This window comes from Oncorhynchus mykiss, chromosome 31 (assembly GCF_013265735.2).
Source record: "Oncorhynchus mykiss isolate Arlee chromosome 31, USDA_OmykA_1.1, whole genome shotgun sequence".
In the NCBI taxonomy this organism is placed as follows: domain Eukaryota; kingdom Metazoa; phylum Chordata; class Actinopteri; order Salmoniformes; family Salmonidae; genus Oncorhynchus; species Oncorhynchus mykiss.
In genome coordinates this window covers 33,022,806-33,165,455 of record NC_050571.1, presented here as the reverse complement: position 1 = coordinate 33,165,455, position 142,650 = coordinate 33,022,806, and the positions used below count along the sequence as shown (strand labels likewise).

At 43.9% G+C, this 142,650-nt stretch overlaps 9 protein-coding genes across 15 annotated transcripts in view; 6 read left to right on the top strand and 3 right to left on the bottom strand.

The window, feature by feature from the left end:
* The window catches only part of LOC110505044 (solute carrier family 43 member 3), a 10,495-nt gene extending 1,980 nt beyond the window's left edge, over window positions 1-8,515 (top strand). Inside the window, exons 4-13 of one of the 2 annotated variants that reach the window (XM_036969958.1) lie at window positions 1,490-1,536; window positions 1,719-1,795; window positions 2,055-2,147; window positions 2,253-2,392; window positions 4,395-4,513; window positions 4,677-4,820; window positions 5,408-5,515; window positions 5,962-6,148; window positions 6,379-6,502; window positions 8,246-8,515. In XM_036969958.1, coding sequence (XP_036825853.1) covers window positions 1,490-1,536; window positions 1,719-1,795; window positions 2,055-2,147; window positions 2,253-2,392; window positions 4,395-4,513; window positions 4,677-4,820; window positions 5,408-5,515; window positions 5,962-6,148; window positions 6,379-6,502; window positions 8,246-8,365 — 1,159 coding nt within the window. In that variant the 3' untranslated portion in view covers window positions 8,366-8,515. The remainder of the gene's footprint in view (window positions 1-1,489; window positions 1,537-1,718; window positions 1,796-2,054; window positions 2,148-2,252; window positions 2,393-4,394; window positions 4,514-4,676; window positions 4,821-5,407; window positions 5,516-5,961; window positions 6,149-6,378; window positions 6,503-8,245) is intronic. The other variant, XM_036969957.1, reaches the window with a different exon arrangement.
* Window positions 8,516-12,180: 3,665 nt separating this feature from the next.
* LOC110505043 (zinc finger protein 37 homolog) lies at window positions 12,181-22,376 on the bottom strand. The gene is made up of 2 exons (XM_021583987.2): window positions 22,217-22,376; window positions 12,181-16,042 (listed from the first exon to the last, which is right to left on the bottom strand). The coding sequence occupies exons 1-2, from the start codon at window positions 22,311-22,313 to the stop codon at window positions 14,103-14,105; spliced, it is 2,037 nt and encodes a 678-aa protein (XP_021439662.2). The 5' UTR covers window positions 22,314-22,376; the 3' UTR covers window positions 12,181-14,102.
* A 19,544-nt stretch (window positions 22,377-41,920) lies between these two features.
* LOC110511522 (reticulon-4 receptor-like 2) lies at window positions 41,921-45,510 on the top strand. The gene is made up of 4 exons (XM_036970059.1): window positions 41,921-42,294; window positions 43,686-43,912; window positions 44,174-44,407; window positions 44,638-45,510. Exons 1-4 carry the CDS (start codon window positions 42,237-42,239, stop codon window positions 45,508-45,510), a joined length of 1,392 nt encoding a protein of 463 aa, XP_036825954.1. The 5' UTR covers window positions 41,921-42,236.
* A 9,563-nt stretch (window positions 45,511-55,073) lies between these two features.
* Window positions 55,074-57,064, top strand: selenoh (selenoprotein H). Its single transcript, XM_021583986.2, has 5 exons — window positions 55,074-55,224; window positions 55,600-55,720; window positions 56,169-56,311; window positions 56,396-56,517; window positions 56,797-57,064. The coding sequence occupies exons 1-4, from the start codon at window positions 55,089-55,091 to the stop codon at window positions 56,500-56,502; spliced, it is 507 nt and encodes a 168-aa protein (XP_021439661.2). The 5' UTR covers window positions 55,074-55,088; the 3' UTR covers window positions 56,503-56,517; window positions 56,797-57,064.
* Window positions 57,065-60,605: 3,541 nt separating this feature from the next.
* Window positions 60,606-65,106, top strand: LOC110505041 (polyribonucleotide 5'-hydroxyl-kinase Clp1). The gene is made up of 6 exons (XM_021583984.2): window positions 60,606-60,818; window positions 62,624-62,901; window positions 63,029-63,136; window positions 63,240-63,359; window positions 63,554-63,691; window positions 63,840-65,106. Exons 2-6 carry the CDS (start codon window positions 62,626-62,628, stop codon window positions 64,533-64,535), a joined length of 1,338 nt encoding a protein of 445 aa, XP_021439659.1. The 5' UTR covers window positions 60,606-60,818; window positions 62,624-62,625; the 3' UTR covers window positions 64,536-65,106.
* A 483-nt stretch (window positions 65,107-65,589) lies between these two features.
* Window positions 65,590-75,968, top strand: LOC110505036 (palmitoyltransferase ZDHHC5). Of its 4 annotated transcripts, none has more exons than XR_005041137.1 (12): window positions 65,590-65,723; window positions 67,614-68,954; window positions 69,037-69,158; window positions 69,241-69,398; window positions 69,607-69,779; window positions 70,520-70,622; window positions 70,719-70,810; window positions 71,029-71,161; window positions 71,275-71,383; window positions 71,494-71,600; window positions 72,148-73,189; window positions 73,618-73,752. XR_005041137.1 is itself a non-coding variant. In XM_021583978.2 (12 exons), the coding sequence occupies exons 2-12, from the start codon at window positions 68,806-68,808 to the stop codon at window positions 73,721-73,723; spliced, it is 2,205 nt and encodes a 734-aa protein (XP_021439653.2). In that variant the 5' UTR covers window positions 65,590-65,723; window positions 67,614-68,805; the 3' UTR covers window positions 73,724-75,968. The 4 variants fall into 4 exon arrangements, 3 of the variants coding, with proteins under 3 accessions (XP_021439653.2, XP_021439654.2, XP_021439652.2); XM_021583978.2 differs by having other exon boundaries at window positions 72,148-73,100; window positions 73,618-75,968; XM_021583979.2 differs by lacking the exon at window positions 65,590-65,723 and adding an exon at window positions 65,773-66,222 and having other exon boundaries at window positions 72,148-73,100; window positions 73,618-75,968.
* Window positions 75,969-76,019: 51 nt separating this feature from the next.
* LOC110505039 (thioredoxin-related transmembrane protein 2-B) lies at window positions 76,020-79,541 on the bottom strand. Its single transcript, XM_021583982.2, has 8 exons — window positions 79,253-79,541; window positions 79,087-79,147; window positions 78,482-78,595; window positions 78,133-78,209; window positions 77,477-77,583; window positions 77,275-77,340; window positions 76,974-77,103; window positions 76,020-76,861 (listed from the first exon to the last, which is right to left on the bottom strand). Exons 1-8 carry the CDS (start codon window positions 79,439-79,441, stop codon window positions 76,709-76,711), a joined length of 897 nt encoding a protein of 298 aa, XP_021439657.2. The 5' UTR covers window positions 79,442-79,541; the 3' UTR covers window positions 76,020-76,708.
* Window positions 79,542-80,777: 1,236 nt separating this feature from the next.
* On the top strand, window positions 80,778-89,535 carry LOC110505040 (mediator of RNA polymerase II transcription subunit 19-A). Of its 2 annotated transcripts, none has more exons than XM_036969624.1 (6): window positions 80,778-81,237; window positions 81,578-81,700; window positions 81,851-81,984; window positions 82,195-82,291; window positions 82,383-82,477; window positions 88,858-89,535. In XM_036969624.1, exons 1-6 carry the CDS (start codon window positions 81,018-81,020, stop codon window positions 88,897-88,899), a joined length of 711 nt encoding a protein of 236 aa, XP_036825519.1. In that variant the 5' UTR covers window positions 80,778-81,017; the 3' UTR covers window positions 88,900-89,535. The 2 variants fall into 2 exon arrangements, with proteins under 2 accessions (XP_036825519.1, XP_021439658.1); XM_021583983.2 differs by lacking the exon at window positions 88,858-89,535 and adding an exon at window positions 85,116-85,475.
* LOC110505037 (large neutral amino acids transporter small subunit 3) lies at window positions 85,708-129,798 on the bottom strand. 2 transcript variants are annotated; one of them, XM_021583980.2, is made up of 15 exons: window positions 129,427-129,798; window positions 119,458-119,622; window positions 119,127-119,325; window positions 115,138-115,193; window positions 114,944-115,020; window positions 94,959-95,051; window positions 94,655-94,788; window positions 94,323-94,438; window positions 94,076-94,222; window positions 93,916-93,951; window positions 93,725-93,842; window positions 88,165-88,294; window positions 87,994-88,067; window positions 87,777-87,900; window positions 85,708-87,700 (listed from the first exon to the last, which is right to left on the bottom strand). In XM_021583980.2, the coding sequence occupies exons 2-15, from the start codon at window positions 119,609-119,611 to the stop codon at window positions 87,515-87,517; spliced, it is 1,644 nt and encodes a 547-aa protein (XP_021439655.1). In that variant the 5' UTR covers window positions 119,612-119,622; window positions 129,427-129,798; the 3' UTR covers window positions 85,708-87,514. The 2 variants fall into 2 exon arrangements, with proteins under 2 accessions (XP_021439655.1, XP_021439656.1); XM_021583981.2 differs by having other exon boundaries at window positions 119,458-119,619.
* Between the last annotated feature and the right edge of the window lie 12,852 nt (window positions 129,799-142,650).

The following is a 142,650-nucleotide window of genomic DNA, read 5'->3' as shown; positions in this document are numbered from 1 at the left end:
ATGTGCCAAGCAGAGACAGAAAGAGGGAATGTGAAATAAATGGTTGTGTAGTAACTAAGAATGAAGTTGGGCAGGATGGAAGAGTTATAGGGTGGAAGAGATTTAGAGCAATAGTTGAAAGGAGCGAGGGCTGGGAGTTATGTTGACTGTGATTGTTCAGAGTGTGGTTGAGCTCGGGGCTGATGGGGTTGGAATGGGCCAACTAGGGTTAATGTGGCACAGACCCAGTTACTTAACAACATTTCATAGCCACAGATTACAAATCCGCAACAACATTGGCTGAGCCAATCAGAAGCCAATCCAGATGTTTTTGCTATGGGTAGAGGGGAAATGAAAAGAGAAGCAATGCAAATAGAGTGGAGACTAGAGAGAGAGGTAGAGATGAGAACTACACCTCCTAGTGAGGGCCAGGAAGACACAGTAGAATAGAGAGAGTGGAGACTAGAGAGAGAGGTGGAGATGGGAACTGCACCTCCTAGTGAGGACCAGGAAAACACAGTGAATAGAGAGAGGTGGAGATGAGAACTGCACCTCCTAGTGAGGGCCAGGAAAACACAGTGAATAGAGAGAGTTGAGACTAAAGAGAGAGGTGGAGATGAGAACTGCACCTCCTAGTGAGGACCAGGAAAACACAGTGAATAGAGAGAGGTGGAGATGAGAACTGCACCTCCTAGTGAGGGCCAGGAAAACACAGTAAAATAGAGAGAGTGGAGACTAGAGAGAGAGGTGGAGATGAGAACTGCACCTCCTAGTGAGGACCAGGAAAACACAGTAGAATAGAGAGAGTGGAGACTAAAGAGAGAGGTGGAGATAAGAACTACACCTCCTAGTGAGGGCCAGGAAAACACAGTAGAATAGAGAGAGTGGAGACTAAAGAGAGAGGTGGAGATAAGAACTACACCTCCTAGTGAGGGTCAGGAAAACACAGTAGAATAGAGAGAGTGGAGACTAGAGGGAGAGGTGGAGATGAGAACTACACCACCTTGTGAGGGCCAGGAAAACACAGTAGAATAGAGAGAGGTGGAGATGAAAACTGCACCTCCTAGTGAGGACCAGGAAAACACAGTGAATAGAGAGAGCTGGAGATGAGAACTACACCTCCTAGTGAGGACCAGGCAAACACAGTGAATAGAGAGAGTGGAGACTAGAGAGAGAGATGGAGATGAGAACTGCACCTCCTAGTGAGGGCCAGGAAAACACAGTGAATAGGCTAAAGGCTCTCAGAACAGGACTAGGACAGTAGGAGGGAGAACCAGGGGAAAGAATTAGAGTTAAACCTGAGTCTCTTTTATCATTAACCCCTGCCTCTCTGTGTGTGTGTGTGTGTGTGTGTGTGTGTGTGTGTGTGTGTGTGTGTGTGTGTGTGTGTGTGTGTGTGTGTGTGTGTGTGTGTGTGTGTGTGTGTGTGTGTGTGTGTGTGCGTGTGGGTTCACGCGCACGCCTGGTTGAATTCACATGATGGTTGTGATCACTTATTTTTATTCTCCAGATCACTGTACACCACTGGTGCCTTGCTTGTGGCCTTTTCAAGTTCAGGTAAAATCCTTTACTTTTCTATAGTGTAATACTAATTGAGAAAAACAGGTTTGATGGAACAGCTTACACGAACACCATGGAGTTTGATACATTTTTTATCAACAGTTGACAAGATCGTTACACTTTCATCAGCAATTCGCAAGATCTCAAGAGGGATAAGTCTGTTGTTTTTTCTTTCTCAGCTCTCTCCTCTCTCCTCTTCCCGGCCCTGTCCTTCATCGCTGTGGGAGGCATCTTGTTTCTGGTCACCAACATGCAGGTCCGTCCTCTCATATTTATGACCTCCTGAATAAACATCAGTCATGTACACAGCAGTCCTCAGGGTTCTCTCAGTAAACAGGACCGTGACTGAGAACATACCCTTGATGTAACCGTGGACAACCTTGCCTTGGGCCATACATTTGCTTCCTTTTGACCTGTGGTTTTGTCAGTCTGTGGAGTGTACTGATGAGAAGCATGAGACACTCAGACACACAGGCCTGGCGAGTTATGTTTCCCCTCTCTGTGGCCCCCTGTAGATAGGCAACCTGTTTGGTTCCGCTCGCTCCACCGTCATCACCCTTTACAATGGTGCCTTCGACTCCTCCTCCGCCCTCTTCCTCATCATCAAGGTAACATTGTTAAACACACCCGCCCACAGACTATCAGTCGGTCGCTGTCCATGAGTTAATTAAGATGATGATGATGATGATTTCTTCCCTCGTGTCTCCCTCTAGCTGCTATTTGAGGTTGGGATCTCTCTACGTGCCTCTTTCCTCTTCCTGGCTGCGTGTGGCATCATCCACCTGGCCAGGACCTTCCTCCTTCTACCCAGAACACACATCCCCTACCCCCTCCCTGAGGGCTACACCTACGGGTAAGAACACATCCCCTATCCCCTACCCCCTCCCTGAGGGATACACCTACGGGTAAGAACACATCCCCTACCCTCTCCCTGAGGGCTACACCTATGGGTAAGAACACATCCCCTACCCTCTCCCTGAGGGCGACACCTACGGGTAAGAACACATCCCCTACCCCCTCCCTGAGGGCTACACCTACGGGTAAGAACACATCCCCTACCCCCTCCCTGAGGGATACACCTACGGGTAAGAACACATCCCCTACTCCCTCCCTGAGGGTAAGAACACAACCCTTACCCCCTCCCTGAGGGATACACCTACGGGTAAGAACATATCCCCTACCCCCTCCCTGAGGGCTACACCTACGGGTAAGAACACATCCCCTACCCCCTCCCTGAGGGCTACACCTACGGGTAAGAACACATCCCCTACCCTCTCCCCGAGGGATACACCTACGGGTAAGAACACATCTCCTACCCCCTCCCTGAGGGATACACCTACGGGTAAGAACACATCCCCTACCCCCTCCCTGAGGGATACTCCTACGGGTAAGAACACATCCCCTACCCCCTCCCCGAGGGATACACCTACGGGTAAGAACACATCCCCTACCCCCTCCCTGAGGGATACACCTACAGGTAAGAACACATCCCCTACCCCCTCCCCGAGGGATACACCTACGGGTAAGAACACATCTCCTACCCCCTCCCTGAGGGATACACCTACAGGTAAGAACACATCCCCTACCCCCTCCCTGAGGGATACACCTACGGGTAAGAACACATCTCCTACCCCCTCCCTGAGGGATACACCTACAGGTAAGAACACATCCCCTACCCCCTCCCTGAGGGTAAGAACACAACCCCTACCCCCTCCCTGAGGGATACACCTACAGGTAAGAACACATCCCCTACCCCCTCCCTGAGGGATACACCTACGGTTAAGAACACATCCCCTACCCCCTCCCTGAGGGATACACCTACGGATAAGAACACAACCCCTACCCCCTCCCTGAGGGCTACACCTACGGGTAAGAACACATCTCCTACCCCCTCCCTGAGGGATACACCTACGGGTAAGAACACATCCCCTACCCCCTCCCAGAGGGATACACCTACGGGTAAGAACACATCTCCTACCCCCTCCCTGAGGGATACACCTACGGGTAAGAACACATCCCCTACCCCCTCCCTGAGGGATACACCTACGGATAAGAACACAACCCCTACCCCCTCCCTGAGGGATACACCTACGGGTAAGAACACATCCCCTACCCCCTCCCTGAGGGCTACACCTACGGGTAAGAACACATCCCCTACCCCCTCCCTGAGGGCTACACCTATGGGTAAGAACACATCCCCTACCCCCTCCCTGAGGGCTACACCTATGGGTAAGAACACATCCCCTACCCCCTCCCTGAGGGCTACACCTACGGGTAAGAACACATCCCCTACCCCCTCCCTGAGGGATACACCTATGGGTAAGAACACATCCCCTACCCCCTCCCTGAGGGCTACACCTATGGGTAAGAACACATCCCCTACCCCCTCCCTGAGGGCTACACCTATGGGTAAGAACACATCCCCTACCCCCTCCCTGAGGGCTACACCTATGGGTAAGAACACATCCCCTTCCCCCTCCCTGAGGGCTACACCTATGGGTAAGAACACATCCCCTTCCCCCTCCCTGAGGGCTACACCTACAGGTAAGAATACATCCCCTACCCCCTCCCTGAGGGCTACACCTATGGGTAAGAACACATCCCCTACCCCCTCCCTGAGGGCTACACCTATGGGTAAGAACACATCCCCTTCCCCCTCCCTGAGGGCTACACCTACAGGTAAGAATACATCCCCTACCCCCTCCACAGCGCAGCGACTGGACAGAAAATAGACCCAGGGAAAGAAGGGAATAAATATCTGCTGAAGGTCCAACCAATTCTAGAGACCCCCAGCACTGGACTGTCTGGACTCCCTGTGTGACTTTAACCAGTGTTGCCGTTACTTCCTGTGACAGAATGAAGAGCCGTGGCCAGGCCAAGACCTTCAGCTCAGAACAGGCAGCAGCCAACGGCAACATGCAGAGGGATGATGTCACGGAGGAAATGCCTTTTAACAAGGAGAGCGCAGAGAAAGGTGTGTAGATTTAGTTTACCTTGACGTCAGCTCTGCTCGTTCCCGTGTCCCAAATATTCAGGATTAGTTGCCCGTACAGACCTTGTTTCCTACAATTACATAATCTTATGTGAATTTGTAACTGATTTGACCTCTCTAACCCCCTACCCCCTCCTCTTCTCAGTGGCTACTTTCTGGGAGTGTTTCCTGTCCAAGTTCTTCCTCTGGCACCTGGTGTGGCTTTCTGTCATGCAGCTGAGGCACTACCTGTTCATCGGCACCCTCAACCCCATGCTGCAGAGACTGACCCAGGGAGAACCCTCTCTGGGTACGCACACAATTGTCTATTAACAGGCGTTATAGTTCAGTCTTAAACGTTTCTAAATATCTTATGGACATTTAATAAAGTTGACTTGAAAGTGTTACCCTTTATTTTAAAGTTACTGTCCATTGTTTCCAGATTTCTATGAAATATGACGTATAATTAATTACAATAATTTGAATAGTTTTCCTTCCAATTCTTTTTTTTAATTAAGTATGTTAAAAAGCAGCTTTTCTGTGTTGGAATGGTGTGGACGTATAGCGGTCATTAAAAATATTCATGTGAGTAGACTGTTGAATGGCCAGCTCATCCTTCTCAGGTGGATGACATCATCCTCTATTAGGAAGTAGCAAAGCATTTTTGAAACGGTCTGTTTGAGAAAATAGTTTGAGGTGGGGTTTTTGTAAAGTGTTTTTTCTCCAATTGATGTTTTGGCCACAAATACGAGTATAGGATGAGTCAACAACATTATTTGGAAATGAGTTAACATAATATTAACTTTTAAAAGGTAGATGTTCCCAGACATTTACTTTAAAGTGCTACCCTTCTCTCTTTTTAAGCACGTTCTTATTCCGCTCTGTTTATCCCTGCAGTGAGCACGTACACCAATGCGTTTGCTGTGACCCAGCTGTGTGGGGTGCTGTCTGCCCCCTGGAACGGCCTCATCATGGACCGACACAAGGGCAAGCCCAGGACCCCCGGTACCAACCTCACCTATACACACTACTACAACCCCCCCTACAACACACATGTGAAACCTCACACACACACACTCCAAACCAAACACACTAAGACCGGTTTTAGACTCGTACCAGCGTCACATTTGAATTTCTCCAGATTTTGTATATGTTTTTATTACATTTTACTGTAGGAACATTTGGCTTGAAGAGCCTCTGACTTTACATTACTGCTCGGAGAGGGGTAAGGGAGAGGGGTAAGGGAGAGGGGTAAGGGAAGTGGTAGTGTCGGAGGTGGCATAGAAATGTCATGGAGAAGACGGAATTGAATAGAGATTTGCGTCTTTGTGTGTGTGGGTACGTATGTTTGGTGTGGGTACATGTGTTTCTTGTGTGTGTACACACTGTATATGTTTGGTGCATGTGTATTTGGTGTGTGTGTGTGTGTGTGTGTGTGTGTGTGTGTGTAGGAGTGAGTGAGAAGGAGGCAGACCTGCGTGCGTCGGTGCTCTCCCTGACCCTGACGGCGCTGCAGTGTGTCCTGTTCTCCATCTGTGCCTCCACCCCCTTCCTCCCCCTCCAGTACCTCACCTTCATCCTGCAGGTCCTCAACCGATCCTTCCTCTACGGAGGCCATGCAGCCTTCATCAGCATTGTGTGAGTCACACACACACACACACACACACACACACACACACACACACACACACACACACACACACACACACACACACACACACACACACACCAGTTGTTTGCAATAACAAACCTAATGGAACAGGATAAGGGGAGCACGGATAGACGCCAACACCTTCTTAGCGTCATACTTTTGTACCGTACTAACAAATCAATTAAATGATCTCTCTTGCCCCTCTCTCTCTCTGTAGTTTTCCTCCCTGTCACTTTGGGAAGCTGTATGGTATGGCCATGGCTCTGTCTTCAGTGGTTTCTCTGCTGCAGTACCCCTGCTTTATCCTGGTCAAAGGAGTGCTGGGAGGAGACCCACTATACGTGAGTGGAGCTACTGTCATTAGAATTACCAGATATACTACCTTTACCATTGGCAGTGTCGGGGAAGCTACTTTGACGATACGGTTTAACAAGTTACAGAATACTTCACACTGGAAGAGGTCAAGCTACACTAAAGCTACCCTTAAGAAAAATCTACTTTACTTTACTGAAGTTACTTTGTGATAAATGATCATATCTAAATGTCATAGACTAGAAATAGCAAGAATAAATCACTCTGGAGTCGGATGTTAAAAGAAAGTGTAATTTTAAGTGAGAAGGTTTGATGCCAAAAAAGAAAGGAAATTCCTACAGTGTTGAGGAGTAGTGAACTACATGTAGTTCAACTAGTCATTTAACTACATTTTGCAGTAGCTTGGTGGTAGTTGAACTAAATTCTAATCTAGGTAGTTTTCAGTAGTTCATTACTTGTTTGCCATGTGGTGATGTAGTTAACTACTTGAACTACACACTACTTTCTTGGCAAAAATAAAATATGGGTGAAGTAGGCAAGAATTTCCTTTATTTTTCAGCATCACACCTGCCTACTTCTCACTTAATACATTGTTTTTGTGTTTAAGAGACTAAATTACACATTCTGTTAACATCTGACTCCAGGGTGATTACACATGCTGTTAACATCTGACTCCAGGGTGATTACATGTTCTGTTAACATCTGACTCCAGGGTAATTACACGTTTTGTTAACATCTGACTCCAGGGTGATTACACGTTTTGTTAACATCTGACTCCAGGGTGATTACACGTTCTGTTAACATCTGACTCCAGGGTGATTACACATTCTGTTAACATCTGACTCCAGGGTGATTACACGTTCTGTTAACATCGGACTCCAGGGTGATTACACGTTCTGTTAACATCGGACTCCAGGGTGATTACACGTTCTGTTAACATCGGACTCCAGGGTGATTACACGTTCTGTTAACATCGGACTCCAGGGTGATTACACGTTCTGTTAACATCGGACTCCAGGGTGATTACACGTTCTGTTAACATCGGACTCCAGGGTGATTACACGTTCTGTTAACATCTGACTCCAGGGTGATTACACATTCTGTTAACATCGGACTCCAGGGTGATTACACGTTCTGTTAACATCTGACTCCAGGGTGATTACACATTGTTTTGTTCTTGCGATTTGTAGTCTATGACATTTTAGATTTAGATATCATAATTAGTAGCTTCATAAACTATATTTTCAGAGTAGCTTCCCCGACACTGGTTAGCAACACCACCACATGGGGCCTAGTAGCCTAGTAGCCTAGTAGTTAGAGCGTTGGACTTATAACCGAAAGGTTGCAAGATCAAATCCCTGAGCTGACAGGCTAAAAATCTGTTGTTCTGCCCCTGAATAAGGCAGTTAACCCACTGTTCCTAGGCTGTCATTGAAAAAAAAATGTTATTTTTGCCAAGTTGTTCTGACTTGCCTAGTTAAATAAAGGTAAAATAAAATATATATATATATATATATAAAAAAAAAACATGGCAAACAAGTAATTAACTACTGAAAACACTACCAAGATTTGAATTTATTTCAACGACCACCCAAGCTACTGTCATGAAATGACTAGTTAAACTATATGTAGTTCACTACTCCCCAACACTGGCCATTGGTAGAGCTTTTCAGCTTACCATGATGTTCTAAAGTGGAGTTATTGCAGAGTGGTGACCCCATCTCCCTTCCCCCACCTCCTCACTCTCTGTCTTCTCTCTCTTCCCTCTACAGGTGAACATAGCTCTGACGTTACTCAGCATGCTGGCCTTCATCCATCCTCTCTGTGTCTATCTGCATTGTCGTGGCCTGGCTGCCCGGAGGGGTAAACCCAAGGACTCACCTTCCTCTTAGACCAGCTCTAAAAATACTTTCAAATGGTCATTTCAGCCCTCACTACTATAGGACACCAATAAGAAGAAGAGACTTGCTTGGGCCAAGAAACATGAGCAATGGACATTAGACCGGTAGAAATGTGTCCTTTGGTCTGGAGTCCAAATTGTAGATGTTTGGTTCCAACCGCTGTGACTTTGTGAGACGCAGAGTAGGTGAACGGATGACCCCTGCATGTGTATTTCCCATCGTAAAGCACGGAAAAGGATGTGTTATGGTGTGGGGGTGCTTTTCTGGTGACACTGTCTGGGATTTATTTAGAATTCAAGGCACACTTAACCAGCATGTCTACCACAGCATTCTGCAGCGATACCCCATCCCATCTGGTTTGAGCTTAGTGGGACTATTTTTTTATTTTTAACAGGACAATAACCCAACACACCTCCAGACTGTGTAAGAGCTATTTGACAAAGGAGAGTGATGGAGTGCTGCATCAGATGACCTGGCCTCCACAACCCCCCGACCTCAACCAAATTGAGATGGTTAGGGATGAGTCGGACCGCAGAGTGAAGGAAAAGTAGCCAACAAGTGCTCAGCATATGTGGGAACTCCATCACCACTGGAAAAGCATTCCAGGTGAAGCTGGTTGAGAGAATGCCAAGAGTGTGCAAAGCTGTCATCAAGGCAAAGGGTGGCTATTTGAAGAATCTCAAATAGAACATATATTTTGATTTGTTTAACCCTTTTTTGGTTACCACATGATTCCATGTGTTATTTAATAGTTTGTTTTCACTATTATTCTGCAATGTAGAAAACAGTAAAAAATAAAAACCCTTTAATGAGTAGGTGTTCTAAAACATTGGACCGGTAGTGTATTTTTATTCCATCTATTGCATCTTGCCTATGCCACTCAGTCATTGCTCATCCATATATTTATACAGTGGCAAGAAAAAGTATGTGAACCCTTTGGAATTACCTGGATTTCTGCATAAATTGGTCATAAAATGTGATCTTCATCTAAGTCACGACAATGGACAAACACAGTCTGCTTAAACTAATAACACAAACAATTATATGTTTTTATTGAGCACACCGTGCAGGGTGGGAAAAGTGTGTGAACCCTTGGATTTAATAACTGGTTGACCCTCCTTTGGCAGCAATAACCTCAACCAAACGTTTTCTGTAGTTGCAGATCAGACTTGCACAACGGTCAGGAGGAATTTTGGACCATTCCTCTTCACAAAACTGTTTCAGTTCAGTAATATTCTTGGAATGTCTGGTGTGAACCGGACACAACCGCTCGGGTTGAGGTCAGGACTTGGACTGGGCCATTCCAGAAGTCTTATTTTCTTCTGTTGAAGCCATTCTGTTGTTGATTTATTTCTGTGTTTTGGGTCATTGTCCTGTTGCATCACCCAACTTCTGTTGAGCTTCAATTGGCCGACAGATAGCCTTACATTCTCCTGCAAAATGTCTTGATAAACTTGGGAATTAATTTTTCCGTCGATGATGTCGAGCTGTCCAGGCCCTGAGGCAGCCCCAAACCATGATGCTCCCTCCACCATACTTTGGGATGAGGTTTTGATGTTGGTGTGCTGTGCTGTGCCTTTTTTTCTCCACACATAGTGTTGTGTGTTCCTTCCAAACAACTCAACTGTAGTTGCATCTGTCCACAGAATATTTTGCTAGTAGCGCTGTGGAACATCCAGGTGATCTTTTGCGAACTTCAAACGTGCAGCAATGTTTTTTTTGGACAGCAGTGGCTTCTTCTGTGGTGTCCTCCCATGAACACTATTCTTATTTAGTGGTTTACCTATTGTAGATGTTAGCATGTTCCAGAGATTTCTGTAAGTCTTTAGCTGACACTCTTGGATTCATCTTAACCTCATTGAGCATTCTGCTCTGTGCTCTTGCAGTCATCTTTGCAGGACGGCCACTCCAAGGGAGAGTAGCAACAGTGCTCTACTTTCTCCATTTATAGACAATTTGTCTTTTAGACATACTTTTGTAACCCTTTCCAGCTTTATGCAAGTCAACCATTTTTAATCTTAGGTCTTGAGAGCTCTTTTGTTCAAGGCATGGTTCACGTCAGGCAATGCTTCTTGTGAATATGAAACTCACATTTTGTGAGTGTTTTTTATAGGGCAGGCCAGCTCTAACCAACATCTCCAATCTCGTTTCATTGATTGGACTCCAGGTTAGCTGACTCCTGATTCCAATTAACTTTCAAGAAGTCATTAGCCTAGGAGTTCACATATTTTTTTCCAACCTACACTCTGAATGTTTAAATTTTACATTCAATATAGACAAGAAAAATACAATAATTTGTGTGCTATTAGTTTAAGCACACTATGTTTGTCTATTGGTGTGACTTAGATGAAGATCAGATCAAATTGTATGACCAATTTATGCAGAAATCCAGGTAATTCCAAAGGGTCCATACTTTTTCTTCCCACTGTATGTATATATTCTTATACCACTCCTTTACTTAGACTTGTGTGTACTAGGTAGTTGTTGTGGAATTGTTAGATTACTTGTTAGATATTGCTGCAGTCGGAACTAGAAGCACAAGCATTTCGCTCCTCTCGCAAAAACATCTGCTAACCATGCGTATGTGACCAATAACATTTGATAAAGCATTATTAACTACCCGAGCACTGTGACACTGCTGCCCAAACCCCTACACTCATGTTTTACATTGTAGGATCCAGGCAGTCAAGGAAAACATATCTAGTGTTTATTACGCCGTTTAGAATAATGAATGTGATAATCAGTTTGATGTATTTTAGGAATTCTAAGTCATTTACAGATCGGAGAAACTGCTCAGTTGGACGGGAGCAAGAAGATGAGATTATGTCTGGCTTTCAACATAACCACACATACGGAACTGACCTCATGTTCCACCCTGGGTCCCCAATGTCTCATACTGAACTGACCACATGTTCCACCCTGGGTCCCCAATGTCTCATACTGAACTGACCACATGTTCCACCCTGGGTCCCCAATGTCTCATACTGAACTGACCACATGTTCCACCCTGGGTCCCCAATGTCTCATACTGAACTGACCACATGTTCCACCCTGGGTCCCCAATGTCTCATACTGAACTGACCACATGTTCCACCCTGGGTCCCAAATGTCTCATACTGAACTGACCACATGTTCCACCCTGGGTCCCCAATGTCTCATACTGAACTGACCACATGTTCCACCCTGGGTCCCCAATGTCTCATACTGAACTGACCACATGTTCCACCCTGGGTCCCCAATGTCTCATACTGAACTGACCACATGTTCCACCCTGGGTCCCCAATGTCTCATACTGAACTGACCACATGTTCCACCCTGGGTCCCCAATGTCTCATACTGAACTGACCACATGTTCCACCCTGGGTCCCCAATGTCTCATACTGAACTGACCACATGTTCCACCCTGGGTCCCCAATGTTTCAAATTCAAAAATAATTCAAAACGGCTCTCTTCGAGAGTCTGAGAGATAATTTGTCAGGAAAGGCTGTACAGGTCTACCACCTACTGGTTTAACTGGGGGAAACAGCCTGTTTCCAGAAGGCCTTTACTTCACCTGTGAACAAACCATGTCATGATGAGGGTGTTTTAAAGCATTAAATCAACTAATCACATAACAGCAATAACCTTCATTGGGTTCACTGGCGATTTTGTATGAGAAAGCATGTGTTGCACAGCACCATCAGCACCACACTGAATATACCGGAGTGTCTGGTATATATATATATATATATAAATAAAAGAGTTAGAGCACCTATGCCTTAAGCATGGAAGTCAACAACATTGAAGAGACCATTACATTTGTATTGGGAATGTACTGTATTTATTGCAAAAGGGATTACTTCACATTGTATTGCGCATATAATGCAGTATACCTGATGACTCACCAATAATGTATTTCCTTTGCTCTATCAATCGCTACATACCTTAAGTCTGAAACTAACATCCTAGAAGTCATTTGAGGGACTTCAAAATGAGGGGCGTTGTGCAAAACAAATGAGTCAGCGATCGGGTGGTCTCTAACAAATGTAGCCAGAGTATCAAAGTTGATCACGTCTTCATGTAGGCTGGCTCTGGCCTAACCTAATGTAGCACCTGAAACAAGATCCCCTACATACTGGTCTTGAGAAGAAAATAAAAAACTGTCGGGGGAGGTTCCCTTCTGAACTGTTCAACCAATCCAGTAAATGTGGAGGGAGGAGTTCAAATGAAGTGTCGCCTTGTTAACGTCCAAAAGTGGCTCGGCAGAGGCTAGATCTGACCCAACCCATCGGTTTCTGGGACCAATCAGAACGGTTAGAATGTGTTCGCATTGTGGGGGAGGGGAGGGGGGGGGGGGGCAAATCCAGACTCATCGTGGAGAAGAAACATAATTTGGTCGGAAGGATGTGGATGGGTAGCCAGGCAACAGTATGCAAGGACTACTGTATGCAAGGACTAGATTCCACTTTTTTTACCTTCACATTATGCATGACATAACTATATAGTATGCTAAAAAAAAATTGAAATGTATATTATTTTATACTAACACATTTGCTCAGAGAAAGAGATTGTTTAACATATAAAACATCTCAAAAAGATTGGGATCAAAATGATTGGATCCCCTGTTTTAAATACCCCAGCTAGGACAACAACACTGAGCCTTCTTCTAAAATGTTTTATGAGATTGGAGAACACATTGGGAAGGGATCTTAGACCATTCCTCCATACAGAATCTTTCCAGATCCTTGATATCCATCATCTGTGTTTATGGACTGCACTGTGGTGGTTCTTTGATGTTATGGGACTATATTGCTTCCACTGGTCCTTGGGCCCTTGTAAAAGTCAACGGCATCATGAACTTTACCCTGTACCGGGACATTTTAGCCCAAAAACCTGGTTGCCTCTGCCAGGAGGCTGACACTTGGCCGCAAGTGGATCTTCCAGCAAGACAATAACCACAGGCACATCAAAATACGCTCAGAAATGGGTTATTGACCACAAAATCAACATCAAGTCTCCAGACTTGAACCCCATTGAAAACCTGTGGTTTGAATTGAAGAGGGCAGTTCATGAGTGCAGGCAAAGGATTTTTACTAGGCCTAATCAACAACAAACAAAAAAATAAAACATTCGGAAGAACCATGACTCCCCCCTTGAACTGCTACCATAGGCCTAAACAACACAGCCATAAGAGCAGAGCAGGCCGGGGCTCAGGGTTGGAATATCCACTGCAGTGTGTAATGCAGTCTAGTTGTATTTACACCATCCCAGCAGCTATCTTAGAAATAGAACTTTGCTCTGTGCTTCTGCCAGCATGCACTTCGCAGCCTATAGTCTATGGATCATTTGATTGAGACCACACTAAATAGCCTACAGGAACACTTGATATTGCTCACTCAGCAGAGAATCAGAGATGTGGGACAGCATCGGACACACCGATACATAGACTTACAAGCAACTCATTCTAAAACACTGAGAAATACAGACATTTCATCAATTACAAATAACAGAAAAATCTCCCCAGCACTAAAAATACTAAACATTCCTCTGGACTGAAATTTTAAAAGCATGACTCTGCCCCATTTCCCTCCAGGTACCCATTATGTAAATTGGGATCCATCCCTAAAATAAATACAAAAATGTTGCATAAATTTATTTCATACAGTCTTTTTCTGCTCATCTTTATCAAGGCATCCAAAAATTCCAGACCCCACCGTAACATTACATTACCACACAACACCCAGTGTTGTCATTGCTCATCCTCCTGTTCCTTCATTTGCTGTAAAGACCCATGCTTTCTGCCTATGTGATCATCCAGGTACTTGCGACGGGTGAAGCAGCTGCCGCACGACTTACACTTGTGTGGCTTTTCTCCCGTGTGCGTACGTCGGTGCGCGTTGAGAATACTGGTCTGGGTGAAGCTCTTAGCACAGTGCTCACACTTGTATGGCCTCTCCCCAGTGTGCATTCTCATGTGGATGTTGAGGTACTTAGGGTTGACAAAACTCTTGTTGCACTCCGTGCACTTTGTCTTCTCTTGCTCTGCCAGATTTGGCCCCTCACTACCCAACACGTGCAGCTTCAGATGCATCCGCAGGTACTCCGGCCGATTGAAGGCCATGGCGCAGTGTTCGCAGCTGAATGGTTTCTCTCCGGTGTGAATCATCTTGTGGCGGTCCAGGTGGGACTTCTGGATAAAATGCTTCCCACACACATTGCACAGGTGTGGCCTCTTTTCCTTGTCCGTGTGGGAGTACATGTGGCGTTTGAGGTATGTGAGGTGGGTAAACTGTTGGTCACACTCATTGCATATGAAGTCCTTGGTCCCCTTGTGGTGAACCTGCATGTTGTGAATCTTCAGGGTGGTTTTGCTGCCGTAATCTTTGCCACACTCTTCACAGTGGTAAGGCTTCTCCCCTGTGTGACGCTGAAGGTGCCTACTCAGCGCAGCCCTGTTTGGCAGGACCTTTTCACAGAAACTGCAAATATGAAGTGTTTTCACCCTTATCCTTTTCTCTATGGGTGGTGTGAATCTTATTCTTGGTGCCTTCAAACCCATGGCACCTTGCTTTTTGCCTTTCTTTTTAATGGTGACGTTTTCAGAATCTGACTTTATTGTCTTCTTGCTCTTGGGTCCTCTCTTTCTCTTTGCAGGTAACACCTCGTGTTCAGTCTCCTTCTCTGAATGGTCAGAACAGTGCCACTCCTCTTCACTTAAGTCTTTAGACTCAGTCTGGGAGCCTTGGTCACTCTGCTCACTTAGGTCCTTAGACAGAGTCTTGGCATCTTGGTCACGCTCTTCTTTGTGGAAGTCCTTGGGCCAGGTCTTGGAAATATGTTTGCCTGATTCACCATCACTCTCTGTGTCGCTGGCCTCCTTGGGAGGACTCTTGGAGCTCTTCTTTTTAGATTTCTTAGACCTCCTCTGTCTTTTTCTGAGGGTCGTGTCGTCAGCGTGTTCTTCCGTCTTGAAGTGGGCACTTTCAACTTCCACCACGTCTTCAGAGGGAGTCCTGGTTCTTACCTTTTTAGACTGGCTACGTTTTTTTCTAGGGGGAGTTTCTTCAGCCTGTTCTCCCAATTCATAATGATCACTTTCAGCTTTGTCCTCTCCACGAGGCGTAGTTTTTTTGGGGGGGCTGCGCTGCTTCCTCCTCTTAGAAGCAGAGGCCACTTCAGTCTCCTCCTCCACAACATCCTCCACCTCAGGCTCAGACTCCGTATTATATTTTTCAGTCTCCGCTTCAAATACATCGAAGTCACTACATTGCCTCCTCCTTTCTCTGGGGGAAGCCACCACGGTTTGTTCATCTGACAAATTGTCATCATCCTTCTCTTTGCAGCGAATATTGGTCCTTTTCTTTTTTGAGTTGCTATATTTACATTTTCTTTTTGTGCTCTCCTCTAGCTGTTCACCAGGCTCGGCCCCGGAACAGTCACCACAATCCTTTGATGGAGACTTTGTTCTTGTGTTTTTGGAGCTGCTCCTTTTCGGTGGGGAGGCCTCCTTGTCGCTCTCCTCCCCAGAACCAGACACGGGAGAAAAGCCCCTCTCTTGTTCTTTTAGAACACTAGAACGCGTCCTGGGACTTTGCCTCCGGGAGTTTCTCTGAGGAGTTCTCAGCTGCCTCTCGGAGCTTTGAGGAGTGGCCACCTCCGGCTGTTGTTCTTCATGATAGGCAACCGGTTCTGTGGGAAACAGAGGGGTGGTTTTAGATTGTTTTTTTTAACTTTATTTTTATAATTCCAAAGTTATAAAAAAACAACATGAATGAAGGAATTACATTTTATTTTCATGTGTAATATCTCCAAATGTCAACCCATCCCTTATGGGATTGCATAAAGAGTAAAAAATAAAACATTTATATAAAGAAAATGTAAGGTAAAAATCTATACAAAATAGTAAATTACATCCCTAAGAGCAGTAAAAAAAAAAAAAAAAAAAAATATATATATATATATATATATATATATACATACAGTGGGAGAACAAGTATTTGATACACTGCTGATTTTGCAGGTTTTCCTACTTACAAAGCATGTAGAGGTCTGTAATTTTTTTATCATAGGTACACTTCAACTGTGTAGAGACGGAATCTAAAACAAAAATCCAGAAAATCACATTGCATGATTTTTAAGTAATTAATTTGCATTTTATTGCATGACATAAGTATTTGATCACCTACCAACCAGTAAGAATTCCGGCACTGACAGACTTGTTCGTTTTTCTTTAAGAAGCCCTCCTGTTCTCCACTCATTCATTACCTGTATTAACTGCACCTGTTTGAACTCATTACCTGTATAAAAGACACCTGTCCACACACTCAATAAAACAGACTCCAACCTCTCCACAATGGCCAAGACCAGAGAACTGTGTAAAGGCATCAGGGATAAAATTGTAGACCTGCACAAGGCTGGGATGGGCTACAGGACAATAGGCAAGCAGCTTGGTGAGAAGGCAACAACTGTTGGCGCAATTATTAGAAAATGGAAGAAGTTCAAGATGACGGTCAATCACCCTCGGTCTGGGGCTCCATGAAAGATCTCACCTCGTGGGGCATCAATGATCATGAGGCCGTCATGGATTAAAATCCTGCAGCGCACGCAAGGTCCCCCTGCTCAAGCCAGCGCATGTCCAGGCCCGTCTGAAGTTTGCCAATGACCATCTAGATGATCCAAAGGAGGAATGGGAGAAGGTCATGTGGTCTGATGAGACAAAAATAGAGCTTTTGGTCTAAACTCCACTCGCTGTGTTTGGAGGAAGAATAAGGATGAATACAACCCCAAGAACATCCCAACCGTGAACCGATGGAGGTGGAAACATCATTCTTTGGGGATGCTTTTCTGCAAAGGGGACAGGACGACTGCACCGTACTGAGGGGAGGATGGATGGGGCCGTGTATCGCGAGATCTTGGCCAACAACCTCCTTCCCTCAGTAAGAGCATTGAAGATGGGTAGTGGCTGGGTCTTCCAGCATGACAACGACCCCATATACACAGCCAGGGTAACTAAGGAGTGGCTCCGTAAGAAGCATCTCAAGGTCCTGGAGTGGCCTAGCCAGTCTCCAGACCTGAACCCAATAGAAAATCTTTGAAGGGAGCTGAAAGTCCGTATTGCCCAGCGACAGCCCCGAAACCTGAAGGATCTGGAGAAGGCCTGTATGGAGGAGTGGGCCAAAATCCCTGCTACAGTGTGTGCAAACCTGGTCAAGAACTACAGGAAATGTATGATCTCTGTAATTGCAAACAAAGGTTTCTGTACCAAATATTAAGTTCTGCTTTTCTGATGTATCAAATACTTGTCATGCAATAAAATGCAAATTACTTAAAAATCATACTATGTGAATTTATGGATTTTTGTTTTAGATTCTGTCTCTCACAGTTGAAGTGGACCTATAATAAAAATTAGACCTCTACATGCTTTGTAAGTAGGAAAACCTGCAAAATCGGCAGTGTATATTCTCCCCACTGTACATATACTGTTGAAGTCAGAAGTTTACATACACTTAGGTTGGAGTCATTAAAACTTGTTTTTCAACCACTCCACGCATTTCTTGTTAACAAACTATAGTTTTGGCAAGTCGGTTAGGACATCTACTTTGTGCATGACACAAGTCATTTTCCAACAATTGTTTACAGACAGATTATTTCACTTATAATTCACAATTCCAGTGGGTCAGAAGTTTACGTACACTAAGTTGACTGTGCCTTTAAACAGCTTGGAAAATTCCAGAAAATTATGTCATGGCTTTAGTAGTTTCTGATAGGATAATTGACATAATTTGCGTCAATTGGAGGTGTACCTGTGGATGTTTTTCAAGGTCTACCTTCAAACTCATCGTGAGACATCGTGAGAAAATCAGCCAAGTCCTCAGAAAAAAAATTGTAGACCTACACAAGTCTGGACCACGTAGCCATCATACCGCTCAGGAAGGAGACGCGTTCCGCTCCTAGAGATGAACGTACTTTGGTGTGACAAGTGCAAATCAATCCCAGAAAAACAGCAAAGGACCTTGTGAAGATGCTGGAGGAAACAGGTACAAAAGTATCTATATCCACAGTAAAATGAGTCCTATATCGACATAACCTGAAAGGCCGCTCAGCAAGGAAGAAACCACTGCTCCAAAACCTTAATAAAAAAAGCCAGACTACAGTTTGCAACTGCACATGGGGACAAAGATCGTACTTTTTGGAGAAATGTCCTCTGGTCTGATGAAACAAAAATAGAACTGACCATCGTTATGTTTGGAGGAAAAAGGGGAAAGCTTGCAAGCCAAAGAACACCATCCCAACCGTGAAGCTTGGGGGTAGCAGCATCATGTTGTGGGGGTGCTTTGCAGCAGGAGGGACTGGTGTACTTCACAAAAGTGATGGCATCATGAGGGAGGGAAATTATGTGGATGTATTGAAGCAACATCTCAAGACATCAGTCAGGAAGTTAAAGCTTGGTTGCAAATGGGTCTTCCAAATGGACAATGACCCCAAGCATACTTCCAAAGTTGTGGCAAAATGGCTTAAGGACAACAAACAACAAAGTCAATGTATTGGAGTGGCCATCACAAAGCCCTGACCTCAATCCTATAGAAGATTTGTGGGCAGAACTGAAAAAACATGTGCGAGCAAGGAGGCCTACACACCTGACTCAGTTACACCAGCTCTGTCAAGAGGAATGGGACAAAATTCACCCAACATATTGTGGGAAGCTTGTGGAAGGCTACCCAAAACATTTGACCCAAGTTAAACCATTTAAAGGCAATGCTACCAAATACTAATTGAGTGTATGTAAACTTCTGACCCACTGGGAATGTCATGAAAGAAATAAAAGCTGAAATAAATCGTTCTCTCAACTATTATTCTGACATTTCACATTCTTAACTGACCTAAAACAGGGAATTGTTATGAGGATTAAATGTCAGAAATTGTGAAAAACTGTGTTAATATATCAGGTCAACTGACTTCAACTGTACATAACACTGTATATATACACACATACATACAAACACACACACACACACACACACATAACATATACAGATACATAAATACAGAAAACAAAAGAAACAGAAGTCACTTGAACCCAGTCTGGCACAAAGAGAATATTCATATGGGAGACCAACCTACATCCACCCGTGCCATTAACCACATTGAAGATACATATTTGTATCATTTAATTACAGGTGGCCCTTTTTCTTTTATTCCAGGCTTCATCTAAATATTCTCTACAAACAAAAATACACAACGGACAACAACAACAACATTTCCATTTTTCCTCGTCGCTCAGCCACATAATGCCAGGATATATCTGGTGTGCTTCCTGGAATAAGAGCAAGTGTATATGGTGGTAGAAATGACAATAGAGGACACAATGAGTTTCATTCTCTATTTCTTCCATGTCAAAATAGTTACACAGTGTTTCCTCTTCCATTTCACCACGATACCGACCGGTTTCAATACGCAGAGGCAATAACCCTGATCTGACCGGTTTCAATACGCAGAGGCAATATCCCTGATCTGACCGGTTTCAATACGCAGAGGCAATATCCCTGATCTGACCGGTTTCAATACGCAGAGGCAATATCCCTGATCTGACCGGTTTCAATACGCAGAGGCAATATCCCTGATCTGACCGGTTTAAATACGCAGAGGCAATAACCCTGATCTGACCGGTTTCAATACGCAGAGGCAATATCCCTGATCTGACCTGTTTCAATACGCAGAGGCAATATCCCTGATCTGACCTGTTTCAATACACAGAGGCAATATCCCTGATCTGACCTGTTTCAATACGCAGAGGCAATAACCCTGATCTGACCGGTTTCAATACGCAGAGGCAATAACCCTGATCTGACCGGTTTCAATACGCAGAGGCAATATCCCTGATCTGACCGGTTTCAATACGCAGAGGCAATATCCCTGATCTGACCGGTTTCAATACGCAGAGGCAATATCCCTGATCTGACCGGTTTCAATACGCAGAGGCAATATCCCTGATCTGACCTGTTTCAATACGCAGAGGCAATATCCCTGATCTGACCTGTTTCAATACGCAGAGGCAATATCCCTGATCTGACCTGTTTCAATACGCAGAGGCAATATCCCTGATCTGACCTGTTTCAATACGCAGAGGCAATATTCCTGATCTGACCTGTTTCAATACGCAGAGGCAATATCCCTGATCTGACCTGTTTCAATACGCAGAGGCAATATCCCTGATCTGACCTGTTTCAATACACAGAGGCAATAACCCTGATCTGACCTGTTTCAATACGCAGAGGCAATAACCCTGATCTGACCTGTTTCAATACGCAGAGGCAATATCCCTGATCTGACCGGTTTCAATACGCAGAGGCAATATCCCTGATCTGACCTGTTTCAATACGCAGAGGCAATATCCCTGATCTTCCCTGTGCACATAGCGATCTCTTGCTTTTAGGTAGGTTATACATAATATATCTCTCACTCACGAATACACCCATAATCAAACAAAAGGTTCTCAATTTGGGTTTTTGATTAATCTCCTCCACCCATTCTTTTTTCCAATATTGCATCAACAGTTCTTTTTTAATCATATCTATGTCTCCCTTAATTTGGTTTTCGTACAGATTTTCAAGTCTGACTGTGAACAAGGTCGGACATTTCAGTTTCCCAGGCTCGCCCTATGGATAGATCCCACTAAAAAAACTTGACTAACTATTCTGGCAGTTGGCATATCCAACAGTCTATTCCAAAGTATCACAATACACACCTTCCATCTCACCTCACTGGGTTCCCAGCCCATGTCCCCAGTTATTGCAAGTATAGGTGCAAACTTGTGGACACCTAAAAAGTAACGTACTGCTCTGTTGTGGACATGTTCGTTTTTAAAACACCTCTTAGAACCCCACACTCCAAATGAATAGTCCAGCACAGGACACAAAATCCTTGAGTGGTTTTGTTTTTTCCTATAACTCCCCCAAGAGCTCTACTTGCTGAGTCGGCTAGGGCTGATGTTCCGTATAGAGAGGTAATATGTTAATCAATAAAAAGACCCAAATATTTAGAATTGCTAGTAAACTCACGCATGTCTTCACCAAAACAAAACTGAAAAACACTTCTCTTAGTACCTGGTTTTCTAAAATCCAGATTATTTCTGGAACATCTCTATCAATACGGGATTTACAGAGTTGAATAAAAACCTGTCGATAGAAACATCTTGAATAATAGTTCTTGAAGATATGATTTAATATGAGTGTAAACTGCATGGTGGAGAGAGCATTACGCTGTCCTTTTGCAGCGTAGAGTAGAATAAAATACAACATGTAGTTTCTATGGACTAAACGTGTTGTATTTCTCATTAGGTTTTCCAAGGATAATTAAACACAAACTGTTCCTAACAAGAATCCCCAATGAAGTTATGATGACTTAATTTAGGCCTTAGGACTCCCTAAGGTTGACCAGGTGTGTGTGCAGGGAATAGCCATATAGCCTATGCCTCTGTACTGTTCTATCAGGTATTATAAACTGGGTGGTTCGAGCCCTGAATGCTGATTGGCTGACACCAGTGGTATATTAGCCCTTATACCACTGGTATGACAAAACACGTATTTTTACAGCTCTAATTACGTTGGTAGACAGTTTATAATAGCAATAAGGCACCTCGGGGGTTTGTGGTATATGGCCAATATACCACGGTTAAGGACTGTGTCCAGGCACTCCGCGTTGCGTCTGGAGGAAGAACAACCCTTTCGCCGTCGTATAAGCTTTTAAACCCTACTTACAGTCATTGCCTTCTTGCCTGATGATTCTGCATTTGATGAAACATAAACCAGCTAATAGCTAGCTTGTAACGTTAACATCTTATGGATACTTTAGCAAGCCACTTACTTCTTTTCGATCTCCGTGTAGCAGATTTTTTCGAAATAGTGTTTACAATATCGGTAAGGTATAATTTCATAAACTTCCACTCAACCTGCTCGCCCATTGTTGTCAACTAGCTACCAGGCTAGCTTCAAGACGTGAGGAAAGCAGGACATTTTTTTCAAAATAAAAGTCCCCCACGAAGTAGAAATGTGTCAATAACCTGTATTTATTCATGATATATGAAAAATAATTGACAAAACATTAACAATGGTTCATATTTGTTCATATTTAAGTGAAATTAAATTAAATTGCATTAAATTGTGGGCAATTCACTGTAATGAAATACTGTACACATTGGACTGTAGAGAAAAAACTGAACTCCGAGTCTGAAATAAACGTTAGGGGGGAAGGGGATACTCAGTCAGGTCTCTACTAACTCGTTTTGGAGGGGGACTTTGTCATACAGACTGTTGCTGGCTTTTTACCCCACCCCTTCATAGCCCACAATGCAATTTACTGTATATGGAATGCATATTGGACTGTAGAGGGAAAAAATGTACTACCTGTCTCAAATAGTAGGGTATTTTTTACCCTTATTTTACCAGGTAAGTTGACTGAGAACACATTCTCATCTACAGCAACGACCTGGGAAATAGTTGGGGGGGGGGGGGGGGGGGGTTAACACCCCTACTCTTATGATAAGTGCCATGGGATCTTCAGTGAACACAGAGAGTCCCCCGTTTAACATCCCATCCAAAAGACAGCACCAATCACTTCCCAGGGGAAGAGTGATATTTTTTTAGACCAGAGGAAAGAGTGCCTCTTACTGTCCGTCCAATACCTCTTTCAGCAGCATCTGGTCTCCCATCCAGAGACCAACCCTTCTTAGCTTCAGAGGCAAGCCAGCCGTGGGATGCAAGGTGGTATGCTGCTGTCTCGAATAAGCAAATATATTTAGTTTTGGAGGGGAACTTTGTCTTGCTTGTCCCCTCCATAGTCCCCAATGCAATACACTGTATTTGAAATACATATTGGACTGTAGACAGAACAAACTTTACTACCTGTCTCAAATAAACTGGTGTGGAAAATACTCAGTAGGTCTCTACCAACCAAATATAGTTTGTTTTGAATGGGGACTGTGCACTGGCGGAGGGGCCCATGAGCTTGTTTAGAATGACAGGAAATTAGCTTTCAAAATGCAAAAGTTTAGAATTGCAGGAAATTAGCTCAGGGATTGTTGAAAGTCAGGACAATCCTTGTCCGGCAGGGAAACTTTATTTTATAGTTGAGAAAATAGATTTTGTGGCATTATTTCAGCTTAAAATGTACATTTAGGGGAATTTTATAAGGGAAAATATTTGTTTTGGGAATTTGCGCTATGCCACTGGGACTGTGTTGTACGGCCTACAATGCACTCTATATGAAATACATATTGGACGGTAGAGAATGAACATTACTATCTGTCTCAAACTGGGGTGGGAAATACTAGATCTCTATTAAGCAAATGTGTTTAAGTTTTGAGGTGGACTGTGTGCTTTTCACTCTGTCCCCTGTATAGCTCCCAACGTAACACTATGCCCTCATTGTAAGCTGTTTGACCACAGTAAAAGTCCAGCAACACTTCCTATGAACTAGCTTTTGTTCAAACTCATCTGTTTTGTATTCTAGGGACTCTAGTGAGTAGACTGGATCCTGGTTTTATTGACATACAATCAAGAATATGTTCCTGTCTACTGTTATATGTTTACCGTATAGTGTCCAGGCACCCCACTTTAAGCTGTTTGACCACAGTAAAAATTCAGCAACACTTCCTATGACCTAGCTTTTGTTCAAACTCATCTGTTTTGTATTCTAGGGACTCTAGTGCGTAGACTGGATCCTGGTTTTATGGACACAGAATCAATCGTTTTCCCTGTACAGTGCAATTTGTTTGTGCAATACAACAAAAATACAGTGCCTTTTCTCAAATATTCAATTATTTTAAAATTGCATGCTTGGACAATAGCACCAGTAAATTAACATGAAGTATACAATCAAATAATGTTTTTTTATTTTTTGAATTGTATATTTTTTGCCAGTAGTATATTATTATGTTCTTTACATTCATTAACTTAAGGTCCAACCATTTCTCTATGTGCTCCACCGTATAATATCTTTATTCTTTATCTTATAAAAAGTAGTAATTCGCTTTAGTTTACATTTTTTCCCCAGTGTAGGTATACTTTTTTTGTACATCATTTTAAAATAATGAACTATGCAAATATACACTGCTCAAAAAAATAAAGGGAACACTTAAACAACACAATGTAACTCCAAGTCAATCACACTTCTGTGAAATCAAACTGTCCACTTAGGAAGCGAACACTGATTGACAATAAATTTCACATGCTGTTGTGCAAATGGAACAGACAACAGGTGGAAATTATAGGCAATTAGCAAGACATCCCCAATAAAGGAGTGGTTCTGCAGGTGGGGACCACAGACCACTTCTCAGTTCCTATGCTGCCTAGCAGATGTTTTGGTCACTTTTGAATGCTGGCGGTGCGTTCACTTTAGTGGTAGAATGAGACGAAGTCTACAACCTACACAAGTGGCTCAGGTAGTGCAGCTCATTCAGGATGGCACATCAATGCGAGCTGTGTCAAGAAGGTTTGCTGTGTCTGTCAGCGTAGGGTCCAGAGCATGGAGGCGCTACCAGGAGACAGGCCAGTACATCAGGAGACGTGGAGGAGGCCGTAGGAGGGCAACAACCCAGCAGCAGGACCGCTACCTCCGCCTTTGTGAAAGGAGGAGCAGGAGGAGCACTGCCAGAGCCCTGTAAAATTACCTCTAGCAGGCCACAAATGTGCATGTGTCTGCTCAAATGGTCAGAAACAGACTCCATGAGGGTGGTATGAGGGCCCAACGTCCACATGTGGAGGACGTGTGCAGGACGTTTTTCATTTGCCAGAGAACACCAAGATTGGCAAATTTGCCACTGGCGCCCTGTGCTCTTCACAGATGAAAGCAGGTTCACACTGAGCACATGTGACAGACGTGACAGTCTGGAGACGCCGTGGAGAACGTTCTGCTGCCTGCAACATCCTCCAGCATGACCGGTTTGGCGGTGGGTCAGTCATGGTGAGGGGTGGCATTTCTTTGGGGGGCCGCACAGCCCTCCATGTGCTCGCCAGAGGTAGCCTGACTGCCATTAGGTACCGAGATGAGATCCTCAGACCCCTTGTGAGACCATATGCTGGTGCGGTTGGCCCTGGGTTCCTCCTAATGCAAGACAATGCTAGAGCTCATGTTGCTGGAGTGTGTCAGCAGTTCCTGCAAGAGGAAGGCATCGACTGGTCCGCCCGTTCCCCAGACCTGAATCCAATTGAGCACATCTGGGACATCATGTCTCGCTACATCCACCAACGCCACGTTGCACCACAGACTTTCCAGGAGTTGGCGGATGCTTTAGTCCAGGTCTGGGAGGAGATCCCTCAGGAGACCATCCGCCACCTCATCAGGAGCATGCCCAGGCGTTGTAGGGAGGTCATACAGGCACGTGGAGGCCACACACACTACTGAGCCTCATTTTGACTTGTTTTAAGGACATTACATCAAAGTTGGATCAGCCTGTAGTGTGGTTTTCCACTTTAATTTTGAGTGTGTCTCCAAATCCAGACCTCCATGGGTTGATAAATTTGATTTCCATTGATAATTTTTGTGTGATTTTGTTGTCAGCACATTCAACTATGTAAAGAAAAAAGTATTTAATAAGAATATTTCGTTCATTCAGATCTAGGATGTGTTATTTTAGTGTTCTCTTTATTTTTTTGAGCAGTATATATATATATATATATCGCGTTTTACGGCATACTTTTTGGGGGGGAGGGTCGTGTGCTTTTGTATTGGGCATAGGGATGGTCGTGCATTTTTTCCCCCTGTTTACTATCACCCTTTTGCAGGTTTTACTATATAATTTCTTCCATCCAAGCCAAATTTCCTAATTTGCTTGCATATGCCTCCCCTAGCCCTTGGTCCTAACTCTCCCCGTCCCATTACATTACACAAGACAGTCATTGGACTATAAGGCGTCTTCTGTAAGGGGGAATTTTGTTAAGAGGCTCAGCCTTAACGCTCAGCCTGGACATTAACACTCATCGCTTGCGGTATTGGTTTTGTAAGCATAAGGACCTTCCTTATCTTTTATATCAAAAAATAAATAATTTCCAAAAATGTAAAGATTTAATTGATACACACTTTTATTGGTTTAGGGTTCCTACATGGCAAAATCACAATGTTACAGTGCTTGTTTACAGAAAACAGACGGAAGAGGCTACCACCTGTGCTAATTAGCTACCTAGCGTACTCCGAACACCTGTGTGTAAGCTTTACTCTGGAAGTGTAGCAGAAGTGTAGTTGTGTCTGACTTAGAAACTCATAGCTGTATGGATCTGTGCAAAGCTGCTACAGTAAGTGTATTGTTTGAACAGATTCTTTCTCACTGATGAAGGATAAAGGCCATATGTTTCATAAGCCGTATCGCAAGTGATGAGTATTGACGTTTCTAACCGTTAAAACACAGCATCGGGCTTGTAGCTCACATCAGGCAGTCATGGGCGAAGCTAATGGCTGAAAACTGTAGAGCGAAGGCAGAATGCTGCCTAGATTTTTGGAAAGCTAAATCAAGATGATTTGCAGCTACAGATTGTTACACCAGATAATGCGATTTAACCAAAGATGTTTGGTATCCATTACTGGGGAGTTACAGGTTAGGTACGGTTTGATGTAGCACAGAGAATTTCCCACCAACCTTACTGCCTTTGTTCTCAATGTCCGTGTCTCGTTGCAGGTGGTGCGTTTTGAATTTAGAAAATGCTCTGTTATTAAAATAAATAAATGTTTTACTCCATGGAGTAATCCAACAATGTGGACGCCACCATGTGGTCTTTTTCAAATCTTCTCTCACTGATCGAGACAGGTCATCATGACATGCGACTCTTTGGGGTGGACCCACCGGTCTCATTCAATGAGAAAAGGTTAGAAATGGACAAGATGGCGGTGTACACATTGTTGGATTACTTCATTTCTAAACTCAAACGCACCACCTGCAACTGGACATGGATATTGTAGTAGATACACGTTTGGCCGAATCGAGAACGAAGATAGAAGATAGTACTGACAAATGAAGGTTGGTCGAAAATGATCTGTGCCACACCGAACAGTACCTAACCTGTTTATCAATTATTTAACATTATCCATCATTCCTGTGAATAAAATGTTTTTGTATTCAATGCACGTGCAGCAGTGATATTAATAAACTTAGTAAATTTCATACAAGCCCTATCAAAGTTTTAGTGTGTGTGTGTGTGTGTGTGTGTGTGTGTGTGTGTGTGTGTGTGTGTGTATGTGTGTGTGTGTGTGTGTGTGTGTGTGTGTGTGTGTGTGTGTGTGTTGAAGCAGAGAGAGAGCGAGAGAGTTAGAATAGAGCTCGCCGGCTTGTAGTCCTAAAAAAAGCTAAATTAGTTACCTCTGGTTCGCTCAGCTATTCCTACAGGGGAAATTAATGGGGAAAGAATAGGGTTTTGGGATAAATGCCGAAAATAAGATCTGAGGTTAACATTTTGTTCTATGGGATAATAGCAGTCAGTTAACATGACCTTTATGAATGATGAAGCCCTAGTGTGCTTTTTTATTTGACATAAATGCTTCAAAATTCACAAAAAGTGTCATTAACTGATGACGATTATCTCATTAAACAAAATGTATAAGATCTCCTGAGCCTGTGTTTACCACAAACCTTGTTTTCGGTGTTTATCCAAAACCCCTCCAAATTCCTTTCCCCCATAGGCTTTGGCCAACGAGCCATGGCGATGTTAGTGCCAACAAAAGGCGCCATTACTATTTCTCTCTATTGTGACTGTCTATGATCCTGTCTATCTGCATCATCAATTATCCCCATCCCATTCACAATATAGGAAATAAAGGAATATATAGTGGGGCAAAAAAGTATTTAGTCAGCCACCAGTTGTGTAAGTTCTCCCACTTAAAAAGATGAGAGAGGCCTGTAATTTTCATCATAGGTACATTTCTATGACAGACAGACAAAATGAGGGAAAAAAATCCAGAAAATCACATTGTAGGATTTTTTATGAATTTATTTGCATATTATTTTGGAAAAGAGCATCGACACATTTTATCTATAATTTCTCTTCATTATTTATCTTCATATGACAAGGATTAAAAAGGATTTGCCAGTAGATTGTCGACTTGATTCATGATGATGACTGCTAGCTACGATTTTGAAAGTATGATGATGACATCAGTCCAATCAAAGCTACTGTAGATATAATGTTTTTTGATGTCATTTTATCTGTGGCCAATGACCTTCTTGGATGGGCACTTCTAATGTAACTCTATGGCAGCACCCAAGGGGCTAGAATTTTAGAGCTCTACACTTAGACTTGACTGTGACGTATTGTCCCCATGAGTGACAGAACACTGAGCCAATCACGGCGCAACGCTCCGTATTTTCTGCTGGCTTTCCCCACCACCACAGAAAGCACTTGAGCTAGGCTGAAACACCTGCATTTTTAGAGCTGCCTTTCTCAAGAAAACAAAAAAGAGACCATGTTTGTATGCATACTGATATTTTTTATTTAACCAGTCAGTTAAGAACAAATTCTTATTTACAATAACGGCCTACACCGGCCCAAAACAATGTGGGGTCGCCACTGGAGTTATCACAGTTATGTCATTCTAAACAGGATTCTCCTTGTTTTTTCTCCTTGTTGTCTCTCATTTAATCTTACTAGAATAACGGCTGCACGTCATTCACTACATCCACTAATGCACACTCGTGTTTTTGGCATTTTAAATGGACCGGTATCCAAAAACAGAAACACTCATTCCTCACTCGGCACATTCTGGTTGAATCAACGTTGTTTCCACATAATTTCAATGAAATCACGTTGAACTAACGTGGAATAGACGTTGAATTGACGTCTGTGCCCATCATCAACCACCATAGTAGTCCTCTTTATTTTCACCAACTCCGTGTCTGTTTTTGTCCTCTTCCCCTTGGTTTTTCTGCCTCTTTCTCTCTCCTTCCCATAATCTCTCTCTTTCCCACCTCTCTTAATGTCCCCCCCCCCCCATCTCTCTGTCTCCCTCTCTCTGCATACTGCATCTTTTTCTCTGTTTACCCTCTCTCAAGGTCCGTTTTTAGAGTGTCTCTGTGTGAGTGGACAGTCCCCTCAGGCCATGGCTTTGCCTGACACGCCTTTCACTCTAAGCATGGAGAGACACACCCACCAGGGAGTCCACACACACTGTCCCTTGTATGTGGGGGTGTGCACGTGGTTGTTTTTGAATATGATTGTCCTTGTGTTTGTACAATATGTTTGCATTTGTAGAAATGTGTCTGTGTGGGTTTGCCTCTGTAGTGCATGTTTACATGGCAGATTTTGTGTAGGTGGCTATGAAGGTTGGTGCATGTTTGGGGGGGTACATGAGTGCAGTGTGCAAATTAGGGTTAGGGAAGGCTCAGCCCATTCGATTGAGACATGAGCTCCCCTTAATGCAACAAAAGTTCAACTTTGGGGGGGCTTTAATTTAACCATTCTCCAATTTGTTTAAATTCCAATGTTGTACTGCTACAGCGGTAAATATGAAAATAAAAGCTTATTTCAAATGAAACGATCACCCCCACCTCTCTGTCATGGTTTAAACGTGGTTCAGGTTCTTTCAACCACGTTCATCTCTCTGCTCGGCCTGCCTCACGGGCATGATACACTAGCACAGGTTGCCGCGTGGTGAAACACAGCATCCCATTCATTTCAATGGAAGGAAAGAGGTGAGAAGCGGCCTTGGTGCGCAGCCTTGGCACCACTCCTCCCGGCTGGATCACCATTTTAGCCCGGACCATCCAGAGTGCAGGCACAGGTTGAACCGGGCTGTGGGTGAGCACTGGAGATCTGGTGCATACCACTCGCACCTCACCCTTAGGCTCAATACCCACATTCGCCCGGCACGGGCGGAGCGCAGGCATAAAACGCACTGTACCCGCCCAGCGTCCTGGAGACACAGCACGCAGCACCGGCGCAGGATACCCTGGGCCGAAACGGCGTACTGGAGACCAAACACGCTGGGCCGGTACAACACGCCCTGGCTGGATGCCCACTCTCACTTGGCACTTGCAGGGGGCTGGCCTATAGCCCGCTGGGCTATGAGCGCGTACTGGCAACACCGTGACCGTCACCGTGAGCTTGACCTGACTCTGCCACACTCCCGAGTGCCCCCCTCCAAACAAATGTTTGGGGCTGCCTCTCGTGCCTGTCGCACTGCTGTGCTGTCTCCTCATAACACCGCCGCTCCGCTTTCACAGGCTCCAGCTCTGCCTTGCGGCGGCGATATTCCCCAGCCTGTGCCCAGGGCCCTTTACCGTCCAAAATCTCCTCCCATGTCCATGACTCCAGAGATCGCTGCTGCCTGATACCATGCTGCTTGGTCCTTGGTTGGTGGGTGATTCTGTAACGGTTGTCGTCTGGAGAAAGAGAGGAGGACCAATGCGCAGCGTGGTAAGTGTCCATTATTTTAATAAAACACCTGAACACTGAACAAAACAACATAAACGACAAACGAACAGTCCTGTAAGGTGACGAAAAACACTAAACAGAAAATAATCACCCACAACTGTAATGGGGAAAACAGGCTACCTAAGTATGATTCTCAATCAGAGACAACGATCGACAGCTGGGTCTGATGGAGAACCATACCAGGCCGAACACAGAAATACAACAAAGAAAAAAGAACATAGACTACCCACCCCAACTCACGCCCTGACCAACCTAACACAAAGACATAAAAAAGAAACTAAGGTCAGAACGTGACACCATGGTTGGCCCTCTTGTCTATTCTTTGAAAGTGGAAGGAGCCACAGTTATACACCTGAGCCTGCTTACTGCACAACACAATCCATAAATCAGATTGATACATGAGTGTGTAGGTGTGGGTTATAGGGTGTCAAATTGTCATAGGCGTCGTCATAGGCGGGGCTTCCCTTGATGTCCAGGGGAGGTGGAGGGGTGTCATGGAGGATGGTATCACCCAGTGGACCAGGAACCACCGGCCTGAGGGAAACATGAAAAAAGGGTGAGATCCGGTAGTTAGAGGGGAGTTGTAATCTGTATGTTACCTCGCTGACCCTCCTGAGGACTTTGAGTGGCCCCACAAACCGAGGACTCAGCTTCTTACAGGGCAGTTGGAGCGGGAGGTTCCTGGTGGAGAGCCAGATGCGCACACCAGGATGAAACAGGGGCGCATCACTGCGGTGGAGATACGCCTGCTCCTTCTGACGGCGGACGGCACGCTGGAGCGTCAAGTAAGCATTGTTCCACACCTCATCTGCACGCCTGAACCACTCATCCACCGCAGGAGCTTCGGTCTGGCTTAGAGTCCAAGGGACCAGGGCTGGCTGGTAACCCAGAACACACTGGAAGGGAGTCAGCCCGGTGGAGGAATGGCGCAACAAATTCTGATCGTATTCCACCCAAGGAAGGAATCGGGCCCACTCCCCCTGCTGGTCCTGGCAGTGACTCCTCAGGAACCTCCCCAGCTCCTGGTTCATCCTCTCCACCTGCGCATTAGACTGAGGCCAGTACTCGGAAGTGATGCTGACCGTGACCCCCAGCTTCTCCATGAAGGCTTTCCATACCCGTGACATGAATTGAGAGCCACCCTCGAAGACGATATCCTCCAGAAGGCCATAGTGCCGGAAGACCTGCTGGAACAGTGCCTCAGCAACCTGGAGACTGGTAGGAAGACCAGAGAGGGATGAAATGGCATGATTTAGAGAATCTGTCAACAACAACAAGAATAGTGGTAAAACCATCAGAAGAGGGGAGATCAGTGACAAAGTCAATGGGCAGGTGAGACCAAGGACGCTGAGGCACAGAAAGGGGAAGGAGTTTCCCTGCTGGAGCGTTGCGGGGGGATTTGGATTGAGTACAAACTGACCATGAATTGACAGTGGGCTACGTCCTGCGCCAAATAAGTATTTATCAGAAAGGGATTGGATAGTGTGGATGATACCTGGGTGTCCACCGGCGAGGGATGTGTGTGCCCAGGTCAACAGCCGATCTCTCACCCCTGTAGGAAGGTAGATGCGCTCTGGAGGGCATCCCACTCCAAAGCCTGGCGGATGTCCACTTTTACGTCCCAACACACAGGGCCAACGATACGGCAGAACCGATTGATGGGCTGGTGGACACTCACAGGGCCCTCAACCGCCGTGGAACCACAGGGTATGGGAAAGCGGGTCCTCCGACATCCTGGTCCCCAGACGGTAATTTTCATACTCGACCATGTGATGGTGGGATTGTGACGGTGGAACCACAGGAGGCCGAGGATTACCTTGTGTACAGGTGAGGAGTTGATGAAGAAGGGAAGACTTTCCTAATGCATGGGTCCCATGGTGAGGGTGAGTGGTGCGGTCACTGTGTCGGATCCCAATGGTCATGTGTCCAAACTTCCGTTGTAGTCAGAAGTTTACATACGTTTGTTTATTCCATGTGTAACTTTGTGTTGTTGTTTGTGTCGCACAGCTTTGCTTTATCTTGGCCAGGTCGCAGTTGTAAATGAGAACTTGTTCTCAACTAGCCTACCTGGTTAAATAAAGGTGAAATAAAAATGAAATAAAAAACACCTTAGCCAAATACATTTAAACTCAGTTTTTCGCAATTCCTGACATTTAATCATAGTAAAAATTCCCTGTCTTCAGTCATTTAGGATCACCACTTCATTTTAAGAATGTGAAATGTCAGAATAATAGTAGAGAGAATGATTTATTTCAGCTTTTATTTCTTTCATCACATTCCCAGTGGGTCAGAAGTTTATATACACTCAATTAGTATTTGGTAGCATTTCCTTTAAATTGTTTAACTTGGGTCAAACATTTCGGGTAGCCTTCCACAAGCTTCCCACAATAAGTTGGGTGAATTTTGGCCCATTCCTCCTGACAGAGCTGGTGTAACTGAGTCAGGTTTGTAGGCCTCCTTGCTCGCACACATTTTTCAGTTCTGCCCACAGATTTTCAATAGGATTGAGGTCAGGGCTTTGTGATGGCCACTCCAATACATTGACTTTGTTGTCCTTAAGCCATTTTGCCACAATTTGGAAGTATGCTTGGGGTCATTGTCCATTTGGAAGACCCATTTGCGACCAAGCTTTAACTTCCTAACTGATGTCTTGAGATGTTGCTTCAATTTTCCTACCTCATGACCTCATCTATTTTCTGAAGTGCACGAGTCCCTCCTGCAGCAAAGCACCCCCACAACATGATGCTGCCACCCCCGTTCTTCACGGTTGGGATGGTGTTCTTTAGCTTGCAAGCCTCCCCCTTTTTCCCTCGAACATAACAATGGTCATTATGGCCAAATAGTTCTATCAGACCAGAGGACATTTCTCCAAAAAGTATGATCTTTGTCCCTATGTGCAGTTGCAAACTGTAGTCTTGCTTTTTTATGGTGGATTTGTAGCAGTCCTTGCTGAGCAGCCTTTCAGGTTATGTCGATATAGGACTCGTTTTACTGTGGATATAGATACTTTTGTACCTGTTTCTTCCAGCATCTTCACAAGGTCCCTTGCTGTCTTTCTGGGATTGATTTGCACTCTTCACACCAAAGTACGTTCATCTCTAGAAGACAGAAAGTGTCTCCTTTCTGAATGGTATGATGGCTGCGTAGCCCCATGGTGTTATACTTGCGTACTACTGTTTGTACAGATGAACGTGGTACGTTCAGGCGTTTGGAAATTGCTCCCAAGGATGAACCAGACTTGTGGAGGTCTCCAATTGTTTTTCTGAGGTCTTGGCTGATTTATTTTGATTTTCCCATGATGTCAAGCAAAGAGGCACTGAGTTTGAAGGTAGGCCTTGAAATACATCCACAGGTACACCTCCAATTGACTCAAATTATGTCAATTAGCCTATCAGAAGCTTCTAAAGACATGACATTTTCTTATAATTTTCCACGCTGTTTAAATGCACAGTCAACTTGGTGTATGTAAACTTCTGACCCACTGGAATTGTGATACAGTGAATTATAAGTGAAATAATCTGTCTGTAATCAATTGTTGGAGAAATTATTTTTGTCATGCACAAAGTAGATGTCCTAACCGACTTGCCAAAAGTATAGTTTGTAAACAAGACATGTGTGGAGTGATTGAAAAACGAGTTTTAATGACTCCAACCTAAGTGTATGTAAACTTCCGACTTCAACTGTATAAAAATTCTGGGCAGGCCATTATTTTGGCAATCATGGCTGTGCCCCCATAGGATGACAATGCCCCCATCCACAGGGCACGAGTGGTCACTGAATGGTTTGACGATGAAACGATGTAAGCCATATGCCATGAGTTCACCAGAACTCAACCCAATTGAACACTTATGGGAGATTCTGGAGCGTTGCCTGAGACAGCGTTTTCCACCACCATCAACAAAACACCAAACAATGGAATTTCCTGTGGAAGAATAGTGTCGCATCCCTCCAATAGAGTTCCTGATACTTGTAGAATCTATGCCAAAGTGCATTGAAGTTGTTCTGGCTTGTGGTCAACACCCTTTTAAGACACTTTATGTTGGGGTTTCCTTTATTTTGGCAGTTACCTGTACTTTTCTTCACTATTAGGCCCATAAAGAAATGGAGCCACCACCGAATGTCACGGTATCATTCACACTCTGCATGACTGTAATTGAGGATAGAGAGGTCAGCGTGTGTAAGAACAGGACGAGAAATATTTTCAACATTGTGTGTTCACCAGATCAACTGTTAGTGTACCAGAGCACAGAGAGAGGGGTGTGTGGGAGGGGAGGGAGAACAGAGGGAGAGAGAAAAAGAAAGAGTGAAGTTGTAGGGAAGGCGTGTGATCTCTGACTACTGCAATAGGTCATCAACAGAATACTAACACACACACACATGTATTCACTCTCCATCTCTCTTACACACACACACACACACACACACACACACACACACACACACACACACACACACACACACACACACACACACACACACACACACACACAGCCTACTCATGACCAATGTCTGGGTGATTGATGAAGGGAGGGGGGCACAGTGAGCCGCCCTAGGTCAGCTGTGCAATTAGCTTCTCACTCCCTCCATCTCTCCCCTCTCCACCCCTTACCAACTCTTCTGCTGAGCTGACTACCACCCCCAATGCCCAGAGGGCCAAGGAACATTGTGCACTTACACACGCGCGCACACACATAGCAGATTGCTTGCTGGTTAACTGATCACCAGAGCAAGCATTGCACCCTGTATGCATTGAAGAGGTGACAATGGTTTTTGGTAGAGTGATTAGTTGAAAATCCAGAGAAGTGCTGTTATGCAGAAGGTCCTGCATGCAGACACAGAGACAGACACACAAATATGTTCTCTACTGATGAATGATGTCATATGCTTACACAGCCTGTGGAACTGACCTTATGAGTAGCCATTGTTATTGTTATGTGCAGTTACCTCTGTGTTGCCATAAGGAACAGACTGTGTGTGTCATGCTGCTGAAAATGAAACAGCCTTGACCCAAGTCATGGAGGGACTCAGTTCTGACTCAACCCACCCCGAAACATGTGTTAACATACACACACACATATGCTGCATACAATCTCTACCAAACTACACCCACCACCCACTGAAATGTACCCTAGAAAGCACACAGACTGCACAGGCACGCACACACAGACACTCATTGTTCTGTCCCTTCACAATGGAGAGATCCATACTCAGGTTAGGTCCTACTTGTGTTAGAGGTCTTCCCCTGAACCCAAATACCCGAGACCCGACCTGGGACCCGTGCAGGTCCAAGTCCAAAATGCTAACTTTTCCCTGGGGTCAGGGTTGGTTCCTGTTTGATTGTCATTGGGTGTCTGTCTATGTTAACCCAGGCCCTGTGTGTCCCCAGGTGCTCTCATTTGTTGACTTCTGTACCGTAAAAGCCTTGGGTTCATGCATGTTAACATCAGAAACCTCCTCCCTAAGTTTGCTTTATTCACTGCTTTAGCACACTCCGCTAATCCTGATGTCCTAGCCTTGTCTGATTCCTGGCTTAGGAAGGCCACCAAAAATTCTGAAATTTCCATCCCCAATTACAACATTTTCCATGAAGACAGAACTGCTAAAGGGGGCAGAATTGCAATCTACTGTAGAGATAGCATGCAGAGTTCTGTCATACTATCCAGGTCTATGGCCAAACAGTTCGAGCTTCTACTTTTAAAGATCCATCTCTCCAGAAATAAGTCCCTCACTGTTGCCGCTTGTTATAGACCCCCCTCAGCTCCTACCTGTGCCCTGGACACCATATGTGAAATGATTGCCCCCCATCTATCATCAGAGTTCGTACTGCTAGGTGACCTAAATTGGGATATGCTTAACACCCCGGCCGTCCTACAATCTAAGATAGATGCCCTCAATCTCACACAAATTATCAAGGAACCTACCAGGTACAACCCCAAATTCATAAACATGGGCACCCTCATAGATATCATCCAGGCCAACTTGCCCTCTAAATACACCTCTGCTGTTTTCAACCAGGATCTCAGCAATCACTGCCTCATTGCATGTGTCCGTTATGGGTCCGCAGTCAAACGACCAACCCTCATCACTGTCAAACGCTCCCTAAAACACTTCTGCGAGCAGGGCTTTCTAATCGACCTGGCCCGGGGTATCCTGGTGGGATATTGACCTCATCTCATCAGTAGAGGAGGCCTGTTTGTTTTTTAAAATGCTTTCCTCACCATCTTAAATAAGCATGCCCCTTTCAAAAAATGTAGAACTAAGAACAGATATAGCCCTTAGTTCTCTCCAGATTTGACTTCCCTTGACCAGCACAAAAACACCCTGTGTCGTACTGCACTAGCTTTGAATAGTCCCCGCGATATGCAACTTTTCAGGGAAGTCAGGAACCAATACACACAGTCAGTTAGGAAAGCAAAGGCTAGCTTTTTCAAAAAGAAATTTGCATCCTGCAGCACTAATTCCCAAAAGTTTTGGGACACTGTAAAGTCCACGGAAAATAAGAGTACCTCCTCCCAGCTTCCCACTGCACTGAGACTAGGAAACACTGTCAGCACTGATAAATCCACGATAATTGAGAATTTCAATAAGAATTTCTCTACGGCTGGCCATGCTTTCCACCTGGCTACCCAACCCCGGCCAACAGCTCTGCACACCCTGCAGCAACTGGCCCAAGCCACCCCCCTTCTCCTTCACCCAAATCCAGACAGCTGATGTTCTGAAAGACCTGCAAAATCTGGATCCCTACAAATCAGCTGGGCTAGACAACCTGGGCCCTCTCTTCCTAAAATTATCTGCCGCCATTGTTGTAACCCCTGTTACTAGTCTGTTCAACCTCTCTTTTGTATCGTCTGGGATTCCTAAAGATTTAAAGATTGGAAAATGGCCACGGTCATCCCCTTCTTCAACAGCCTTGGTTTCTCTAATGACTGCCTCGCCTGGTTCACAAACTACTTCTCAGATAGAGTTCAGTGTGTCAAATCGGAGGGCCTGTTGTCCAGACCTCTGGCAGTCTCTATGGGGGTGCCACAGGGTTCAATTCTCGGGCCGACTCTTTTCTCTGTATATAACAATGATGTCGCTCTTGCTGCGAGTGATTCTTTGATCCACCTTTACACAGACGACACCATTCTGTATACATCTGGCCCTTCTTTGGACACTGTGTTAACAAACCTCCAAACAAGCTTCAACGCTATACAACACTCCTTCCGTGGCCTCCAACTTCTCTTAAATGCTAGAAAAACGAAATGCATGTTCTTCAACCGATTGCTGCCCGCACCCGCCCGCCCGACTAGCATCACTACTCTGGACGGTTCTGACTTAGAATATGTGGACAACTATAAATACCTAGGTGTCTGACTAGACTGTAAACTCTCCTTCCAGACTCACATTAAGCATCTCCAATCCAAAGTTAAATCTAGAATCAGCTTTCTATTTCGCAATAAAGCCTCCTTCACTCATGCTGCCAAACATACCCTCGTAAAACTGACTATCCTACCGATCCTTGACTTCGGCGATATCATTTACAAAAGTGCCATCCGTTTTGTCACCAAAGCCCCATATAGTATATAGGGCAGCAGCCTCTAAGGTGCAGGGGTGAGTAGCCGGGTGGTAGCCGGCTAGTGATGGCTATTTGTCTGTCCTTGAAGTTGTTTTTCTGTCTCTTGGTCCCAGTGTTGATGCACCTGTACTGACCTCTCCTTCTGGATGATGGCAGGTTGAACAGGCCATGGCTCAGGAGGTTGATGTTGATCTTTTTGGCCTTCCTTGGATATCAGGTGCTGTAGGTGTCCAGGGGGGCAGGCAGTGTGCCCCCGGTGATGCGTTTGGTAGACCGTACCACCCTCTGGAAGGCCCTGCAGTTGCAGGCGGTGCAGTTGCCGAACCAGGCGGTGATATAGCCCTACAGGATGCTCTGAATTGTGCATCTGTAAAAGTTTGAGTGTTTTAGGTAACAAGCCAAATTTCTTCAGCCTCCTGAGGTTGAAGAGACGCTGTTGCGCCTTCACTGCGCTGTCTGTGGGAACCATTTCCAGTTGATGCTTTCCACCTTCTCCAATGCGTTCCCGTCCATGTGGATTGGGGGCATGCTGCCTCAGAGAGAAAGCGAGTGAGACACACCCTTCACCACCTCCCTGTAGGCTGTCTTGTCATTGTTGTTAATCAGGCCTACTACTGTTGTCTGCAAACTTGATTGAGTTGAAGGCGTGCGTGGCTATGCAGTCATGGGAGTACAGGAGTGGGCTGAGCACGCAGCACCCTTGTGGGGTCCCTGTGGTGAGGATCGGTGAAGTGGAGGTGTTTCTTACCTTCACCACCTGGGGGCAGCCCGTCAGGACGTCCAGGACCCAGTTGCACAAGGCAAGGTTCATACCCAGGTCCCCGACCTTGGAAGGCACTATGGTGTTGAATGCTGAGCTATAGTCAATGACCAGCGTTCTTGTGATCATTTTGACCCCACAGGGGAGATCTTGCGTGGAGCCCCAGATCGAGGGAGATTATCAGTGGTCTTGTATGTCTTCCATTTCCTAATATTTGCTCCCACAGTTGATTCTTCAAACCAAGCTGCTTACCTATTGCAGATTCAGTCTTCCCAGCCTGGTGCAGGTCTACAATTTTGTTTCTGGTGTCCTTTGACAGCTCTTTGGTCTTGGCCATAGTGGTGTTTGGAGTGTGACTGTTTGAGGTTGTGGACAGGTGTCTTTTATACTGATAACAAGTTCAAACAGGTGCCATTAATACAGGTAACGAGTGGAGGACAGAGGAGCCTCTTAAAGAAGAAGTTACAGGTCTGTGAGAGCCACAAATCTTGCTTGTTTTGTAGGTGACCAAATACTTATTTTCCACCATAATTTGCAAATAAATTCATTAAAAATCCTACAATGTGATTTTCTGGATTTGTTTTTCTCATTTTGTCTGTCATAGTTGAAGTGTACCTATGATGAAAATTACAGGCCTCTCTCATATTTTTTGGTGGGAGAACTTGCACAATTGGTGGCTGACTAAATACTTTTTTGCCCCACTGTACTACCCACCACTGCGACCTGTATGCTCTCATTGGCTAGTCCTCGCTACATATTTGCACCAAACCCCCTGGCTCCAGGTCATCTATAAGTCTTTGCTGGGTAAAGCTCCGCCTTATCTCAGCTCACTGGTCACCATAGCAACACCTACCCGTAGCATGTGCTCCAGCAGGTATATTTCACTGGTCATCCCCAAAGCACCTCTTTGGCCGCCTTTCCTTTCAGTTTTCTGGTGCCAATGACTGGAACGTATTGCAAAAATCACTGAAGTTGGATACTTATATCTCCCTCACTAACTTTAAGCGTCAGCTGTCAGAGCAGCTTACCGATCGCTGCAGCTATACACAGCCCATCTGTAAATAGCCCATCCAACCAACTACCTACGTCATCCCCATATTTGTTTTTCTGCTCTTTTGCACACCAGTATTTCTACTTGCACATCCTCATCTGCACATACATCACACCAGTGTAAATTGCTAAATTGTAATTACTTCGCCACTATTGGCCTTTTTATTGCCTTACCTCCTTACTTCATTTGCACACACTGTGTACAGATTTTTCTATTGTGTTACTGACTGTATGTTTGTTTATCCCATGTGTAACTCTGTTGTTTTTGTCGCACTGCTTTGCTTCATCTTGGCCAAGTCGCAGTTGTAAATGAGAACTTGTTCTCAACTGGCCTACCTGGTTAAATAAAGGTGAAATAAAAATAAAATAAATGTAACTATAGCTGATAGACCCGAGTGGACCAGAATGGACCCGACCAATGCTCTGCATAGTCTATAGCCCCCATAATCAATGGACCCAGGATGGGGTTGTGGGTCCCACCCCCCAAAAAAAGAGGGATTTAAAAAAAGAATGTTGGGGTAACTCATTCAGGCTTCGACCCAGGTATCATACAAACATCCCTAAGGGATGAAAAAAAATGTTCCCCCATGAAAAATGTGTAGAATTGCGTGAAATTAACTTTAAAACTGCAAAATGTGTGTCTGGACCTTCTCAAATAGTCCTTGAGTACCCCTGGTCTATATAATATTTATGTCATGCTAGTGAAGTGGATTTATTGATTTATAGAAGGCCTAGCCATTATATAAAACCTATTTATTAACCAGAAGAGTAACTTGGCTGATAAACAAAAAAACATGTTTCCCTCGGGTCCAATCGGGGCTGGTGTAGACCTGACCATTAGGGTACAGATAAACTCTAGTTCTGGGTGTCAACGGGTCCATTTGGGTTGGGGTCTGATTTGTTCTCGATCTGTTCAGTCTGGGTCCCCCTTTTTTGAAATTATCGGGTCCGTTCGGGTTTTGGTCCAACTCTTTGGACCTTAGAAGACCTCTAACTTGTGGCAGATTTCTTATTTGTGTGTAATTTCACAAATCAATACTCTAATCCAAAACTAATCTCAAACGATTAGCTGACAATATCCATCGGATCCTAGTTCTCTCCAATGCACGTCCAGACTCTGAGACAGAATGTCCTGCTAACTATCTGTACAAAAATAAACCAGTCAGTCTCGCGCGTAACGGCGCGTGAATGGGTGATTTGACAGCATCTTCTTCTGAACATCTGAGCACTGAAAGGTCGAGCAACTTCCGTATTTTGGAGAACGACTCGATCTAGCCTTTTAATAACATAGTTATTGAGGTCGATGCAAGGTTGTGGCCAAATCACTGGGGTAAATTATCTGTGGGCTGCGGTGCAAATAGGGCGCATCGCCGTAGCCTACTTGTATGAGTAAAACGGTAGGCTATTGCGCCAACCAAGGTTATGAATGTTTGCTATTACTGATTGTAACACACGGATGATCAAGACAGGAAGTAGAGCGACTATATAAATTTGAGAGGATGAGGTAACTAACTGCCTCATTCATGCATAGTCGTAGACGTCACGTCATGATGTCCACTGAGTCTCCGCTCACAGTAGGCTACGATCTCTTTCATGAAATACAACATACTTCAAAATATTCTCAATCTCATACTATTTCTTAGACTAATTAAAAACATTGAAGTTGGACAATACGTATTTTTTTTGTCAAATTAGCCTTTCCTACCTTCTTATCCTCGTCAACACCCCCCCCCCCCCCCCCCCATCTATGATCTAAACCCACTGCGCTGGAATCGTGCGGAGCTCCACACACACACACACACACACACCACCGTGGCCATCCTCTATTTTCCAGTGACTTCCTCCCCTGAGCAAATTATCCACACCCTCCCCTCCACCCTATCTCCTCGCCCGCGCGAGTCTGAGCCATACAGAGTGACGTATGAGTTATTCCGCGGCTTTCCACATCCGTGGGTGCCAGCTCACCAAGTATAAACCCAATCCCGGGAGTTCTGCTTGTCACTCACTCAATCGCACCGACTCCGTCACCAGAGCTGAACTTCAGCGGAGATAGCAGGCACTTTCTCGGCGCTCAGGCTAGCTCGCTTTCGGCTTTGGTTCGAGATGGAGACTCGCTCGACTGCACGGAGATCTCGCAGCTCCAAAATCCACAACTTCAAGAGTGAGTTGACTTCAGTTCATAGGCTAGGCTTTATCATAAATGTTTTGTTTTTGAATAGATGTGGTCGATGGTAATGGGGATGAGGATGGTTCTGTAGCCAGATGTGATTTACAGTGTTTATAGACTCACTGTGTATTACATTTACAGTCAATTGAATTCGTTCACAGTTAAGTGCGTAAACAGCTTGGCTTACCTGAATAGGGTGCCTGCATATGCCACATCTGTAGCCTATTCACTTGTTTCAATAAAGTTGTTGGCTCCCTGAAGTACGAATCTGGCTCTTGCAAACAAGATGACACATAAAACCTTAATTCCCTTAACTCTCCATCCACCTCAAAATTGTAAAGCTTAGTTGTTCATTCGTTCAGTTTTCATCTGCTTTGTAAATTACTTTTGCGCATGTACCGTTGTATCCTACATTTGGTAAATCAACTTTGTAGATTAATTCATAGAGAAAATGCATGCAATCCGAAGCAAGGACATAAGTAAGGTAAACTAGTTATTTCATAAGCAAGAACAAACGTGGAAACTGTTCATGTTGCTCACAAGCGCGCACGTACTAAACAAGTCCTCTCCATGTCCCATGCGCGTGGAGTTAATTAACGAGCGGTGTCAGAAGGTGAGGTGGTTGGAAAATCTTGCGCACGAAGCTGAATGGGCAGGCGATTATCTTTTAATGCGATGTTATTTTCACCGGGCCGCTTTGTCCCGGGTATCCGTGCTTGCCAAACCGCCTCTGAATAATCCATGCAGAGCGAAACTGAGCCGGGTCCGGTTACCTTGTTTTACGCGTGTCCATACTCTGTAACCTCTTGGTGATCCAGACTTTTTGTGAAGTTGTCTCGGGAATTTAACCTACTAGGGTAAATGTTGTTTGGCACTTCTGTAGCTCGTGTAATAGAACTTGATAGCACTTTGAACCAGAGGAGCAGAATATTTGGTTTTAAGCACATCCAGCTGTTTAGTCTTGGATAACTGTTGGGTTCCCAGAATGATAAACCCCTACTGTGACTAGCCTATGTAACATGATCAGCTAGATATAAATAGGCGGATGATTTGTATAATGTCATTTATTATGAATGATTGCCACTGTTCAGACCTTTGGTCGATAAATCAGACTTGAGATCCCAGCAGTCCTTTGATAATCTTGGTTTGTGCGTCACTCCATTGGACAGCTCCAAGTGCTGAAAACAGCTCAGAATCTCTTTCTCTCTCACTCTATTTTTCTCTGACTGTCTTCACTGTACAATGCATCTGCTAATTGCTATAATGTCCCGTTATTGTAATCTATGTCCATGAGTGAATAAGATAAAATTAGAAAATATTGTCCCAGAGTTTGACTGTGTCACATTTATTCCTGTCTCTTTTCTCTCCTTGTGTGTGTTGTTCAGGTGGGCTCACCCTGTGGCTGGTGCTGTGGTTGGTGGTGCTGAAGCCGAGTGGGGTGGGGGCGTGTCCAAGGCTGTGTGTGTGTTACCCGTCACCCATGACGGTTAGCTGCCAGTCTCAGAACTTCACCACCGTGCCTTCCGGAGTTCCCTACGACTCCCAGCGCGTCTTTCTGCAGAACAACCGCATCACCGAGCTCAGAGCAGACTCCTTTGGCTTCGAGACACAGGTGAGAATGTGTGTTTGTGTGGACCTATTTTTTATGTGAATGAGGTGTTCGTGTGTTTGTGTTTGTGTTTGTGGATTGATATTGCATAGTGTTGCATTTCAATGTAGTCTTTTGCTTAGTATTTGAGCTCTGTGTGTTCGTATCAGAGCTGTGTCCTTGCTCCTTATAGGAGCTGTGTCCTTGCTCCTTATAGGAGCTGTGTCCTTGTGTAACGATCCCTTTCTATTTACCTCTCCCCTTTTCAACCCCTCCCCCTGATAGGTCCTCTGGCTCTACTCCAATAACATCACATTGATTGAGGCTGGAGCCTTTAGCAACTTGAGGGTTCTAGAAGAGCTGGACCTTGGTGACAACCCGTCGCTACGGCGACTGGAGGGTGGAGCGTTCCGGGGACTGGAGAAGCTGCAGAGCCTGCACATGCACCGCTGCAAGCTGGCCGCTCTTCCCCTCGACCTCTTCCTCAAACTCTACAGCCTGCAGTTCCTCTACCTGCAGGTATGGATACACACACACTCATAGAACTTCATACATACACCTGCATTCATGCACGTACACACACGCACACGCACACACACACACACTCATAGAACTTCATACATACACCTGCATGCATGCACGTACACACACACGCACGCACACACACACACACACACACACACACACACACACACACACACACACACACACACACACACACACACTGACAATGTCCTCCCTCCCTGCAGGAGAACCAGCTGCACTTCATCCAGGATGACCTCTTCTCCGACCTGGTCAACCTGACCCACCTCTTCCTGCATGGCAACCGTATCCGCACACTGTCCGAGAACGCGTTCCGCGGCCTGGTCAACCTGGACCGCCTCCTGCTCCACGACAACCGCATCCGGCAGGTGAACCGCCGTGCCTTCCGCGACCTGGGCCGTCTGACCATCCTCTACTTGTTCAACAACTCCCTGGCAGAGCTGCCAGGCCAGGCCATGAACGACGCTGTGGCAGTGCAGTTCCTCCGCCTCAATGGGAACCCCTGGTCCTGCGGCTGTGAGGCCCGCCCCCTGTGGGAGTGGTTCCGTACTGCCCGCATCTCCTCCTCTGAGCTGATGTGCTCATCCCCCTCCCACCGCCGTGGACAGGACCTGCGCTTCCTCCGAGAGATGGACTTTGCCCTTTGCCCCCTCCCTGACCCCGGGTCACTGGCTGGCACCACCACAACCACCTTTAGCACCAAGACAAGATGGTGGTTCTCCAAGCACAAGCCTGCGTCCTCATCCAAAGGAATCTTCCAGAAGAGCTCGGAGAAGGTCAAGGTGTTCCCCTTGTCCTCAGTCAAGCCCAGCCAGACCTCCAGCCCTTCCTCCACCTCCTTCTCCTCTAAGTACGAGCTGGCGGAGGAGGAGGTGAACCTTCCCAAGGTGGACCAGGAGGACTACTGGGCAGACTACGGGAATGAAGACGCCTCTGTGCGCTGCTTCGAGCTTGAGTGTCCGCCCGGTTATGATACTCCGATCCTCCCGCCCTCCTCCTCCTCCTCCCTCACTCCGTCTTTACTCCCTCTCCTCTCCCTTTCTGTGCTAACTCTGTCCCTCCATCTTCTCTTTGGCTAAACCCCCCCCCCCCCCCCCCCCCCTCAGCCGCTCCTTTTCTCCTACTTTATTTTCTCCCTCCTCTTTCTTCTCTTCACATCTGGATCTTGTTTGCTTTCAGTTTCCCCCCCCCCCGGCCCTCAGGGGGCGGTACACTGATGTAGAAGCAGGCAGGCAGTAGGGAGCTGCTCTCAGGAGCACAGGTGAGATGCATTGTAGGCTAACACCATTTGATTGGAGGGCACCACTGCTGCTGAAAGGGCTGAGGTCCTTTTTCACAGAGATGAAATCACAGCAGCAGGTTCTGTCGCCGTGACAGCACGATAGTGTGGTCAGTTTACGCGAGCTCCAATCACTACTGTACCACCGCACTAACACATCACACACCAGGACTCTTACACGTCCATACATGTAGCACCGTAACACAATACTGCGTTCAATTCATACCACTCAGTAACATGGTGATGTTTTGAGGAAGTTTTTCACCACAACTACTAGTTTGTATTTCCAGCAAACAACGCAGGCGTTGGCTATTTTGTCCGCCGCCAAGCGCTCACCATTGTAAACCACTCCATACCAGTTCTGCAAAGAAAATATTTTCAAAAGCAACACTTTCTTTTGTTTTTGGTTTAATGACATCAGAGTCATCTTTGCTCACTGACCTTTCAACTTTCACCTCTCCACCTGCAATACCAGAGCTACAGCAGCAAGACAGAAAGCACAGAGGGCATCTCATAAAGGAAATAGTAGGAAGAACAATGATGGTAAAATACTGTAGTGAGACAACTATCAGTGAAATGGTAGAGGAGAGGTAGATATAAGTCAACTATGAAGAAAAGGAGGGTGATAATATACAGGTATAGGAGAGAGAGATAACAAGTTAAAGTTCCAAGGATGATGACAAACAAGAGATGATAAAATAGAGAGAGAAGCAGAGCGAGTGTGAGAGTGAAAGGATTGTTAAGTTGTTAAGACGTACAGCAGAGATTGGGCCAAGTCAAAGATCAGGCCAGGTCAAAGATCAGGCTAGGTCAAAGATCAGGCCAGGTCAAAGATCAGGCCAGGTCAGACATCAGGCCAGGTCAGACATCAGGCCAGGTCAGACATCAGGCCAGGTCAAAGATCAGGCTAGGTCAAAGATCAGGCCAGGTCAGACATCAGGCCAGGTCAGAGATCGGGTCAGGTCAAAGATCAGGCCAGGTCAGAGATCAGGCCAGGTCAGAGATCAGGCCAGGTCAGAGATCAGGCCAGGTCAGACATCAGGCCAGGTCAGAGATCGGGTCAGGTCAAAGATCAGGCCAGGTCAGAGATCAGGTCAGAGATCAGGCCAGGTTATAGAGCAGGACAGGTCAGAGAGCAGGCCAGGTCAGAGAGCCAGCAAGGGAGTGAAAGCGAGGGCATCTCTCCAGCTCCAACATTTGACATGTAATCTATTTTTCCTGTCAACACCATCAATAACAAGCACACTGAAAATATCTCACACTTTAAACTCTGTACATAGGTACTGATACACTTATGACACTATATACAGTAGCAACATACATGACACTGCTGTGTAGTTTAGTGTATGAAGCCCATGCTTCAATGTTCTTCTTGTTTTCTGGTTTTTGTTTTGGTGATTGTTGCCATGAGTGACGCCATCATGTGTATTCGTGTACTATATGTAAAGATTGAGGAGATTTGAAGAGAACTTTGGTTTCCTTCAATTGTTCGTCTCTACCTTTTATTTGAAAGTCTGTGGTTACCCTCTTGACCAGAGTGTGTGTCTCTGTGTTATTGTGAGATGTGCACAGAGGGACAGTACTGGGGAGAACCTATAGCCCATTATGGTGACTGAAGCCCAGGTCCAGCCCGGTTGATCCAGTCCAAATGAGTGACCTGCTGTGGCTCAGCAGCAGATGAGGAGTGCCCAGTCATCCCTGATATATGTGTGTGTGTGTGTCAGCAGCCTCTCATGTGTTAAAAGACTATTAACGACCCCTTTCGTTCGCAAGCTGTCATATTTCAAGCAGCTCTCGTATGTTAATGAGTCTGAGTCTAAGAGGATTCCGCTGTGAGCAGAAAACGCAGCTGTTTGATTCCACACACACACACACACACACACACACCAACAGCAGGTGCATGGCTGAATGTAAATCTCTGTCGAATCAAATGCAAATCCAACAAGGTAATGATGAGTGTTGGAGCATTTCTGTTTGTCACTCCTCTCTTCCGCAGACTGTGGTTGAATGAAGTAAGATTGAAATTGTGATACAGTTACTTTTCAGTGGAAGCTGTGAATAAACATTTTCTTGGTTTTACTAAAACAGAATTTTGTGTGAGTCTCTGTTCTCTGGGCTTCCTTCAAAAGGCAGTCGCTCAGGAGAAGAGCCATAAAGTATAAAGCGCACAAGAAACACCCACTTGCAGGAAAAGAATCTGAAGTGGAAAGACATCAATTGGTAAAGTTCATCAAGTTTGATGAAATTTAAATGTATGGGGGAAATGATGAATTGAAAATAGATGGATGAAATGAATAGAGACATTTGGAAGACATTGACAATTTTTTTGGGGTCTTGGAGGTTCTAACAGAAATGTCTTTGACGTATTTGGTTGCTCACTCTGTGACAGATGGTTTTAGTTGAGACTGAGCAAGTCAAACGTCTTAATTATGGCCTCATTTAAAGTCTTAATCTGCTCCTTCTAAACCCCTAAAGCTCTTTTTTTTGAGTTTGGAGCGTGTGTGTGTGTGTGTGTGTGTGTGTGTGTGTCACATTTTGATCTCTCTTTCTCAACCTCTCGATTGCTCTGTTTCTGGAGCAAAATGATGATAAATGCAGAAACGTGGTTGTCTTGAGGCAGGGGGGGGGGGGGTCGTGAGTCAGGGGAGACAGTGATAGGGGTGATGGTATTGGGTGAAAGAGTGACATTTAGCACCGGAATGAATCCTCCCCCTCAACAGATCGACACTCGAATGATGCAGATACGGAGAAACACATACAGTACCTGTCAAAAGTTTGGACACACCTACTCATTCAAGGGTTTTTCTTTATTTTGACTATTTTCTACATTGTAGAATAACAGTGCAGAGATCAAAACTATTAAATAACACATGTGGAATCATGTAATAACCAAAAAAGTGTTAAACAAGTCAAAATATATTTTATATTTGAGATTCTTCAAAGTAGCCACCCTTTGCCTTGATGACAGCTTTGCACACTCTTGGCATTCTCTCAACCAGCTTCATGAGGTAGTCACCTGGAATGCATTTCAATTAACAGGTGTACCTTGTTAAAAGTTCATATGTGGAATTTCATTTGAGCAAATCAGTTGTGTTGTGACAAGGTAGGGGTGGTATACAGACGATAGCCCTATTTGGTAAAAGACCAAGTCCATATTAGGAAAAGAACAGCTCAAATAAGCACAGAGAAACGACAGTCCATCATTACTTTAAGACATGAAGATCAGTCAATGCAGAAAATGTCAAGACTTTGAAAGTTTCTTCAAGTGCAGTCGCAAAAACCATTAACCGCTATGATGAAACTGGCTCTCATGAGGGCTGCCACAGGAAAGGAAGACCCAGAGTTACCTCTGCTATAGAGAATAAGTTATTTAGAGTTACCAACATCAGATTGCAGCCCAAATAAGTGCTTCACAGAGTTCAAGTAACAGACACATCTCAACATCAACTGTTCAGAGGAGACTGCGTGAATCAGGCCTTCATGGTTAATTGCTGCAAAGAGACCATTACTAAAGGACACAAATAAGAAGAAGATACTTGCTTGGGCCAAGAAACACAAGCAATGGACATCAGACCGGTGGAAATTTGTCCTTTGGTCTGATGAGTCCAAATTTGAGATTTTTGGTTTCAACCGCTGTGTCTTTGTGAGACGCAGAGTAGGGGAACGGATGTTCTCCGCATGTGTGGTTCCCACCGTGAAGCATGAAGGAGGAGGTGTGATGGTGTGGGGGTGCTTTGCTGGTGACACTGGCTGTGATTTATTTAGAATTCAAGGCACACTTAACCAGCATGGCTACCACAGCATTCTGCAGAGATATGCCATCCCATCTGGTTTGTGCTTAGTGGGACTATCATTTGTTTTTCAACAGGACAATGACCCCAAACACACCTCCAAGCTGTGTATGGGCTATTTGACCAAGGAGAGTGACGGAGTGCTGCATCAGATGACCTGGCCTCCACAATCAACCAACCTCAACCCAATTGAGATGGTTTGGGATGAGTTGGACCTCGGAGTGAAGGAAAAGCAGCCAACAAGTGCTCAGCATATGTGGGAACTCCTTCAAGACCGTTGGAAAAGCATTCCTCATTAAGCTGGTTGAGAGAATGCCAAGAGTGTGCAAAGCTGTCATCAAGGCAAAGGGTAGCTACTTTGAAGAATCTCAAATATAAAATATATTTTGATTTGTTTAGTACTTTTTTGGTTACTACATGATTCCATATGTGTTTGGTAGTTTTGATGTCTTCACTATTATTCTACAATGTAGAAAATAGTCCAAATAAAGAAAAACCCTTGAATGAGTAGGTGTGTCCAAACTTTTGACAGGTACTGTACACACACGCACGCACTAAAACACACATGCGCACATATGTACACATGTATGCACTCATGCACACAACTTTCTGTCTAGCAAGTGTTCAAATCATTTAGATGTTAGTTGCCTTGCTATCTCACTCTCTTTTTTTGTCCAAGTCTCCCTCTCTCTAACAGGATATACAGGCACATTCCATCCCAACATTTATTCTCTCTCTTTCTCTCGCTTCTTCTCTCCTCCCTCTCTTTGATGACAACTCACTCCCCCAATTTGGTCTCACAGTACGTAAGTCATCAACACAAGTGGGTTCTCCTCTGTGACCTCTCCCTTTCTCTCTCATTTACTTTCCATTTCTTTCTTTCTTTCTTTCCATACCCACACTCTTGCCAAAAAGGAGAGCACAGTTCATAACAACATGTTTATTGATAACATGTCTTGATCTCATCATCGTTATGTTTTTACAATGTCTCCATTCTCTCCGCGGGTGTCTGTGCGGAGCTCACCGGCTCTAACTCTGCTCTAGGAACAGACGCCATTAGTAGGCTATAGACTTTGATGTGTGTGTGTGTCACAGAGAGCCTACTCATATTCAGTGGCTCTCTCTCTTCTTTCTGTTTCGTCTCTCTTTCCTCTCCTGCTCTCTTGTCTAGCTGTCAAACTTTTCACGGTACTGCAAATCCCTTTAACACTCTCAGTCACTTTGTTTAATCCTTGACTACTGTCACATCGATCACTATGTCGCTCTTTCTTTCTGTATACCCCCCCCCCTCTCCTGTCTCTCGCTCTCTCTCTGCCTCACACTCCCAGATGGCAATGTTTGTATTGGCTGCCCAGCTAGGCCCTCTGAATCTGTTTGAGTGAGTTGGTGTGTCGTTGGCGTGTTTGGTGACGTGTGTCTTCACACAATTCTCTTATTCACTGAGCCCAAACCCAGCCAACCAGTGACGTCGGTGGGACCAGAGAGGGATACAGAGAGAGCTTGGAGGGAAGTTATGAGGTTCCGAGAGGCTGAAACGGATTCGTTCAAATTAAACTGGATGTTTTTGTTGGAAAGCTGCATGGTTCACTGTGTGTCCCAGGCCCATATATTGTCTGCCATTATTATCTCAATATGAAGTGCAGCATCGGAACACCCACTGCTAAAAAGAATGTGACCAACATCCATTATTGATTCACAGGTTACATGTGAATTACATCAGAATGTGACCGCTTCCATCTGTCTACTACAGCAGAGCAGGGTAATATGACCCCTCGGGTCAGTGACCTACAGTTCCGGACACATCACCAAGCGTTAAAGAGAGAGAAAGAGAAAGCTAGACCTCATCAAGCGGAGAGAGAGCGAGAGCGACAGAGAGAAAGAGAGAGAGAGAGAGGAATTCTGAGGTTTTTCCATCCACCCCACAGGAGGCTGCCTGTATATGCTATGACCTGCTGCCAGGTCTTTGGCTAGAGAGGGTGAGATACATGCATTACGTGAATAATATTAAAATGAATATGCGATAACAACACAGTCCCAGTTCAGATAGCGAGGGGAAATGGTGGCGAGAGGGAAGGAGAGCGAGAAAGATGTGAGACGGAAGTGTAAAGATTCATCTTCATCATAAGAATTGCTGGCATTGACATATTTTCCGCACACATATATGTAGGCAAGCAAGAAAGAACACTCATAGTATGGTGGGCTGTGTCTGTCCCTAGGTGTTGAAGAGATTTTGGGATACTCTGTCTTTGCGTTTCTATTTAAAGCATGCTGTTGTGTTTTGTGTCGTGTTACTGATGGTCCTAGGTCTATACTAGGAGGAGCAGGGGGGTGGGAGGGGCTCGCTCCATCCGGTCCTGCGTCACACTGTCAGGTAAGAGGGTGTAGAAGGATGGGAAAAGGGAAGAGGGTACATCTGTTTGAGGGTCTGTACGCCCCTGGCTCGATCAGAGGAGAACACAGAGGGAAAGAGAGAGAGAGAGAGAGAGAGAGAGTGTGTGTGTGTGTTTGAGAAAAAGAGAGTGATAGTAGCCTGTGTGTGTTTGAGAGAGAAAGAAAGAATGTGTGACTGTGATACAGTGTGACTGCATTATGAGTTGGTCTCACCTCGTCTCACTCTTTGTGAGTCCGTCCTTTTTGGTACCAACGGAAGCAGTGACACTCTGAGACAGTCTTTGTGTTAGTTAGAATGGAAACTACAAAATGTGCTTGGCACTGTGATTTTGTCTGCTATTCCTGTGATATCATATTTACTCTCAATTTTGCAGTAAGAAGAAACAAACACAGGCATTTGGTTCACTCCATCTCTATTTCACGTTTCCCTAGGCCTACCTCCATCACTTCTCCTTTTTCCAGACCTGGTCCTCTCTCCTGTGTTGACAATCTGTGAAATCTTATATTCCTTTATAAATATTTGTGATATTTAGCTAAATCCAAGATCATCTTTGTGGCCCAGATTCTGTCAGCCAACTTCTATTTTAGGTGACAGAAGCACCTCCATGAATCTTAGCTGAAGTTCACAACCCCACTTTCTGGAATGGTTTTGTCCACAACCAGAATGAAAAACCCCTTCAACCTCACATTGGAAGAGCCCAATGGACAAGATGGTTGACAGGTGGAGACAGGACGTGGCAGGGGGATAGACAGGGCGGAAGAGGAAACGACGACTGTGCTTGAATCCGAAAGTGCGGCAAGTGAAGTGTGTGATAATGAATGGAAAATAGTGAAATCAAAGAATGGAACAAAACAAGCAAAAGTTGCAGTAGAAGACAAGGACCCGGTCCAATAATGAATTTCCTATTGAGTTGCGTTTTTTGGACAAGGAGATTAATTTGGGAAATCCATTTGCAATATCGAGCACTGTGAAGAAAGCAATGGGAAAGGTGGATTCAATCAAGGTGACCAGAAGCAGCCTTGTTTTGGTTAATTGTGTTGATGAAGAGCAGAAGAAGCGTGCAGTGGATCTGGCAAAATTGACCACGTCAGAAGTAACGTGTATTGATCTTCGGGGGCGGCGCACCTGCCAAAAGAGTTAAAACTGGAGACTCGCTGGACATAGGTGATGAGTACCTTAGTCAGAAAATCCTATGAGTGGTCAGTGTAAGTCACCTGACCCGTATGGTAAATGGGAGGAAGGAGAAAAGCCTGTCGATATTGTTGTTGTTTGAGGAGATTCTACCTGAATTTGTGAAGCTTGGATATGTGAGGTATGCCGTGACACCATCTGTGTGGAAACCTTTACAGTGTGGGAATTGTAAAGGATATGGTCACGTTTCAAATGTTTGAGGATGGGAGAAGTATGATATTGAAGAATCTGTGAATGGAAAATGTTGCAACTGTGGTGGGGATCATACTCTGGACTTCCTAGAGTGCCCTGTTAGGGTGAAGGAGGTCGAGATGTCAAGTGGATCTCCTGGTTGAGAGAATGCCAAGAGTGTGCAAAGCTGTCAAGGCAAAGGGTGGCTACTTTGAAGAATCTAAAATATGAAATACATTTTGATTTGCTTAACGCTTTTTTGGTAAATACATGATTCCATATGTGTCATTCCATAGTTTTGATGTCTTCACTATTATTCTACAATGTAGAAAATAGTCAAAATAAAGAAAAAACCTTGAATGAGTAGGTGTGTCCAAACTTTTGACTGGTACTGTATAGATGGGGCTCCAAACAGGTGGCGCTCTGCCCCACCTGGCCTGAATGACGGGTTGACCACTGAAGATACGTCTGGTCCAGTGCGAGTGAGATTTTTGAAGAGGGTGGAACCAGGCCTTTTGGCTACTCCATGGGTTGTTTCAGGTTGGGCGGAAAAGATGGTGGGTGTTGTTGGGTCAGTGAAGGTAACCTGATGAATGTTTGTGTTTCTTCAGATCAGAGGGAAAGTCTTGGGGAAAGACCTGTATCTTGCTTTGCGCTTAAGTACAGGGCACCATTGAAGGACGTGATTTCTGGGGTAGTGTGGAGGTGGAGCAATTTAAGTTGAAGATTCCTGGTGTTTGTGACGCCCACCGTTTGGTGCGACACAGATTCAGAGTCTTTACCTGACAAAGTGTCACGGCTGAGGTCGGCTCCTCTCCTTGTTCGGGCGACGTTCGGCTGTCGACGTCACTGGCTTTCTAGTCATCACCGATCCATGTTTCCTTTTGTTTTGTCTTGATTAGGCACACCTGATTTCTATTCCCTTATTATGTTCCTTATTTAACCTCTCGTCTACCTTTCTGTTTTGTCCGTGATTGTTTTGTGTTATCGTGTGTGTTGGAGGGTTTTCTCATTAATGGATGTTTCCTTGTTGGAGCTATTCTGTTTTTTTTTTGTATTTATATTTTGAGTAAAGACTTGTGTTTTTCCTCAAACCTGTGTCCTGCGCCTGACTCAGACAACGAACACCGCTCATTGTTACACAAAGTAATGTTAAGATATACGAGTTATGCTGTTAAAGCTTTTGTGCCGTATACACTGCAGTGCTCTAGGTGTCACGTTTATTGGCATGTCGCAGTGTGTAGGAGGGAGATTCTTAGATGTGGGAAGTGTGCAGGAGGACATGGGACAGAGGAATGTGTAGTTTTGGTGGAAAAAGTTGTGTGTCAACTGTAGTGCTGCCCATATTGCTGGATCGAATCCCTGAGCTGACAAGGTAAACATCTGTTGTTCTGCCCCTGAACAAGGCAGTTATCCCACTGTTCCCCGGTAGGCTGTCGTTGTAAATAAGAATATGTTCTTAACTGACCTTCCTAGTTAAATAAAGGTATATAAAACAAATATGTTTCAGTAAGGTTGGCTTCTTAGTGTTCATATCAATGTTTATCAGAGCAGAGATGGAACAAAAGTCACAGAAAATAGATGTGTTGGCAGCTGCAGAGAAATACTTGGGGTTATGAGTTGACTTCAGAAGAGTTACAGGGTGTGTTGAGTGGTAGTGTCCTGTCCTCTCAGGTTGTTGGCCTGGGATAGGATCAAATAAGGTGGTGGGTTTTAATGAGTGTAGTTGGTAGGGTAACTCAATATTTTTGATTTAATTTAGCCGTTTCCACTTTGACCATTTTGTATCACAAAGTGTCATGTATTTATATTATAGTTCAGTTGGGGGCGGTAATGCAATATATTGGATGCCAACCACCGTTAAACTCTACCAAAGAAGAAGAAACCCATTTCCCAAGCCCACAAAACGCGCGAAAGTTCACTCATTACACAAGATCAATAACAGCAATGGCTTCCCTTACTAAAGCAGGTAAACTATACAAAATCTAGTTTATTCAGAAAATTGCACGCATTCATGAGATAAGTTGTCATTGACTTACAAGATAAATCGCAAGACCATAATCCGAGACAGACGACTCCGAGCTAGCTACATTTGCTATTTAAGGGCCGATTAGTTAACTAACACTAGCTTGTTGACTTGTACAGTAGCTAACCCAGAGATCTGTGTATATATATGACGAGATTGTCTCCGTCCTAACCATTGGAGTCGTCGTCCCAAAGGCGGAAAGGCAGGCGACAAGTTTAGGTCCAAATAAATGCGCATAGAAAGTACATTTCGGCGAGAGTGAAACTACTCGATTCGCCTCTTCATCTCTGGCCAACCCCACTGTCTGTTGTTGGACAGGTCGTGTTTTGAAGCGCAAGGTGGAGACCGAGGAGTCGTCCGTGGAGGGGAAGAGGGGTAAAGGAGAGGACGACCACCCGGAGATTGTCACAGAAGGCCAGAGGGTGGTCATTGAACACTGGTGAGAACTGAACACACCAATAACACCCATTACATTTGGGTGACGGAAAAAGATGACGAAATATAAATTAATTGGACGTTGCATTTCAGTGTCCATCAAATGAAAATGGTATCTGGCATGCGTATTACTCAGGGGTCTCCAATGCTGTTCCTGGAGAGCAACTCTTCTGTAGGTTTATCTCCAATCCCAGTTGGCACTAATCTGGTTCAGTTTATCAACCAGCTAATTGTTAGAATCGGTGGTGTTGTAGATTATGGTTGGAGTGAGGACCTACAGGACTGTAGCTCTCCAGGAACAGGGTTGGAGAGCCCTGATATAGCTTATTGTCGTCTAACAACATTTACACAATTAGCAAAAAAAATTAAAGTGCAAACAAATAAGCTACATCTCTGCTGCAGGTAAACACAACCAGTTAACTAACGCTCACTGTTCTGTTGTCTTACGGCAGTAAAAGCTGACGAGTGTATGGGCGTAATGCCGAGGGGGTCAGAGTTGCCCTCCTGGCTGCCTGTCCAGACCTCACTGTGGTGCTGAACCCCCAGAAGCCCCGGAGTAAAAGTTTTGAAGTGATTCTGTTTGAAGGAGAGAAAGGTAAGGATGTCCAGGGATCTATCTGTGTGAAATGTCTTTTGTCTCCTTTTCTTTTGTTTAATCCATTACTCTCCTCTCCTACAGAGGTTTGTCTGTGGTCAGGGATAAAGAAAGGCCCACCTCGCAAGCTGAAGTTTCCTGAGCCAGAGGTTGTAGTTTCTGCCCTGGAGAAGGCGCTAAAGACTGAATAGACACCTTTGATGAAGGTCTGTATAGGCAGAACTGTATAAGTTATGTGCTTCAAGGTCGAATTCAAAAGACTGGATTCAAATCGGATTGACCAAAACTGTGAGAGAAAGAAAGCCATTTGAATTGGCCAGACTGGTTGAGAGGGTTTGGCTACTAGAGCCAGTAATAAAACAGACCAAGAGAACAGCACTAAATCAATGCAATCCACTTATTTGATTGGATCAAATATGTCATTATCCAATTGTCCATGATCATTTTTGGCTAAAATAGCGAATTGTCCCTCTTGTTCTTTGCAGCCAGTCATCTGGGGTTTGTAGCAGCTGGACGCAGAATGATGAGGACTGACCAAACCGGGTTGCACCCCAGTCCTTCCTCTGATGACCCCAGCGTCAAGCTCCTCTGGCCTGGATACACAGCGACATCTAATGGTGTCTCTCACAGTCCCTCTTTTTACAATATTGCTGCTTTTACTGTTCTCTTCTTGTTCATATTATCCAGTAAGGCTGTAAAATCTTTCACCTGCTTTTGTATGTCTATGAAGAATAAAGATTGTTTCTACATTTCCTTCAGTGTGTCACATTTGGAAATTAGGCATCATTTAGAAGTAGGTAACATGTACTCTGACACATTCCATGTGTCTGACATGTGCTTGGCTGTGAATGGAATTTGGAATTAACTTGCTATTTGTAAAATATGATATGAACTAAATTTAGCAGAGGACATAAACGCCCATCTGATGCCCTCAGTCTCTTGCACCTCCATCACCTCTGTTTTATTTTGGCTTTTTTTCTAATTCCAATGTAGACCTTATTCACCCCCAGATGTTCACCCTCCAACATTATTTATTTGATGCCTGTCCTGTCACTTTCTATTTTAAGCCGTACACATGTTATGGCACCTAAATGGATATTTAGTCAGGCAATTACACCATAACAGAGTGATGCTGAGACTTTCATTTTTCACTTTAAAATATGTCAAAGTTAAACTATTCTATGCGCAAGGACTACTTTAAAATGTCCACTGAACATTTAACAGAAAAAATACTTGAACAGTGCAGCTGTGAAGTTCAGTAACAGATTGACTGCTGTTGGTGCAGCTTTTTTTTGCATGTGTTTTGGATGGGAAGCAACAAGGGGACAGGAGGAGACACTGGAAGAGGGAGAAAAGAGGAGCAGGACTTGGACAACAGAGGGAGAGGGGGGGTCATTGAGTACTGAAATACCCACAGCCACCCCCCCTAAAGAATATTACCACTTTTGGGACCACACATCAATTTAGGTAAATACATTGAGTCAATTATCCATAACCACATCAATTTAGGTAAATACATTGAGTCAATTTCCCATAACTACATCAATTTATTCCCATCACCAATAGCTCATCTGTACCATCTGGATAATCTCAGTGTACAGGAAAAGAACAGAACACTTAAAAGTCGTAGACAAATTGCCACTGAAAATGAAAATGTGTGATAGTGAGTTGTGACTGTTCTGTCGTTCTGCAGTAAGAGCTAATACGTGTGCTGAGGGGGGTGCGAGACGCCCTCCTGGCCGCCCGTCCAATCCTCATTGTGGTTCTGAACTCCCAGAAACCCTGCAAGAAAAGCCTGGAGGTCACACTTTTGTGGAGGGAGGGAAAGGTGATTACTTCCATGTCATAGGGCCTGTTTACTGGACACAGACTCGTCATTGAAAGTGCTTTTTAGTGCACGATTCGGTGTCTGGAAATACGGACCATATTGTTTATCTTTGGCATCTTTGGATTCACTGCGGCACCCAGAAGCTGTCCTTTTTCTTGTACTATCCATCTTTCCTTCCTGTGGCGGTGTGCCTCTGGATGGGCATAAAGCTAGGCCCAACTGCCAGGCGGAAGTTCCCTGAACCTGCAATTGTGGTTGCAGCCCTGGAGGAGGCACTGAAGAATGAATAGAGACCCAGTGAAATTCTGTATTTCGGACTGAGCCCTGACACTTACAGTAGATGGCTTTACCTAACTCAACGATTATGAGTATGATCCACTGATCCAAAATCATTTTTGAAAACCGTCTGTCAGTTTCTCCTTTATCCTTGTTCTTCTTCTGATGACCCAAGCGACAAGCTCCTCTGGCAAGGACAACGATGACTTATAGCGGTGTCTCTTTGCAGTGCAACACATTTCCTCTATTAGGTTACTGTACAACTGTGGTACCCAAAATATTTTCAATATACTGTCAGTGTACTCCAAGTAAAACCCTAGCAGCTCCCTGAGTATCCCCTTCAAAAATCATGTCTGTCCATAATGATGACCACTATGTGACAAAATGGGGCTTGATGCATGAGGAGCTGGCTTGTTTACCCAGGAGGGTTACTGCTTCACAGTTTGGGAAACACTGGGTACCAATATACACTGAACAAAAATATAAACGCAACATGCAACAGTTTCAAAGATAGATTTTACTGAGTTACAGTTCATAAGGAAATCAGCCAAATGAATAACTTCATTAGGCCCTCATTTATGGATCGAACAGACATGCATATGTTGGTCACAGATACCCAGTGCTTGACTTGGACTGAAATATGTGCTGGTACTCATTTTGGGTGCCGGTACTGTCTATATCAAGGTATAGGAGCTCCACAATACTTTTAGCTAATATTCTGTAAGACAAACAGGTGCTCAAGCAGTATTAGGTGCCGGTACTCAGCTCCGGTGAGCTCCTGCCCTAGTCAAGCACTGCAGATACCATAGATCAATAAACCAATCAGTATCTGGTGACCACTATTTGCCTCATTGAGCGCAACACATTGACTTCGCATAGAGTTGATCAGCTTGTTGATTGTGGCCTGTGGAATGTTGTCCCACTCCTCTTCAATTGCTATCTGAAGTTGCTAGACAATGGTGGGAACTGGAACTCGCTGTCATACATATCGATCCAGAGCATACCACACATGCTCAATGGGTGACATGTCTGGTGAGTATGCAGGCCATGGAAGAACTGGGACCTTTTCAGCTTCCAAGAATTGTGTACAGATCCTTGCGACATGGGGCCGTGCATTATCATGCTAAAACATGAGGATAGGTGGCGAATGTATGGTACGACAATGGGCCTCAGGATCTCATCACGGTGTCTCTGTGTATTCAAACTGCCATTGATAAAATGCAATTGTGTTTGTTGTCTGCCCATACCATAACCCCACCATGGGGCACTCTGTTCACGACGTTGATGTCAGCAAACCAATTGGCCACATGAGGCCATACACACTGTCTGGCATCTGCCCGGTACAGTTGAAACCAGGATTCATCCGTGAAGATCATACGTCCCCAGCATGACAGTGGCTATCAAAGGTGAGCATTTGCCCACTGAAGTCAGTTAAGATGCAGACGAGCACTCAGGTGAGCGTCTCTGAAATGTTCTAACAGTTTATGCAGAAATTATTTGGTTGTTCAAACCCACAGTTATCAGCCGTCCGGGTGGCTGGTCTCAGACCATGAAGAAGCCGGATGTGGAGGTCCCGGGCTGCCGCGGTTACACATGGTCTGCGATTGTGAGGCCGGTTGGACGTACTTCCAAATTATCTAAAACAGAGGCAGCTTATGGTAGAGAAATATACATTAAATTATCTGGCAACAGCTCCAGTGGACAGTCCTCCAGTCTGCATGCCAATTGCACACTCCCTCAAACCGTGAGACATCTGTGGCATTGTGTTGCGTGACAAAATTGCACATTTTAGAGCTGACTTTTATTGTCCCCAGCACAAGATGCACCTGTGTAATGATCATACTGTTTAATCAGCTTCTTGATATGCCACACCTGTCAGGTGGCTGGATTATCTTGGCAAAGGAGAAATGCTCACTAACAGGGATGTATACAAATTTGTGCACAAATTTCGAGAGAAATAAGCTTTTTGTGCAGCTGATGAAACATGGGACAGACACTTTACATGTTGCGTTTATACTTTTGTTCAGTAAATTTGCTGCTATTGCTGATTATCCACTCATCAATTTCCAATGTGAGATGTCTTATCTAATGTTTTTTAATATATATATATATATATTTTTTAATCTATGGAGAATAAAGCTGCTTTGTTTGTATACTGTTCTTCTGTCTTTGCTTCGAAAAGTATGGAATGTGTGCAAGCATAGGCTTTTGTGCTTCAACAAAAGCACCGCAAATTAAATCAACCGGATTTCATACTTTTTTTAAACGCGTCAACGAGCTACACAATCACAGACGCTGATTGGTTCTAAGAAGAATGACGTCTGTCGGACTATCGTTCTATGGTGGTCTTCCGGTGAGGTGGAGGACGCTTTGAAAACGAATTTAGGACCAATCACTTATCCTGTAAGTAGCAAATGTAGTATGTTGGCACAAACGATTATCTAAAAAAAAAAAGGATATAAATATATAAACTCTCAGTTCTATGCATTCAAGCAGGTTTGCGCTGGTACGGTTCTAGCCAGGCATTGCCGGATAGCTGGCCTACATGCTAACATTAGCTAGCATTGTTATTTACTTTTCGCATGATATTGGACTTTATACGCTCACTTTTTTGTACCTATCCGTTAAAAGTTGTTAATATATAAAGGTAGAAATAAACACCCCTCTTGATCAACGTATTTGTAGCTTCTCAACATGTAATTTATGCTACGTGTTGTAAATGATTGGCACTCGTTACTGTTCTGCTTTGGCCTGTACCAGAGACTTGTAGTGTTGTCACGATACCACGTTTTTACTAACGATGCGATGCCATGCCACATTTTTACTAACGATGGGGGGGGAGATGTCAGTGGCCTATTGTCCTGTTCGCCCCGTCCCCGGACGTTTGTTCCGGTTTCAGATGTTCTGCTTATGTGTTACGCAGAAACCTGTCATTGAAAGTCGCCCTTCTACTCAGTACAACACGTTGAATTTAACTTTACACTGTTCAGTGTATTATAGAATACTGAACAGAATGGCTGATTTGCTCATATTTGTATAGGCCTACCTGTGATTTGGCTGGAGGAATGGAAGGAAGGAATATAACTTTACATGCATAATGATCTGCGTGTCATTGTGGCAGTAAGGGAAAACACTGCATAAAACCTTTACTTTTCAGTTAACACACACATCTCCCTCCCTCTCTACCACAAACACACACTGCTCACAACTTTCAAACGTTAGGCGTCAAACAAATTAAGGAGCACCAAAAATACATTTTTTTATTTAGCTTAGGTTTCCATTAGGCCTATATGAATCTTTGAAGCACATTTCATGAGTAGCATGCCCTTTTTCTTTCTTCCTCTGCCATTCAGTGGCGAAGCCGTCTAAGGTACTGCATCTCAGTGCTAGAGGTGTCACTACAGACCCTGGTTCGATTCCAGGTATCACAACCGGCTGTGTTTGGTCTTGGTCGTGGTAGGTCGTCATTGTAAATAAGAATTTGTTCATAAGACTTGCTGAGTTAAATAAAACATCTCAGTTGCCTAGACCTACTGTGAAGTTACTAGGTGGTTAGCTAGCTATGTAACATGACTGGACAACATTGTTATCAAACCAATAATTCGCGGACCGTGACATGGTTTGTGAAATTACATCAAATGAGTGTGATTCCCGATAGAGAGAAAAGGTATCTCTGGTAATATGGGTATATTTAAAAAATAAATAAAAAATGTTTAGGCTAGCGACAAGCCGTCTTCTCTGCTGCAAGCATGCCTGTGGTGAAGCTGTGCTCAATTTCCCCTCTCTGGCACAGAGGTTGCACGACAGTGTACTTATAACACGTGATGAAATGATACAATGGATCAACTTTGCTCACTCTGCTCCACTGTAACAAATGTACAAATATAACAACACAAGACTCATCAGGGTCTGCAGCCCCGCTCGCCGTTAAGGCTAAATTATATTTAGATAACTGATGGAGGGATAGATGTGCAGGAAGAGCGGCCAGGGAGAAGCAGGTGAGTGAGGGTTGGTAGGGGGATGCGGCTAACTTTCATGTGCCACCAGATATGCACATGAAAGTGATGTGGATACTATTGGACCGTGCATACTAGTGGCTGTTGCTTCAATTCAACTGAATTTAACTTATCACATGGCAGAGATGAAGCAGCCATGTCGGTGAAGTATCAGTGTTGTTGAGGCTAAATCGAAACTTTGTCTCTGTACAGCCATGGCGACTGAGGGCCCAGAGAAGACTGGTGAGGAGGCTGCGGGGGCTGGGGCGGGTGCTGGTGGGGGGGGGACGAGGTTCGACCTGGAGAAAGAGACAGAGCTGCGGTTCGAGGTGGAGGCTGGGGAGAAGGTGCAGCTGGAGCTGCTCACGGGATTGGCTGAAGTCTTTGGTTCGGAGCTCAACCGCAACAAGAAGTACACGTTCCCACCGGGCTCCAAGATCGCTGTGTTCACCTGGCAGGGCTGCAGTGTTTCTCTCTCAGGGAAGACAGAGGTGAGAGGCTGTGGAGGAGTAACCGATGAATGGAGGGGGATATGTGCATGGCTGAAACGTCTGCCTTGGTATCTGCCACTGCTAGGAGTGAAGGATGCAGAAATATGTTGATCTCGCTCTCTTCTAGGTGGCGTACGTATCAAAGGACACACCCATGCTGCTCTACCTGAACACCCACGCCGCACTGGAACAGATGAGACGACAGGCGGAGAGAGACAACGAAAGGGGCCCACGGGTCAGTGTTCGGCTGTGTGTGTGTCTGTTTGTGAGAAGTGGCCCTTGGTCAGTGTGTGTATGCTCGCTTGTTGTGTAAACGTTGCTTCAACGTTGTCCCCCAGGTGATGGTGGTGGGGCCTACAGACGTGGGGAAGTCGACGGTGTGCAGGCTGTTGCTGAGCTACGCTGTCAGACTGGGCAGGAGGCCTACACTGGTGGAGCTCGACGTGGGCCAGAGTGGGGTGAGACATGAATACGTTGTCTCTGTGGATGGAGGCGTGCATATCGCCTCTTTGCTACTGGTCCCCTCTACTAGCACTGCTATTATGCTAATAAGGATAATTGCATGTAATATTGAAATGAATCATGTTTCTGTGATGGTGTTGACTGGCTGTGTCTGGTTAGTGCTGTTGATGACGTGATGCTTTCCTGTCAGGTGTCAGTCCCGGGCACAATGTCAGCGCTGTGTATTGAGCGTCCCGCTGACGTGGAGGAGGGGTACTCAGTACAGGCTCCGCTGGTCTACCACTTTGGCTCCACCACACCAGGAACCAACATCAAACTCTACAACAAGGTGAAAGATGACACCGATCACCTCTGGTTATGGCATTAGGTTATATGAACCCAGAACTTTGTAATGGACTTTTCCCCCCTGGTGTATGTAATCTTTCTCGCTCTTTCTTCCCCATCCATTTCTCTCTTTCTCTCTCCCTCCCTCCTAGTTGACATCATGTCTGGCGGAGGTGTTTTCCCAGCGCTGTGAGGTGAACAGGAAAGCCAGTGTGGGCGGCTGCATCATCAACACCTGTGGATGGGTAAAGGGTTCTGGATACCAGGCCCTGGTCCACTGCGCCTCAGCCTTCGAGGTGGATGTGGTTCTGGTGCTGGACCAGGAGAGGCTCTACAACGAGCTGAAGCGGGACCTGCCGCATTTCGTCCGAGTCGTGCTGTTACCCAAATCCGGAGGGGTCGTGGAGCGCTCCAAAGACTGTCGGCGCGAGGCTCGGGACGACAAGATCCGGGAGTACTTCTACGGTTTCCGCGGTGTCTCATTCTACCCTCACGCCTTCGACGTGCGCTTTTCTGACGTGCGCATCTACAAGATCGGAGCGCCATCCATCCCCGATTCGTGCCTTCCTCTGGGGATGTCGCAGGACGATACCCAGCTGAAGCTTGTCCCTGTGACCCCAGGTCGCGATCTCACGCACCACGTACTGAGCGTAAGCTGTGCCGATGAGGGGGAGGAGGTGGCTGGGGGGGTGCGCAGGGGCTTGCTGGAGAGCCCGGTGTGTGGGTTCATTGTGGTGACTAACGTGGACACACAGGCACAGGTGATGACTGTGCTCTCGCCCGCCCCAAGACCCCTCCCCAGACACACACTGCTCATCATGGACATTCGCTTTATCGACCTCAAATAGAGGAGGAGAGAGGGGAAAACGCCAGAGGAAGAGCGAGAGATGCAGTATGTCTGAAATCTGATGGCTCTTGTCAAGGAGTTTATTTTCAGTAGCACAGAGTTTGGGGCAGCAGAGCAGTAGCCTGCTTGCTCTGTTTAGCTAACATTTACACTCCTTGTACCAAAAATCTATCTTTGGCATATGACAAGGGTTGGAAGGATAGCTTAACAGAGTGGTACCTAGACTAGGAGAGTGGTATCTGTTCTGTCAATATTTGGCTTCACACTCAACTGATAAGGGAGAGATGAAAGACCGCCCAAGTGTTGGGTGGAGAGTGTTGAATAGAGGAGGGAGGGGTTTAGTGTTGGGTGGAGAGGAATGGAGTTGAGGGAGGAGGGAAAACGGCTGTAAATATTTTTTCATTCAAATTGTTAATTCCAATGTACAGAAACTGGTCTCAAGTTGTTTTCCCACACAAGACTGTTTGGTATGATTGTTTTTATTGTGAAAATACATTTTTAAATAAAATGTGCCATTTCCAGCAATGTTTTAGATATGACTCTTTAACCTGCTTTAGATAACAGATCACTATCCTGAGCGACCTCTGGCATGTTGAAAGCTTTCAAATGTTGTCCCTCATAGGCATACCGACTCACCCGCGAAGGCCAAGAGATTTGTGGGAATGACGCTAATCTCAATCACTGATTGGACAAACGTCCCACCTAAAGGAGCGAGTTCCGGCGTGCGAACATTGAGTGGGTTCGATTAATCTCGCCCGGGCGCAGGTGTGTTTTGCACCGGCTGAAAGTTGATTGCAATTCGATTTGGAACCGACCTGGCGCCAGGTGCCCCGCTCTGTCCAACGGGGGTCGGCTCAAAATAAAAGGAATGTAATTATTAGGATTCTGTTTCTCATGCAAAAGTGATTGTTAAATCTTTCTTCCGAAATTAAAACTAGTTCAATTGAAACCTTTATTTTATGGAAAATAATGTTTCTGGACGTTGCACGATTACTGTTCGATTTGAGAAGGGCGCTCCTCCGGATGCCGTGATGGGTTTGTGCCTGGTTCAACACGGGCCAGTGTAAAATAACCCCCCCCCCCCCCCCCCCCCCCCCCCGCCCATTGGCCTAGCTAGTAGCTAACTAGCCTCGGGACTCGAAACTCACCCACATATTAAGAACTTGAAAACATCAGCCCTGGATGTCAGGTATGCCCTGTTTTTGGTGAACTGCTTTCCCCAATATTTAAGTAACTGATTGTTTATAGTTCTGTCTCAAGCGGTGATCAAACACAGGTCGTCGCGACAAACTTGCCCTGGTTTGGCTAGCTAGTCAGCTAACATGTATTCCTTGATCAGGACTATATGTTCCATTATACATAACGAGTCATTGGACGAAGGCGTCTTCTGTGCGGGGGAGTATTTTTAACGACACTCGGTCTGAACATGAAAACGATTCGCTTGCGGTACGATTTTGGAAGCATAATGACCTTATATTTTAACATCAAATATTAATATTTTTCAAACAAAAGGTTAAATTGTTACACAACTTCATAGCGTTTGGGTTCCCACACGGCCATATTTCCATGTTAGTGTTTGTTTACGCAGACAGCTAACGTTATCTGCGAATCTGAACACCTGTGTATACGGAAGACAAACGCCACAAACATGTCACTGAAAAATACTGTCCGCTGCAACTGTTAACCCGGTACAGTAAGTGCATTTTGCATTTGTGAAATTGTTTTAATGTGATATGAAAGTAGAGGGTTTTGTGTTTCTAGAAACGTACCCCAATTGAGAATCGATTCACGTTTAGATGGAGTATTTGGCTGTTTTGGCTTCCAGAGCCAATTCGCCTTAACATTTTAAATGGTCCTTGGACTAAGGAGTAACGAACGTTAGGCTAGGTCACTTTTTTTATACTGGGGGTTACAGTTTCACGTAACTTTCGAGTCCCAACAGCTCTCAAAATGCGTAGTAATTATCCCCTTGTCTTTTAATTTTGTCACATGTACACTAACCCATCGCAGCAGGCGTAAAATAAACGTACATGTACAGATTCATTGGGACACAATTACAATGCCTATGTAGCCAGCTAACTAGCTACATACCTAGCATCTCCTGTAGAACATGATTAGCTGACAGGCTGTGTTTAGCATCGACGATGGGGCATGCAATCGGACACTTTATAGTTTGAGTTAGCAGACTTGATATAAGTGAAGTGCTGGCTGTCAGACTCCTCACTAACAGACATAATGTTTGGAAGCTAACGTGACAGGGTCAAAGGCAGGGTAATGTTACTCTGCTGAACAGCGATATTTCAGGATTAACAGCCGTTTAAATCAGGGGGATTTGATGTGTGTGCTGCATGGAGATGATTAGTCGTCTGCTAACAGTAGGTCACACGACCTCCAACATTCAGCAGCCTGTTTTCAGATACAGATACGGTCCGCGTAGAGAAGGCTTAGGGTTGTTTTAGTGCTAATAAGATATGTAGTGTTTGCTTTAAACATTATCTACAGAATATTTTGTATGTCAGGTGTTGTTGATTGTACCGGTATGTACTTTTGTGCGCCTCTGCCATAGATGGGGGTGTGTAGAGTAGCTAGCTAGGTTGTTGAAGGTTGTAGTAGAGGTGTGTTCTAATGCTCAGGTTCCACCATTGCCTTAGAACCGTTTTCAGTGTGATAACGGAACAGGACTTATCCCCCAGGTATTACATGAGATCTGTGTGGGTGAGTGTGCTGTTGTATATTTATGAATACGTGTGAGAGAGAGAGAGCGTGAGAAACGCTTTTAGATACCCGTTTTGACCTCGTTAGTCACTACTGGGAAATGAAGATGGAGTACAGTTGACATAATTGTCAGGTTTCAACACACGACCTGCCACTCCCTAGACGTACATACACTTCTGTGGCATGCAACAACTAGCTATGTAAAGAACACGTTATTGTCACACCTTGCAACAATATGTTGTTCTTGGCTGCGTTTGTGGTTTTGTGTGTGTAATTACTAATGGTTGAAGCTTGTGGTGTTGGTTAATGCTATTGATGTAATCTAGTAGTTGTGTAACATGCCCTCTGTTTCCCTGTGTTTCAGGAGGTGCTGTTATAGACAACAACCATGTGCTAGAACACTGGACTGAGACGACCTGCAGTTGTCTGAGTGGCTTCCTCTTTCTGCTTGGCATCATGGGAAAGGAGGCGTGTCTACGGTGGTTTCAGAGATGGGATGGGTTTAACCTGCACTGTTACAAAGACTAAAACAAACAGCAAAAAAAAAACAGCTAATTGACCAAGTTGATCAGACAAGACTGATCTCACCTGTGGATATGAACGCTCTCTTAGACGGACAGAGCACTGAATAGTGTATACAACATTTGAGAGCTTTTGTATACAGGCTTTTTAAAAGCTGCATGCGGGCGGGCTTGGATTTTTACTGGGCAGCTTTACATTTTTTATTTAATTTTTTTGTCCCAACGGCTGCCTCCCCAGAATATAGACCCTGGAACTATCCCCTTTGCAAGCATTCTGTCACACTTTTCTGTCTCACCCAATCACATTGTCTCACACACACACACTCAGTGCCTAGATACACCTTGTACAAGACCAGAGTTCAGTGGATGGTCACTGCTCTGCTAGACACCCCTGTTCTGTTGTTTTACAGGCAGTCCTGCTACAACCTCCTAATTTCTGCCCCTTACAAGAGAGTTTGTAAATAGTAGTGATAGATGTAGGTGGAGGGTTAGGGTTAGTTTGTTGTCTCACCAGGTCAGGAAGTATTTGTAAAAGCAGTTAATTGTGTGTGCCCTTGTGGGTCTTTGTTGCAGTAGACAGGAAAGATTTGGTTGATTTATGTATATTGTTGCACCAAATAAGGTTACATGAAAGCCACACAGAAATATTTTTTAGAAAGTTGAAATTTTTGTATGATATTGTATAGTTTTGTTTTCAAAAGATATGAAATGTATAGCTAGCTATCTAGCTAGCTGTAGATATACCTGCAAAGATCTACACATATGCAAACAAAGGTGTAGACTTTACTATAAAATAAGTGTTTAAGTGGTTTTTGTGGCCAAAGTGCAAATATCTGGCTACCTTAAGATGTTTCTCCCAAATGGCTGCTTTCTTTAATAATACTATTTCTGCTACCTAAGACCCTTCCCATCCATCTACCATCATGCCCCCTTATCCCATACGGACACTGAGGTCTTCCCTCTGACCTTTCCAACATCCTTCTCTTTAGATATACATCTTCTACCTCGCTCCCTCCTCCTCTCTCCCTCCCTCTGATGCCGGGGTTCAGTAGTGGGGGACTAGGTGGGGAGGTGGGGGGCCCCGCCGCCTCTCCTCCCTGCCCGTTCCGACCCAGTCGCTTCGTTCCCGTCTCCGCGGCAACCACTTTCCTGGTCGGCTCCACCACGCTCTTCTTCTGCTTCACGTGAGTAACACTCACTCACACACACACACACACACTGAATTCCATATAAAAATTCTGTCTCACCCCATCCCTCTCCCTCCAGGTGTCCGTGGTTGTCAGAGCATGTCTCCTCCGTCATTCCCATCTATAACGCTGTGGTCTTCCTCTTCACCCTCGCCAACTTCTGCATGGCCACCTTTATGGACCCAGGGGTCTTTCCCAGAGGTAAGCAGAGTGTGTGTTAGAGATGCCTGTCTTAATAAGGTGTAAAGAAAGTGTTTCAGTGTGTGTGTGTGTGTGTTCACAGCGGAAGAGGATGAGGATAAAGAGGATGATTTCCGCGCTCCGCTCTATAAAACGGTGGAAGTTAAGGGCATTCAGGTCCGGATGAAGTGGTGCTCCAGCTGCCGTTTCTACAGACCGCCCCGCTGTTCACACTGCTCTGTGTGTGACAACTGTGTGGAGGTAAACACACACACACACACACTGCTCCAGACTGCCACCGTGCTAACATTACACGCGGTATGACCGGTGACAACTGTGTCGTAACAAGTTGTCAGAGGCAGCCGTAGAAATATCAGCAAAACAGTTATTTGATTGGTATTTTTTGTCTTATTTCTTGACCCTTTTGTGACCGTTTGACGTGTGTGTGTGTGTGTGTGTGACCTGGCAGGACTTTGACCACCACTGCCCGTGGGTGAACAACTGTATCGGGCGCAGAAACTACCGTCACTTCTTCCTGTTCCTGTTGTCCCTGACGATCCACATCATGGGTGTGTTTGGCTTCGGCCTGCTGTACATCCTCCAGCACCAGCACCAGCTGGACAGTGTTCACTCCTCTGTCACGTATCCTTATAGGCCGTGTCTAGACCTGACAGGTTCATGTAGCTTTATTGTTCTGATCATGGAGTTCTGATCTCGTCATGCATCGACACCTACATTTAAATGTGTCCACAGTGTGTCCGGATTCCCTTTTCTCGCGCTATATTCAAATGCAGGTATCCATTCTACAAACGGTGGAATAGGCTAAATATGATACAGCAACCGATGGCAGTAGCTAACTACTGTAGCTAACTAGCCGGCTAACCTCTGTTAGCTAGCAAGCAACGCTAAAGGGATTGAAAATAGGTCAGCATAACTTTAGCCAAACAAAAATATAAATATTTTTTTAGTTAGCTAGCTGGTTAGCGTTTAGGAGTCCAGCAAACACGTTCCTCACACGCTAGGAACGTATTTCCCCCAACGTTATAATGAAAAGGTGCCTCTCGTTCCCAAAACACAATTTTTGTGGAGACTTGTGGGAGGAGCGCTGACTCTATATGCTTTCGGTAGCCTGATTGTGTCCAGACTGAGGAGAAATCTACACACAATGCATCTCTGACCAGCTCCTGAAGTGGTCAGACAGATCTGAACACAATCAGACCACAAAGCCACTTTTGTGCATCTAAACCCGTCTTTTCAATGCGATCTTCCTATTCTGATAGCAGAAGTCACATGTAAGTGTCAAGTGTAGACACGACCATAGACACACACACAGTCTTGTTGTTGCACTGATTTAGTTTGTGTCCTTGACTGTGTGTTCCCAGTATGGCTACGATGTGTACCGCTGGTCTCTTCTTCATCCCAGTAGCAGGTCTTACTGGTTTCCACATGGTACTGGTAGCTCGGGGTAGGACCACTAACGAGCAGGTACGTCTGTCTATCTGGGTGTGCTCCTCTGAGAGGGCCAACATGATCCAGATTATCTAAAAATGGATTCTCTCTCTGTGTCTCTCACTCTTTCAGGTTACAGGGAAGTTTAGGGGTGGAGTTAACCCTTTCACCAATGGCTGTCTTAGGAACGTCTCGCACGTGCTCTGTAGCTCTCAGGCTCCCAGGTTAGTGACCATCTCTCCTTCATTCCTCCTGTTTTCCTCTGCTGTTGCAGCTTCTGGTTGAACAAGACTCTCGGGGGGGACAACTCGGTGTAGCTTAAGAGTTATGGTTGTTAACTAAGTAAAATATCTAGCAATATATATGTGTGTGTGTAATGGAGTATGAAGTTTGTGTTTCAGTGGTAAGTTTAGGGTCGTTCATGTGTTTTCCCGTCTGTCAGGTACGTGGGGCGGTGGCGGGGGAAGCAGACAGTGGAGGTGCAGCCTCCCTTTCTCCGTCCTCCTCTCTCCGAGGCACAGCTAGAGGCCAAAGTCCTGGACAACGGCATCCAGAACGACCACCACAGCAGCCGGGTACACACACACACACACACACACAGATCTAACATACAGGGGTTTTCACAGATGCAGCGCTCACTCTCATTTGTGTCATATGAACAGTCTTGTCCCTTTCCTGTCCCTGTCAGTCTAAGAGCAGTTTGGAGCAGATGGAGAGCCAGTCAGCAGATGCAGAGCCTCCACCTCCTCCCAAACCGGAGGTCCGCTACCCTGGCCTGCCCCGCGCAGACACCGAGGGTGAGCAGTGAACGCACGCGCACACACACTCGCTCAAGTATCCCACACGGACATGCTGTCTAGTTTGTAACACTGTTTTTTTATATATAAACATGTTTTTTTCCCCTCAGAAAGCAGCTTGCTGTCTGAAGGTCCGTCCACTCCCTCTATGTACAAGTACCGGCCGGCCTATAGCAGCCCACAGAGGAACCACACAGCTCTGACACACCCAAACAAGGTACGCGTACACACACGTTAAACAAAAGGTCAAATCAGTTGATGGATCCGCTGTAGAAGGGTTAAGCCGAGGGCATCCAGGTGGGACGAGCAGAGGTTTCTGACAGGCCCCTCTCGGGTCCTGTCCCTTCTTTCCTTTACATTGAATTGATCGCTCTGTGGCCATCGGTTGATGAGTAAGTCTGTTAGTGTCATCTCTCTGTGTGTGTCGTGAATGTCTGTGAAAAGGTCTGTGCTCGTGACTCCATCTACTTCCAATGCCTGTATCTTCTGAGGTGTTTGTTCTTGTGGTGCTGATGTTAGTGGTCTTGATCGTGTGATTCCCCAGAAGTCCTCTAGTGTCTGTTGTCTTCTGTTGAGGAATGTCTCCTCAAAGTAATCCCTTTTGTAACATATGTTCCCTCCCTCCCTCCCTCCCTCCCTCCCTCCCTCCCTCCCTCCCTCCCTCCCTCCCTCCCTCCCTCCCTCCCTCCCTCCCTCCATTCTACCTTCACTACCTCTTACTGCTCTCCTTGCCTCTCTCTGTCTCTCTATCTCTCGCTCTCCAGATGATTCGTGGGGACAGTCTGGACTCCCCCTCCATTCTCCAATCGAGTCGCCAGGCCAGCTATCGGTCTGAGCCCAGCAGCCTGGATGGGGGGTCGGTAATTGGTTTGGCGGCACGTGGAGGGGAGAGGGGCGAAGGCCCCGGGGGGTCCAGTGGGACGGGTGGGGAGGTTGCGGGGGGTATCTCCGGGTACTCCCTAGGGGGGCGGTCGTACACTTCTTACCCCTCCTCTCTGGTCCTGTCCACCGGTGGTTCTCACTCCTCCAGCATGCGCTCTGCCCACACACACCATAATACTCTGGGCACGCTCCAATCAGAGGGCACCACCGACACCAGCTACAAGAGCCTGGCCAATCAGACACCTCAGAACGGCAGCCTGTCCTACGACAGCCTGCTGACGCCGTCCGAGAGCCCTGAGTTTGAGTCGGCCGCTCACGAGTTGTCCCCACAGAAGCCCCACGCCCCTGCAGCGTTTCCCACGGCGATGACCTCCTCGCCGCCCCCCGGGGTCAGGGACGTGCCCTTGCAGGGGTACACCTCACCCTTCCTCTCAGCACAGATGGCCCAGCAGAGAGAGGGCCAGCTGCTCCAGGGCTCTGCCTCTTTCTCCTCCCCCAACAGGGCATACCTCCGCACCTTCAGCCCTCCCCCGCCGAATCCCCCACACGCTGCCCACCCTGAGACACAGCACCACCTCCTACACCAGGACTCCAGACACCCACACCTCCGTGCCACCTCCTCCATTCGCCCCCTTCCTCCCGTCTCTGAACAGCACTCCCCCTCCTCCCCGCATGCCTGTTCCCCGGACCCCCCTGTGTCTCCCCCGCCCAGAGGCCCCTCCCTAAGGAAGTCCCCCTCCTACACCGGGGAGGCAGGGCTCCAGCACAAGGCTCGGTCAATGGGAGGAGCCAGTTTGTCGGGAGAGGGCGGAGTCAGAGTGACCCAGGCTCCACAGTGAGTAGAGATCTGAGCCACGAGCCTGCTACTCTTCATCCTCTTCCTCCCTGATTGATCTATATGAGCCCTCTTCCTCCCTGATCTGTGTGAGTCTTCCTTTTCCTCCTCTTGATGTCAGTGTGTTTCTGCTGGATTGTGTGTGTGTTTGTCTATGAGGAGTCTGTCTTTTTAAAGTTGATCAAAACCATGCTCGGGTATAACTGTGTAATAGGATATCTGTAGTCTGTTTACTTGATATAGAGGCATGCAAGTATGTGTTTAGGAGTGTGAAACAGGAGTGATTGTGTTTGTTAGCATGAGCAGTTATAGTATGCTACTGTTTTCTCACTGTCTATTTCTGGGCTCTTTTTCCTCCTTTTCAATGATCTTTCTACTCTTGTAACCTTATCATAAGGCCTGTTCTATTAGTCTATTTTTGAATCGGACCTACTCACCTCTTCTTCTCACTCCTCCATCTGTCACCCCTATCTACATCCTTAACCCCCTCCCCTTTTCCTAATGCCTATACAATCAGATCCACCTCTCGCCCAGGCTTGGCCAATCACAGCACATCCAAACCAGTGGGCGGGGTGAAGAAGGTGACTGGCGTTGGAGGGACCACCTATGAGATATCGGTTTGAGTGACAGACATCCGCCTCAGCCGAAGATAGAATGTTCCACTGGACAGATTCCAATGTTCTTACTCTGAGGAGACTTGGAGATGGTTATTCAATCACATGCACGCACACAATGAAAGGACTATCCTCTGCTCTTGGTCAATATGGAGTGGATAGTGGAACAGAAGTGTTTGGCTCACTGGTACTTCAATGACTTTAGTATCTTTTATAATGCCACTGGTCATCTTTTCACTGCCAATCTTTCTTTCGTATTGGATCGAATGGCGACTGAAGTGAAACTCTGAATGTTGACCAGTAATGGAATGGGACAACCTCTCCGCAGTCTGTGAGCCATAGACTGTATAACATGAACGTTGTTATGACAGCTGGGTACTAAACTCTTTAACGCATATATACAAAGATTATTTATTTCGGTACGTTAGGACATGGAGAATTTATACGATAAAATATAATCCTGGAAAGGAGTGCATTTGAACCAATCAGTATGGAGCCTGAGAGGGCGCATATGGACTGTTGACCAATTGTGGCGCTCAGTGGTTCAAGACTTCCTGTCCCATTCAAATGGATGGACCAATCACAATGGATCACCCATGTAATTAGTCTGCAGCGAATATTTAGACTGCAGAGATGATGCCTCAACCCCTGCAAACACAGTTTAATTTGAGTTTTATAAAGCTTTTTTTTATATTGTTTTTTATATAAATGCCTAAAGAATCTTTAAGAATTATTGGGTCAATTGTTCAGATGCTGGAGATAGCGTTTTGGGGTTTGTGAATGACTATGAATGTGAGTTAGACTAATCGCTTGTTTTGATTGATGGCTGTATCAGCCAGTCATAGAGCTCGCTGCAGTTCTCATCCAAAGAGATTGGTGATCGTATATATGACGGCCAGCTGAAGAGGCCCGTCACTGAGGATGTTGAAAGCCACAAAGAAAATGTTTATTCCGAATCATAAATACAGTACACGCCTCTTTGTGGAATGTACACTAGAAATGTTTATTATTGATACATTATGCAAATTCTCTCTTCGTAGCTTTTAAATGATTTGCCTGTCATTTTGGTGTTCAAAATGTTTTCTGTCAATCAGTGCTAGAAAAACTTTAAGGATGGTCAGCCAAACATGTTAAGAGTGTGAGGGGTCATGTTTATTTTACCGGACAGAAAAACCTTTGCGTTCTGAACACAATTCCAAACCAATCTCTATATCCAGGAGTTGGAGGAAGTTGCCGCTACACATTGAGGCCTTTTGCCCCTAATTGTTAGGGCACTAAGGGAGTGTAAGCTGGTTCTAAATCTATTCCCAGAAGTGTAACTTCTACCCAGAGACCACATCCCTATCATAGTGCCTTGTCCTTAGATTCTAATATAATTGGAAGATTCCAACAAATCAAATTCTGGGGGGGTGATATAAACATAGGTATTATTTTTTCTTTGTTTGTATATGTATGATGTGTCTAGGAGGCGACAGATGCCGGGGTTGGTTTGAAATTGAGGACTGTTTTGATCGTTTTTTGCCTTGAGACCGTTCGTAGTAAAACAAAGCGTTTAAAAAATATATTTTAAAGTATTTCTTACAACTATTGTATTTCATATTTTAATTGGTTTTGTTGACATTCTGTCTGGCCTCTTGATTTCCTTATCTGCTTTCTGTTGTTTAAAAAAAAATATCTTTATGGTACAGTTAACATTTTGCCCATGAATAGGTTTAGGAAGGCACAGTCAGAAACAGAAATATGTGTTTGTGTGTCAGGAGTGTGTGTGGTTGAGAGGAGGAGGTGGTATGTTTAATCCAAGCCCACTACAGAGTTGGAATGTCAAAGCTAGCTGAATGTAGCACGTTTTTGTTCAGGGAATTCTGAAGCACACAAACTATCATCCAATCACACAGCAGTGTGGCCACAGTCAGTGTTTGTATGCCCCCCTCCCCTCGTGTACAGTAGGTGTGCATGTGATTTTGTGTGTTGTGTTGAATGTACTCCCGGTGTGTGTGAGAATATCCTTGTCAAATGCACACCTGGTTTATATGAGTACAAGCAGTCAGACATACAGGGTTAGAGAGTCTTACTTTCTCCTGGTGGGGAAGGGGGCTTTGAACAACAGAATATATGTGAGTAAATAAGAATGCTGCTATTGTTGTGGGTTGTGCTGAATGGAGAGTGTCAAATATTTCTGAAGAACATGGAGAAGACATTTCCAAAATGGCCTTAAGAGTTTAAGGTGTCTTCTCAGAATAAAAGGTCAACCTGACTGAAAAGCGTGTCTGTCTTCAATCAAAGATCAGCCAAGAGCGTACGGGGGTCTCAGAGCATTGAACAGTTTTATTTCACTTTTGGCAGAACAGATTATAGCCTACAAACTGTCAGTTTGAATTCATTCTTTGGTCTTGAAAAATATGACCCAAAAAGCAGCAGGACATGAAAAAACAAGTGGACTGAAAGTCACAGAATAACTAATATGGATGAATGAGTGAGATGGTAGTAAGGCATTTTCATTTAAATCATTTAAAGGCCCAGTGCAATCCAACTTGATTTTCCTGTGTTTTATATTTCCACACGGAGGTTGGAATAATATTGTGAAAATAATGTCAATGCCCTTTTAGTGTAGCTGTTTGAAAATAATTACTGTAATTTCAGCCTGTTTTGATGGGAGGGAATTTGTCCTTCCATGGTGACATCACCATGTGCTAAATTAGTTCCAAACCTCTACCAATAACTAGTTTTCCCCTTCCCCACTCAAACCACTCCCAGAAAGTCATTTCTCAAGCAAGAATTTTGCTTTTTGTTTCTTTTTTTAAAACCATTTTGTTTTAAATTGATCACAATTTAGGTACTTCATTGTTACGCAGAATAATCTTAATCTATTGAACTGCTGCATTGGACCTTAAGGCATCAATAATTAGGACGGTTAGATGTTTCCGTTTTAGATGGCTCATTCTGAACTGTGTGCACGACTGGTAGAGGAATCTAGTCCCTGTTCTCCCTTGGTCGCTACTGGTCTTTCTTGCTCTCTGCTGGGGTGTCCGGTTCAGGTTGAGGCTCTTCGCTGCCCTCTGGTGGTAAGGGGCTGTTCTCGCCACGACCCTTTATCTTCTTTGATGCCTCGAAGAGCTCGTTCAGGTTGAACTCGCGGATGATGTTCTCCTAGAACAGAATGAGACAAACGGGTGTGTGAGTGGGGACCCAAAGCCATTCACACACTTCAAAAAGTAAGGCGCGCATACACACACAGATTAGTGATCCCTACGCAACACACCTCGTTGAAAGTCCAGGACACTGCTCGACACTTATTGTCCACCATTGGACGTCTCATGACCTCCCGCCCTGACTGGAAAAGCACCAATGTGGGGAGCTGCTTGGCCAGAGGGGAGGTGCTAACCTTGTACCTGCAGAGAAGGGCAGAAAAAGTGTCAGACTATAGAAATAGGAGGCCCCTTCTCATCTAACTTCTAGACAGACTGTAGACTGAATGTCAATATAAATTACATTTTGTTTGCATTCTGGTGAAAATGTAGTTTGTAAGAGACACTACCAACATCAGAGAGGGAAAGTCTTACCTCTGAGCCACCTCTCCGTACCGGCCAGCGTCTATCTTCCCAAACCGCAGTCCTGCACAGTTATACCTGCATAACAGAGGGAAGAGAACAAGCGACAGCCATGTTTAGTTAACACAACAACATTAGAAAGATGTGTTTCACTGGAGGAAGAGTAGAGGAGGGGTGAAGTCACGCTGATAGAGGAGAGATGGAGAATACTAACTTGAGGGAAAGGTCGGCAAAGACGGGGGCGAAGGACTGGCACTCGGGAGACCAGTTAGCATAGAACTCAACGATCCACGTCACGCGAGTATCATGATTCAGCTCCTCCTGTCCAATGGGATTAGACCAGATCAGATTACCTGAGTAGATCACAATCACTGTATCAGTAGTCTGGTTTCCAGCCAGGTGTCTCCCTACTAATAGTATTGTCACTAGGCTGGCAAGCACGGATACTAGAGCAGTAGAACATGGATTAGCAACACTTAGCCTGTTGTAAATAAGCTAAAACTAATGCTCACAGTCAGTAATATGGTAATGAAAGTCTCAGTTAACTAGATGTAACAGTATAACTTTAGACCGTACCCTCGCCCATACCCGGGCGCGATCCAGGGACCCTCTGCACACATCAACAACAGTCACCCTCGAAGCATCGTTACCCATCGCTCCACAAAAGCTGCGGCCCTTGCAGAGCAAGGGGAACTACTACTTCAAGGTCTCAGAGCAAGTGACGTCACCGATTGAAACGCTATTTAGCGCGAACACCGCTAACTAGCTAGCCATTTCACATCCGTTACATAGACTCAACAGCCTACAGTATGGCGTCGAGTCTTCACACTCATGGCTGTCACATCTCAAGTCTTGGATCACCCCACTTACATCTATGGTCTTTTCACTGAAGTACTTGATGTACTCTGGGCCCATGTAGAGTGGCGGTTTACAGGTCATGACGAATGCTTGGACAGGAAAGGAAACAGAAACATTATTGACATTGTAGAATATTTACTTGGTACTAACCCTAACTCCTAACACATGCTGTCAAATTCACTCACAGAGCACAGACAGACTGGTTGGTTTTGACCAGTAAAGTCGAAGTGCAAATCCATCCCTGAAGCAAGCATCGTCTTGTCTTAACAAGGAGCGCACCAACTTCCTCTGGTCACTAGTTATAATGCATATTAACTGACTGAGAGCAGTGACATGAAGGGCAGTGTGACAAGCAGCTCACCAATACACAGAGCGAAGTAGAAGATGCCCAGTCTGATGTCCAGCCTGAAGAAGAGGATGACGTTGGCCACCTTACTGAACATAAACAGGTTCCCTGCATGCTGCTCTAATGTGACTGGAGAACAGGAGAAAGGTTAGTGTTCATGACAGAGAAACAGAGAGAGGGGGGAGACTGGGGGAAGGAGTAGCGAGAAAGGGGCAAGAGAGACTGGGGGGATGAATAGAGTGATGGGAGGGAGAAACTGGGGGGATGAGTAGAGAGAACAATAATAAGACTCAAGGATAGGGAAGGGGGGTAGGAGGAGTTAACAAAACCCCCCCCTCACAACTGTATTCTCATGTTTACAAAACAAACACATTGTCAAGAGCCAATGAACAAGCAGATGAACCTTGGGAGTGCTGTAATCTCAGGAGATGGTTTACAAGATGTGAGGGACCGGGTTTGTTGGGAAAATTGAAATAACAGTGTATGTGTTTGTTCTGATGTTTACTGTTTATACTGTAAACCTATGAGAGATGTTCAGTGACAACAGTGGGCTCACCCACGGCTACATGGCCAGACCTGTGTGTGTGTGTGTGTGTATTTGTGTTTCACTCTGCACGTACTGGCTCTTCTGTTTTTCATCATGACAATCGCACTGAGAAACATAAGAATCTCCACTTCTCTCTGTAAGACATAGGCCCCATAATATTACATGCAAGTATTGCAACATTTACGGTAACAATAAACACCGCAAGATTTAGCGCAAGAGCAACTCTACCCGATACTGACCCAGTCAAAGTCGCATGGGTTCCCGTCCTCCCGTTCTGTGTTGAGGTTTTCGCAAAGTCCCGGACACTTGCGAAGTATGAGGAATGCGGAGGACATCAATATAGACAAGATGTAATAAGGCTTGAATAGCCATTTGTATATTTGAGGTAAGTGGTAAAAGAAAGCAATAACTCCGGTGATCAACCCCATGTTCCCTCAGCATGAGAAGAGAAAGAAAGGGGGTTGAGCACAGTGACAGCCGTTCTTATTATACCTCAGTGGTGACAGCTGAAGCAGCAAGAGCTCAACCAAAGATTGCTCAACGTGAATGAGCGCGACATATGACACTTGACTGCGCATGCGGACACTGACAGAAAAGCAAAAACCTTTTTTGTACCCGTTGTCGTTCCGTAGACGGTGGTTTCTAGCGGGTACTCTAAAACATAAAGAACGTTTAAAAAATGAGGAAGTTGGTGAAACAACACACAAAGTTGCTAAAGGTACACGAGATAACGTACAGGATAAGTCTAGTATTGCAACAGAAAATAACATCCATAAGCAGTTAAGAAAATATATACTGATGACTTTCCAGGTTGGGCACCATCCCTTTGGCTTAAGTAGACTTTTGACACGTGCGTGTGTGGCACCTATACAGGATGACATCAACAAACTGATCGATGGGGGGGAGCTACGGTGCAAACTGGATCAGCTGAACAAGCTAGAAGCTCCATTACATGAGTGAGCGAGAGAGCGAGAATCATGATTCATTGGTGCCCAGATTTTATTTAACTAGGCAAATCATTTAGAATGACGGCCTAACCCGGACTACGCAGGGCCAATTGTGCGCCGCCCAGATCCAATGAGTTGTAAATGGAATGGAATAAATGAGTCGGTGTACATTTTGGCTTTGGTTTAGCTGTCAAAAACAGATGTTATGAAGATTAGGCTGCCCCTGCCATACAATGGTGATTGTAGCGCACACATATTTTCATTAGTCTGCGTCCATAGAGACTAGCATCGGCCTACTGTAGGAACATATTTTAAGGATTTTTTTTCCCTTGTTTGTTTTTGTCAATTCCTGCATTTTTGGGCATCTTGTTAGCGAGTTCCATACGCTCTCTTCCTCCCTCTGCCCACCTGCGACCTTTGATGACCCTGAGTACAGCCCTGTACTAAAGCAGATTGGAAAGGGGGACACCTAGTTTGTTGTACAACTGAATACCTTCAACTGAAATGTGTCTTCCTTGACATGCTACATTTTTGTACTTAGTATACCAGTTCTGTTTTATTATGTGCCCTGTTTTTGTCATTAAATAAACACCGAATAAAAAACACATTTGCCTTCATTTAGTAGCTAGAGTGCTTAATCAAGTGTACTATATTGTAACGAAACAGGCAGGAAGCAGGTCTCGAACCCTCGACCTTCTAGCCCGAGGTCCGGCGCGCTATCGACTGTGCCGCAAAAGCATGCTCATGTGGCGAGGTCGATTTCCGCGGTTATAAACCAAGGGTCGTTACAAAATGAACTTTAGAAACGCACACTTTTGTAGTGGGGAGTAAGGCCATCGTCATTACACATTTTGTCGGCCAATATATTCCTGGTATTACGGTACTTCTCCAATGGAAAATATGCAATGACAGTATACAACTATACCACAAAGGAGTAGAGACTAGTCAAGCGATGTTGTCAGATTGTCGTCTGTAGTCACATGTGTACAAAACTAACCGTATTGCTTTAGGAAGACATCGATGTATTAGTTATTTAAATGTATTACTCGCAATAGATATGACGGAAATGTTTTCAACTCTGTATGGGCAAAATGATGCTCAGGGACCTCCCCGATCATCGTCTCTGGGATTTGGACCGGGAAATCCACCACCCCCTCTACCGCCTAACCAAGTCCCGATGGCGGCCCAGATGCCACCTCAGCTCGGGGATGAGGGGCCTGCTCTACGGAAACCGGGAGCCATGAACGAACCTTTTTATTTACTGCGAGAACTACCAGGTACAGTTAACATTTCAGTGTGGGCACTACGTAATATGTTTATTCGTACCCGAGTGGAGGATTTGAAGTATTTTTTGCTAGCCCCTTAGGTTATTTTCTAATAATAACATTAACTAACGTTAGCCTTTCTGAGCTAGCTGGCTGTTGGCTAAGAGCCCAGCGTGTTTTGTGTGTATGTTATATTGCTATATCAATTTCTAAGTGCACTTCCTATATTAGCCATCACAAGTTACTCCCTCTGGAGTCTGGACCCTAGTAGTATGGGACATTGACGTCCGTGTGGACAAACTCTGGATCTTGTTACTGCATTGACCGTGTATTTTAAAAATGTGCCTCACAGTGGGCAATGAGCTTACGGGCAACACCAACCTCATCACCCATTACAACCTGGAACACGCTTACAACAAGTTCTGTGGCAAGAAAGTCAAGGAAAAGCTCAGCAACTTCCTGCCAGAGTTACCAGGTGAACTACCATTCGTCACTTTTACTATGTCTGTCTGTAAGTGATTTCTGTGGACCCATCCCGCTGAGTATCCCACCTCACTTGCCTCTTCCCCCATCTCTCTTTTCTCTGTAATAAATTGTCTGTTTTCCCTCTTTCCTGTGTCTGTAGGTATGATAGACTGGCCTGGTACCCAGGATGGCAGTTCGTTGCGCTCTCTGATAGAGAAGCCTCCAGTGTGTGGCAACTCCTTCAGCCCTCTGACCGGAGCCAGCCTCACCGGCTTCAGACTGCACACCGGACCGGTAGAGAGAGAGAGACACACACACACACACACACACACACACACACACACACACACACACACACACACACACACACACACACACCTTCCTTTGACCACAATACTCCAATTTTTAGGATACTTTATTCATCCAACACTAGGCCTCCATATCATTTCTGTACTGTTAACGACGATGTTAAGACGTTATCTACTCTGTGTGTTTGTGTTCCAGCTACCGGAGCAGTACCGACTGATGCACATCCAGCCTCCAAAGAAGAAGAGCAAGCATAAGCACAAACACAACCGACCACAGGATCCCATACCTCAAGGTAACGCATGTACACACACACACACACACACACACACACACACACACACCCAACCATCCCTTCAGCCTTTGAAACCCTTCTGTCTTCACAGAGACACCCTCAGACTCTGACCCCAAGAAGAAGAAGAAGAAAAGAGATGACGACCCTGACCGCAAGAAGAAAAAGAAAGACAAGAAAAAGAAGAAGGTAAGACTGCTGCCCTGACCCTTTCTCCATCTCTTGCACCGAAGTTGGTATATAGGAGACCTATAAGCCTGCAACCTTGTCCCCGGGCTAATTGCTCATATACGCCTGGAATAACAACGACTCAAATGTGGGAGTGAACTAGGGCTTTCCCCCCCCCCAAAAAAAACATTTGTCGACCAAGACTTGTGTGTTCTTTCGACCGGTTTTGAAACATGTATTTTTCCATATATTGACACAACCTATGTATTTTAATTAAATCAACTATTTGCACTGAGCTTGTCTGATGTTTTAAGCAAACTGTATGATGAAATAATTAAGACACACAAATGACTAGAGACAGCGAGTGACTAGCACCCGTTGTGTGTCTCCCTGCTGCAGTGACCACCACAGAACATCAACTGTGTGTATAGCGCTGTCTGTGTTGCTGAAGATGCAACATAATTAGTCACTTCTGACTGAAGAGTTATGTGCCCCGAAATCCCTCAGTTGTTTGGGATAAACATTCTCTCAATCCTTGCTCTCTTTACGTGACATATCTATGCTTCGCATGCATGTGTCCAATAGGGCCTGACCTATTGCACATCATAATCACCTCAATAAATTGGTAATGACGAACTCTGAACGCCGCAACACATGTGACAGCAAAATGGATGCAGAGGACATGACAAACTCGAAACGGGGGAATGTTTACTGTTTGTGCAGGAGGTAAAGGGGAAGACAGATGTGTGGAATAAATATGACTAGATGTGGAAAATACTGGAGATCAATAAAAATAAGGTATGGCGCAAGCACTGCGTGCATATTAGGCCTGTGTGGGCCAAACAGGTGCTGTTAGATTACAATATCATTTTTCTGACCATTTAGAACAGTGTAAACAACACTAAATAAATGTATAAGCTTACCAAAGAGTCTGTAACTAATTTTAAAAAATTGTAAAGCCTTTATTACAGAAAATACTAAATACAGTAACATTCATTTGTGAATGCAATTTCCAAAATGGAAAGGTTTAGGCCTATTTATTGTTTACACTAATTGTTCAATGGTCGCTTTATTTTATTTAAAAACAAAAAAATGCTTGCTTGCATTTCACATCATGAATGACTCGTATGCTGTGTGATGACATGAATGAATAAATTGAGACAGTAGCCTGTATAAGTATTGAAATATAGGCCTAACTATGTAAGTTACGGTATTAAGACTAAACAGGATGCGCTCTTAGGCCTACAGCTTGATGGTGGTTATACAAGGCTGATATACTTAAGCAATAAGGCACGAGGAGGTGTGGTATATGGCCAATATACCATGGCTAAGGGCTGTTCTTAGACACAACGCAGAAGTTCTGGATACAATTCTTAGCCATGGTATATTGGCCATATACCACAAACCCCCAAGGTGCCTTATTGCTATTATGAACTGGTTAACAACATAATTAGAGCAGTAAAAATACATATTTTGTCATACCCGTGGTATACGGTCTGATATAACATGGCTGTCAGCCAATCAGGGCTCAAACCACCCAGTTTATAATAAGCCTACTAATGATAATGACATTACTTATTATTATAATTGTGATTATAATAATAGTAATAACATAAGGAGATAAAGAAAAAAGGAGGGTGGTTATTATTATTATTATTATTATTATTTAAAAAAGGACAATTTGGAACAGTTTAAACAGCACTAAATACATTATATTTAATATCAGAGATGCTGGTCTAACGAAAAAAAGCTTATTACAGCATAGCAATGATTTAAAAACGGACACTGTGGATTATTTATAAAGGCAGGCACATTTAACAGTTAGACTATTGATTATAGACCTAATTAAGTTGGTTTCTTCTCTTCACTTTTCTTAGACAGTAAAGGCAAGGGTTTTTTTTCTTATCTCATTCCATTGTTGCCTCTGCTGCATTGTTCTCAACACCAATATGCTGATTAACTTTGCTATTATACACATAGCAACATGGTCTCAGAAAAGGCACCAATTCAACAGCAGCGCACGGAGGTTTCAGAACCGTGGACAGCAACCGCTATCCAATCTGTTATAAAATAATATTGTTATTGGTGTTGCACCATTGTTCCTACTTAATATAACCATATACAATTTCAGTAGCACGTCTTAGACTGATTGACTGTGCCATCCCCATGGCCTCCACAATGGATTAGTCCACTCAGACAGGAGCCAATCAGACTTGTACACCATGATTTGTATTTTAATTAGATTTTTTTGCTACTGCTCGGCTAAATACATTTTGGGCTAAATACATTTTGGTCGACCAACAGCCTCTCGCGCAAACAGTTGACTAAATAATAGCATATTTATCATTATTTGATCTTAGGGAATCACAAGGTCCAAATTTGAGAGACTAAACGCTAGCTGTCTACCTTTTGAGTTAGCTAACTTAACATATTGCTGGCTATACATCAACATTTGTGTGGTCAACGTGTGTTGCGCATATCGGGAGAACTTACTGTCCCAATCATAATGGACTGAAATCTCCATATTGCATCAAACAAGCGCATACAGGGGGAACATAAACAGTGGTACACAATACAAGTTCAGAGGGAGGTTATTGGAGATGAAGCCGATGGTTATGGATCGGCACTTTTTCTATAGTGTTTCTGTCTGTCCTTACAGAACCGCCACAGTCCGGACCACCCTGGCCTGGCTGGCTCTCAGCCCAACAGCCTCCGATAGACCAGACAGAGACAACAAGTGTGTGTGTGTGTGTGTGTGTGTTTGAGAAGCTGGTACGAGTGTGTTTAGAAGAATATGTATTTAGATAACGAGAGATTATGCTTGTGTGACAGGGAGGGGAAAGACAGTCTTATGTGTGTGTGGTAGATTGGATGTCAGCAGTGTAATATTGTTCGAGGATGAGAGACGGAAGGCCACTGATATTCTGAATGAGTGTATGTTATGTTCCCCTTTTTCATTTGGTTGTGATATTCTCTGACCACATATTCCAATAAACTGTTTTTGTCCATGCTGCCTTGATCCTCTTTGTCTGTGGCATGGTTTTCTCCCTGACGCCTCACGGGTTGCCTTTAGTGATATGTTTCAGTCTTGGGCACAGGACTCTTCCAGGTAAAGGGGAACTAGCGAAGGCAGGAATATGCACCGGCGTGTTTACAATCTGAAAACATCCATTCAACATTTTCATTTCTAATATGAATATAGTACTAACTTGGAAGATTGTCAGGGATATCAAAACACAGTCACAGGACAGTTTCTTACATATTTGTTTATTTGATAAGACTTAAAGCTGGTTTTAGTCCCCAAATGAGACATGGCAGAAACAAAAGGATGCATTTCACTTCTGACACACAAAAGCTATAAAACAGGAGCACGATGGGGAGGGGATTAGATACAATACATCATCATTTTGGCAAAGCTACATGCCCCTGAGGAAAGGTGCTGTACATATTAAAATATGGCTTAGCAGCCCATAGATATGACTAGAAAGGCTCCCAACGTGGATTTGGTTTCCTAGGTGAAGTTTGGTACTGTCTTTTCCTGTTGATTTACATTCAATTCTATGCACTGAGGTCAGGCAAGGCACTGAATTAATACAAAAATAACACTTTCAATCCCCCTTCCCCACTATATACCAATGATTCACATTAACAGTTGCATAATAGAAACTGCATAATATAAATGCATCAGACTATTTCTATTGAGAACATGGTCTTCTCAGCAAATAGTGTTGTGAAGAATTACACCAGAAGCATTTGGATAAGAGAAAGTTATATTTACAAAAACAGTCTCTGTAGGCCAGAGCTTTGTGTTTACGTAGGGCATAGAGTTTTCCCTGGTCAGGATATGTGGATATGAAAAATTCCTGGCCCTACAATATACATGAGCTCTGTAACCGGGTAGAGTACACAGCAAAAACACAATCTTCATCAGACACTACAATGGCACTACAATGAATACATCTGCTAACACACAACTTCCCTTTTTTAACACACATGCAGCTAAAAGGTACAAAAAGACACTTAAATACATTTATTTACACACACAAGTTCATTCCTGTGCACAAAGCTGTAAAAGTATGATAGTGGACACTACCATTCTACGTGTCTACTTTTAAAACCTCAAAGTCTATGCTTTTGGGGGGTCAAGTGTCAAGTTCATGTTTTCCTATAAAAAAACATCTGAATTGTATGTTCAGTGGAGAATGACCGATTAACTCCACTTCTTGAATTATCAATCTATGCATACAAAATCTACGTATTTCAACTGACGATGAAAAGTCAAATCTACACACCACACACAGACAGACGGGTCTTGATTGAAGAGAGAACGTTGGGGGAAAGAAGAGGTAGTCAGTGTCTCTACAGTCAGTCTGTGTGTCTGTATGCATGTTTAATGTGATAAAAATATTGCAATAGAAAAAGCATTGGCATATTTGGTACAACAAATTGTAGCATTACTCGTGGCTGGGTGAAGTGTGCATTGGTTTGGTTTTCCCAAGCTTCCTAGTAAAATGTATCACTACCTTACTGTGTTAATTCATACTTAATGTCATTTTGATTCCTTTTTTTGTATATGACAACCAGTGTATTTGATTTACAATGAATGACTTTTTTCAGCAGAAGTTGCACAATTCATATCTGAAAATCATTCTTTGGTGTTGTGTGTGTGTTCGTCTGCATGGATTGAGTAATACTAAAGAATTAACACGTCACTGAAGGGTCTTTCAAGTACCTTAGAAGTTTTGGCCTAGCAACACGGACATATGAAGGTGTGAGTGTCTGCTTGTGACCAGTGAAAAGTGTTGTGGCTTTTTAACAAGTCATTTGGATATTCTGAACTGAACCCAGAAACTAAACAGCATAAAATATTGACGACACAACTTCTCCTTATCGAGACAAATGTGTGGATTATGATTTAAAAAATATGGTTTAGTCAACAAAAACAGCAATAATCCTAACAATGAAAAAATAAAATTATGCTGATTTTGTGGATAACCATGGACACTGACAAAAATTCTACAGTGCCCACAATCCTTAGCATTGCGCCAGAACCACTTCCTATGCTAGACCGTTGCTATGGTGTTTGAGGCTGTTGTGATCTGAGTGGTTGAGACCCTCTCTCTCCTGGCCAATGCCATTCTTTTCTCGAGCCTCCTTCTCCTGGATCAGGTGTCTGCGATGGTAGAATAGGTATCCAGGCAACAGGAAGCCACCCAATGAGAAGAGGATCATGCCCAGGTTGATCTGATGGGTGACGGAGATATGGGAAGTTAGACGACCAGTGAGGGGTTAAAACCCCTTGTATGGATAACTGACTCACCCAGTAGGGGTCTCCGTGCAGGGATCCCACCATGATGATGAAGAGGGGCTGCTGCAGCAGGGCCACCACAGCACTGATCATCGACTGCAGCCCAGTCAGAGTACCAAAGTGGTTAGAGGGGTACCTGAGGGAGATAAATAATTTCTTAAGTCAAATTCTGTATTTAAAAGATGGTGACCATAGTTGCATGATGAAGATGAGGAAGTTGAAAACTTACACGGCAGCATACAGGCCTCCACAGCAGGAGTGGATGAACCCTCTGACCATGGTGTGGAGGATGAAGGTCAGGATCTACAGGAGGAGAGAGAATGTTGACATTTGGGTATTTCTGTGCATTCGTCTGATACAGTATGTTAGAATGAACGAGCGATCATTAGTGTGTGTGTACCTGGAGCGGCAGGTTGTCTATCAGACAACACACTCCGAACACCAGCAGTAGCAGATTGGTGAAGATGAAGGCTCTCATGGCATTGGTGATTTTCTGGATCTTTTTGTCTCTCGTCGGCCCGTCTGTTGGTCTGTGTGAGGTTGGCCAGGGACAAAAGACATCAACCTCACCTCTTTCCTCATTCTATTTTCCCACAGAGTTCTCATTATGACCCCCCCCCCTCTCTCAGGGTGCAGATCAGGGGATCCAGGGGTGCTCAGCTCCCCTGAACGCAACAAATGTCAAACTTGGAGGGAGGGGGGGGTCTCTAAATAATGATAATTTGACCAGTCTCCTATTTGTTTCAAATGCAGTGGTAAATATGTTTTACAGGTGTTTAAATATTAAAATAAAAGCTTCCAATTTAAACTAACACCCCCCTCTCTGTCATGGTGGAAACCATTTATTTCTAAAGGGCTGCACTTGTCATCCAGGCCAGGCTGAGTGCTGTTCGGATGGTACAATTCTATAGCTGGCTAGAGCGCATCGCTGTCCACTCAGTAGTGCTGAATTTTGGCCTAGATTTTCTACTCGCATAGATTTTCCTTTGTACTAACTCATTTTCACCATTTGTTTGCCATGCGTCCTTAACAATTTGTCATTGTTTTCTTTTGTCAGTCAGCTGTTTAGAGCGCACATTGCTTTGTTTTTCAGGTGCGTGCGGGTACTGGTGTTCTCCCTGGCCAGAAGAGGTAGACCATTTTAATTAGCTTCATTATTTTCTAGAAATATTTGTATTATATTGAATGTGTAGGCTACCTGTTCAGAGGAATGCACTTGATGTTTATCATTTTGTGTATTTCTCATGTGCTTGCCATTGATTGTTGTGTCACTAATTCCCTATTAAGTCGCTGTTACTACTTTGTATGTTTTTTTAAATATTTTTTTTACATCACACTGCTCTTTGTGCCGAGTTGTGGTAGCTAGCCGTGATCCTGAATCACTATTTTCTTGTGCGGTGTTTTGAAAGGAGTATCATGACTGTCCTGTGACGATCTGAAGGATCAGGTTACAGTGGGTCCGCTCTACAGCGTGCTCTCGCTCTCATAGAAGGGGAGAGCGGGAAGTCTGCCGTTTTATGGCGGTCATAAAATACGCTGCCCCAATGCTCTGTAGTGTTGGAGGTTGGAATGTAAACTGTGAGAACACAGAGACACCCTTGGACATCAAAAGTATGAATAATTAAACAATATTTATATTGTTGAGAATGTGGGAGTGGTCCGTGGACACTTATGAAGAGTGTGTTTCATTTGGTGATCTCATGAAGGACAGGAAACACACAACGGTTTCCCTTAAAGTGTACTTTTCCCAGCTGTCAGGTTCACATCTAAATATTGTGACATGTATGTAATTAAACATTAAACTATTTGTAAAAAGATGTAATGTGATGTTAACCTAAATGAGAAAATATGGGTTTTCATATAAAGTTAACCAAATCAGTGGTCACGCCCACATGAGCGTCATGGAATTGCCCCTTTTTCCACAGAGTATAAAACCCAATTCCTACAAAATGTACATAAAGTCAGAGAACGCCAGGATGGAGTTATTAGACTATACAGCTATAGTTTTGGCTACACGGCTGGAAATGGTTAAACTCTGGGACTATCGATCACTACAGAATAAGAGCAAATCCTAGACGTAAAATTACTAGTCTACAGCTAGAAATTACGTAAATCTAGGACGAGAATATTGGCAATCTATTCTAAGAGCATGGTACACCTGACATATCCATTACAACAGACACTATCCAGAGCTGCGTAGAAAACTACAACCACGAAGGACATTGTGACTTCTGGGGAAGTTAAGTCAGTTAATCAGGGTCTCTGGTTTCCAACAGACGGACCGGCGATTCCAACAGAGAAGACAACATATGGGCGTAAATATATACATTGCAATTATTCTCGATTGAGCTGCCGTTCATGTGCAAAAGATTAGCATTTCAATGAATATAATTATCAACTGTGTGTAGTGAATCTATTTGTCAATCACGCTCTCTGTCCTCACCCCTTTCCTTTGTCTATCAAGCCGTCATATTGGCTTCGTCCGCCAGGGACTTTTTCTTTGTATCATGTAGTAACCCAAATATCTACTGTTTGTTTTATTTAATTGTGTGATTATTTAGTTAGTAAATAAATAAGCCAATTTGTATATCGCTGATTCATAATTTAGGCTAGGATTCGTGCAGATTTCCAAAGAGTTTCATTAAATAGAAGACTGTAGTTCAGAAAACGATAACTCTAAACCTCAACATTTTCCTTGGTACCCCAACTTCCTAGTTACGCATATAAGGCCCTGCCCCGCCCCCCTTTCGGAAAAGCTGACCACGACTCCATTTTGTTGATCCCTGCCTACAGACAGAAACTAAAACAAGAGGCTCCCACGCTGAGGTCTGTCCAACGCTGGTCCGACCAAGCTGACTCCACACTCCAAGACTGCTTCCATCACGTGGACTGGGACATGTTTCGTATTGCGTCAGACAACAACATTGACGAATACGCTGATTCGGTGTGCGAGTTCATTAGAACGTGCGTTGAAGATGTCGTTCCCATAGCAACGATTAAAACATTCCCTAACCAGAAACCGTGGATTGATGGCAGCATTCGCGTGAAACTGAAAGCGCGAACCACTGCTTTTAATCAGGGCAAGGTGTCTGGTAACATGACCGAATACAAACAGTGCAGCTATTCCCTCCGCAAGGCTATCAAACAAGCTAAGCGTCAGTACAGAGACAAAGTAGAATCTCAATTCAACGGCTCAGACACAAGAGGCATGTGGCAGGGTCTACAGTCAATCACGGACTACAGGAAGAAATCCAGCCCAGTCACGGACCAGGATGTCCTGCTCCCAGGCAGACTAAATAACTTTTTTGCCCGCTTTGAGGACAATACAGTGCCACTGACACGGCCTGCAACGAAAACATGCGGTCTCTCCTTCACTGCAGCCGAGGTGAGTAAGACATTTAAACGTGTTAACCCTCGCAAGGCTGCAGGCCCAGACGGCATCCCCAGCCGCGCCCTCAGAGCATGCGCAGACCAGCTGGCCGGTGTGTTTACGGACATATTCAATCAATCCCTATACCAGTCTGCTGTTCCCACATGCTTCAAGAGGGCCACCATTGTTCCTGTTCCCAAGAAAGCTACGGTAACTGAGCTAAACGACTACCGCCCCGTAGCACTCACTTCCGTCATCATGAAGTGCTTTGAGAGACTAGTCAAGGACCATATCACCTCCACCCTACCTGACACCCTAGACCCACTCCAATTTGCTTACTGCCCAAATAGGTTCACAGACGATGCAATCTCAACCACACTGCACACTGCCCTAACCCATCTGGACAAGAGGAATACCTATGTGAGAATGCTGTTCATCGACTACAGCTCGGCATTCAACACCATAGTACCCTCCAAGCTCGTCATCAAGCTCGAGACCCTGGGTCTCGACCCCGCCCTGTGCAACTGGGTACTGGACTTCCTGACGGGCCGCCCCCAGGTGGTGAGGGTAGGCAACAACATCTCCCCCCCGCTGATCCTCAACACTGGGGCCCCACAAGGGTGCGTTCTGAGCCCTCTCCTGTACTCCCTGTTCACCCACGACTGCGTGGCCACGCGCGCCTCCAACTCAATCATCAAGTTTGCGGACGACACAACAGTGGTAGGCTTGATTACCAACAACGACGAGACGGCCTACAGGGAGGAGGTGAGGGCCCTCGGAGTGTGGTGTCAGGAAAATAACCTCACACTCAACGTCAACAAAACTAAGGAGATGATTGTGGACTTCAGGAAACAGCAGAGGGAACACCCCCCTATCCACATCGATGGAACAGTAGTGGAGAGGGTAGCAAGTTTTAAGTTCCTCGGCATACACATCACAGACAAACTGAATTGGTCCACTCACACAGACAGCATTGTGAAGAAGGCGCAGCAGCGCCTCTTCAACCTCAGGAGGCTGAAGAAATTCGGCTTGTCACCAAAAGCACTCGCAAACTTCTACAGATGCACAATCGAGAGCATCCTGGCGGGCTGTATCACCGCCTGGTACGGCAACTGCTCCGCCCTCAACCGTAAGGCTCTCCAGAGGGTAGTGAGGTCTGCACAACGCATCACCGGGGGCAAACTACCTGCCCTCCAGGACACCTACACCACCCGATGTCACAGGAAGGCCATAAAGATCATCAAGGACATCAACCACCCGAGCCACTGCCTGTTCACCCCGCTATCATCCAGAAGGCGAGGTCAGTACAGGTGCATCAAAGCTGGGACCGAGAGACTGAAAAACAGCTTCTATCTCAAGGCCATCAGACTGTTAAACAGCCACCACTAACATTGAGTGGCTGCTGCCAACACACTGACACTGACTCAACTCCAGCCACTTTAATAATGGGAATTGATGGGAAATTATGTAAATATATCACTAGCCACTTTAAACAATGCTACCTTATATAATGTTACTTACCCTACATTATTCATCTCATATGCATACGTATATACTGTACTCTATATCATCGACTGTATCCTTATGTAATACATGTATCACTAGCCACTTTAAACTATGCCACTTTGTTTACATACTCATCTCATATGTATATACTGTACTCGATACCATCTACTGTATCTTGCCTATGCTGCTCTGTACCATCACTCATTCATATATCCTTATGTACATATTCTTTATCCCCTTACACTGTGTACAAGACAGTAGTTTTGGAATTGTTAGTTAGATTACTTGTTATTACTGCATTGTCGGAACTAGAAGCACAAGCATTTCGCTACACTCGCATTAACATCTGCTAACCATGTGTATGTGACAAATAAAATTTGATTTGATTTGATTTAATGTTTACATGTTTAGTTTTAATCACGTAATAATTAAACCTAGAGAACTGATTTGATAAAATAAGTCTTCACATTTAATGCCAGTCCAGACACAACAGGAGCAAGCAGTAAAATACAAATCTCCAATATTTTACTGTTTACAATGCCTTTATCAATTAATTGGCTCCGTTTCTAAATGGTTGTGTTAGCTGTTTAATCTTAAGCAGCTGTATCTGGAGTCTGCATATGTTCATGAGTGTTAAAGTTCATAGACATTGTTGCCTAGTCTAGTAAATTGGCCAGTTTCAGACCCATTTCAGGTGTACCAACTTTTCAGTCTACAAAAAAAGGTAAATTTGGCAGCAAAATGCATCAATTAATGTAGGCCTAGTCATTAAGCACACTTTGGGGTGTTTTGTAACAGATGTATATTTCAGTTCATCAAACGGTCCGAGTGCACATGCACTGTTTGGATGCGACAATTATTTTGAAGTGGACGAACATGCACAGGTAGCCTACTTATGAAGTGATTTGTTTGACAATCAGATGAAAACATGACTGGTTGTGTTCATGCCACATAAAGGTAATTAATTTGTGTCGTTTTACAAGTAGGCTCATAAAAACTTCACGTATACATGCCCAATAGAGACAGCCACCGGAATGTCATGGTGTCATTCTCGCGCTGCTCTTTCGCTTTCGCTCTCACACACCTCTTCTCTGTCTCTGCCACACACTCCTTCATCCTCCAGTCCATGATGTAGCCAATCAGAGGACAGGTGACCAGGCAGAGCAGCTGCAGGGTGCCAAAGATGGACGAGTAGAAACTCACTAGAGAGGAGAGAACACACATTTAGACACACATGACAAGGACATGTCACTTTCACCAGGAGACATCTCTCACCTTTCTCCTTTGCCTCGACGATCAACTTCCCAGAAGCTGAGGAAAGAAAGGAGGACAACTTGATTAGAACACATTTACATGGAGGGAATATGGCCCAGTCATGACAGTGTGTTGGTTTGTCAGTTGACTGCCAGCAGGGTCTGGTTTGTCAGTTACTCACCGTGAGGGTCGCCGTGAGTGACGAGGAACTCCAGCATCTTGTTCATTGCGCCCATAAAGAAAATTATCCTGAGCTGGGTCATCCCCATGGTAACCAGACTCCACAGGAAGATGGGCGAGAACACCGACCTACGGAATGGGATGGCATCTGAGAGAGAGAGGGTAGGCAGACAGTTAATATGGGTCTAAGGGATGTGTTTGTGAGCAAGAGTTGCTGTTGTGTTTTCAGGTGTGTGTTCTCGACTCACTCTGTGTGTCAGCTGGGAGCTTCTCAGTGGAGTCGTTCAGGCCTCCATTCTTCTGACTCAACCTCTCTCCCACACTCTTATGGTCCCCAGACAGATAAGTCAGCGCTAACTTCTTACTGTTAAAGAGGAAAAGAAACCAAAGGTGAAAGTTGTTTATTACCTCATGTTGCATGTTAGTATTGGTAACTGTTGTATTTCTATTTAACTGTCACTCTTAGTACTACAGTAACCTGATCAAGTTTACTGTCTTGTTCTAGCATTGTGGAAGTATTATGATAATATTGTAATAGCCATTATTTTGTGATCTGACGTTGTTTTACTGTTGTAATGACCTGTAGTCGACCTCGTCGGGCGTGGGGAAGGCCTCCACTGGCCAGTTGAGAAAACAATTGAGGAAGACTAAGCCTGCTAGACCCGACCACACCCACATGATCACCCGGAACGACACGCCCGCATCATAGATCAGCTTAGAGAGGGACGAAGGGAAAATGGGGTGTTATTAGTATAGAAGAGTATAAATATTTGAGGCTTACTGTGGAAAGGTCATTGAACGTGCATTCTATTTGTATGAGTGTTACGGGACAACGCTAACAAATATGCATTCATATCTGACAAACGTGCATCCATCATGGTTACCTTGACTCCAGGGAAGGTGACAGCGGAGGAGGCATAGGAGCCAATCATCAGAGACATGATGGTGGAGCTCAGACTGCCAAACATGTTGGGTAGCTGGAGGGAGAAAAATATATATTTACGGATAAGTCTCAAACACTGACAATTTTACCAAAATAAAACACACACTGATACAGTGAGAGCACAGACAGTAGTAGTAAAGTCTTGTTTGAGAATGGAGCGCAAGATAGCGGTCAGTTTTGGTAGCTGAAGGAATTATTTGAAGGAATTATTTGATTTCCTTACCCAATTATAACCATTGGATTATTTATACGGCCATAAAACCCCGTATGAATATGGTTTAGTTTATTTACCAAAGTAATTGATTACTTTCTGCAAGTTATTCACCTCTAAAACGAAGTTTGCGACAACACTAAACTAGCTTTTAAAAAAACGTTTTTAAATTAGCTTGTCGAACGTACATGGAAACTGCCACGACCAGAACCAAAAGGAAAGAAATAGAGAGATCGTCAGATAGACAATTAACCACAAAATAGAGCATGATTTTGGGTACTCTTCAGAATCCAACTGTGGGGGGAAATACTGCAATAGGTGATGAAAATGTGGTGAGCACGGACAACAATGCTCACAACTTGCGCCCCCTCCAGTCCCCTTGACCTTACGACCCAGGCACTCCAGTCAAGCCCCAGGGGAAAAAGATGAGGCCAAGAGGGTGTGTCACTTCTTGAGATGCAAAACAATATTGTAATGCTTTTGACAGCAAAGATAGATGAAAGGGCAAATAGCTTGGAGGTCATGGTTAGGGAGAATACGATGAAAATTGAGGCCATTAAAAAATCTGTTGTCTTTATCTTTGGAGAAGTGAAAACCCTCAAAAGTGACATGAAGAAAGTGGAAGTTATCTGCCAGGAAAATGAAAAGAAGGTGGCTGAACTCGAGCAAAAGGTGAATGAGGCAGAGAGATACCAGCGCAGGTGGAACCTGAGGCTCCATGGAATTCCAGAGCAGACGGATGAGGACATCAAATGCAGAGTTGTTGACATCTGTGGAGCTGTCATTCCCGAATCAAAAGCCACACTTCAGGAAAATGTAGACATCGTCCATCGTTTGGGTAGACTAAAGGATCAAGACAAGAGACTGAGGACAACCCTCATCCGGTTCACCAACAGATCTACACGGGATCTTCTTTGGAGGCGAGCGAAGAATTGTGAATTCCTCATCAAGCAAATATTGAGGTTCACAGAGGATCTGACCTCAGCAGACAAAGTGACAAGAGAGAAACTGTGGCTGCAGCTCGAAAGGCAGGGAAAACTGCATTTTATCGGTGCAAGAGTGATCATCGATGGGAAAGAAATGTGGCCAAATCAGAACATTTGAGTGAGAGCCAGAGTCTAACTCAGACAGAACGGTCAGGCCAAAAAACTGATTACCAGGTGAAAAGCAGCCTTTTATTATAAAGATGTACACAAACACTTGAATGAGAAAAGGCTGACCTGAGAACTGGTAAGCTAAACACTAACTATAGGTGAATAACTGCTTATTGTAAAGTCTAGACAATGTCTCCCCCTTGTGGGAGTAAGAATACTTTGGTAACTTTATGACCAATTTATTTTTTTATTTTTTTGGAGAGGTTAATAATGGGATGGAAATCCTTTTGAGTTACATATCCTTAGGAATAACTTATATTAGCATAACAAGGTTGTTGGTTGAAGTTTGTCTTTATCTCTTTGTTCAATTAATGTCAGAGGTATTTGTAATTTACTCAAGCGTAAGGCTATTTTCCTGTATTGCAAACGGTTTAATGCAGACTTTTACTTTTTGGAAAAATCAATCGGGTAACGATATCTGGTTATCATATGGCAACAACCACTCTGCAGGTATAGCAATTTTAAGAGGTGCATTTTTAGGGAAGGTCATCAGTAGTAAGACTCACCACTCTGGATGTTGGTTAATTTTAACAGTAAATTTCAACAGTGAAATGTTTTTATTAGGGAATATTTATGCATCCAACAACAAACAAAACAACAGGATATTATTTAAAGAATTTGAAGAAGAAATTAAGAGTTATAGGTGTATTTCATGACATCAAAATTATCTTAGGTGGAGATTTTAATTCTTTATCTAATGTGATGATTGACAGATATCCCCCTCCTAACAGATCCAGCATAGTTAATCCTGAGTTTAATAACCTATGTCTTGGTCTTGGATTAGTAGATATTTGGAGATCTAAATGTCCTGATAAAAAGGAATTCACTTGGAGTAACAAGGACATGTCCAGACAGTCAAGAATTGACTTCTGGTTGATTTCTAATTCATTAGATAATTCTGTAGTCAGGGTATCAATTGAACCATCAATTCTTACTGGTTATATTCTTATCTTTAAATATGAATGGATCAGAAGTTATTGGAAACTCAATAGTAGACTGTTGGAAGATGATCATTTCAAGATGAATGCCAAAGATATTATTCAAGACAATTGGAGGAAAGCCCAACTATTTAAGTCTTATGGGAAATATTGGGAATTAATGAAGTATGAAATAAGACAAACAGCCACGAAGAGAGGTAGAGAAATTGCTGAACTTAAAAGATTGAGGGAAGATAGGATTTCCTTAACAAGTTTCTCTCTAATCTCCATGGAGGACCTTGATGAAGAAGAAGGTTCAGTTATTTTCTTTACAACTAGAAATGGACCCAATGTATGAAGAGAGAGCAAAAGGGGCATTTGTAAGATCAAGGAGGAGGTGGTTGGAGGAAGGTGAAAAAAATACAAAATACTTTTACAATTTAGAAAGAAAAATTCTGAATTTACATCTATTCATAAGCTCAATATAGATGGCAAAGAAAATGAAAACCCCAAAGATATTTCAAAATGTTTCAGAATTCTATGGTAACCTTTATACCAGTAATGCCTGTCCTACTAGTGACATATCTGACATAAATGTATCAGCAAGTTAAGAGAACAAATCTCCAGGGAATGATGGTGTTATCAGTGAATTCTAGAAATATGTTGAGGATATTATTGAATTTCTATTTAATGTTAAGGAGGCAATTTATTTTGGGGTCCTGCCTGTTTCTATGACACAGGGCCTAATTTCTGTAATACCCAAAACAAACAAGGATTCTATGATGTTAGAAAATTGGAGACCAAGCACATTAATGAACAATGATGGAAAGATACTTGCATCCATCTTTGCAGAAATACTTTAAGGTATTGACCAAATCATTGATGATACCCAGTCTGGTTTTATGAAGGACAGACAAATATGTAATATTCTACTAGTATTGGACTTGATAGACGACAATGAGCCCATTATGGAAGATAGCTTTATTTGTTGATACAGTTGAACATTATTTTCTTTTTGAGACTTTGATTTTTTGGTTTTGGTCAATATTTACAAAGTGTAATTAAGACACTTTACAATAATAGTAACAGCTCTGTTAAATTATCCCATGGAACTTCAAAGATTCGACATTAGACGTGGAATTAAACAAGGATGCCCAATTTCTCCTTTCTTATTTTATTGGTCACACAAGTTGTCACTTCATATAAATAAGGATAGTTTTAGGGGTATTCAGATACAAAACAGAGATTAAATGTTCACAATTGGCTGACACCACCATTTAAAAAAATAAATATCATAATGAAATCAAGAAAGCTATTGAGTGTATTAATGCCTTCACACATGTATCAGGTTTATCTCTGAATATTAGGAAATGTGAATTATTTCCGTTGAAAAGATGCGACTTAAACTCAGTATGTAATATCCCTGTAAAAGATGTGATCACATATCTTGGTATTACAGTTAGCAAAGATCAGAAAGAAAGGGCCAACTTATATTTCTTTCCCATTGTAGAATTGGAATGAGATTTAACTCCTGGTCATTAAGAGATCTTTCTTTATCTGGACGTGTACTTTTATCATTCTGAAGGTCCAGATGAGTTTATACCTCCCTTGCCTTGGATGTTCCTCTGTCAGTAACTAAAATGGTTGATACTAAATTATTTAACTTCATATGGAGGAATAAATCTCATTATTTAAGAAAAGCGGTAATATGTAGCCCCCAAGGTGAGGGAGGGTTGAATGTTTAGGATTTTAAATCCACTAATATAATCTTTAAGATTAAATGGATACAAAACTATTTAAGAAATAAGGATTGCATCTGGAATATCATCCCTAATTTAATATTCCAACAAATTGGTCTAGAATTCTTACTCAAATGCAACTTTGATATGGGTAAAATCCCTATTAAGTGTGCAAACTTTCATAAACAACTACTTCTAACTTGGAACCTCATGTACAAACAATTTTCCCCCTCATAGGTATACAATCTGGAATAATAAAGACAAATATAAAAACAAGTCTGTTTTTCCAGAACTGGTTTGACAACATTATTTGGGTTAAACAATTATTGAATAATGATGGACAACTATATGATTATCCAGAATTTATGAGAACACACAATGTTACATTCACTCCTGAGGAGTATCAAATTGTTGTTAGAGCGGTCCCTAAAGGTGCTATTCTTCTTTTAGGAGAATATAACAGTACTCCAAGTGCAACTGTTGAGGATTTTGTCGCCTCAATACAACTAGAAGGAATTGACATTTTAAACTATAAATGTAATAACATGTATATAGGAAAACTATGTCAATATGTTACTATTCCATCTGCTAAACTGTACTGGAATGCAGCCCTAGGACAAGTGAACTGGAACTGAAAGTTTCGTTGTTATCTGGTAAATATTGTATATCTAATAAGGTGAAAGAAGTATTATACAAACTCATTCATAGAGTCTGCCCTGTATAGACCTTTATTATACACCAGATTTAAAATAGCTATTGATAACAAATGTGTATTTTGTGATTGTGACCCAGAGACTCTTGACCATTTATTTTGCTCTTATGTCATAAGATTTTGGTGTGAGTTAAAAGAACATTTGTTAATTTGAAAGACTGATAGTGTTTTATTTTGAACCAAATTATATAGACCCTGATTTAACTTTCATTGTTAATTTGCTTCTTTCATGGAAGATTCTTTATCCATAAAATGAAGTGGGCAGAGAACAAACCCCTTTTCACATTATTTAAGACAGAATTTAAATATTATTTTGAAATGATCAGTAAATGTAAAAACAATAGCAATACGCACCTTAAAAGTATTTAACAAATTGAAAATAAAGCTTGATATGTAATACCCCTCTGTTAGGTTTATGTACTCTTGTTATATATATATATATATATATACACTTTTTTTGTTGTATTTGTTGTGTTCATAATAAAAATAAAAAATTTAAAAATATATTTTTTTAAAGTCTTGTTTTAAAAGTCTTGCAGTAATGCAATTTCAACAGCAGAGGGCACAAAGTTATTGAGTAAAACAGGCCTACAGTATCACTTTGGCAGGGGAAGTAAGTATCACACTAAAACGACTTCCTATCATTTAATAAAGTTAATAACAGACATGTCATAGACACAGAAGGATGGAAGCATCATTAAAAATGGTTTTAGACCCAACGACATTCAATAAGAGTTCATGAGCTAGGCCATTCTCAGCAGACTATCAGCAACCATACATCAACGATGCGTAAACGAATAACAGCGACACTGACGTGCAGTGTCAATGTCCCTTGATTTAAAAAAGTTATGATAATTTCTTCATGCTCAGGATCTCATACCAAATTGATCCCTATGATAGTCATTTACTTATTAAGTGCAGACTACAGAGCAATCTTGCAGCACGAACTTAACATTAGTTTCAACAAGTCAAGATGCCCATTGAAGTTATTTGCATAACTGAATCTCTGAGAGTTTAGGGAAATATTTTTACACATTTTCTTCCCATGAGCAGTAGTACTCGTGCCGACTGAAAGTGAAACGTGACGGTGTGAGCGAGGGGAAGTTGTGATCTTTTTGTCACCAGGTTGGTGTGTTGCTGGAGCCTAGAGGTCTCCCTAGGGTCAGGTCAGAGAAGTCAGGTCTGGCACAACAACAGGCTGTTCCTGGCCGTGTTCCGACACGACACTGGACCAGTAAAGACACATGAAACACCCGTCCTCATTGATGGATTCCTAGAAGGCAAATATTTCCCATCCTGGCATTGCAGACAATGTGTAACGCTACAGATACCCCAGGATGATCTCTGGCAGATTTTGTGAATGCCAGGGGCCATGTGCTAAAAACACACAGAGAAAAGTTAGTATCTCTTACAAACGTCAAAGTAAAGTTATTCTAGCCATGTTAAATGCCAGTCTTAACGTTTGCCTGTTACCTAACTGTACAGCACAGTGAGAGCGTCTCAGCACCTGTCTGTTTGTATGGTGTGTGTGTGTGAAGGAGGAGATACTCCCACTGGTTCTCTGACTGGAGCCCATAAAGCACACATTTAACACATGTCCTTCAAGCACGACATCCCTGTTTGGACTGCCAGGGTCAGTGGAAACATGTGTGTTTAGCACAGGAATGACCTACACCACATGACCAAAAGTATGTGGACATCTGCTTGATGAACATCTCATTCCAAAATCATGGGCATTGATATGGAGTTGGACCCCCCATTGCTGCATTGCTGCTATAACAGCCTCCACTCTACTGGGAAGGCTTTTCACTAGATGTTGGAACATTGCTGCAGTTCATCCCAAAGGTGTTTGATGGGAAGAGGTCAGGGCTCTGTGCAGACCAGTCAAGTTCTTCCACACTGATCTCGACAAATCATTTCTGTATGGACCTCGCTTTGTGCATGGGGGCATTGTCAACAGGAAAGGGCCTTCCCCAAACTGTTGCCACAAAGTTGGAAGCACAGAATCATCTAGAATGTCATTGTATGCTGTAGTTAAGATTTCCCTTCACTGGAATGAAGGGGCCTAGCCCGAACCATGGAAAACAGCCACAGACCATTATTCCTCCTCCACTAAACTTTACAGTTGGCACTATGCATTGGGGCAGGTAGGGTTCTCCTGGCATCTGCCAAACCCAGATTCGTCCGTCGGACTGCAAGATGGTGAAGCGTGATTCATCACTCTAGAGACGTTTCCACTGCTCCAGAGTCCAATGGCCAGCGAGCTTTACACCACTCCAGCCAACGCGTAGACTTGTGTGCGGCTGCTCGGCCATGGAAACCCATTTCATAAAGCTCCCGACAAACAGTTATTGTGCTGACGTTACTTCCAGAGGCAGTTTGTGTCAGTATTGCAATCTCGGTAAGATGATTTTTACGCGCTACGTGCTTCTGCACAGAGTTCTCGTTCTGTGAGATTCTGTGGCCTACCACTTCCCGGCGGAGCTGCTGCTGTTCCTAGATGTTTCCACTTCACAATAACAGCACTTACAGTTGACCGGGGCAGCTCTAACAGGGCAGTAATTTGATGAACTGACTTGTTGGAAAGGTGGCATCCTATGATGGTGCCACATTGAAAGCCACTGAGCTCTTCAGTAAGGCCATTCTACTTCCAATGTTTGTCTAGGAGATTGCATGGCTGTGTGCTTGATTTTATACACCTGTCAGCAACGGGTGTGGATGAAATAACCAAATCCACTCATTTGCAGCGGTGTCCACATACTTGTGTATATGCAGTGCATTCGGGAGATCTTCAGACATTGACTTTTTCCACATTGTTACGTTACATCCTTAATCTAAAATAATTTGTTTTTCCCGCCTCATCAATCTACACACAATATCCCATAAAGACAAGGCAAAAAGTGTATTTTTGTGTGTGCACATTACATTTACATAAGTATTCAGTATACGTATCCCTTTGCTGAGAATCAAAATTGAGCTCAGATCCATCCTGTTTCCATTGATCATCCTTGAAGTTTCTACAACTTTTAACTACAAATTAAGAAATTCATTTAATCCATTTTAGAATGAGGCTGTAACGTAATAAAATGTGGAAATGGGAAGGGGTCTGAATACTTTCCGAAAGCACTGTATAGTGTAGCTGGTTTACTGACAGACCATACAGTCTGTCATGTTCATGTGAATTACTGGAAATTTGACATGGATTTGAAAATGCATTCCAGGATATATACATATATGAAAAGCACATCTGTGAAAAGAGAATATGGGTGCAAATGTGTCTAAGAGAAACAGAGAAAGAGACAGGGAAGAATGACACTGTGAGCGAGACAAAACGTGTAGTTGATGTTAGCGTCACCAAAGAAAGAGATTATACAGCAGTTGGCCTCTTCACTCTTTCTTAACGTTTAAACAGCCATTTTTGTATCTGTTTTCCATTTAGCATTCCATGTGAATTCACAATGCAGCTGCGCTGCTAGCAGCAAAGGTTTGGGTCTCACCGTGCATCCCTTTCAGATGGTTAAGCATTGCACCTGTACTACCATCTACTAGGGTCCTAGAAGTTATTCTAGCCAAAATCACAGAATCCCTGACATTAAAACAGAATTCAATAGTATTAAAAAATGTAGTGAACTTATTAGAAAATTTATTAATTTACCCAAGTTAAATCATAAGACATGCACAAAATGCATCAGTGATTCGTATTTTCCTGCAACTTTTTGAAAAGGCACAGGAACGCCCCGGTCTTTCACAAGAAATCCATAGCACGTTGGGGACGATAAAACAACGGAAGCCCATTCCTTTTCAAATGAAGGAAGCTAAGTGGGCGGGGACCGTTGGTCGATGCGGAGAATGGGAGAGAGACGTGAAAATTAGGGAAAGCTGAACTTTATGCAAATACTCTGACAACTCATTGCTATTGACCAAAGCTCACTCAAGTTTCCAGCTCCTACTCAATTGGCTGTTGATACCTAGGCACCATCTAGCCTTTTTTTTTATTTTTTTTATCTTGCTAGCACCAACATGACGGCTAAGCATGGATGGCTATCCGAATTTACAAGCATCTCGGCAATTGTGTGTGTGGTGCGTGTATGTCTAGTCTATACTCAGTGTAGCCGTTAGCAATAATGCTAATGATAAACGTCTGCGGGTAGATGGAAAGGGTTTCCCCAAAACCTTCTCAATTAAAGGTGAACTACAAAATAGCCTATGCCTACCCGGCTGAATGACATCATGATTATTTGCACCAATCCAGTTGCCATTTGTTGGTTTAAGCATTGTTGTGGACTTCCAATGCTGTTGTTTTTCTATTAAAACGTGATTTTGCAGACAAATTTATGGATTTTCTAGGGCCACACATGTACCTCAATTTCACCTTGCAAAGTTTGCATTTCTTTTTCATTTAACTTCTCATAGCATTGCCATACAGGACTTTGCTGCTGTTTGTTATGGGATTTTTATGAATAATGACTAAATTATGCATACATTTAACGTAGAACTATAACTGAACAGGATACTACCCCGTCACTGTATTAATGTATGAATCTTATTTTAATCATAACACTGAATATAATGTGTTTAGTTTTAGTCAAGAATTTGAACAAGCGCTTTCTGTTCCTTGTTAGAAACAAATGGAGCCATCGTCAGACCGGCTGGAATACTGTGTTCCTTACAGGACATTCTGTCCCCACCCAGGGAGGGGAGATACCTTGGGCTTGTAGTAGATTGTTTAACAGGTGGCAGACAATGTGAGAAGGCTTGTGAACTATATTGAAAATAAAAGAGCCGCACACTCTAGGAGCTCAGATGCAAAAATGTAATACCAATGTTTCGACAGCCAAGCTGTCTTCATCATCACTTTATTGCCATTGTATCTGAGAGGGACATTTATGACGAAATGTGAGGTATATAGACCAATGAACAAGAAATGATAGGCAGAACGTTCCCGTAAATAAACATTTGACTATTGTAGACTGGGCCTCTGTTTTTATTTCTATCAGTATCCTACAAATCCTGATATAACAGACTGAGTAATTTAATTTAATTGGTTAAAGAACATGAGAACTTAATTCTCCTAACATGTTGCTTGCCTTTCCAACTGTCAACAACGATGATAGTGAGGTGCAGAGTCAACTCTAAATTGATTCGTCGACTCCCATTTCTGAGTGCCAAGATTTGAGTTTCTATTGGACAACTTCAAGTATGTCCCTCCGGTTTGGTTCTGTTTAAGAAACATTTTGCAACAGAATCGATGTAATGAAGCCCCAAGCAAGCCAGCACGAGGGAGAGGAGGCAAAAAAAACATGGTGAGCATATGTCTTGGTAATCTGTTTCGCATGCCTCAGAAATTGACCAAAGTAGCCTAAAGTTCACCTCTTTCCCCAGGCCTTTATAGCCTATAACAAGCAAAATAATATGTTTTGTGATAACTGCACTGTGATTTTAATTTTTTTTCAGTTTGGGATTTTTGTTAACATTAAGTATTCCAATTTCATTTAAAAATTCACGCCCCTAGCAGGAAGCACTAAACCACAGCTGAGAGTACTCTCTTCCTCTCTCTGTCTTACACCCCCTTCTGTAGGCCCAGGAGGGTTTCCTGACCATATAACCTGACCAGGAAATACTCTGGGCCCAAGTTAAAGTTAAAGATCCTGTTTTCAAACCCCTCTCTGTCTCATCTGCCCTCTCTCTTTCTCAGGTCCTGTCAGTCTGTCTGTTTGTCTCTCTCAAGACACAGGGGGGGGAGGGCTTGGGAGGAATGTGGCGGTTGCCATAGGAGATCTTAAAACGGAACAGCAATCACCTGCCGGCTCAGCCTCAGACCGCTTAAAATTGGCCAGGAGGTTTTCCTGACCAGAAACAACTCTAGGCCCTAGTTATAGTCTAGTGTTTTCCTGGTAAAGTCCTGGCCCTACTCTTATACATAGCATGAAATGCCAATTGTCCACCAGCCAATCCTAAACACAACCTTAACTCAATATAACCCCTTTAACTAGGGATGTTAACAGTTAACCGTTAATCGGTTAGCCGCCAAAAATGCATTTGACCGGTCATGATTTATTTGTCTAATTTGCATACATTTAGTGGAATTAAAATTGGCTCATGTGTATTTTCATTAGTTGTCAAGCATCTTATTTATCACATGCGCACAGCATACAGAGCCCAGTTGGGGGAAAAAAGCTGGTACTGGAGTGAAAAGTGCTTTTGTTAGCCCAGTCGTCATTGCACAACAAATAAATTCTTAAATGTAAATCGGAAGTTAAAAACTGTTTTGATAGCCACAACTAAAAATAGCTACTATTTGTATTTCTCAATCTCAACTCATAACTAAAGTGTGACTCCCATTCCAGTGCATAGGCTATAGTCAACAGTAGGCAGGCTATAGTCAACAGTAGGCAGGCTATCAGAGCACCACCCACCACTTTGTAATGTGAGCGTGAGGCAGCATAATTGTTTGAAACCTGAACGTTCCACTTTACTTTAAATAACGAGGCATGTCTTACCTTGCTTTAGAGTAGCCTAGCCAAAATCCAACCATAGAAACATGGAGGCAATTATTTTATAAAGATTTCCTCATACCATTAACCATCATTTTCTACTGCTCTATTGGTTTTCATTTCAACTTTCTTTCGTTGTCCAGAACCTAACCATGTTAGTTGTTGCTATTAGATTCTCTTTATACGTCTCAGATATTAATCTCTGTCACATATAGAACCGCTTGGAAAAACAGAGACATCGTAGAGGGGTCAGAAAGGGACAAATGGTGAAGAGTGAATGTCAATGTCTAGCAAGATTGGTGTATATGTGTGACAATGGAAAAACGCTTTGAGATGAGAGGGAGGGAGGGCGCCCTTGTGTGTTTTGGGTAGAGGTGGATGGGCGGAGCAGAGGAGGATGTGTGACAAGTCAGGGCTTACGATTGGTGGGAGGCACAAGTGGGACAATTTCCATACGGAAAAAGGCTAAACACCTGACTAAGATACGGACTAAACAACACCTGACTAACATACACAGCCCTTCAGTAGGGTAATAATAGCACACTGGTTGCCCAAGACAAACACAGACAAGGTGCCCCATATCAGATGACGTGCATACACCACATCACACACACACACAAACAAATAGCTTCCAGACACAACACTCTCTGTCTTCTTAGTTCTATGACGCTGACCACCACCATATTACTCAACAATCAATACTGGGTAATTGTCTTTCATTTGTGCTGCAAAAACACCTGTTGGCACATCATACAAACAGGCCAAAACCTATATTGTTTTTTCAGTGATATGGGTCAGACCTGGGTTCAAATACTATTTTAAATATCTCAATTACTTTCACATACATTCGAAGTATTCAGATGTCTTTTCAAATAAAAGATAAGTAGTTGAATATTTCAATGCATTTGAAAATACCCAAAATACCCAAATACACTGACTCAAATACAACTCCCATGCATTTGACCTATATTTGAAAATACTGCTTGGCTCAACACATAGGGCTGCTGCGGGCCCGGGGAGGTTTTGTTAACCTTCCGGGTCAGTCAATTATCCGTCAATTGCCCAGTTAGGCCAGTGATTTTTTGTTTGTTTGTTTGTAATAATGCTATATAATTGATGGGAAAAAACAGAACATTCCAGAAACGGTTAGTTCATATAATGATAAATTTAAAAAAACATACTAGATCTGACTTTGCTGATAGCTACATTGAGGTAAATCATTCTTACTATTTATTTATTTTTACCTTTAGGCAAGTCAGTTAAGAACAAATTCTTATTTTCAATGACGGCCTAGGAACAGTGGGCCTGTTCAGGGGCAGAACGACAGCTCGGGGATTTGAACTTGCAACCTTTCGGTTACCAGTCCAACGCTCTAACCACTAGGCTACTCTGCCTTCAGAAAGTATTCATACCCCCGGACTTATTCCGCATTTTGTTGTGACCAACTGAATTCAAAATAGATTTCTCACATATCTACACACAATACCCAATAATGACAAAGTGAAAACATGTTTAGACATTTTAGCAAATGAATAGAATGTGAGGAAATACTTTGTAGAAGCACCTTCTTGGGTATGTCTGGATCAGCTTTGTACATCTGGATTTGGGGATTTTCTCCCATTCTTCCTTGCAGATTTTCTCAAGCTCTGTTAAGTTAGATAGGGGGTGGCGGTGAACAGCAATCTTCAAGTCTTTTCACAGATTTTCAATGGGATTCAAGTCTGTACTTTGGCTGGGCCACTCAGACTTTCACATTCTTGTTCTGAAGCCATTCCAGCATTGCTTTGGCTGTATGCTTGGAGTCATTGTCCCGTTAATCTTTGCCACCCAGTCTAAGGTCATTTCAAATCAAATCAAATGTTATTTGTCACATACACATGGTTAGCAGATGTTAATGCAAGTGTAGGGAAATGCTTGTGCTTCTAGTTCCGACAATGCAGTAATAACCAACAAGTAATCTAGCTAACAATTCCAAAACTACTACCTTATAGACACAAGTGTAAGGGGATAAAGAATATGTACATAAAGATATATGAATGAGTGATGGTACAGAGCGGCATAGGCAAGATACAGTAGATGGTATCGAGTACAGTATATACATATGAGATGAGTATGTAAACAAAGTGGCATAGTTAAAGTGGCTAGTGATACATGTATTACATAAAGATGCAGTAGATGATATAGAGTACAGTATATACGTATACATATGAGATTAATAATGTAGGGTATGTAAACATTATATTAGGTAGCATTGTTTAAAGTGGCTAGTGATATATTTTACATCATTTCCCATCAATTCCCATTATTAAAGTGGCTGGAGTTGAGTCAGTCACCACTCAATGTTAGTGGTGGCTGTTGAACAGTCTGATGGCCTTGAGATAGAAGCTGTTTTTCAGTCTCTCGGTCCCAGCTTTGATGCACCTGTACTGACCTCGCCTTCTGGAAGGTAGCAGGGTGAACAGGCAGTGGCTCGTGTGGTTGTTGTCCTTGATGATCTTTATGGCCTTCCTGTGACATCGGGTGGTGTAGGTGTCCTGGAGGGCAGGTAGTTTGCCCCCGGTGATGCGTTGTGCAGACCTCACTACCCTCTGGAGAGCCTTACGGTTGTGGGCGGAGCAGTTGCCGTACCAGGCGGTGATACAGCCCGACAGGATGCTCTCGATTGTGCATCTGTAGAAGTTTGTGAGTGCTTTTGGTGACAAGCCGAATTTCTTCAGCCTCCTGAGGTTGAAGAGGCGCTGCTGCGCCTTCTTCACGATGCTGTCTGTGTGGGTGGACCAATTCAGTTTGTCTGTGATGTGTACGCCGAGGAACTTAAAACTTACTACCCTCTCCACAACTGTTCCATCGATGTGGATAGGGGGGTGTTCCCTCTGCTGTTTCCTGAAGTCCACAATCATCTCCTTAGTTTTGTTGACGTTGAGTGTGAGGTTATTTTCCTGACACCACACTCCGAGGGCCCTCACCTCCTCCCTGTAGGCCGTCTCGTCGTTGTTGGTAATCAAGCCTACCACTGTTGTGTCGTCCGCAAACTTGATGATTGAGTTGGAGGCGTGCGTGGCCACGCAGTCGTGGGTGAACAGGGAGTACAGGAGAGGGCTCAGAACGCACCCTTGTGGGGCCCCAGTGTTGAGGATCAGCGGGGTGGAGATGTTGCCTACCCTCACCACCTGGGGGCGGCCCGTCAGGAAGTCCAGTACCCAGTTGCACAGGGCGGGGTCGAGACCCAGGGTCTCGAGCTTGATGACGAGCTTGGAGGGCACTATGGTGTTAAATGCCGAGCTGTAGTCGATGAACAGCATTCTCACATAGGTATTCCTCTTGTCCAGATGGGTTAGGGCAGTGTGCAGTGTGGTTGAGATTGCATCGTCTGTGGACCTATTTGGGCGGTAAGCAAATTGGAGTGGGTCTAGGGTGTCAGGTAGGGTGGAGGTGATATGGTCCTTGACTAGTCTCTCAAAGCACTTCATGATGACAGAAGTGAGTGCTACGGGGCGGTAGTCGTTTAGCTCAGTTACCTTAGCTTTCTTGGGAACAGGAACAATGGTGGTCCTCTTGAAGCATGTGGGAACAACAGACTGGGATAGGGATTGATTGAATATGTCCGTAAACACACCAGCCAGCTGGTCTGCGCATGCTCTGAGGGCGCGGCTGGGGATGCCGTCTGGGCCTGCAGCCTTGCGAGGGTTGACACGTTTAAATGTTTTCCTCACGTCGGCTGCAGTGAAGGAGAGTCCGCATGTTTTGGTTGCGGGCCGTGTCAGTGGCACTGTATTGTCCTCAAAGCGGGCAAAAAAGTTATTTAGTCTGCCTGGGAGCAAGACATCCTGGTCCGTGACGGGGCTGGTTTTCTTTTTGTAATCCGTGATTGACTGTAGACCCTGCCACATACCTCGTGTCTGAGCCGTTGAATTGAGATTCTACTTTGTCTCTCTACTGACGCTTAGCTTGTTTGATTGCCTTGCGGAGGGAATAGCTACACTGTTTGTATTCGGTCATGTTTCCGGTCACCTTGCACTCTGAAGCGGGTTCTCATCAAGGATTTGCCTGTATTTGGCTCCATTTATTGTTCCCTCTATCCTTACCAGTCTCCTTGTCTCTGCCAATGAAAAGCCTCCCCATAGCATGATGCTGTCAACACCATGCTTCACGGTAGGGATGGTGTTAGACAGATGATGAGTTGTGCCTGGTTTAGCATTCAGGCCAGATATACTGAACAAAAATATAAAACGCAACACGCAACAATTTCAAAGATTTTACTGTGTTACACTTCATGGAAGGAAATAAGTTAATTGAAATAAATTCATTAGGCCCTAATCTACGGACTTCTCATGACTGGGCAAGGCACAGCCATGGGTGGGCATAGGCCCACCCACTTGGGATCCAGGTCCACCCACAGGGGAGCTAGGCCCAGCCAATCAGAATGAGTTTTCCCCACAAAAGTTTTTTTTTTTTTTTACAGACAGAAATACTAGTCATGTCCAAACAATTGAATTGGACACATGTGGACTCTAATTAAGCTATAGCGACATCTCAAGGATGAGCAGAGGAAATTGGATAGACCTGAGCTCACTGTGAAGTGTCATAGCAAAGGGGTATGAATACTTATGTACATTTGCAAACATTTCTAAAAACATGTTTTCACTGTCTTTATGGGGTAATGTGTGTAAATGGGTGAGAAAAATATATATTTAATCCATTTTGAATTCAGGCTGTAACAACAAAATGGGAAGACTTTCTGAAGGCACTATGTGGTTGTCCCACCTAGCTATCTTAAGATCAATGCACTAACTGTAAGTCACTCTGGATAAGAGTGTCTGCTAAACGATTCAAATGTAAATGTAAGTCTTGGTTGAATCTTTGCGATGCGGAATTCAGGCATTATGCGCTATTTGAACGAAGTCTTTCCCAAAAATCTTCCTAATTAAATGTTGACTGCAAAGTCCCCTACCTGGCAGAATTATACACTGCTCAAAAAAATAAAGGGAACACTTAAAGAACACAATGTAACTCCAAGTCAATCACACTTATGTGAAATCAAACTGTCCACTTAGGAAGCAACACTGATTGACAATAAATGTCACATGTTGTTGTGCAAATGGAATAGACAACAGGTGGAAATTATAGGCAATTAGTAAGACAACCCCAATAAAGGAGTGGTTCTGCAGGTGGTGACCACAGACCACTTCTCAGTTCCTATGCTTCCTGGCTAATGTTTTGGTCACTTTTGAATGCTGGCGGTGCTTTCACTCTAGTGGTAGCATGAGACAGAGTCTACAACCCACACAAGTGGCTCAGGTAGTGCAGCTCATCCAGGATGGCACAGCAATGCGAGCTGTGGCAAGAAGGTGCTGTGCTGTGTCTGTCAGCGTAGTGTCCAGAGCATGGAGGCGCCACCAGGAGACAGGCCAGTACATCAGGAGACGTGGAGGAGGCGGTAAGAGGGCAACAACGCAGCAGCAGGACCGCTACCTCCGCCATTGTGCGAGGAGGAGCACTGCCAGAGCCCTGCAAAATGACCTCCAGCAGGCCACAAATGTGCATGTGTCTGCTCAAACGGTCAGAAACAGACTCCGTGAGGGTGGTATGAGGGCCCGACGTCCACAGGTGGGGGTTGTGCTTACAGCCCAACACCGTGCAGGACGTTTGGCATTTGCCAGAGAACACCAAGATTGGCAAATTCGCCACTGGCACCCTGTGCTTTTCCCAGATGAAAGCAGGTTCACACTGAGCACATGTGACAGACGTGACAGAGTCTGGAGATGCCGTGGAGAACGTTCTGCTGCCTGCAACATCCTCCAGCATGACCGGTTTGGCGGTGGGTCAGTCATGGTGTGGGGTGGCATTTCTTTGGGGGGGCGCACAGCCCTCCATGTGCTCGCTAGAGGTAGCCTGACTGCCATTAGGTACCGAGATTAGACCCTCAGACCCCTTGTGAGACCATATGCTGGTGCGGTTGGCCCTGGGTTCCTCCTAATGCAAGACAATTCTAGATCTCATGTGGCTGGAGTGGGTCAGCAGTTCCTGCAAGAGGAAGGTATTGATGCTATGGACCGCCCGTTCCCCAGACCCGAATTCAATTGAGCACATCTGGGACATCATGTCTCGCTCCATCCACAAACACCACGTTGCACCACAGACTGTCCAGGAGTTGGCGGATGCTTTAGTCCAGCTCTGGGAGGAGATCCCTCAGGAGACCATCTGCCACCTCATCAGGAGCATGCCCAGGCGTTGTAGGGAGGTCATACAGGCACGTGGAGGCCACACACACTACTGAGCCTCATTTTGACTTGTTTTAAGGACATTACATCAAAGTTGGATCAGCCTGTAGTGTGGTTTTCCACTTTAATTTTGAGTGTGACTCCAAATCCAGACCTCCATGGGTTGATAAATTTGATTTCCATTGATCATTTTTGTGTGAATTTGTTGTCAGCACATTCAACTATGTAAAGAAAAAAGTATTTAATAAGAATATTTCATTCATTCAGATCTAGGATGTGTTATTTTAGTGTTCCCTTTATTTTTTTGAGCAGTGTATAATTGTTTGTATCGCAGGGCCTCTCATCTTTTTAAGTGGGAGAACTTGCACAATTGGTGGCTGACTAAATACTTTTTTGCCCCACTGTATGTAGCCTACACTGTCAAATGTGTAGCACATAAAAAACACAGCTAGACAAACAGTGCAAAATTGAATTAAAAGGGCAATTGTTTTTACTGTTTCCAGACCTCGAAAGGGATCTCCCGATGTGGTTTAAGCATTGTTGTGGACTTAAAATAAAAAATAATCACAAAAGTGTGATTGAGTAAAACCTGAATGAAACAAGGTAAATAAGAAAAATACTAAAATGGGAAATTAGAATTTAGCTAAAGATAACTGATTTTATAGGGCCCTACAACCACGGCTCTAATTAAGTGACAATGCCGGAGAAGCCAGTGTTTGGACGATATATATATAAAATAGGCACGGCTGTTGTTAACAGTGCCAATATATCCTCCAAACATCGGCTTTGAGGGCATTATCACTTTAATACAACGGGCTACCAACATATTCAAATAATGATCGACATTTTCATTAGAAACGTTATTTTGACGAATTTATTCATACTATTTCATCCTTCACCAAGAGCCTTGACACAAATCTAGGGTTCCTACCCAAGCTGGCTGGTCATTCGTTCTATCGGTTCGGTTGCTAGAGACACGACCCAGTTGTTCAGTCTTTTTGTTCTGCATCTATGGATGAGACTCAGTTGTTGGTTCTAAATGTTCCATTGCCATACTGGCTGGTAACGTTCTTATCCCTTGCTTGCTAGCTAGCCAACTACGCCTAACTTACTGTTACGTCAGTGCAGCCAGAATAACAGCAAAGTAGCTGCATTCGCATAAGCTGTTTTCTAGTGACATTTATTTGAATACATCCAGGACAATGAACTAATGAGGCGCGGTTTCACCTGGCATAGAAAATGTGCTCACTCGTCAGGACACTGTTGTTCAGAGGAGCTAGACAACACAGCTAACCCAATCACGTCAAATTGAAGCTGGAAAGACTGCAAACTAGCTGCACTTTGTTTCATTTGACCTTTTTTCAATTGACATTTCTTTGTATATATCCATACAAATTATGCCAGCTGATTCATGCTTTTGAACTGACTGAGACACGCTGCCTGTCGGTCTCATCCCGACACGTTCATTACTATGGGACAGCTGGAGATCGAATTTGAATATTGAAACAATGTTGCAAATGCCAGAGACAGACAGCAAGGTTTATACAAATCTCCACTGTTGAAAATCAAATGTCTGTCTAAATGTGTAGATGCTTTTTTATAGTGGAGTTCAAATGTATAAAGTGCATGGCTGGGCTGATGAGACAGTGGATTGAGCAGTCGGATGAAACAGAGTAAATAGGCATTTTAATGTCATATATTTAGCCGGTGGTAACTTGTGGAATAGACACCGGCTGGAATATGGTTTTAACCAATCAGCATTCAGGATTACACCCACCAGTTGTATAAATTAAAATGTTCTATTGGTAGCACTGATGCTCCTAACTTTAAAAAAGAGGAGCACCACATAATGTAGGAGCACCAGATGTATGTTTTATTGATTTAGACGTAGCCAACATTGGGCCTATATGAATCTTACTTCTGATGCACATCTGAAGAAGATATCCTTTTTCCTTTCTAAGCCACCAAATGTTTGCATGAAAGTCGGGCTATCAGGTTGTTAGTGCAATATGGGCAACATCTAATAGAATGATTACTCTATGGTTGGTGTTCTTTGGCATAACAACAGAAAATCCAGGTAGGTGTTATGACAGGATAGGAGCCAAAGTGCTGGTCAGTGTTTCTCAGAGGACCCTAATATCATTTGAATAGATGCATAAATGTTACATTTAGACAAAGATTTTAGAATAGGCTATATGATTCAGAAGACGCCATTGCACAAACATGCTGATATACACTACCACAGGTAGCAACCTGTGTTAGAGCTAACGTTTACTTTGCCCTAGCTAAAGGGCAGCTAGCTAGTAAGCGATTAGCATTAGGCACATGCTAGCTTCCTTAGACTAACTCGCATTTCACAAAGAGCAAGATACACAAACAAATATTATAATAGAAAAAATATGTGGAACAGTGTAGAGAACAGTGTCGCAGTGAAATATTGTTCCTTTCTCTGTCTGTCTGTGTGTCTGTGTGTCTCACCGTGAGGGAGGTGAAGGTCAAGCAAATGCCACCGAAGCCGTTGAAGGAGAGGGCCAGAAAGATGAGAGCAGAGAGCCCTGATAAGAGGAGAGAGCAGCAAAGCATTGTTTAAAAATAACTATGTCTGTCATCTACAGGTATCAGCAAGTGACTGTGTGTATTTTGTGTTGTTGGGGATAATGTCTATCACTTACGTGGAGGATCGTACGCTGATATTGACATTATGGCACAGGAGAGACCAAAACAAAAACTGCAGAAAAATAACGTTTAATTTTTAGATGAATATATAAAATATGGAATACATTATTATAAATGTACTAACAAATAATGGTCCATTTTAGGCCAAGGAGAGAGATGGGGTTTATTTGTCAAATATCTCTATCTGCTCTCCATCTCCCACTTTTTCCCCAGGAAGAGATTCCAACGAGGCTGGTGTTCTCCTACACCCATGATCAGTCATTACAGAGTTCACACACCGCTTTCGTCTGTCCTACACACAAAATTAATAAGGCCCTATTCCCACTACGAGAGATGGAGAGTCTGAGGAACGGACAGGCAAAAGAGATTTCTACTTTTCAATTCACATCACATCCTTGCCTTACCTTACCTTTCATTGTGGTTGGCAATGCAACATTCTCGCTCCTCAGCTCAAACTGCCCGTAAATATTTCAGAAGCCACTAGCACAAACTATTTAACGATCCCAGCAACTTTTCTTCTGAAACATAGTACAATATTGAATAATGCAACCAAACCATATTACTCTCGTGAATAATGCAACAATCCACAAGCATTTGCAGACAATTAAGGATTTATGTTCTTGTCCATACACATTAAAATTAGCTAACAATACACAGCTAACTCCTGCGAGTTAGCGAACAAACTTGCTTCATGATCAAGTAACGTTGGCATATCAATCATGAATGTTTACCCCTCTATTTCAAATATAAAAGTACTGTAACGTTATCATACAGTGTCATTCATATTATAATATAGGCTACACAGCTAGGTAACGTTAGCTAGCATACAAAATAATTCCTGCATCCTCACAAACATGCTGGCTGTAGCTGAATGCTGACGTTTCACTGAAAACTTTGATAATTCCCTAGGGAGTTGCTTCTTGCCTGGATCTCAGCTATGCAAAAAAAATTAAAACAAGATTTAAAGCTAGGGCAATCATTTCAGAATGTAACAGACTGTTACTACAATTTCCGGAAAAACTACATGGAACCCAATATGGTTCTATCTGGAACCAAAAATTATTTTCCTATGGGTACAGATGAGTATCCTTTTTAGTTTGCTTTTTTTCCTAAGAGTGTAGAGGGAGGCAACTGGCGGGCGAGTGTCGTGCGCTACTTCTAGAGGCAGCGGTCGAGGCATGACAGTGTCATGCCGTTGCCCTCTTTGGGTACAGCAAGCCCCATCCCCCTCTCCCTGTCTCCTACACCCAGGCTGCTGTGGTCAGAGAGGAGATTATCCTGGAGGAGATTATCTCCTCATGGCCACAGTAGAGAGAGAGAGTGAATTTTCATAGAAGAGAACAAAGGAATTTCTTCCACCTCACAGAACTTGAGGTCCGAACAACATTTATGTTCTGGAGGTATAAAAGAGCGGTGAAGAATCCAGCTACAAACTGGTCCGTTTGGTACAATTTTGTGAAACTCATGGGAGACAATACGGCCACATTACCATAACGCTGTTTCTATAATATCCTCAGATATGAGGTTTATAACTAATAGTTGTATAAGATGAATGAGTGTGGATGATACTGTTTGTGAAATTGTGTAATGTGATTTTGGACTGTTTAATGAAGGAAACTCCAATTCCCTTTGGAGTTTAACTAAATCAGAGGACCGCCCACCAGCACAGTTATGGTCGGGCATCCTGGGACAGGCCTTTTTCTGCTCTCCCGATTAAAGCCCCCACGTTGAGAATTTCTTAACAGACCATGTTTCCCTCAATTACGAGAGGACAAAGGTTGTAGACCAGCTTATCTCGATAACGAGAGGGCCAAGGTTTGAGTAGATGGCTGAATCTTTTAACCATACCACGTGGTTAAACTCTTAGACTATCTATACCGACAGAATAAGAACAAGTCTTTGATATTAATTACTAGTCTCCAGCTAGGAATTCGGTATCATTGAACGCGAAGAACGACAACCGCCGAAACATCTATCCATGACGACATGAATGAATGTCACTCTGAACTATCCATTCTAACCACGACAGAGAGGGCGGACAGACTCGTAAATATATATATTGATTGTTATAATTATCAACTCTGTAGTGACTTCTCAGCTGACCCCCACTCCCCTTTTGTCTAACAAGCCGCCATGCCGGTTTAGCCCACTAGGGCACATTCCCATATCCTTTCTTGTAACCATATTTACTTTGTTTGTGTGTGCACTTCTGTGATTGTTTAGCATACTCTGTATTTCTGAGATTTGGCTTTCCTCCGGCATCTAGACGGATTACATACAACCAGCGGGTTTTACAGTTTTTCGCACAGATAGGAAGCAGGCTCTCTCTGGCAAGAGCAAGGTTGGTGGGCTCTGCTTTATGACCAATAACACATGGTGCGACGGGGGAAATGTACAGGACCTTGCTAGTTTCTGCGTCCGGGACTTGGAATACTTGATTCTAAAATTATGTCCATTTTACCTGACGAGAGAGTTCACCGGGATTGTCGCCATGGCTATGTACATCCCGCCCCAAACTGACACCAAAAGGGCTCTCAAAGATCTTCATTGGACCCTGAACAAAATGGAAACCTCATTCCCGAAGGCAGCGTTCATTGTGGCGGGGGACTTTACCAAAAGTAATTTGAGAACCGTGCTCCCAAAAATTCTACTCTTGACCACTGCTACATGAATTTTCGACACAGGTACAAGGCCCTCTTCGGTCCTACTTTTGATAAATCCAACCATGACTCCATCTTGCTTCTTCCCAACTACAAGACTCAAGATGGAAGTTCCGGTGATCAGGGCTGTACAGCGTTGGTCCGACCAATCAGAATTCACGCGCCACTGTTTTGATCACGCGGACTGGAATGGGAAATGGTCCAACCACACAGACAACCTAAAAAAGTTGTCGGCGGCTCTTCAACCTCAGGATGCTGAAGAAATTCGGCATGTTCCAGAGGGATCTCACAGTGTTCAACAAGAGCCCCATCGAGAGCATACTGTCGGGCTGCATCACAGCCTGGTACAGCAACTCTTAACACCACGGACCACAAGGCATTGGGTACACACTGCCTGACCTACAAGACACCTACAACACCAGGTGTCGCTGGAAGGCCAAGAAGATCATCTAGCCTCAGACCATCAGGCTGCTGGATAGCCACCACTAGTCAGCTACCTACTCCCCCTTATGGTTATTATTTTACCCCTTTATCTCCCCAATTTCGTGGTATCCAATTGTTTTTTTAGTAGCTACTATCTTGTCTCATCGCTACAACTCTAGTACGGGCTCGGGAGAGACGAAGGTTGAAAGCCATGCGTCCTCCGATACACAACCCAACCAAGCCGCACTGCTTCTTAACACAGCGCGCATCCAACCCGGAAGCCAGCCGCACCAATGTGTCGGAGGAAACACCGTGCACCTGGCAACCACGGCCCGCCACAGGAGTCGCTGGTGCGCGATGAGACAAGGACATCCCTACCGGCCAAGCCCTCCCCTCATTCATCCATTGTTGATATAGTCCCAAAATGTTTTGCATGTCAGCAATCAAGTTTAAGATGTTTAACTTTCAAAATGCTTGAAAACTTGATTGCTGACATGCAACACATTTTGGGACTATATTAACAATGGACTAAAGAAACATTTTCCTTTAAGTATGCTATGTTCAGAACTCGTGAGAAGGTCTTGTGCTAGCAGGGACAATATCATTCAATAACATTTTTGATTTATTGCCTAGCAGCGGCCCTGGAGCACTTAGTGGTATAGTGCCTTGCTCAACGGCAGTTGATGGTATAAAGGATATTGAAGCCGTTAACTCTCCAGCTAACTCTCAAGGCTACCACCGCCCCCAACAGTAACGTATGCTCTTTTACATAATAGTGTAGGTTAACGGCAAGGATAAACCCATATCAAGATATACCTTGCTCATATCCATATCAAACGATATCGAAACCATACCGAATTATCGCTATTGGTGCCCACCACTAGTTAATGTTCTATTATTACCTGCCGAGGAGGCGTAGTGGACGCGGGCCGTACTTGTCCATGAGGATGCCCAGGGGCAGGGTGGCAGCGCTGAGGAGGAAGGAGCCGATGGTGAAGCCCAGGTTGAGCATCTCCTCCTGGTCCACACAGCTCACCCAGATACCACTCTCCCAGGAGGACTTGTTGCCCAGCGCCAGCATGTGGGCCTTCGTGTCATTCTCTATGGTAGAAAAAGGGGGGAGTGGGAGAGGTGACCCCTCATCCTTGATAACATATAATGTATGCTGAGGAATAGTGTGTGCATGAGAGACAGCGTGAAACTGCCTTCCTCCTCTCTGTGTGTGTGTTCTACCTGAGCAGAGGTGTGAGTAGAAGCCCTCGCCCTTCAGCATGAGGAGGAGTGAGCCCCATCCCAGCAGCACGGCAGAACACAGAAGGTTCTCCAACACCGCCGTCATAGCCATCCACCAGCGCCTCCTATAGGCCTGGAGGAGAGAGGGCGCCATTGCTGCTGCTGCTAGCGAGAGAGAGAGATTCATGTAGATGTTACAGCCAACAGTACAGTATTAGACTACACATTTCCAGCTATAGGCCAGTATGTCACTTTGACAAGTGGACACTGGCTAGGATCCAGTCAGTGAGAGGGGGGCATCTGTGTCAGTGGTCTTGAGTTTGCCTAAGTGGGGGTTGGACAGATGTGAACAGGAAACCCATTCAACATAATTTATGAGGGAGTCCGGTGTGTGTGCGCGTGTTTTTGTTTAACTATCCTTGTGGGTACCAGAAGTCCTCACAAGGACAGTAAAAAATGAACTTTTGGCAAGTAGGGCCATTTTGCCGGTCCCCACGAGGCAAAATGCTATTTTATGTTTGGTTTACAATTAGGGTTATACTTAAGTTTAGGGATAGCTATAGTTTTAGGGTTATGGTTAAGGGTTAGATTTAGGGTTAGGGAAAATAGTATTTTGGATGGGAATCAATTATTTGGTCCCCACAAGGAGAGCAATACAAAACTGTGCATGTGGGTCTTAAGGACAGACCGAGAGCATGTGTTTTATTGAGAGATGGCTGTGAGAAAAAAAATAAAAAAATGGGTGGTGTGTGTCGGGGGGAGATAGAGAATGTGTGTGTGTGACTGTGTGTAATGTGATTAAGCATAGAACAGCTCAATCCTTTGTCCCAAGAAAGTATCTGAAGAGGGCAATCTCTTGTAACTGACACCCCATGCTGGACACACAATCACACACGACTCTCTTTACTCTCTCAACAATGAGGAACATCTTCACAGGCACTTTGCAACGTACACTACCGTTCAAAAGTTCAGGGTCACTTAGAAATGTCCTTGTTCTTGAAAGAAAAGCACATTTTTTTGTCCATTCAAATATCAAACTGATAAAAAAATACAGTGTAGACATGGTTAATGTTGTAAATGACTATTGTAGCTGGAAAAGGCACAAAAAAACACACACAAAAAAAATGGCTTATCTACATAGGTCAGGTCGCAAATGTAAATGAGGACTTGTTCTCAACTTGCCTACCTGGTTAAATAAAGGTGAAATAAAAAAAATAGGCGTATTAGAGGCCCATTATCAGCAACCATCACTCCTGTGTTCCAATGGCACGTTGTGTTAGCTAATCCAAGTTTATAATTTTAAAAGGCTAATTGATCATTAGAAAACCCTTTTGCAATTATGTTAGCACAGCTGAAAACAGTTGTGCTGATTAAAACTGTCCTTCTATAGACTAGTTGAGTATCTGCAGCATCAGCATTTGTGGGTTCTCTCACTTCACAAGATTTCCTGCCTCTTTTCCCCCCTACTTGTGCTGTTATCACTCCTTCCTTCCCCTTGGCCTTGAGTGGGTAAATAGTTGTTTGTAATAAAGAGGGGAGTGTAGAAGGGTGACTGTACCAGTGTAAGAAATGTGGACATGTTATTTATGGTGCACTACTCAAAAATATAACATCTAAATTCCATCCCCTTGTATTTGTTTTTCAATTATTCAACATTCACCATTCAACAAATCTCTGACAGAGCGAGAGACTGAACCCCAACACTAGACGGAAAGACAGGTTTACGGCCAACTGAACGACTCGTCCATTAGCACAGTCCTGGGAGCTGAGGTGAATACGCACTACAGAGGCTTGCAAACAAGTAGAAGCACAAAAAAACAAGGTCATTTACAGTTAACAAACACCTGTCAACCCCTATCATATCACAGCGAAGTGTGTAATGTTTGTGTCTGTTGGAGAAAGAGCAGACCACAAACCCACATTATTTCCTGCAGTGCCTGTATCGCAGACTACTGTACACCTCTAGCCTAGCTAGGATACAGGTGAATGATGCAACATGATGTAACAAACTTCTACTTGATATTTACTCAGCTATGGATAAGGCTGTGTGTAGGTTAGAGGTTTGAAAATGTGTGGAAGCCTATTAGAAATACTTATGACATGGTTATTATTACACTGTTTTTAAAACTAATTCTCTCCACTCTCTCTCTCCCCAAGGAATCATTCTGAATCTGACCTTGACCAGTGGGGTTTACCAACCTCATGGGCTGGACAACAGGACAAGACATCAGGAAAAACAATTTACTTTCATGTTCTCATTCAATAAACAACACACAGCACGGGACTTCTGTTCCCAATGGTGTCTAAAAAACACAACCCCGCCAATAGTGCGTGATCAGTGACTCACTCACAGCTGTCTCTCTACGGGCCTAACCTCAAACTTGTCTCTCTGGTTACCGACTCTGTGGGGTGGTAGTGGGTCTTCGCTATGTTAGGAAGGAAGTGAAGTTCATTCTTGCTGACCCCATGTCCTCAAATTTAGGACCCACACACACACATATATATACATACACACACACACACATATTAGAGGTCGACCGATTATGATTTTTCAACGCCGATACCGATTATTGGAGGACCAAAAAAGCCGATACCGATTAATCGGACGATTTAAAAATGTTTTATTTGTAATAATGACAATTACAACAATACTGAATGAACACTTATTTTAACTTAATATAATACATAATTGAAATCAATTTATCCTCAAGTAGATAACGAAACATGTTCAATTTGTTTTAAATAATGCAAAAACAAAGTGTTGGAGAAGAACGTAAAAGTGCAATATGTGCCATGTAAGAAAGCTAACGTTTCAGTTCCTTGCTCAGAACATGAGAACCTATGAAAGCTGGTGGTTCCTTTTAACATGAGTCTTCAATATTCCCGGGTAAGACGTTTAAGGTTGTAGTTATTATAGGACTATTTCCCTCTATACCATTTGTATTTCATTAACCTTTGACGATTGGATGTTCTTATAGGCACTTTAGTATTGCCAGTGTAACAGTATAGCTTCCGTCCCTCTCCTCGCTCCTCCCTGGGCTCGAACCAGCAACACAACGACAACAGCCACCACATCAAAGCAGCGTTACCCATGCAGAGCAAGGGAAACAACCACCCCAAGGCTCAGAGCAAGTGAAGTTTGAAACGCTATTAGCGCGCGCTAACTAGCCAGCCATTTCACTTCGGTCACACCAGCCTCATCTCGGGAGTTGATAGGTTTGAAGTCATAAACAGCGCAATGCTTGACACACTACGAAGAGCTGCTGGCAAAACGCACGAAAGTGCTGTTTGAATGAATGTTTACGCGCCTGCTTCTGCCTACCACCGCTCAGTCAGATACTTAGATACTTGTATGCTCAATCAGATTATATGGTCAGTCAGATTATATGCAACACAGGACACGCTAGATAATATCTAGTAATATCATCAACCACGTGTAGTTAACTAGTGATTATGATTGTTTTTTATAAGATAAGTTTAATGCTAGCTAGCAACTTACCTTGGCTTACTGCATAACAGGCAGTCTCCTTGTGGAGTGCAACGAGAGAGAGGCAGGTGGTTATTGCGTTGGACTAGTTAACTGTACGTTTGCAAGATTGGATCCCCCGAGCTGACAAGGTGAAAATCTGTCTTTCTGCCCCTGAACGAGGCAGTTAACACACTGCTCCTAAGCCGTCATTGAAAATAAGAATGTGTTCTTAACTGACTTGCCTAGTTAAATAAAGATTAAATAAAGGTGTAAATAAAATTAAAGATTAAATCAAATTGCCGCCCAAAAATACCGATTTCCGATTGTTATGAAAACTTGAAATCGGCCATTCCGATTAATCAAAAAGGTTTGGACATACCTGCTCATTCAATGGTTTTTATTTGTACTTTGTATTTGTACTTTTATTTGTATTTTCTACATTGTAGAATAATAGTGAAGACATGAAAACTATGAAATAACACATTTCCTCCTGTACTCCCGGTTCACCCACGACTGAAGTCGTGCCTGGCCATGCAACACCATCATCAAGTTTGCAGACGACACAACAGTAGCATTCCAGAGGGACATCAGAGACTGTAACGTTCTTTGCTTCACGGAAACGTGGCTCACTGGAGAGACTCTATCCGAAGCGGTGCAGCCAACGGGTTTCTCCACACATCGCGCAGACAGAAACAAACATCTTTCTGGTAAGAAGAGGGGCGGGGGCGTATGCCTTATGACTAACGTGACATGGTGTGATGAAAGAAACATACAGGAACTCAAAATCCTTCTGTTCACCTGATTTAGAATTCCTCACAATCAAATGTAGACCGCATTATCTACCAAGAGAATTCTCTTCGATTATAATCACAGCTGTATATATCCCCCCCCAAGCAGACACATCGATGGCTCTGAATGAACTTTATTTAACTCTTTGCAAACTGGAAACCATTCATCCGGAGGCTGCATTCATTGTAGCTGGGGATTTTAACAAGGCTAATCTGAAAACAAGACTCCCTAAATTTTATCAGCATATCGATTGCGCAACCAGGGGTGGAAAGACCTTGGATCATTGTTACTCTAACTTCCGCGACGCATATAAGGCCCTGCCCCGCCCCCCTTTCGGAAAAGCTGACCACGACTCCATTTTGTTGATCCCTGCCTACAGACAGAAACTAAAACAAGAGGCTCCCACGCTGAGGTCTGTCCAACGCTGGTCCGACCAAGCTGACTCCACACTCCAAGACTGCTTCCACCACGTGGACTGGGACATGTTTCGTATTGCGTCAGACAACAACATTGACGAATACGCTGATTCGGTGTGTGAGTTCATTAGAACGTGCGTTGAAGATGTCGTTCCCATAGCAACGATTAAAACATTCCCTAACCAGAAACCGTGGATTGATGGCAGCATTCGCGTGAAACTGAAAGCGCGAACCACTGCTTTTAATCAGGGCAAGGTGTCTGGTAACATGACCGAATACAAACAGTGCAGCTATTCCCTCCGCAAGGCTATCAAACAAGCTAAGCGTCAGTACAGAGACAAAGTAGAATCTCAATTCAACGGCTCAGACACAAGAGGCATGTGGCAGGGTATACAGTCAATCACGGACTACAGGAAGAAATCCAGCCCAGTCACGGACCAGGATGTCCTGCTCCCAGGCAGACTAAATAACTTTTTTGCCCGCTTTGAGGACAATACAGTGCCACTGACACGGCCTGCAACGAAAACATGCGGTCTCTCCTTCACTGCAGCCGAGGTGAGTAAGACATTTAAACGTGTTAACCCTCGCAAGGCTGCAGGCCCAGACGGCATCCCCAGCCGCGCCCTCAGAGCATGCGCAGACCAGCTGGCAGGTGTGTTTACGGACATATTCAATCAATCCCTATACCAGTCTGCTGTTCCCACATGCTTCAAGAGGGCCACCATTGTTCCTGTTCCCAAGAAAGCTAAGGTAACTGAGCTAAACGACTACCGCCCCGTAGCACTCACTTCCGTCATCGTGAAGTGCTTTGAGAGACAGCTTCTATCTCAAGGCCATCAGACTGTTAAACAGCCACCACTAACATTGAGTGGCTGCTGCCAACACACTGACACTGACTCAACTCCAGCCACTTTAATAATGGGAATTGATGGGAAATGATGTAAATATATCACTAGCCACTTTAAACAATGCTACCTTTTATAATGTTACTTACCCTACATTATTCATCTCATATGCATACGTATATACTGTACTCTATATCATCGACTGTATCCTTATGTAATACATGTATCACTAGCCACTTTAACTATGCCACTTTGTTTACATACTCATCTCATTTGTACATACTGTACTCGATACCATCTACTGTATCTTGCCTATGCTGCTCTGTACCATCACTCATTCATATATCCTTATGTACATATTCTTTATCCCCTTACACTGTGTACAAGACAGTAGTTTTGGAATTGTTAGTTAGATTACTTGTTGGTTATTACTGCATTGTCGGAACTAGAAGCACAAGCATTTCGCTACACTCGCATTAACATCTGCTAACCATGTGTATGTGACAAATTAAATTTGATTTGATTTTGATTTGATTTGGTAGGCCTGATCACCGATCCTCAAAAGGTTCTACAGCTGCAACATCGAGAGCATCCTGACTGGTTGCATCACTGCCTGGTACGGCAATTGCCAGGCCTCCGACCGCAAGGCACTACAGAGGGCAGTGCGTACGGCCCAATACATCACTGGGGCTAAGCTGCCTGCCATCCAGGACCTCTACATCAGGCGGTGTCAGAGGAAGGCCCTAAAAATTGTCAAAGACCCCAGCCACCCCAGTCATAGACTGTTCTCTCTACTACCGCATGGCAAGCGGTACCGGAGTGCCAAGTCTAGGACAAAAAGGCTTCTCAACAGTTTTTACCCCCAAGCCATAAGACTCCTGAACAGGTAATCAAATGGCTACCCGGACTATTTGCATTGTGTGCACCCCCCTCCCAACTCCTCTTTTACGCTGCTGCTGTTTCTCTGTTTATCATATATGTGTAGTCACATTAACTATACAATCATGTACATACTACCTCAATTGGCCCGACCAACCAGTACCCCAGCACATTGGCTAACCGGGAAATCTGCATTGTGTCCCGCCACCCACCAACTCCTCTTTTACGCTACTGCTATCCTCTGTTCGTCATATATGCATAGTCACTTTAACCATATCTATATGTACATACTACCTCAATCAGCCCGACTAACCGGTGCCTGTGTGTAGCCTCGCTACTGTATATAGCCTCGCTACTGTTATTTTTCACTGTCATTTTTATTTCTTTACTTACTTATTGTTCACCTAATACATTTTTTGCACTGTTGGTTAGAGCCTGTAAGTAAGCATTTCACTCTAAGGTCTACTACACCCGTTGTATTCGGCACACGTGACAAATTTAACTTTGATTTGATTTGTTTAACACAAGAAGGTGTTAAACAAATCAAAAATATATTTGATTTGAGATTCTTCAATGTAGCCACCCTTTGCCTTGATGACAGCTTTGCACACTCTTGGCATTCTCTCAACCAGCTTCATGAGGTAGTCACCTGAAATGCATTTCAATTAACAGGTGTACCTTGTTAAAAGTGAATTTGTAGTATTTCTTTCCTTCTTAATGCGTTTGAGCCAATCAGTTGTGTTGTGACATGGTAGGAGTGGAATACAGAAGATTGCCCTATTTGGTAAAAGACCAAGTTCCATATTATGGCAAGAGAAATGACAGTCCATTATTTTAAGACGATGCGGAAAATGTTAAGAAATTTTAAAGTTTCTTCAAGTGCAGTCGCAAAAACCATCAAGCGCTATGATGAAGCTGGCTCTCATGAGGACCGCTACAGGAAAGGAAGACCCAGAGTTACCTTTGCTGCAGAGGATAAGTTCATTAGAGTTAACTGCACCTCAGATTGCAGCCCAAATAAATGCTCCACGGAGTTCAAGTAACAGACACGTCAACAACTGTTCAGAGGAGACTGTGTGAAACAGGCCTTCATGGTCGAATTGCTACAAAGAAATCACTGCTAAAGGACACCAATAAGAAGAGACTTGCTTGGGCCAAAATACACACGCAATGTACATTAGATCAGTGGAAATTTGTCAAAATTTAGATTTTTGGTTCCAACCGCTATGTCTTTATGAGACGCAGAGTAGGTGAACAATTTTGGCATGGGTGGTTCCCACCGTGAAGCATAGAGGAGGTGTGATGGTGCTTTTGCTGATGACACTGATTTATTTAGAATTCAAGGAACACTTAACCAGCATGGCTACCACATTCTGCAGCGATACGCCATCCCATCTGGTTTGCGCTTAGTGGGACTATAATTTGTTTTTCAACAGGACAATGACCCAAAACACACCTCCAGGCTGTATAAGGGCTATTTGACCAAGGAGAGTGACGGAGTGCTGCATCAAATGACCTGGCCTCCACCATCACCAGACCTCAACACAATTGAGATGGTTTGGGATGAGTTGGACCGCAGAGTGAAGGACAAGCAGCCAACAAGTGCTCAGCATATGTGGGAACTCTTTCAAGGCTGTTGGAAAAGCATTCCTCATGAAGCTGGTTGAGAGAATGCCAAGAGTGTGCAAAGCTGTCATCAAGGAAAAGGGTGGCTACTTTGATGGATCTAAAATATTAAATATATTTATTTATTTGTTTAACACTTTTTTGGTTACTACATGATTCCATGTGTTATTTCATAGTTTTGATGTCTTCACTACTATTGATGTCTTCACTACTATTCTACAATGCACAAAATAAAGAAAAAATAATTGAATGAGTAGGTGTCCAAACTTCTGACTGGCACTATATATATTAGTTCAAATAACCAAGTTTATTTTTACACATCTCCATCACATTAGCTAGCAGCAGTTAGCCAGCTAGTTCCAATGGCAAAATATTGACATTGACCGGTTTGCCAAATGAGGACTGAAGTTTTTTTTATTTTTTTTTATTTTATTTTATTTCACCTTTATTTAACCAGGTAGGCTAGTTGAGAACAAGTTCTCATTTGCAACTGCGACCTGGCCAAGATAAGGCATAGCAGTGTGAACAGACAACACAGAGTTACACATGGAGTAAACTATTAACAAGTCAATAACACAGTAGAAAAAAAGGGGAGTCTATATATACATTGTGTGCAAAAGGCATGAGAAGGTAGGCAAATAATTACAATTATGCAGATTAACACTGGAGTGATAAATGATCAGATGGTGATGTACAGGTAGAGATTGGTGTGCAAAAGAGCAGAAAAATAAAAATAAATAAATAAAAACAGTATGGGGATGAGGTAGGTGAAAATGGGTGGGCTATTTACCAATAGACTATGTACAGCTGCAGCGATCGGTTAGCTGCTCGGATAGCAGATGTTTGAAGTTGGTGAGGGAGATAAAAGTCTCCAACTTCAGCGATTTTTGCAATTCGTTCCAGTCACAGGCAGCAGAGAACTGGAACGAAAGGCGGCCAAATGAGGTGTTGGCTTTAGGGATGATCAGTGAGATACACCTGCTGGAGCGCGTGCTACGGATGGGTGTTGCCATCGTAACCAGTGAGCTGAGATAAGGCGGAGCTTTACCTAGCATGGACTTGTAGATGACCTGGAGCCAGTGGGTCTGGCGACGAATATGTAGCGAGGGCCAGCCGACTAGAGCATACAAGTCGCAGTGGTGGGTGGTATAAGGTGCTTTAGTGACAAAACGGATGGCACTGTGATAAACTGCATCCAGTTTGCTGAGTAGAGTGTTGGAAGCAATTTTGTAGATGACGTCGCCGAAGTCGAGGATCGGTAGTATAGTCAGTTTTACTAGGGTAAGTTTGGCGGCGTGAGTGAAGGAGGCTTTGTTGCGGAATAGAAAGCCGACTCTTGATTTGATTTTCGATTGGAGATGTTTGATATGGGTCTGGAAGGAGAGTTTAGAGTCTAGCCAGACACCTAGGTACTTATAGATGTCCACATATTCAAGGTCGGAACCATCCAGGGTGGTGATGCTGGTCAGGCGTGCGGGTGCAGGCAGCGAAGTATCTAGGTTGGTAACGTTACCCGGCTCAGTTAACTACAGTCACTTCCAAAATAGTAACGTTAACTAACCTGGTTAATGTCAGCTCAGCTAACAAGCTAGCTAGCTAACTTGGCCTAATTAATAGGCATTATTGTCATCCAAAGATAACAAGCAAATATCATAACATAACAAATCGACTTTTGTCATTTTAATAACGAATTAACAAGCACATATAGCTATCTACGTCTGGAAGAAATTGCTAAAACGCTATTCAAACGCTTCAGCTAAACCAAAATGTAACGTAAGGAAATAGCTAGTTAAAAGTCTCGTGCCACGTGTGTGAGAAGTGAGGCCGGTGCTTGTGGCATTTCGGCACATTTTCTAGCTTTTATTTGTCGCGTTTACTGTCGCTTTTACATATAAAGTCAACTAAAATATGTTTACGTTTCCAATTTTAAAAAAATAACACTTACTTCAGTTGTCTTTCTTTCTCAAAAAAAACCCCACAGTCTGTAGTACAGAACTCTGAGAGAAAGTTTCTAGCTGTAGAAAACTATTTTTCAAATGTCACGTTCTTCTCTTCCTAAAACAAAACACTGGTCTCTTATATCAAAACTACACCGTCTTCTTACGAGTCTTTACTGACACGGCATAATGTAAACGTTTTTTTTTCGTGTACTCTTTCTCTCCCACTCTTCGGTTGACTCCCCTTTCTCTCCGAATTTGACTTCACTCATTGTAATTTGACTTCCTAGCAATCCGCCCACTCCCCACTATGGGTAGCCTATTTGTATTCCTTTGTCTTTGTCGTGGATTTCTCTGCCAGTGCGGACTGGGCGTAGGCTACCTGTAGTCTCCTGGAAAGTGACAACGATGAAAACGTGAGAGTGAGGAAGAAGATTTTCACCTTTTCACATAAAAACATGAAAAGAAGATAAACTCCCTTTTCCTCCATTATACCTATTCGAATTGGTGACATTAAGTTTCATATATACAGGACAGAAATTCACCTTCTCTATCTGTAACCTCTAACAGTGCCAACATTTTCTTTGGGTACCCTCTCAATTAAATGGGCCCCCTATCCTTCAGAGCACACAGCATAGGGTACGGGGCCCCAGTCCCCGAGACATGGGGGACGCCTGTAGGCCAGAAATGGTATTGCAACAACTATGTCTGAAACTTTTAGTCTGTGAACTGAGCTGGTCTGATCACAAGTTCAAATCAAATTGTATCAATTGTGTCACATGCAATAGAACAGGTGGAGGGAGACCTTACCATGAAATTCTAACTTATGACTTATAACTTAACCAAAAATGTAAAGTTTTTAAAAAAGTAATACAACATGTGCTAAATAAACTAAAGGAAAAATAGTAACACAAGACAATGACAGTAACCAGGCTATATACAAGGGGTACCTGCACCAAGTTAATCTGCAGAGGTACGGGGTTGTCAAAGTAATTGAGGTAATATGTACATGTAGGTAGGGGTAAAGTGACTTTGCATAGATAATAAACAGAGAGTAGTAGCAGCGTATGTAAAGGATGTGAAGGAATGTGAATGTATGTGCGTGTGCGTGTGCGTGTGTGTGCGTGTTGGAATGCCAGTGTAGTATGTGTGAGTGTGTGGTTAGTGTCCCTTCAGTTTACATTGAGCCTGTGCAAGAGAGTCAGTGATAAAAAAAAACAGGTAATCAAGGGGTACAACGAGGGGGTCAATGCAAATAGTCTGGGTAGCCTTTTGATTAACTCTTCAGCAGTCTTATGGCTTAGGGGTATAAGCTGTTAAGGAGCCTTTTGGTTCCAGACTTGGCACTCTGGTATCGCTTGCCGTGTGGTACCAGAGAGAACAGTCTATGACTTGGGTGAATGGAGTCTTTGAACATTTTTAGGGCCTTCCTCTGACACCGCCCGGTATAGAGGGTCAGGGTGGCAGAAAGCTCGGCCCCAGTGATATACTGGGCCGTATGCATTACCCTCTGTAGCACCTTGCAGTCGGAGGCCATACCAAGCGGTGATGCAACCAGGATCCTCTCGATGGTGCAGCTGTATAACTTCTTGAGGATCTGAGGTCACATGCCAAATCTTTTCAGCCTCCTGAAGGGGAATAGGCATTGTCATGCCCTCTTCCTGACTGTGTTTTTGTGATTTGGACATCAAGAAGTGATTTGGACACCAAGAACCTTGAAGCTCTACTACAAATCAAATCAAATCAAATCAAATTTATTTATATAGCCCTTCGTACATCAGCTGATATCTCAAAGTGCTGTACAGAAACCCATCCTAAAACCCCAAACAGCAAGCAATGCAGGTGTAGAAGCACGGTGGCTAGGAAAAACTCCCTAGAAAGGCCAAAACCTAGGAAGAAACCTAGAGAGGAACCAGGCTATGTGGGGTGGCCAGTCCTCTTCTGGCTGTGCCGGGTGGAGATTATAACAGAACATGGCCAAGATGTTCAAATGTTCATAAATGACCAGCATGCTCGAATAATAATAAGGCAGAACAGTTGAAACTGGAGCAGCAGCACGGTCAGGTGGACTGGGGACAGCAAGGAGTCATCATGCCAGGTAGTCCTGGGGCATGGTCCTAGGGCTCAGGTCCTCCGAGAGAGAGAAAGAAAGAGAGAAGAAGAGAATTAGAGAACGCACACTTAGATTCACACAGGACACCGAATAGGACAGGAGAAGTACTCCAGATATAATAAAACTGACCCTAGCCCCCCCGACACATAAACTACTGCAGCATAAATACTGGAGGCTGAGACAGGAGGGGTCAGGAGACACTGTGTCCCCATCCGAGGACACCCCCGGACAGGGCCAAACAGGAAGGATACAACCCCACCCACTTTGCCAAAGCACAGCCCCCACACCACTAGAGGGATATCTTCAACCACCAACTTACCATCCTGAGACAAGGCTGAGTATAGACCACAAAGACCTCCGCCACGGCACAACCCAAGGGGGAGGGGGGGGGGGGGGGGGGCAACCCAGACAGGATGACCACATCAGTGAATCAACCCACTCAGGTGACGTACCCCTTCCAGGGACGGCATGAGAGAGCCCCAGTAAGCCAGTTAGAGGCAGAGAATCCCAGTGGAAAGAGGGGAACCGGCCAGGAGGAGCAAGCCCATGTAATGCTTTGTAGGTCAGCAGTAAAACCTTGAAATCAGCCCTTGCTTTGACAGGAAGCCAGTGTAGAGAGGCTAGCACTGGAGTAATATGATCAATTTTGTTGGTTCTAGTCAGGATTCTAGCAGCCGTATTTAGCACTAACTGAAGTTTATTTAGTGCTTTATCCAGGTAGCCGGAAAGTAGAGCATTGCAGTAGTCTAACCTAGAAGTGACAAAAGCATTGATTAATTTTTCTGCATCATTTTTGGACAGAAAGTTTCTGATTTTTGCAATGTTACGTAGATGGAAAAAAGCTGTCCTTGAAATGGTCTTGATATGTTCTTCAAAAGAGAGATCAGGGTCCAGAGTAACGCCGAGGTCCTTCACAGTTTTATTTGAGACGACTGTAGACGACTGTAATTAATTAATTTTCAGATTCAACAGAAGATCTCTTTGTTTCTTGGGACCTAGAACAAGCATCTCTGTTTTGTCCGAGTTTAAAAGTAGAAAGTTTGCAGCCATCCACTTCCTTACGTCTGAAACACATGCTTCTAGCAAGGGCAATTTTGGGGCTTCACCATGTTTCATTGAAATGTACAGCTGTGTGTCATCCGCATAGCAGTGAAAGTTAACATTATGTTTTCGAATAACATCCCCAGAGGTAAAATATATAGTGAAAACAATAGTGGTCCTAAAACGGAACCTTGAGGAACACCGAAATTTACAGTTGATTTGTCAGAGGACAAACCATTCACAGAGACAAACTGATATCTTTCCGACAGATAAGATCTAAACCAGGCCAGAACTTGTCCGTGTAGACCAATTTGGGTTTCCAATCTCTTCAAAAGAATGTGGTGATCGATGGTATCAAAAGCAGCACTAAGGTCTAGGAGCACGAGGACAGATGCAGAGCCTCGGTCCGATGCCATTAAAATGTCATTTACCACCTTCACAAGTGCCGTCTCAGTACTATGATGGGGTCTAAAACCAGACTGAAGCATTTCGTATACATTGTTTGTCTTCAGGAAGGCAGTGAGTTGCTGCGCAACAGCCTTTTCTACAATTTTTGAGAGGAATGGAAGATTCGATATAGTCCGATAGTTGTTTATATTTTCTGGGTCAAGGTTTGGCTTTTTCAAGAGAGGTTTTATTACTGCCACTTTTAGTGAGTTTGGTACACATCCGGTGGATAGAGAGCCGTTTATTATGTTCAACATAGGAGGACCAAGCACAGGAAGTAGCTCTTTCAGTAGTTTAGTTGGAATAGGGTCCAGTATGCAGCTTGAAGGTTTAGAGGCCATGATTATTTTCATCATTGTGTCAAGAGATATAGTACTAAAACACTTGAGCGTCTCTCTTGATCCTAGGTCCTGGCAGAGTTGTGCAGACTCAGGACAACTGAGCTTTGAAGGAATACGCAGATTTAAAGAGGAGTCCGTAATTTGCTTTCTAATAATCATAACCTTTTCCTCCTTTTCCTACAGCCCTGGCGACGTGTAAACGAGCATCAGGAAATTGAGTTTATCATAGTTCATGTGGGATTCAATTACATTTTGAAAGGCAGCTCAAAACAGCTGAAGATGGATTTTAAAGAACTGATTTGGTCACTACTTGACACCAACAAACACCCAATAATATCTGGCCCTCTGCCCTCCCTAAATCTTGGCATTGAACAGTTCAGCAGACATTTAGCCCTCCATAACTGGTTACGAGACTATTGCAGCTCTGTGGGTGTAACATTTCTTGAACATTTTGATATCTTCTGCAAACAAAGCTCGTATTAAAAGGAGGATGGGATCAACCCAAATATTTTGGGTTCCTGCATCCTTTCACAGAAGGCTGCATTGAGACAATGACTTATCAATGACTCAAGCCCAGATCATTTAATTAATGCTGTGCTTTAAGGTAAGTCTCAATGGAAGGCTGTACCATTTGAGTATCTATTAATATCTGTCCTGTGATGCCATAAGATGTAGGAAATAGCCTAAACAGGAGTCTATTTAGATACATCTGAGTGACTTCAGGAATGAACACCATTTTAGTTTGTCTTTCAGATTTTTTTATTCAATGGAGTGAAAAGCTGTGTGCTGCCTGCTTTGATATCAGAGCTAAATGACTTAAACACTACTATTTGAAGCACAGCTTTAACTCAATAATAAGCCCACTGCCTTGTCTTTATCATGATTGCCTGTGCACATTTCAATCCATCAATGCACTCAAAATGTATTTATCTTGATTCCATCACGTGACATCGAGAGACGTAGTTCTGGGAAAATGTGTGCATTTTACCTGTCCTATGTGTGGATTCAAACAACCCTTCTCAGAGCTAACACTCTTACATCATTTAAGGGGACATTTAAAAAGCCATAACATGCCCATTTAAGAATTGTGATTATGGCACTAATGGGTATACTCATTTAATGCCCACAAGAGTAGGAAACATGCAGTTGCTGTTAGTTCCGACTTCTGTGAAGATGTTGTATTTGTGGAAAGTCTCCCGGTCACTAGTTCAGTTCACCCTGATGAAGAGTGTCCCACTCAGAGTGCAGACACTTTTGACCCCCCTGAGTGTCAGTTTGACACAAACGAGCTGAGAGCTCAGTTAAACACAAATATGGCCTCTCTATTCTTAAAAATGCAACGTGTTCTCTATGTTTCTGACTACTCATCACAGTAAATAGTTAGGCACAGGTAGGCAGATAATTTCTCTCTTTCAACCTCTGGTCAAGGAAGTAATACAATATGTATCACTGAAAAATGAATACACCATTAGTGATGCTGCCCTTGACGAAGTAGTCGAGGCAGTCATGGACAGCAATGTTTTTGCCAGTGCCACTGCTAAAGGTGCAGTGATGTCAACTTCTAAGCACAGGAAAACCTTTGCTGGAAAAGAACTACCATTTAGCCTTGCCAGTGCAGTAATGCTGATATACAGTGGGGCAAAAAAGTATTTAGTCGACCACCAATTGTGCAAGTTCTCCCACTTAAAAAGATGAGAGAGGCCTGTAATTTTCATCATAGGTACACTTCAACTATGACAGACAAAATGAGAAAAGAAATCCAGAAAATCACATTGTAGGATTTTTAATGAATTTATTTGCAAATTATGGTGGAAAATAAGTATTTGGTCAATAACAAAAGTTTATCTCAATACTTTGTTATATACCCTTTGTTGGCCCTCTCCAGCCTGTCCGGTGCCGCCGGAGTCTCCAGCCTGTCCGGCGCTGCCGGAATCTCCCGTCCATTTAGGACCCATGGCTAGGGTCTCCAGTCGGAGGTCGGTGGCGAGGGTCGCCGCTCGTAAGAGGCCACGGGGGCGGTTGAGGAGGCGGACAAAAACTGTGGTGAAGTGGGGTCCACGTCCCGTGCCAGTGCCGCCACCGCAGCCAGACCCTCCCCTATAGGTTCAGGTTTTGCGGCCGGAGTCCGCACCTTTTTTTTGGGGGGGGGGGGGGGGGGGGTACTGTCACGTTCTGACCGTTGTTTTGTCTTTATAGAGTATGGTCAGGGCGTGAGTTGGGGTGGGCAGTCTATGTTAGTTTTTCTATATTTTCTATTTCTGTGTTTGGCCTGATATGGTTCTCAATCAGAGGCAGCTGTCAATCGTTGTCCCTGATTGAGAACCATGTTTAGGCAGCCTGTTTTCCTTTGTGTTTTGTGGGTGGTTATTTTCAGTCTTTGTGTGTCTGCACCAGATAGAACTGTTTCAGTTGTCACTTCGTTGTTTTGTATTTTTAAAGTGTTCAGTTTCTTATTAAAAAGATGAACACTAACCACACTGCGCTTTGGTCCTCTCCTTCCACCGACGACATCCGTTACACCGATATGCTGTAGTTTTCACTTGTGATTAACCGATGTGTATAAGCGACGAAATAGGCACCCTTATTATTTTCGGTTCCACCAGGTCTTGTTTGTGACTACGTCACGCATTTTCATATCTGAGCGAGGGGCCCATCCTGCGGACAGGCTCATCCCCTCAAACCCCAGAGGCAAGAGACAGTCCTCTGACATGGGAGTCCAAATACCAAAATATTTTCCTACTTTGGTTTACTTTATTATCGCTCTTGATTTTTTTGTTCATTTTTAGGCTCATGATAAGCAGGCAGATATGGTGCACAGGGTATTTTATTTATATCGATGCATCATCGGGAATTTAAGGTCATAAGTCTCAATGTAAACGGACTGGGAAGTGCCATCAAGAGAAGTAAGGTAATAGCAGAGATGAAACGGGAGAGAGTTGACATACTATTCTGGCAGGAAACTCACTTATCCACACGAGAAACTCAAAAAAATGGGATACAGGAACACTTTTATTTCTTACAAAATGTGTAGAAGGGGAGTTGCAATCTGGATCCCAAATGCAGTTAATTTTGAGTCTATGACAGAAATAAAAGACAAGGAGGGTAGATTTATACTTGTTAAATGTAAACTGGATAACAAGGAAGTTACATTATTTAATGTATACGCACCCCCAGGGAGTGACATGGTCTTCTATGGGAAGGTGTTTGATTTAATTGCCACAGAAACTACTGGCACTCTTATCTATGGAGGGGATTTTAACACAATTCTAAACTCAAAACTGGACAGCACAAATCAAAATAGGAAAATGAGTCAAGTTGCTAAAAAGATCAATAGGATACTGCAGGATCTAGGACTGCTCGATGTATGGCGTGACACCCACAAGACAGATAAGGAATATACTTTTTACTCAGCCCGCCACACTGAATACTCCAGGTTAGACTATTTTTTCATGTACAGTGCAGATAGACACAGGCATAAGGATTGTAGGATCGGGCAGAGCGGCTTCAGATCATAATGGAGTTTACCTTACTCTACACCTTCTGTTATTCCTTGAAGACCCAGGCTCAAGTGTACCTAGATTGATGGATGTTTTACATCAATTTGGAACATATTCAGGGTATGTGCTTAATGTACACAAGACCCAAGTCCTAGTATATAATTATACCCCACAGGAAGAGCTGAAGAGCAGGTATAACTTCCACTAGACATCTTCATCCATTAAATATCTTGGAGTATATCTACCAAAAGATACACCCAAACCTTATTGCATGAATTACGATCAAATCAACAAGAAAATGTATGACCTAGACAGGTGGAATTCACTTCCCTTAGATCTTAGTAGGAGAATTGAAACAATCAAAATGAACATCCTGCCAAGGTTACTGTATTTGTTCCAATCACTGCCCATAGAAAATCCCACCTAAACAGTTTAGGGAACGGGATAAACGGATATCAAGGTTTATCTGGAACAGTAAGAGACCAAGAATTAGATATAAATTACAATTACCAAAAAACTGTGGGGGTATGGCCTTACCAAACCTAAAAGATTATTATGTGTCAGCCCAATTGAGACCTCTGTTGTGTTGGTGCAATTCAGAATACGAATCCAAATGGAAAGACATCGAGACTACTTTGACAGAGATACCCATAGTCAGTTTTGGGAAATAATGACATGGTAATAGAGATATACAATAGACAAAATCAGTGGATTAATTTCTCTGAAGACATGGTTTAGGGTAGTTAAGCAAAATAATTTAGACAGAGAGATCAAACTGCTGAGTTGGCCCGCATACGACCCCAGTTTCATCCCTGCAACTCAGGACAGCAGATTTAAACAACGGATGCAGAAAGGCATCACATCATTCATGTAACGTTTGTCGTCGGAAGGAGACCAAGGGGCAGCGTGGTAAGTGTTCATGATTCTTTAATTACTCAGAAACAAAAAGAATAACAAATGTCACATTATGCAAGCTTCACAGAGCTAACAAAAAAACAAGATCCCACAAACACCAAAAGGAGAATGACAACTTATATGTGATCCCCAATCAGCGACAACGATAAACAGCTGCCTCTGATTGGGAACCACACTCTGCAAAAAACAAAGAAATAGAAAAGATAGAAATAAAGAAACTAGAATGCCCACCCTAGTCACACCCTGGCCTAACCAAAATAGAGAATAAAAGTCTCTCTATGGCCAGGGCTTGACAATTCAGTACAATTATAAGGAATGGGGACCTAGATAACTTCCAGGACCTAAGTAAAAAACATGGCTTGGATAAACAAGATTTTTACAGATACCTACAAGTTCGACACTATTTCTTAAGGGAGACAAAAGTGATTGACCCTTGAGCACCTAAAAAATTAATCCAAGTAATTCACTAACACATACAACTTGGGGAGTAACAAAAAACCATTTCAAATCTCTACTTGGGTATTCAATCCCCAAAGAAACATTCTACAAACTATATTAAAAATAAATGTGAGGAGGAACTTAACATTGAAATAACTGATGAAACATGGTTGAACATATTAGAGCTTCCCCAACTCAAGGTCATGGAGAGAATTCTGTTGGAAGAATGTTATACGTTTGTTATACACCTAAACACCTAAACAAAACAGACTGGCTCACGACACCCTTGTTGGAGAGAATGCATGAACCATGCATGAAACATGAACACACTCCTGGCTTGAGAGATAAGCTCATCAGCTGTGTCTCCAGCAGACGTGATACCCTCTGTCATGGCATTGAAACGCCTGCTCCACAAAACTGCCCACACAGACCGTGAGGTTAAAACTTCTACCAGAGGCTGTGAACAAGCGATTCGGTGCCATTCTCTCTGAGCCTCTTTACTGTGTCGCCACCATGCCCGATGCTATGTACAAGGACCCCTATTTCGATGCAGACAAGACACAGGGTTTACGTGAAATGTTACAGACACAGCTGGACAAGATGGAAATGGACACAGTGACAGTGGACACCGACGAAGAGGACCCGCGACAGAAGAGGCCACGGACAGACAGAGTTGAAACTTCACTGCTTGACATGTATAATGAAATCCTGGTTGAGAATGAAATGACTGAACAAATGAGCAACGAAACAGCACAGCAAGTAAGTGAACGAAATACGTTTTGATTGTTTTACTGGTAATGGGGACATACGTAAATGCCAACAAAATAACTTTTTGGTCAGTGTGTGTGTGTTTCAACTATTTTACTGTACTAGAATGCTTAAAAGGCTGCTAAACATATTAAATATTGGTTATTGGTATCAGATTTGTTTGGCAAGGAAAATATTGGATATCGGTATCGGCCAAAAACGTAATATCGGTGCATCCCTAGCCCAGAAGTGTGAAGTTCTTGAAAACATACCTAAAGCTTCAAGGTCTATCCAAGTGGGGGAGAAATAGACAAGGCTGCCGATGTCTTAAAGAAGCAGGAAGTCAGTCTGGATGGTATGCATGGATGACTAGTCTAAAGTTCAAGATGGGGACCTATCGGACCAAGTTGAGCAGAGCTGGAATTCCTGAGGTCTCTGTGAATGCCGGGGAAGAGGAGCAGAAACAACCCAGAGAGATTGTAACCCCACTCAAACATCAAGAGACCCAGGTGAGCTAAGGTAAACTTCCTGCCATGCTTCCCGAGAGGGGAAGACCCAGAGTCTCTCAAGCAGATGAGACAGCAAATTATCAACGAGTTTTCAAAGACCAAGAGAAGCCTGCCATTAATAGACAAACTGACGCAGACAACTTTTCCCCTTTCGACGAAATGAGATCGTCAATGACGGCCCGCCAGGGAAAGGGTTCCTCGAGAACTGGCCAGCCCTTCACCTGGACTCTCAGGTAAAACAGCTGATATCTCTCTCTCTTTCTCTTATTTTGTCTCTGTCTCCCTCTCGCTCCCTTTAACCCTCTTCCCCTTTGGGAGATCTTTCTGTCAGTCAACATTGTGTTCAATGTGGCTTTTGTTTGTGGTTTGTTGTTATAATTTTGCAGGTGTGTGCAGAGTTCCACCGAGTAACGAACATCAAACTGAGGAGCTGATTTTATTATGTTGTTATTTGGTTTGATGGACGCCTTGCATCTGACTTATCCCTCACTTGATCCTCACTTTTGACCTAATACAAAAAGTCCTGATGGGCAGGTGAGGGGAAAATGCTTAAAGCCAAGCTTTTGTCTCAGATAAAGGACCTGTTGGAGCAAGAGTAATGATGTGTGGGTATTTGCCTTTAGAGGTATCTACCATCAATGAGGTTGTAGACGTTGTCTCCAACTCTTGCCCTTACATGGCTGCAAGGCCTTTCTCGTAGATACGTCTTTCATGTGTGACTCCACATAGTCCCATCATTGCCTTCTGAATCGCAGTATAGCCTCACACAGACAGTGTTTCCGATCGAAAACCAGACTTTCTTTCGAAGTTGTAAATGTTTTCCTTTCATTGTCATTGATGTTTGACATAAACCACGTCCAGTGGGTGTTATTTTTGACCACACAAATGTTTTAGCTGTTCTGCCCTTCAGTAGAACTCAATAGAAACAGAGATGGCTCTTTCTGTACTGCCGCTGTCAGTCAGCATGTCAACCATGTGGAGGGCTTGGTGAGAAAAGCGACAGTTGAGATTTGATATGCAGTCCAAATAAAGTCATGAGGTACACTATGTTCTGAATGTAATGGGGGTAAGCGAGAGAGTTCCTATGCACTAAAATGAAGCTGGAACATATTTTCTAAAATGTATGCATTACAACGGTTATAACAGTTAATGTTTTTTGATCATTGCAGCAGCTTTAATGTGTGGCTCCTAAATTTCCCGTTTTTGTCTAATCGCTGCAGCCCCATATACGGACAATGTTTCCGATAGAAAATTCAGTGACACCGATTGGATAGTCCATCTGTAGATGGTCTATAGACGCTCAATTAACTATCAATGAATGTTAAATGACGATCAACTAACCCTAACATATCAGCAGAGATGCAGTTGACATTTCCTTAGTTTCTTGATAGTTTGAGCATCGACAGGGCACTATCCGAATAGTGTTACAGAAAATGATTTGTAGTGGGACGACCACACATGTCATCGTGTGACTCCAAGTTTCCTTCAATATGATGGTTATTAAATCAATACTTTCCCATAATGTCACAACCTGATCTGTTTCATCTGTCCTTGTGCTTGTCTCCACCTTCCCCAGTATCCCCTGGCCCCTGACCTCAAGCCTGCCTGACCACTCTGCCTGCCCCTGATCTCAAGCCTGCCTGACCACTCTGCCTGCCCCTGACCTCGAGCCAGCCTGACCACTCTGCCTGCCCCTGACCTCGAGCCAGCCTGACCACTCTGCCTGCCCCTGACCTCGAGCCAGCCTGACCACTCTGCCTGCCCCTGACCTCGAGCCAGCCTGACCACTCTGCCTGCCCCTGACCTCGAGCCAGCCTGACCACTCTGCCTGCCCCTGACCTCGAGCCTGCCTGACCACTCTGCCTGCCCCTGAACTCGAGCCTGCCTGACCACTCTGCCTGCCCCTGACCTCAAGCATGCATGACCACTCTGCCTGCCCCTGACCTCGAGCCAGCCTGACCACTCTGCCTGCCAATGACCTCGAGCCAGCCTGACCACTCTGCCTGCCCCTGACCTCGAGCCAGCCTGACCACTCTGCCTGCCCCTGAACTCGAGCCAGCCTGACCACTCTGCCTGCCAATGACCTCGAGCCAGCCTGACCACTCTGCCTGCCAATGACCTCGAGCCAGCCTGACCACTCTGCCTGCCCCTGACCTCGAGCCAGCCTGACCACTCTGCCTGCCAATGACCTCGAGCCAGCCTGACCACTCTGCCTGCCCCTGAACTCGAGCCAGCCTGCCACCCTGTACCATTTAGGACTCTGCCCTGGCTATGAACTCTTGCCTGTCCCCGACCTGCCTTTTGTCCATCCCTTGGACTATAATAAATATCAGAGCTCAAACCATCTGCCTCCTGTGTCTGCATCTGGGTCTCACCTTGTGTCGTTATTCATAAAAGCATTTCCACTGACATTTCTCAAATAATGAATTTTACAGAGACAAAAATATCTAATCTTGTCTTTACTCGCATAAAAAGGTTTGATGGAAACCTGGTTTGTGTCACAGTTGGTTCGTGTGTGGGGGGAAGGCATTTTGTAATGTTGAATACACAGGCATAGGAATATTAAAGTCTGGTTTGAGTTGTCAAGAACATTTTAAATGGTTTACTTTATTTGATTCCCAATTTTATTTTGTACACTGTGTTTATAGTAATCTATGTTATTGTTTTTTTATTATTCAAGCCTTAGAATAAAGATGACTTGAATGCCTGGAAATTGACTGACTTTGAGTTGTGTGTACTAAGAATATAGTATGGCTGGGTAAGTTCTATGTTAATAGTACCTGAATAAATCGAGGTAATCTGTTTCCAAAAATGGTTTGCGTTAATGTCATAAGAATTTGAGTTTCATTGAAGTTCATATTTTGAGTTGGTAAATTGAGTTCCCCCGAACTTATCGGGTGTTACAGTGTGCACTATAGTAACTGATTGTTCTACAGCTGTGCTCTACTGCTGACGAATAGCCTATCTGTTTGTGAGGAACACGGTGCCACCGTGGTGCTTTTAAACAGCAGAGTAACCATAAACCCAGTAAAGTGAGTCAGAGGATATGATGTGTTGGTATAATAAGGATTTCATTAACATTTGTCAATGATGTCCATTCCACGGAAAACCATTACAATAGTAATGGTTGTCCCAGTCTTAACAAGCGGCGGATGACCACGCTAATTAAAACCTTCCCTCTGAA

What these genes read in the sequence shown, in the direction of transcription:
- LOC110505043 (XM_021583987.2), bottom strand. Translation starts at nt 22,313, where the DNA reads ATGGGCGAGCAGGTTGAGTGGAAGTTTATGAAATTATACCTTACCGAT. An exon ending in TACACGGAGATCGAAAAGAA is followed by an intron (nt 16,043 to 22,216) that starts GTAAGTGGCTTG and finishes TGTTTCCCACAG; the next exon opens with AACCGGTTGCCTATCATGAA.
- LOC110505041 (XM_021583984.2), top strand. Translation starts at nt 62,626, where the DNA reads ATGGCGACTGAGGGCCCAGAGAAGACTGGTGAGGAGGCTGCGGGGGCT. An exon ending in ACAACGAAAGGGGCCCACGG is followed by an intron (nt 63,137 to 63,239) that starts GTCAGTGTTCGG and finishes GTTGTCCCCCAG; the next exon opens with GTGATGGTGGTGGGGCCTAC. An exon ending in ACATCAAACTCTACAACAAG is followed by an intron (nt 63,692 to 63,839) that starts GTGAAAGATGAC and finishes CCTCCCTCCTAG; the next exon opens with TTGACATCATGTCTGGCGGA.
- LOC110505040 (XM_021583983.2), top strand. Translation starts at nt 81,018, where the DNA reads ATGACGGAAATGTTTTCAACTCTGTATGGGCAAAATGATGCTCAGGGA. An exon ending in TTTACTGCGAGAACTACCAG is followed by an intron (nt 81,238 to 81,577) that starts GTACAGTTAACA and finishes TGTGCCTCACAG; the next exon opens with TGGGCAATGAGCTTACGGGC. An exon ending in ACAGGATCCCATACCTCAAG is followed by an intron (nt 82,292 to 82,382) that starts GTAACGCATGTA and finishes CTGTCTTCACAG; the next exon opens with AGACACCCTCAGACTCTGAC.
- LOC110511522 (XM_036970059.1), top strand. Translation starts at nt 42,237, where the DNA reads ATGGAGACTCGCTCGACTGCACGGAGATCTCGCAGCTCCAAAATCCAC. An exon ending in CAAAATCCACAACTTCAAGA is followed by an intron (nt 42,295 to 43,685) that starts GTGAGTTGACTT and finishes TGTGTTGTTCAG; the next exon opens with GTGGGCTCACCCTGTGGCTG. An exon ending in TGCAGTTCCTCTACCTGCAG is followed by an intron (nt 44,408 to 44,637) that starts GTATGGATACAC and finishes CCCTCCCTGCAG; the next exon opens with GAGAACCAGCTGCACTTCAT.
- LOC110505036 (XM_021583978.2), top strand. Translation starts at nt 68,806, where the DNA reads ATGCCGGGGTTCAGTAGTGGGGGACTAGGTGGGGAGGTGGGGGGCCCC. An exon ending in AGTGTTCACTCCTCTGTCAC is followed by an intron (nt 69,780 to 70,519) that starts GTATCCTTATAG and finishes GTGTGTTCCCAG; the next exon opens with TATGGCTACGATGTGTACCG. An exon ending in ACGACCACCACAGCAGCCGG is followed by an intron (nt 71,162 to 71,274) that starts GTACACACACAC and finishes TGTCCCTGTCAG; the next exon opens with TCTAAGAGCAGTTTGGAGCA.
- LOC110505037 (XM_021583980.2), bottom strand. Translation starts at nt 119,611, where the DNA reads ATGGCGCCCTCTCTCCTCCAGGCCTATAGGAGGCGCTGGTGGATGGCT. An exon ending in TGACCTTCACCTCCCTCACG is followed by an intron (nt 95,052 to 114,943) that starts GTGAGACACACA and finishes TTCTCCCTCCAG; the next exon opens with CTACCCAACATGTTTGGCAG. An exon ending in GCTCCCAGCTGACACACAGA is followed by an intron (nt 94,223 to 94,322) that starts GTGAGTCGAGAA and finishes TCTCTCTCTCAG; the next exon opens with ATGCCATCCCATTCCGTAGG.
- LOC110505039 (XM_021583982.2), bottom strand. Translation starts at nt 79,441, where the DNA reads ATGGGGTTGATCACCGGAGTTATTGCTTTCTTTTACCACTTACCTCAA. An exon ending in TACGGAGAGGTGGCTCAGAG is followed by an intron (nt 77,104 to 77,274) that starts GTAAGACTTTCC and finishes CCTTCTCTGCAG; the next exon opens with GTACAAGGTTAGCACCTCCC. An exon ending in TGTCCTGGACTTTCAACGAG is followed by an intron (nt 76,862 to 76,973) that starts GTGTGTTGCGTA and finishes ATTCTGTTCTAG; the next exon opens with GAGAACATCATCCGCGAGTT.